Raw genomic sequence first — 144,179 nt, 5'->3', positions numbered from 1 at the left:
AAATAAAAATACGAAACCATTAAGTGACTTTTCCCCTTTTTGAGATTGAATGGAGCCGAGACACACTTCCGCCCCCACACCTTCGGTAAATTTCCATAAGGCCGGTTGCTATAGCAACTAAAAGTATTGCGCAATGTACCCTTTCTTTGCCTTGTTACGATTCTTTTAAATGCCTCGTTAGATGGCAGAATCAGACGGCACATGCTGCGCTTCCATAGGATATATCCTGCTTTGCATCAGTTTTTTTAACATTTCAATGTCAGGTTTTAGTTAATAAAGGTAGACGCTGTTACGCTTCACCTGCTGTAATTCATAATCAGCACAGATGGATTGGACAAATTGTTCCTAAAATACCGGAATCTACATTGTAATTTATACCTGTACACCTTATTATGTATCTACTTAACATGGACTTCGCTAGGGAAAATGTTATTTCCATCATCGTAAATGACATCTCGCTAGAAAGTCTGAGACCCACCCTAAAGGAAGGGGCCATGTTGCTACAACCGTTTTTCCCCGCATAGTGGCCTTCTGGGCTATCGGAACTGCAGCTGGCCACTTAAAAGGGGCCGCACTATAGATGGTGATTGGGAACTTCCCTGTGCAGAGTAAAAAATTTTGAAGGGGAACACAAATCTAAAGTAACACTGTGGCCCCCCATATGCATAGGGGTCACGAGCGACTGACCATCAGATATGTATGGGGGCCTCCCGACTCACTTCTCTCTTACATTTCATGGTAGAATGTTTCAGCGTCCAATCCATTTGTTTTTTTAGGGGAGATAAGTCGCTGCCAGATGACTGGCAGCGTTTTCTCCTCTATCCTCCCGTGGTAAAGACACGAACCCTTGGGCCAAGCACTTGTGTATGGGAAGTCGGGAGAGATGAGACATCTGCTAAACAAACATGTGGTAGGGATCCATCTGATGTGGCCAACTTTTAAAATTGGGCTTCTGACCGCAGCATCCGACTACACAGGGCTTGAATGTTGTCTGTTACCATAGAGATACAAATACCTGCACAGGAGCTGTAGACAAAATTTACACATGTTTAACCAAGGTTATTTGAAAGGTGATTGTTTTTTTCCCCATCTTGGACATGAGGGTGAACATAGACTTAGTCAAGTGTTATTTTTTTTATTTTTAAATCAGACATGCACGATCAACACTTCTCCCGACCATCAGTCAGCCGGCGACCCCATACACATAGGACCATCGGCCTAATATTGATGGGTTCAGCTGACCTTTATCTAATGTGTATGGAGCCCTTAAATCGTCAGATGTAAAACCTCACCCGACATAGATCACTCTATAGCCAAGCGATAATTACCCATCATACCAAACCAGATTAATCAGCGATACTAATGAAATTTCATGGCCCTCCTTCCAAATCATTGTCCTTTTCATGACCCATGGAGATGGTGGCAATATTATTAGGTAAGGGGTTAATGACCACTTTAGTATTGATCCAATTATTGAAAAGGGTCAATGACAAAATCTCGGACGTTCTACTATAATAGAGGTATGTTGTCATACTTTGTGGCTGGAGCTTATTCCAACTAACTAAAAACAAAAGATATTGCTGCGTAAAGCCATTTAATCTAGAATTACATCATATGCATAAGTCACCAACGCTCTGCTGACTCCATAACTGCAGAGTCCAAACCTACGCTGGTATTAACACCATCACAAACAATGTGCCCCCGCCGGGAGCTTCATGTCTTGGGGTTACATAATTGTGCACCTTGCTTGCCTTACTTCACCAAGCACAATGCCGAGCATCAAATGTAGTGACGTAAAGTCGCCGCCACTGGAGCAGGTGAAACGTGATCTGTAAAATGACGGATCACACTTCTGTATCTGCCATCTGATGGCCGAGTTTGGTGGACGCCAGGAGAACGTTACCTGCCTGTCGGCATTGTGCCAAATGTAAGAGTTTGGTGGAGGGCTAATACTATGGGGGTCCCATTTTCAGGACCACTTAGTACCACTGAAAAGAAATTAATAATTCAGCATGCAATATATTTTGGATGATTTATGGCTTCCAAGGCACTTTTTTGTTCCCCATGAGTGTGCCCTAGAACTAAAAGCAAGGTCCATAAAGACATAGTTGGGGTTGGGAGACTCATGGAAGAACAGCTTTGGGATGAAGAACAGCTTTGGGATGAACTACAACAAAAGATTGAGTTAGTAGAAGTATTGGCCCTCATTAATGCACTTCTAGAATAAAGGGCAGAAACTTCCACAGTCACCTCCAAAATCTCATATAGAAAGTCTTCCCAGAAGAGCATAAGCTGTTATTAATTCGGCCCCTTTGCAGCCATATTATTGGCTGTGGATTTAGAATCAGAGGTCATAATACAGGAGGTCATAAGGCATCCACACAATACAGGGACTTTTCCTTATGGCTTTTAGTAAAACATCCAATGGAGAGGATTCAGGACCTGCAGACCAGGGTAGATTAATAGAATTTTCCTGAGTTATCAGACCCTTCCCATTGATCAGAGGAACGGTAACATCCAGGAAGCCAATCGGTAACGATCCTTAATTGTATTGGCCTTGACTCAACTGCATACGAAGTTCCACAAAACCTTACTTGAGAGAAATCTCATCTGTCCAATGCCAAACTAACGAAAACAATGCAGAGAACCATTTTCTTTAACCCCCTTAACCCCCAAGGGTGGTTTGCACGTTCATGATGGGCCAATTTTTACAATTCTGACCACTGTCGCTTTATGAGGTAACTCTGAAACGCTTCCATGGATCCCGGTGATTCTGACATTGTTTTCTTGTGACATATTGTACTTCATGCTAGTGGTAAAATTTCATTCAAATAACTTGTGTTTATTCGTGAAAAAAAACAGAAATTTGGCGTAAATTTTGAAAGTTTCGCAATTTTCCAGCTTTGAATTTTTATGCCCTTAAATCACAGAGATACAGCACACAATAAACTTGATAACTAACATTTCCCACATGTTTACTTTACATCTGCACAATTTTGGAACCAAAACTTTTTTTTGTTAGGAAGTTATAAGGGATAAAAGTTGACCAGCGATTTCTCATTTCTGCAACACCATTTTATTTTTACGGAGCACATCACATTTGAAGTCACTTTGAGGGGTCTATATGATAGAAAATACCCAAAAGTGACACCATTCTAAAAACTGCACCCCTCAAGGTACTCAAAACCAGATTCAAGAAGTTTATTAACCCTTCAAGTGCTTCACAGGAATTTTTTTAATGTTTAAAAAAAAAAAAAAAAAATAATGAACATTTAACTTTCACAAAAAAAATTACTTCAAGTCCAATTTTTTTTTTTATTTTACCAAGGGTAACAGGAGAAATTGGACTGGAAAAGTTATTGTGCAATTTGTCCTGAGTACAATGATACCTGATATGTGGGGGGGAACCACTGTTTCGGCGCATGGCAGAGCTCAGAAGGGAAGGAGCGCCGTTTGACTTTTTCAATGCAAAATTGTCTGGAATTCAGATTGGACGCCATGTCACGTTTGGCGAGCCCCTGATGTACGCAAACAAGTAACCCCATTTTGGAAACTACACCCCCCCCAAGGAACTTCTCTTGATATGTGATGAGAACTTTGAACCCACAAGGGCTTCACCGAAGTTTATAACGTACAGTCGTACAATTAAAAAATATTTCCTCAAAAACAATCTTTTCACCCTCAATTTCTATTTTTCCCAAGGGTAACAGGACCCTAAAAGTTATTCTGCAATTTGTCCCGAGTACGCTGATACCCCACATGTGGGGGTAAACCACTATTTGGGTGCATGGCAGAGCTCGGAAGGGAAGTAGCACCATTTGGCTGGAATTGGACACCATGCGGTGTTTGGGAAGCCTCTGATGTACCAAAACAGTGGAAACCCCTCACAAATTACACCATTTTGGAAACTAGACCCCCCAAGGACCTTATCTAGATGTGTGGTGAGCACTTTAAACCCACAAGGGCCTCACAGAAGTTTATAACGCCCGGGCGTGAAAATAAAAAATCATTTTTTCCACAAACATGATCTTTTAGTCCCCAATTTTTTTTTATTTTCCCAATGGTAACAGGAGAAAATGGACCCCAAAAGTTGTTGTCCAACTTGTCCTGAGTACGCTGATACCTCATATGTGGAAGAAAACGACTGTATGGGCACACGTCAGGGCTCGGAAGGGAAGTATTGACGTTTTGGAATGCAGACTTTAATAGAATGGTCTGCGGGTGTCATGTCGTGTTTGGAGAGCCTCTGATGTGCCTAAAGTGTTGAAACTCCCCACAAGTGACCACATTTTGGAAACTAAACCCCCCCCCCCCCCCCAAAGAACTTATCTAGATGTGTGCTGAGCACTTTGAACCCCCAAGTGCTTCACAGAAGTTTATAACGCCCAGGCGTGAAAATAAAAAAATCTTTTTTCCACAAAAATGATATTTTTGCCCCCAATTTTTTATTTTCCTAAGGGTAACAGGAGATATTGGACCACAAAAGTTGTTTTACAATTTGTCCTGAGTAGGCTGATACCCTACATGTGGGGGTAAAACACTGTTTGGGCGCATGGCAGAGCTTGGAAGGGAAGGAGCACCATTTGACTTTTTCAACGCAGAATTGGCTGGAATTGAGATCAGACGCCATGTTGCATTTGGAGAGCACCTGATGTGCCCAAACAGTGGAAACCCCCCCCCCCTCAAATTATAACTCCAACCTTAACCCCAACCGGAAATAAATACTTTTTTTATTTTTCCCTAACTAAGGGGGTGATAACGGGGGGTTTGACTATTTATGGCGGTTTTTATGTTTGGCGGCTGTCGCACGCTAAAAGACATTTATTGTAAAAATAGTTTTTTCATCACCACATATTGAGAGCTATAATTTTTCCATATTTTGACCCACCGAGTCATGTGAGGTCTTATTTTTTACGGGATGAGTTGACGTTTTTATTGGTACCATTTTCGGGCACGTGACATTTTTTGATCGCTTTTTATTCCGATTTGTTGGGACGCAGAATGAACAAAAACCAGCATTTCATGAATCTCTTTTTGGGGGGGTGCGTTTACACCGTTCCGCATGCGGTAAGATTGATAAAGCGGTTTTATTCTTCGGGTCAGTACGGTTACAGCGATACCTCATTTATGCCTTTATGTTTTGGCGCTTTTATGCAATAAAAACAGTTTTATATAAAAAAAGTAATTTTTGCATCGCTTTATTCTGCGAGCTGTAACTTTATTTTTTCACTGATGAAGCTGTATGGCGGCTCATTTTTTGCGGGACAAGATGACGTTTTCAGCGGTACCATGGATATTTATATGCGTCTTTTTGATCGCGCGTTATTGCACTTTGTTCGGCGGTATGATGATGATTTTTTTTTTATTTTTTAAGGGGTTTGCTAAGGGGGTTAACTAGTGGGACAGTTTTATAGGGCGGGTCGTTACGGACGCAGAGATACCAAATATGTGTACTTGTTTATTTTATTTCCAAAAAATGAATTCGGGATTTTTTTTTTTTTAATTTTGCGATTTTTTTTAAATTTTTCACTTTTTTCTTTTTAACTTTATTACAATGTCCCGGGGGGGGGGGGGGGGGGGGACATAACTCATGTGACAGATTGCTGATCTGTCACATCACAGATCGCTGTGACAGATCGGTGATATGTCACAGGCAGTGCAGAAGGCTTCCTCGTGCCTGCGCTTTGCAGGCATGAGGAAGCCGACTCCCTGCAGGTCCCCGCCGCCAATTTTGGATCCGTGGACCTACAGGGAAGGAGACTCCCGCAGTAGCGCTGCACATTGCGCTGCTATGGGGGTCTCAGGGAAGCACGGAGGGAGCCCCCTCCCTCCCGATGCTTCACTAAACCCCCGATGCACTGCAATCGTTTGATCACAGTGTGCCAGGGGTTAACGTGTCGTGGGCGGTCCATTACCGCCCCTGACACAGTGGCGGGTGTCAGCTATGATAATCAGCTGACACCCGGCCGCGATCAGCGGCGCTCACCACATGGGCGCCACTGATTGCTATGATGTACTATCCCGTCCCTGGGAATTAAGGCCCAGGGCACATGGACGGGATAGTACTTCAAATGGCAGAAAGGGGTTAAAAAAATATATATATTCAGTCTGTTCCAATTGACTTGTTTTATTTGCATCAGTTATGGTGATACAGCGATCAGGTGATTGGCAGATCTCCAACAAAGATCATTATACTTACCAGCTTTAAGATTTTGGTTTTACTGCTGTTTTATTTATTTCTGCATTTTTTTTTTTCCAGGATTACAAACACATACAGTATATGTTCAGCTGATTACATTGCGATGCCAGGCTATATCTGTGTATCTGAGACGTCAAGAATAAGGAATATAAAAAAAAAAAAAAAAAAATTATGCAGTTTTTTTTTTTTTTTTTACAGAATATAAAGTGTCAAAATGTCAGTTTTACAAGCCATGAAGATTTCTACGCATGGTCCTTTTTCATGAAAAAGATAAACAAAAAAAAAAAACCTTTATATAAACAGTTTATTTTAATCTAAACAGCAACACAGACAGAACGCCATATAAACACAAAAGGAAGTGATGCAGAAGCAAGAGGCTGACGGGAGGAAAAAAATAAAAAAATAAAGTCGAAGGCGCTAGGTTGCAAGTGACCAACCTTAGTTTCTGAGATACCTAGAATGGAAAAATTTAGGGGAGGGGAGGGGGTAGAAGTCATGACATTGGTTTATAATACAGCCAGCTAGAGGCTAGATAAAGTTCTAAACATTGTTATTATCTTTTGTTTGTTTTTTTTAAGCATGCCTGCATCAGATAGCAAAGAAAAAATGAAAATTAAAAAAAAAAAAAAAAGAAAAAAAAAAAAAAAAAAAGCAAAGTATAGATTACTAGTGGATTTATAGAAGTATAAAAGTTTATAATTTTACAGCAGTTGAAATACTGACATCAATATTAAAATAAAAGCAAGTTTTACATCATAACAATCAAAATACAAAAAGACTGAAGGAAGAGACCCTGTATGAAAAAACGGGGGAGGATATTCAGCAAATTTAGAACTCTATACAAGTGGCGAAAAATGGAAAAATGGCACACATACGACCCCCTCCCCTAAGTGACTCATTTGTATTTAGCGTCATTCAATTTTGCAAAAAAATTTGTTTTTTTCTGTAAACAAGTTCTTGCCAAACCAATCCCTTCCTTTTTTTTGTTTTTTATTTTTTTTTGGTTTTTTTACTTATTTATTTTAAGATGCCGCATTTCTGAAGCTTATGATGGTGCAAACTTCTTGGCTTGTGCTCTGACTCTCTTTTCGTATTCCACTCTGTTTTGGCTGGAGGAGAATGAGGAGAAAAAAAAAAAAAAAAAACAAAACAAGAAACATTAAATGCACAGTATGAGAAGAACCAGTCAATAACACCATAGGATTAGACCGTGTGTGGTTTAATCCCTCTGCTTCACCTTTCAGTGGAGGTCAGGAAGAGAGCCACACCAGGACGCCATCATTTTTTTTTTTTTTTTTTTTAAATGCATCTTCAGAAAATGGACTTTTTGCCAATTATGTTTCTATGTCAAATGTATTAAACGTAGTCACCCAATATTTAATTTTAGGTCAGCAGGTTTTTGCCAATTCATCTGAGAGCAGCCTGATGCAGGCAAAGAAGCCCTGAATCCAACAATGTATAACTTAGCTTACTGGGAGCAGCTGTTCTCACAGAGCTTTTTGATTTAGCATTAAGCAGAGCTGAGGAAGCTAACTCCACCCACACCAGGCTCTGTATATACAAAGTCCACGGCTCTTAGATACCCGCTGTTTACCTTGGAAACCAGCTTGCTCGCTGGTCCTGATTGCTATGTGACAGCTCACCAGCGATCAGCTAACTATGTCCCAGCAATCCCATCCACGTCGGATCGTTGGTGGGATCGCTGGGACATTGATACGTGTAATGGGGCCTTTATTTTGCAGCATTTTCATCCTCGCACAGGAAATACTGACCAGTAAATTGTGTATGCCTCTGCTTGAGCTGGATCTTGTATATTTGGTTCATTTAGAAGTTCTTGTATGCCTAACAAGATCTGTGAAGATACAGAGACGTGTAAGTGGACACGGGCGCAGCGTCCAGCTCCTCTTACTGCAGCAGAGCATGGCGTACCTGTTTAATTGTGATTGCTGGCCTCCAATCCTTGTCTTCTTCTAAGATAGACAGACACACTGTTCCTGAAGGATAGACGTTTGGGTGGAATAACGGAGGCTCAAATTTACCTGTAGGACAAATTGGATGAAACTGAATCAGCAGCAGAATCCCAATGTCGGCAGTACCCCTGATTGACGACCGCTTCTTTGGATGCCAGCCCTGTCCCGCTCTCGACTCTCCCCATATAAATGAACGCTCGGATGACTCTGCCCATGTGCTGAATTAAGGAGAGGGTGGAAGAGAATAAGCCTCTTACGTGGGAACAAAACCTCAATGTCTGACAATCTTGGGTTGGTGATAGAGTTAGACCGTACCTAGACCAGTTAGCAGCTCAGGAAAAGAAATAACCTTCTTTAAAATGAAAGGTGACCTCACGATCACATGTGGCTTTTGACCAGAACTCCCTATTATGACATCCATATGCCCCCCCCAAGATGTAAAGCTTTGTGTGCCGTGCCTTGGACTGCCCAGCAGAACACCCATGTCACTGTACACGGCCATATGGAGACATTACGAGTGCAATAACGCAGCTTGCAATGGAACAAGCCAAGTAGGCACAGTCCTGGCTCATGTGTGATCAGAGTACTTACATTTTGGAGGCGAGGAGGGATAATCATCCTTAAATAGCATTCGTAGTTTAAATAGTCCTCCTTCCCATGGGGTCTGCAGAGAATAAACAGACAAGAAGTCAATAGTGCAGGAAGATGGTCTACATTTACCAAGCAGCTAGTGTACACATTTGCCTTCTGAGAATGCGGCAGTCTTCTACAAGCCTTCAGCCGGCCTCATGGAGCCAGTCTGTAACCATCCATTACATGTGTTCTCAGATGCGGCTGTATGGATATCCTGGTCCATAGCGTTCTGGAAATTCATTTCCTTTAACCTCATAATGACCAAGTTTAAAGGGCTTGGTCATTGGCTTCAACTCTGCACTATTGAACAATGACTGACATTAGGAGGTTGTAATTCAAGCCGGGACCCTGGGTAGAAATGGTTCATTACCCCTTGTGTCTTCTATTTCTCCACCTACCCAACACTCAATGAGCGCAACATGGAAGCATAGGTACTAGCAATACTTCTGTAGGCCCTGGCAATCACATGAACGCAGAGTGCCAGCATAGGAGAGCTGCTGAGTGCAGTCAGACCCAGATCAGCTCTGCCAGTGCAGTCATTGTCAGGGGACATTTTCCCATGCAATTGGGGGGAGCCTTTTTCTTGCACATGATATATGTGGCTATAGCGAGAGAGAGATTGATACATGTACTTTTTTTTTTTTTAATCTTTTTGCAGGGAAATAAGTTTCTATACAATATTCCACACAATGGTATCAGCTCACCAAGTACACTGATTAAGGTTGTCTGGGCTTCGGGGGTCAGGAATGGTGGGACACAGAAAAATTATAGAGTTTCTGCCTGCTAAAAGGACACCCTAACAGCAGGAAAACTCTGCAATAAGAAAGCCAACACGATATACATTAATGGAAGAGATACAAGAGATCTGTCTTATAAAATAGTCCATTTGGCAAGAGAGTGTCAAGATCCAGTGTTTTTTTTTTTTTTTGGGGGGGGGGGGGGGGGGGCGGCTAGTTTTATTCCCACACCAAATAGACAAAAAAAAAAAAAAAAAAGAAGGTGAGGAACTTTGTTATAGAACTTATGAGCGATTCACTAGCTCCTGGCCAACAGTGCACAGTAGTTAAATTCCAGGAAAGGAGTCAACTCCCAACATCCCAGCCACCCCCTTCCGGCCCATTAATTTCTCTACAGCAATTATGTGCTTACCTCCCCCTCAGCTCTTAGACAGACAAGCTGCTGTTATAAATCTTGCAGCCGGAGCTCACGCTGTCGTGAGCCACGTGCTTGTTCACATGCCCTGTTATCGCCACGTAAATATAGTGATGACATTGTAGACTTCAGAACTAACCACTGATGGCTGAATGTGTTTTAGCAGAACGTGTGCTGAGCTTTATAGTTCTACCAATACTAGAGCTCTGCTTCTTAGAAGACCTGTCACTCATGAAGGAGATCCCACCCTGTGTTAGATATGGCACCATTTAGGTAGAGAACATCTTCCAGAAGGTCTTAAACTGCTGCGGTTTATACCACATTCATCTTTTTACAATCTCCTTTTGCCCAAAATATCACAAAGAAAGTCTGTCCTGGGTGTCAGGGTTCCCAACCTGTCCTGCGCAGGTGCTGAACGTGTACAGCATGTGCAGGGATACAGACACTGCTGCATGCATGCACTTAATGCACATATTCAAAACAGACAAAAAATAAAAAAAAGCCATTGTAACACATGAGACTACTATGGACGCAGCAAGTCATAGGCTCGCATGACAGGAGTGTACCAATATTGCCAACAAGCCCAGGATATAGTTGCTGGACCTTTTGGGAAATCTGCAGCCTTGTACTGGCCACATAAGTACTCATTAATGGTGCAATAGTAGAGATTGTCAGCCTTACCCCTTTCTTCCCTGGAATAGCACATTCCCAGTTCATCAGATTCATTGTGCCATCTGGATTTTTTGTTGGTACTGCAACAAACCCCTTGAGAAATGCAAGAAAAACCAAAATTATAAAGCGTTATAATCTAAAAACTTAGCAGACACATAGCAGACACCTGTTTAAAAATGGATGTGTGAAACTTACAAAGGGATGGTCTTTTCTCCAAGCTTTCCTCTCCTGCGCGAGTCTGCTCAGGGCTATGCCAGACATAGTTTGGGCTCCTGCAACAAAAAGCGCGGGGTTAGTCTACTCTCACCAGGTGCAGCACTAACCAGGAGAATGCCACCGCCATCTAGTGGCCAAGGCACTAACTGCAGCAAAGAAATTAGGTCAGATAAGGGTCTAACTGCAGTTTCCTCAAACTAATAGGCATTTAGAAATTGCAGTCAATGGTCATTACTTATACACAGCCCTTTATGAATTAAGTTGGGATGGGTACTGTCAAGATAGAAAACCTAACCGTCTGGGGTACAGTCACTGCTCAGATCCATCTTAAAGTAAAAACAACTGATGAGCGAATGTGCTTGGATACCCACGAAGCAGCTGAACCTGGCGTATCGGCTAGGTCTTCTGATCTGAGCAAAGTTCGATTCTTTTTTTCTTAAATTATTTCACTTTTAGTCCTTTTATAGTGTACTTCTGCTGTCAAATGCAATACTTCTGCACTGTGGTATATGGTGCCAATAATGGTCTCTTGCAGCCAAGCAGAACAGAGCCACTTAAAATGCCGCTGTCCAGACACATACGGCAGCGAGTAAGTGGTTAATGGCGGAGATCAGTTAGCTCCCGATTGCTTCCGTTCACCAGGGAGCAGCTGAATGGTGCCAAGTCGTGAAGCAAGAAGGGGTTAAACATCTTTTCTACGGCAGATAAGCCGGTCATGGCAAAACTGCGAAATTCTGACTTGCCAAATGGACACACGCCATGTCAGCAAAGCTCCTCAGCTCGCAATGTGGAAGTGACGACGACTGAGCGAGAAAATCCATTTTCAAATGAAGGAAACACAAATCAATACCCCCCGCGGGTATCAAGGGCAGCGGCGGAATGTGGTCAGGCTTCTATAGGAACTCATCGTCGTCATGCCGTGCAGCCTGAGTCATGTCACCGCGGTATTTAATGCGCAGATGACAGGTACTCAGCCAAGGAGAACCAGACGTTAAATTGTTAAAGTCTACACCAAGAAGGTGCAAGATGGAAGGGGGCACTTACTTTACACCTCGAACCTATTGACTATAGTCAGTCACAAGCATCTGCAGGGGGCATCCGAGGGTGCAGCCGGCACAACGTACAGCCAGATGGTTTATATGCCCATTGATTTGCTTTTTTTTCCCCGGTTCATTGACAATTCCTTGTGTCACTAAAACGAGAGCATCACTACAAATATCAACAGCCTCCGGCCAAAGTCAACGCATAATTAGGAGACCGGTCATGAAAACTAGCAAGACTGGAAGATGGAGAACTGGAAGAGATCTAGAGGAGGACTATGCTATACATAACCCCTCATCCAGGAGATGTAAGGAGCACTGCCAAGTAGGAGAAGCCCTGAAGGCAGCAAGTCATGGCGGAAGGTTTCCTCATCAAATACATCTTTCCCGGATTCTAACCCTTGAGGTTCTTCCCTATACACTTCATAGGCTAGTCAAGTTCTTCCAGATGTCCAAGAGGTCAAAATGTTTTATCAATGGAGGATAGAAAGAATTTATTCCAGCTGACAGGAAAACTCCCGTATCCATCATCGCAGTCACCTCAGAGCCATCCGCACACTCCCAGGTCCATCAAGGAACCATCCGCACACTCCCGAGCCCATCATCGGGGTCATCGAGGAGCCATCCGCACACTCCCGAGCCCGTCATCGAGGAGCCATCCGCACACTCCCGAGCCCATCATCGGGGTCATCGAGGAGCCATCCGCACACTCCCGAGCCCGTCATCGAGGAGCCATCCGCACACTCCCGAGCCCATCATCGGGGTCATCGAGGAGCCATCCGCACACTCCCGAGCCCGTCATCGAGGAGCCATCCGCACCCTCCCGTGCCAATCATCGGAGTCACCTCGGAGCCATCCGCACCCTCCCGTGCCCATCATCAGGGGTCACCTTGGAGCCATCCGCACCATTCAGTGCCCATTAACATGGTTATATAGGAGCCATCCGCACCCTCCCGAGCCCATTATCAGGGGTCAACTATGAACCATCCGCACCCATTATCAGGTTCATCTGCACCCTTCTGTGCCCATTATCAGGGGTCAACTATGAACCATCCGCACCCATTATCAGGTTCATCTGCACCCTCCCGTGCCCATTATCAGGGGTCAACTATGAACCATCCGCACCCATTATCGAGTTCATCTGCACCCTTCCGTGCCCATTCACTTGTAGTACTCAATACTGGACCCTCCTGTGGATGAGCATCTCCTCAAGCAGTTCCTGGTCCAGTAAAGTGTCTGGGCCTTATCACCCGTGTGCCACGTACACAGCTGGTCCTGCCCTTGCCATCTTGTAACCATTACACAGCATTTTACCCTCCCGTGTGAAACGCAGACGGCCAGGCCGGTGCGGAGTTTCCATTGGAGAGATTACCCTTTAATCCTTCTGTAGAGGAATGACAGGAGCCAGTCATGCATATACACGGCTCCCTACTGCCTTCCTTTTAGAATCGGACTTACAAGAATTTATCTTCCATGACAGAAACGCTGAAGCTTCATCCATGTGCGCTCCTGGCCCTGCCAACCACGTAGCTTCATTTCAAGAGCGCAATGGAGAAAAGCGGCTGCCAGGCTTGTGTGGCAGCTGCTCATCTCCCTCAGACAGTGGGTACAGTCATCATTACGGATCTCGCCAGGCCTCAGTTCTCCAGACTTCATCTCTAACCTTTACAGTCGGCTTCGTCTTGCACTAGAACGGCCGATAACAGGGAACGCTCGACCAAAGCAGCATATTGTAGAACGAGTATCCCTTCAACTTGAGCATAACTACTGAGGTTCATGATTTCTTACCCTTCGATTAACAGCTGCCATCGGCAATGTCAGGTCATCATCTCCCAATCGAGTATTTGCATTCACTGACAGCAAGCAATATACCATGATTTATGACACTAATATCTTACATGGGTCCAATCAGTGGTAACGTGACATCTCATCACCTCACTGATCACAGCTGCTTGGAAGAGACTAGGACAGGAGGTTAATCTGTCCAGCGAGGATGATCCCCCACATTCATCATGGACAGGGTGAAGGATCTCACTCATGGCCATCCGTAGGTGCCCCCTAGGTATAGTCAGCAGTGGCTGGTTTCCTGCTAAAGGCCAAAGCAGGTTTTTTTTTTTAACTGCTCTGACAGTTGAGACCACTTCCCTACGTGTAAAAACGTAATAAACTTTCCAACATACTCACCTTTTAAATTCAGCTTTGGTGTTAGCGCATCACTGTAGCCCGCAAGCCACCTCACTCACAACATGGAGCAAGGGAGGATACGAAAGAAAAGTTGCAAAGCTAATTACATCCCTAGAAGAACAGAATTGGGGAGATACCCGATATATACCTAACTAGCCCCTACCATAGTGACTAGCCCCTACCATCACGGCTTCCTTGGTCTACGTCTCTTCCAAGCACACTGAGAATTCCCTCACGCCACAAACTGCCATCTGCAGGGCATTATTAGAATTGCACCCATTAATTAACGATGCAGAGAACGGCTTGTAAGGCAACTCCTTAATAATCTGCAGTGAGTGGCATTCTGCCTGTGTAATGCTGTCACCTGCGGATCTCTAGCTGCGACTAGTAGATCGTTCTTACCTGAATATATTCCTGACGTCTTTCCAGAAACTTAGTTCTTGCACGTGGTCAGACTTATTGCTACGAGGCACGTTAATTATTAAATCGAGAGCACAGCAGGATGTTTTGGCCCAAACTACCGCGCTGTTAGCCAATAAGGCGGCGGGTCGGTACGGATCTCCTCCTGCACTGGCTGATGCGGCGTGACACAGAAACAGGGCTCATTATTAGATCCTCCGCTCGCCTCGCTCAGAGAAGACTGCAGGGGGAATAACGCCTTTTTGTTTTATCCAGCAAACACGGTAGCCCCAGTTTGAGGTCTTCGTACCAGTCGAATGCCGAGTCCTAATTTCCCAGGAAATTAGTAATAAAGTCAACTCACTCATCGGCTTCTTATATTGGTATGACCTGTAAGGAGTCCTGGGGGTGGAGCCACCACTCTGAAGAGTCCAGTGGGTCAGGATCCTTTTACAGCGCAGAAAGACCTCTAGAACCAAGGCCAACACACTGGACCGCATCGTGAAGCTGGTGTCTATGGGCGAGCCGGACTCTTCAAGAGGAGCAGCTCCGCCCCCATGACTCATTACAGGTCATCCTACGAGTCTCTGCGGAGCTGGGCAGCGATGGACTGACATGAAGGTGACGACTGAATTACCGCTATCCAAGGAAATAGTACAGCACATGCAATGCTCCTGTACGGAGCCACGGGGGGCGGAGACGCACCTGTACAGAAAGCCACGGGGGGTGCTCCTGTACAGAGAGCCACGGGGGGGTGCTCCCCTGCACAGAGAGCCACGGGGGGGGGGGGGGGTGCTCCTGTACAGAGAGCCACGGGGGGGGTGGGGTGGTACTCCTGCACAGAGAGCCACGGGGGGGGGGGGGGGGGGGGGTGCGCTCCTGCACAGAGAGCCACGGGGGGGGGGGGGGGGGGGGGTGCGCTCCTGCACAGAGAGCCACGGGGGGGGGGTGCGCTCCTGCACAGAGAGCCACGGGGGGGGGGGTGTGCTCCTGCACAGAGAGCCACGGGGGGGGGGGGTGTGTGCTCCTGTACAGAGAGCCACAGGGGGGGGGGGGGGTGTGCTCCTGTACAGAGAGCCACAGGGGGGGGGGGGGGTGTGCTCCTGTACAGAGAGCCACAGGGGGGGGGGGGGGGTGTGCTCCTGTACAGAGAGCCACAGGGGGGGGGGGGTGTGCTCCTGTACAGAGAGCCACAGGGGGGGGGGGGGGGGTGTGCTCCTGTACAGAGAGCCACAGGGGGGGGGGGGGGGTGTGCTCCTGTACAGAGAGCCACAGGGGGGGGGGGGGGGGGGTGCTCCTGTACAGAGAGCCACAGGGGGGGGGGGGGGGGGGTGCTCCTGTACAGAGAGCCACAGGGGGGGGGGGGGGGGGGGTGCTCCTGTACAGAGAGCCACAGGGGGGGGGGGGGGGGGGGTGCTCCTGTACAGAGAGCCACAGGGGGGGGGGGGGGGTGTGCTCCTGTACAGAGAGCCACAGGGGGGGGGGGGGTGTGCTCCTGTACAGAGAGCCACAGGGGGGGGGGGGGTGTGCTCCTGTACAGAGAGCCACGGGGGGGGGGGGGGGTGTGCTCCTGTACAGAGAGCCACGGGGGGGGGGGGGGGGTGTGCTCCTGTACAGAGAGCCACAGGGGGGGGGGGGGTGTGCTCCTGTACAGAGAGCCACAGGGGGGGGGGGGGTGTGCTCCTGTACAGAGAGCCACAGGGGGGGGGGGGTGTGCTCCTGTACAGAGAGCCACAGGGGGGGGGGGGGGGTGCGCTCCTGCACAGAGAGCCACAGGGGGGGGGTGCACGCTCCTGCACAGAGAGCCACGGGGGGGGGTGCACGCTCCTGCACAGAGAGCCACAGGGGGGGGGGTGCTCCTGTACAGAGAGCCACGGGGGGGGGGGGCGGTGCGCTCCTGCTCAGAGAGTCACGGGGGGGGGGGGGGGCGGTGCGCTCCTGTTCAGAGAGCCCTGCAGGCCCAACCTCCACATACCCTGGGCATCCTCTGGGCTTGGCTCAATCCTTCACGTCTATGGAAGAAGTGGACCGCTGGACTCTTCAGGATAAGCTCCACCCACATGACTCATTACAGGTCATTAGCATACAGTTGCACCGTTTAGTGACCCCCCACTTCCAGAAGTGGTGAGTGGCCCCCAATGTGTGAGGATGGAGGACACCCCCTCCCCGGTGTGGATCCATGCGGTGAGGCGGTACTGAGCATAGGGGGATGTTATAGTCAGTAGTTGGGAGGTGTAAAAGAGTAAAAGTGAATGATGGGAGGGGGGATAAATGGCAGCAGCCGGCGGCGGCCTCAGTGTGGGCACTGCCCGTCCTGGGAGGACTAGTCCGGCAGTGACAGCTCGGAGGAGGAGGCGGCCATGCTGCCCCGGAGCCGCCACCCACCATGAGAATGAATGGGGTGAAATAGCCCCTGCCGCCCCCTCCGCCCCCTCCGCGTCCCGGTACCGGATCCCTCCGCCGTTCCCATAGCAGATGCGGAGGCGCCCGGTGACGCTGCGGCCTCCGCCCCCGCCCGTCCGTTCGCGCTCCGCCGTGAGCAGCCCTCTCCTCGCCGGCCCCCGGGAGCCGCTCACCTGCTGTGGCTTCACCCCCTGATAATCCGGGCTCCGCGGCGGTCACTGCTCTTTGTGTCGGGACAAAGCCCCTAAAGTTTCCCTCCTGAAGCAGCACTGAACCTGACCCAGACTAAATAGGACCTCATGTCAGAAGGACCCCAGCCCCGGAGCTGTCCTCACTACTGCCTGCACGGGGTGGAAAAAACCGCCAAAGCCTCCGAGCAACTCCTGCCCCGCCCAGCAGGAGGCGCTGTGCGCGCTAAATCCCGGCTATCCCCGTGTAAAGCAGCAGCGCCCACCCCTCCAGGTGCCGGCTGCGCCCCCACCCGGCCACGGACACATATTACAAACGGGCGGGTTATAAATTAATGAGAACACGCTTCTCTCGCCGGCTTATGTGGCCCTGTTATCACTGTGAGAGGGAGAACGTGCAGACAGAAAACAGGCGCGCAGGCAGCAGCGTAGACAGCTATGCACTTAAAGGAGCCGCGTTCTAAAAATAAGGGACCGTCTACAAAGTGCCGGTCGGGATGAAAGACTAGGCCTCAGGGAGTGTGTAACGAGGCGCAGCGGAGTGGGTGAATCAGATAACCGGGTAAAATCGCCCCATATACCGAGTACATGCGCTTAGTCAGCTATATACATCGACTAAAACGCCCGAGGTTCGACTATTGACACCGAACTGGGCCGTGAGGCCTAAAATGGCTCAGGGTTTTTTTCCTCCACACGGAATGGAAAGCAGGATGCAGCCGGGAGAGAGCTGTGCTCTGATTGGTGGGATTGGTAAATAATGGGCGGGGACGGGGATTTAGTGACCAATCGCAGGAATCGTTACAAAAGACGAGTCCGTGCTGCAGAGAGGAGAGCGGAGGAGTGGAGACGGTCCCTTACTGCGGCCGATCATGGAGGCGGCGCCGGCCGGGGAGAGTGAGGGGACTCGGGGGAGCAGAGAGCAGCGGAGCATGCAGAGCACGCCGGATGAAAAATAACCATAGGACGAAAATGAATACAAATAAAATATAGAGTGATAATTTACAAAAGAAAAAGTACAGCTAATATAATACTAGAAAACATAGTAATGATTGCATAAAGTAATAATAGACAGGACTAATAACTAGTAATAATTACATTAAAAAATAATATACAGGAATAATAACTAAATATAAAAACAATAAATTTACGTATGTGTGTGTGTCACCAACCAATCACGAAGCATCTTTCATTTCACCAGCGTTGGTTAAAAGAAGCTGAGCTGTGATTGGTTGCTATGAGCAAGTTTTCCCACTTGACAACACCTCAGCAGACACTGACATGGTGGGAGAAATCTAGCATCCCCGGGAACATAAGCTCCCAGCCATTGTCTGCTCATGACAAATGAATCCCCCCTCCCTGCCCATATACCCCCACACATCCTCCGTCCCATAGGCACATCTTCCCTCTTAAAGGGATCCCCGGTATGGAAGTTAGGACCGATCCACTGAGCTCTGTGGTTCTTACCCCAGGGTCTCTTAAAGGGATCATTGGTATGAAAATTAGGGCAAATCCACTCTGCGCTCTGATTCTGACCCCAGGCCGCTCTTAACCCCTTCACCCCCAAGGGTGGTTTGCACGTTCATGACCGGGCCAATTTTTACAATTCTGACCACTGTACCTTTATGAGGTCATAACTCTGAAACGCTTCCATGGATCCCGGTGATTCTGACACTGTTTTCTCGTGACATATTGTACTTCATGTTAGTGGTAATATTTGATTCAAATAACTTGCGTTTATTTGTGAGAAAAACGGAAATTTGGCGAAAATTTTGAAAATTTCGCAATTTTCCAACTTTGAATTTTTATGCCCTTAAATCACAGAGATACGGCACACAAAAAACTTGATAACTAACATTTCCCATATGTTTACTTTACATCAGCACAATTTTGGAACCAAAATTTTTTTTTTGTTAGGAAGTTATAAGGGTTAAAAGTTGACCAGCGATCTCTCATTTTTACAACGCGATTTTATTTTTAGGACCACATCACATTTGAAGCCACTTTGAGGGGTCTATATGATAGAAAATACCCAAAAGTGACACCATTCTAAAAACTGCACCCCTTAAGGTGCTCAAAACCACATTCAAGAAGTTTATTAACCCTTTAGGTGCGTCACAGGAATTTTTTTGAATATTTAAAAAAAAAATGAACATCTAACTTATTTTCACAAAAAAAATACTTCAGGTTCAATTTTTTTTATTTTACCAAGGGTAACAGGGGAAATTGGACTGCAAAAGTTATTGTGCAATTTGTCCTGAGTACGCTGATACCTGATATGTGGGGGGGAGCCACTGTTTCGGTGCATGGCAGAGCTCAGAATGGAAGGAGCGCCGTTTGACTTTTTCAATGCAAAATTGGCTGGAATTCAGATCGGACGCCATGTCACGTTTGGAGAGTCCCTAATGTACCTAAACAGTGGAAACCCCCTACAAGTGACCCCATTTTGGAAACTAGACCCCCCAAGGAACTTATCTAGGTATGTGGTGAGAACTTTGAACCCACAAGGGCTTTACAGAAGTTTATAACGTACAGCGGTACAATTAAAAACTCATATTTTTTCCATAAAAATGATCTTTTCACCCCAATTTTTATTTTCCCAAGGGTAACAGGACCCTAAAAGTTATTGTGCAATTTGTCCTGAGTACGCTGATACCCCACATTTGGGGGTAAACCACTATTTGGGGGCATGGCAGAGCTCGGAAGGGAAGCAGCGCCATTTGACGTTTTTGGCTGGAATTGAGATCGGACACCGTGTCGCGATTGGAAAACCCCTGATGTACCAAAACAGTGGAAACCCCCCACAAATGACACCATTTTGGAAACTAGACCCCCTAAGGAACTTATCTAGATGTGTGGTGAGAACTTTGAACCCCCAAGGGCTTCACAGAAGTTTATAACATAAAGCCGTACAATTAAAAAATCATATTTTTTCCACAAAAATGTTCTTTTCACCCTCAATTCTTATTTTTCCAAGGGTAACAGGACCCTAAAAGTTATTGTGCAATTTATCCTGAGTACGCTGATACCCCACATGTGGGGGTAAACCACTATTTGGGCGCATGGCAGAGCTCGGAAGGGAAGCAGCGCCATTTGACGTTTTTGGCTGGAATTGAGATCGGACACCATGTCGTGATTGGAAAACCCCTGATGTACCTAAACAGTGGAAATCCCCCACAAATGACACCATTTTGTAAACTAGACCCCCCAAGGAACTTATCTAGATGTGTGGTGAGCACTTTGAACCCCCAAAGGCTTCACAGAAGTTTATAATGCCAGGGCATGAAAATAAAAAAATCGTATTTTTTCCACAAACATGATCAATTAGTCCCCAATTTTTTTATTTTCCCAAGGGTAACAGGAGAAATTGAACCCCAAAAGTTGTTGTCCAATTTGTCCTGAGTACGCCGACACCCCATATGTGGGAGAAAACTACTCTATGGACACACGTCAGGGCTCGGAAGGGAAGTAGTGACGTTTTGGAATGCAGACTTTGATGGAATGGTCTGCGGGTGTCATGTTGCCTTTGGAGAGCCCCTAATGTACCTAAACAGTGGAAACCCCCCACAAATGACCCCATTTTGGAAACGAGACCCCCTAAGGAACTTATCTAGATGTGTGGTGAGCACTTTGAACCCCAAAGGGCTTCACAGAAGTTTATAATGCCCGGGCATGAAAATAAAAAAATCGTATTTTTTCCACAAACATGATCAATTAGTCCCCAATTTTTTCATTTTCCCAAGGGTAACAGGAGAAATTGGACCCCAAAAGTTGTTGTCCAATTTGTCATGAGTACGCTGACACCCCATATGTGGGAGAAAACTACTGTATGGACACATGTCGGGGCTCGGAAGGGAAGCAGTGACGTTTTGGAATGCAGACTTTGATGGAATGGTCTGCGGGTGTCATGTGCGTTTGGAGAGCCCCTGATGTACCTAAACTATTGAAACTCCCCACAAGTGACCCCATTTTGGACACTAGACCCCCCACGGAACTTATCTAGATGTGTGGTGAGCACTTTGAACCCCCAAGTGCTTCACAGAAGTTTATAACGCTCGGACGTGAAAATAAAAAAATCATTTTTTTCCACAAAAATGATATTTTTGCCCCCAATTTTTTATTTTCCTAAGGGTAACAGGAGAAATTGGACCCCAAAAGTTGTTTTGCAATTTGTCCTGAGTAGGCTGATACCCTACATGTTGGGGTAAAACACTGTTTGGGCGCATGGCAGAGCTTGGAAGGGAAGGAGCACCATATGACTTTTTCAACTCAGAATTGGCTGGAATTGAGATCAGACGCCATGTTGCATTTGGAGAGCCCCTGATGTGCCCAAACAGTGGAAACCCCCAATTCTAACTCCAACCCTAACCCCAACACACCCCTAAAACTAATCTCAGCCCTAACCCTAACCCTAGCCCTAACGGAAAAATGGAAATAAATACATTTTTTTTATTTTATTATTTTTCCCTAACTAAGGGGGTGATAACGGGGGGTTTGATTTACTATTTATGGCGGTTTTTATGTTTGGCGGCTGTCGCACGCTAAAAGACGCTTTTTATTGTAAAAATAGTTTTTGCATCACCACATATTGAGAGCTATAATTTTTCCGTATTTTGACCCACCGAGTCATGTGAGGTCTTATTTTTTGCGGGACAAGTTGACGTTTTTATTGGTACCATTTTCGGGCACGTGACATTTTTTGATCACTTTTTATTCCGATTTTTGGGACGCAGAATGAACAAAAACCAGCGTTTCATGAATTTCTTTTGGGGGGGTGCGTTTACACCGTTCCGCGTGCGGTAAAATTGATAAAGCGGTTTTATTCTTCGGGTCAGTACGGTTACAGCAATATCTCATTTAGGTCTTTTTTTATGTTTTGTCGGTTTTATGCGATGAAAACTATTTTATATAAAAAATAATTATTTTTGCATCGCTTTATTCTGTGAGCTATAACTTTTTTATTTTTTCGCTGATGATGCTGTATGGCGGCTCGTTTTTTGCGGGACAAGATGACGTTTTTAGCGGTACCATGGATATTTATATGCGTCTTTTTGATCGCGCGTTATTACACTTTTTGTTTGGCGGTATGATAATAAATCATTATTTTTTGCTTCGTTTTTTATTTTTATTTTTTAAGGGGTTCGCTAAAGGGGTTAACTAATGGGATAGTTTTATAGGGCGGGTCGTTACGGACGCGGCGATACCTAATATGTGTACTTTTATTGTTTTGTTTTTTTTTATTTCAAAAAAAAGGATTTATTGGGGGAATATATTTTTTTTTTTTTCTAATTTATTTGGCGATATTTTAAAATTTATTTTAACACTTTTTATATTTTTTTTTAACTTTATTAAATAGTCCCAGGTGGGACATCACTGTCCTGTGACAGATCGCTGATCTGTCACATCACAGATCACGGTGACAGATCAGCGATCTGTCACAGGCAGTGCAGAAGGCTTCCTCATGCCTACGCTTTGCAGGCACTGAGGAAGCCAGCTTCCTGCAGGCCCCCGACGCCATCTTGGATTCGGGGGCCTGCAGGAAAGGAGCCCCCCGCAGCAGCGCTGCACATTGCGCTGCCGTGGGAGGCTCAGGGAAGCACGGAGGGAGCCCCCTCCCTGCCGATGCTTCCCTTTAACCCCCGGTACACCGCGATCGTGTTTGATCGCGGTGTGCAAGGGGTTAACGTGTCTGCGGCGGTCCGTGACCGCCCCTGACACATTGTGCCGGGTGTCAGCTGTGATAATCAGCTGACACCCGGCCGCGATCAGCGGCGCTCACCACGTGGGCGCCGCTGATCGCGGTAGACGTACTATCCCGTCCATGGGCATAGGGGCCCAGGTCCCATGGACGGGATAGTACGTCGGATGTCAGTAAGGGGTTAAAGGGATCCTCAGTACGCAAGCGCGGGAAAATCCACTCTGTGCTTTGGTTCTGACCCCAGGCCTCTTTTAAAGGGATCCCCGGTATGGAAGTTAGGACCGTTCCACTCAGCGCTCTGGTTCTGACCCCAGGCTGACGGGATGATGTGGGATATTAGGGGTAGTAGTCCGGTGGCTCTGTCTGACGGGATGATGTGGGATATTAGGGGTAGTAGTCCGGTGGCTCTGGCTGACGGGATGATGTGGGATATTAGGGGTAGTAGTCCGGTGGCTCTGGCTGACGGGATGATGTGGGATATTAGGGGTAGTAGTCCGGTGGCTCTGGCTGACGGGATGATGTGGGATATTAGGGGTAGTAGTCCGGTGGCTCTGGCTGACGGGATGATGTGGGATATTAGGGGTAGTAGTCCGGTGGCTCTGGCTGACGGGATGATGTGGGATATTAGGGGTAGTAGTCCGGTGGCTCTGGCTGACGGGATGATGTGGGATATTAGCGGGAGTAGTCCGGTGGCTCTGGCTGACGGGATGATGTGGGATATTAGCGGGAGTAGTCCGGTGGCTCTGGCTGACGGGATGATGTGGGATATTAGGGGTAGTAGTCCGGTGGCTCTGGCTGACGGGATGATGTGGGATATTAGGGGTAGTAGTCCGGTGGCTCTGGCTGACGGGATGATGTGGGATATTAGGGGTAGTAGTCCGGTGGCTCTGGCTGACGGGGTGATGTGGGATATTAGGGGTAGTAGTCCGGTGGCTCTGGCTGACGGGATGATGTGGGATATTAGGGGTAGTAGTCCGGTGGCTCTGGCTGACGGGATGATGTGGGATATTAGGGGTAGTAGTCCGGTGGCTCTGGCTGACGGGGTGATGTGGGATATTAGGGGTAGTAGTCCGGTGGCTCTGGCTGACGGGATAATATGGGATATTAGTGGTAGTAGTCCGGTGGCTCTGGCTGACGGGATGATGTGGGATATTAGGGGCAGTAGTCCGGTGGCTCTGGCTGACGGGATGATGTGGGATATTAGGGGTAGTAGTCCGGTGGCTCTGGCTGACGGGGTGATGGTGGATATTAGGGGTAGTAGTCCGGTGGCTCTGGCTGACGGGATGATGTGGGATATTAGTGGTAGTAGTCCGGTGGCTCTGGCTGACGGGATGATGTGGGATATTAGGGGTAGTAGTCCGGTGGCTCTGGCTGACGGGGTGATGTGGGATATTAGTGGTAGTAGTCCGGTGGCTCTGGCTGACGGGATGATGTGGGATATTAGGGGTAGTAGTCCGGTGGCCCTGGCTGACGGGATGATGTGGGATATTAGGGGTAGTAGTCCGGTGGCCCTGGCTGATGTGGGATATTAGGGGTAGTAGTCCGGTGGCTCTGGCTGACGGGATGATGTGGGATATTAGGGGTAGTAGTCCGGTAGCTCTGGCTGATGGGATGATGTGGGATATTAGTGGTAGTAGTCCGGTGGCTCTGGCTGATGGGATATTGGGGGTAGTAGTCCGGTGGCTCTGGCTGACGGGATGATGTGGGATATTAGTGGTAGTAGTCCGGTGGCTCTGGCTGACGGGATGATGTGGGATATTAGGGGTAGTAGTACGGTGACTCTGGCTGACGGGATGATGTGGGATATTAGAGGTAGTAGTCCGGTGGCTCTGGCTGACGGGATGATGTGGGATATTAGTGGTAGTAGTCCGGTGGCTCTGGCTGACGGGATGATGTGGGATATTAGGGGCAGTAGTCCGGTGGCTCTGGCTGACGGGATGATGTGGGATATTAGGGGTAGTAGTCCGGTGGCTCTGGCTGACGGGGTGATGGTGGATATTAGGGGTAGTAGTCCGGTGGCTCTGGCTGACGGGGTGATGGTGGATATTAGGGGTAGTAGTCCGGTGGCTCTGGCTGACGGGATGATGTGGGATATTAGTGGTAGTAGTCCGGTGGCTCTGGCTGACGGGATGATGTGGGATATTAGGGGTAGTAGTCCGGTGGCTCTGGCTGACGGGGTGATGTGGGATATTAGTGGTAGTAGTCCGGTGGCTCTGGCTGACGGGATGATGTGGGATATTAGGGGTAGTAGTCCGGTGGCCCTGGCTGACGGGATGATGTGGGATATTAGGGGTAGTAGTCCGGTGGCCCTGGCTGATGTTGGATATTAGGGGTAGTAGTCCGGTGGCTCTGGCTGACGGGATGATGTGGGATATTAGGGGTAGTAGTCCGGTAGCTCTGGCTGATGGGATGATGTGGGATATTAGTGGTAGTAGTCCGGTGGCTCTGGCTGATGGGATATTGGGGGTAGTAGTCCGGTGGCTCTGGCTGACGGGATGATGTGGGATATTAGTGGTAGTAGTCCGGTGGCTCTGGCTGACGGGATGATGTGGGATATTAGGGGTAGTAGTACGGTGACTCTGGCTGACGGGATGATGTGGGATATTAGAGGTAGTAGTCCGGTGGCTCTGGCTGACGGGATGATGTGGGATAATAGGGGTAGTAGTCCGGTAGCTCTGGCTGACGGGATGATGCGGGATATTAGGGGTAGTAGTCCGGTGGCTCTAACAGGATGATGTGGGATGTTAGGGGTAGTAGTCCGGTGGCTCTGGCTGTCGGGATGATGCGGGATATTAGGGGTAGTAGTCCGGTGGCTCTGGCTGACGGGATGATGCGGGATAATAGGGGTAGTTGTCCGGTAGCTCTGGCTGACGGGATGATGTGGGATATTAGGGGTAGTAGTCTGGTGGCTCTGGCTGATGGGATGATGTGGGATATTAGGGGTAGTAGTCCTGTGGCTCTGGCTGATGGGATGATGTGGGATATTAGGGGTACTTGTCCGGTGGCTCTGGCTGACGGGATGATGTGGGATATTAGGGGTAGTAGTCTGGTGGCTCTGGCTGATGGGATGATGTGGGATATTAGGGGTAGTAGTCCTGTGGCTCTGGCTGATGGGATGATGTGGGATATTAGGGGTACTTGTCCGGTGGCTCTGGCTGACGGGATGATGTGGGATATTAGGGGTACTTGTCCGGTGGCTCTGGCTGACGGGATGATGTGGGATATTAGGGGTAGTAGTCCGGTGGCTCTGGCTGACGGGATGATGTGGGATATTAGTGGTAGTAGTCCGGTGGCTCTGGCTGACGGGATGATGTGGGATAATAGGGGTAGTAGTCCGGTAGCTCTGGCTGACGGGATGATGCGGGATATTAGGGGTAGTAGTCCGGTGGCTCTAACAGGATGATGTGGGATGTTAGGGGTAGTAGTCCGGTGGCTCTGGCTGTCGGGATGATGCGGGATATTAGGGGTAGTAGTCCGGTGGCTCTGGCTGACGGGATGATGCGGCATAATAGGGGTAGTTGTCCGGTAGCTCTGGCTGACGGGATGATGTGGGATATTAGGGGTAGTAGTCTGGTGGCTCTGGCTGATGGGATGATGTGGGATATTAGGGGTAGTAGTCCTGTGGCTCTGGCTGATGGGATGATGTGGGATATTAGGGGTACTTGTCCGGTGGCTCTGGCTGACGGGATGATGTGGGATATTAGGGGTACTTGTCCGGTGGCTCTGGCTGACGGGATGGTGTGGGATATTAGGGGTAGTAGTCCGGTGGCCCTGGCTGACGGGATGATGTGGGATATTAGGGGTAGTAGTCCGGTGGCTCTGGCTGACGGGATGATGTGGGATATTAGGGGTAGTAGTCCGGTAGCTCTGGCTGACGGGATGATGTGGGATATTAGGGGTAGTAGTCCGGTGGCTCTGGCTGATGGGATGATGTGGGATATTAGTGGTAGTAGTCCGGTGGCTCTGGCTGATGGGATGATGTGGGATATTGGGGGTAGTAGTCCGGTGGCTCTGGCTGACGGGATGATGTGGGATATTAGTGGTAGTAGTCCGGTGGCTCTGGCTGACGGGATGATGTGGGATATTAGGGGTAGTAGTACGGTGACTCTGGCTGACGGGATGATGTGGGATATTAGAGGTAGTAGTCCGGTGGCTCTGGCTGACGGGATGATGTGGGATATTAGGGGTAGTAGTCCGGTGGCTCTGGCTGACGGGATGATGTGGGATATTAGGGGTAGTAGTCCGGTGTCTCTGGCTGACGGGATGATGTGGGATATTAGGGGTACTTGTCCGGTGGCTCTGGCTGACGGGATGATGTGGGATATTAGTGGTAGTAGTCCGGTGTCTCTGGCTGACGGGATGATGTGGGATAATAGGGGTAGTAGTCCGGTAGCTCTGGCTGACGGGATGATGCGGGATATTAGGGGTAGTAGTCCGGTGGCTCTAACAGGATGATGTGGGATGTTAGGGGTAGTAGTCCGGTGGCTCTGGCTGTCGGGATGATGCGGGATAATAGGGGTAGTTGTCCGGTAGCTCTGGCTGACGGGATGATGTGGGATATTAGGGGTAGTAGTCTGGTGGCTCTGGCTGATGGGATGATGTGGGATATTAGGGGTAGTAGTCTGGTGGCTCTGGCTGATGGGATGATGTGGGATATTAGGGGTACTTGTCCGGTGGCTCTGGCTGACGGGATGATGTGGGATATTAGGGGTAGTTGTCCGGTGGCTCTGGCTGACGGGATGATGTGAGATATTAGGGGTAGTTGTCCGGTGGCTCTGGCTGATGGGATGATGTGGGATATTAGGGGTAGTTGTCCGGTGGCTCTCTCTCTCTCTCTCATCATTATAATTTGTTATAACTAACCATAGGTAGTTACTATGCCTCGGCAGCGCTGGGCTCTTCAGCTAGTAAAAAATAAAATAAAAACCATTACTATTAATAATAATGAAAATTATAACTATGGATTATGTATATCACATAAAAACGATGTATGGTTTGCATATGATATTAAACAGTGAACGATAACCATATTAATAAAATGGTGATATAATATGCAGGGATAATTAGTTCATCTAACTGTAGTATAATAATAATAATAAACATAGCAATAATAATCATCACCACACAGGAGTAATAACTGTAATAAAGTGAGTAATATACAGGAATAATAACCGTAGTAATAATAATATTACAAAAAAAAAACAAAGGAGTAATAATTTACAAAAAATTAATAAACATACAGGAATAATAATTTGCATAGAGTAAAAAAACATATTCAAGTGTAGCTAGTAATAATATAAATTAACTATGGATTATTTATGTCATATAATATTAAACCGTGAATAATAACCATGTGAATAAAATAGAGGTAAAATATACAGAGATAATTTAAAAAAGAACTGTAGTAATAATTCTATAAAATAAAAAACAATAGTGGAGTAATAACTTACGGTACATTTTATTATTTAATACATGTTGTCTTGGTTACCGGCTACCTCTGCAGTCTAGCAGCATGGCTAACGGGCTCTTTTTAATAGAGCTTGTGCATGCTGATCCAAAGTCGCTGAAAGAACCCAGCTTTAGGACCGTCAGACGGCCGTCTAAATCGGACTGAGGTCGGAACGCGGTGTGAGGTCCGGCCGGTGGCTCTCCTGACCCGAGCGTGACGGCTTCATAGGTTTCACTGCAGCTGTCATACTCTGGTCAGGAGAGCTGTCAGCCAGGCCACACACTGCGTTGCGATTTCGCCCGCAGTCTTCCTGCGATCCTCCGATGCGGCTACAAGTTTAGAAAGTGCACTGTCCCAACCAGTGGCGCCACCATGTTGGCCTAAACTGTCTTCAGAAGAACACCGCACCCAGCATACAGGAAGCCGGAACGTAGGAAAGCAGTGCGCTCCTGAACAGAAAAAACTCAAGACCTTTATTAATGATGTTCACACAAAGGGTTTTTTTTTTTACGCAGAACCCACTTTAGGCACTGCTCCTTTTAATGGACTTTTTGGATGAGTATGTACTTCGCTAAGGAGGTTTGAAAGAGTTATGGAAAAAAAAATATATATATATTTTTTTTCCTGAAGCTCTTTCTTCAAAGAAGTGACATGCACTTTTTTTTTTTTTTACCACCATGCGTTTTTCAAAACCTGTTCATGAAAAAAAAAAACTGTCAAAAATCTCTTGAGTTTTCGAAAAGAATGTTGGAGTGAATTTGTTAAAAAGAAACCCTCTTAAAGCTTTTAGCAATGGAGTTAATTTTAATGATCTTTTAGGATCTGCTCCCAAAATGTTTCCTCAAGAACACTTGGAAATTTCATAGAGTTTTTTGAGTGTTTTTTTACATAAATGTATCAAAAAAGAGCATATGACTTCTTTGACATGGTGATGAAATCGGCACCATATTAGACATGGTCCAAAAAAAAACAAACTTTTAGTAATCTTTCACTTTTCACACTGGCCACAAGGGCTATTCTAGACTCAAACTTCCTGTCTTTTTAGGAAAAGTTGTCAGCAGGCTCCTTATCATCAGAGACAGGCTTACAAAGCACTGATAACACCTCTCTACACAGCAGGTAACACAGGATCCGCCAATCACAGCAGGCGATGTCACATCTCACCTCCTCCCCCTCCCTTCACAATAACCTTTGCACAAGCTTAGTCTATTTATTGCTGCTAACATACAGTTGTGTGAAAAAGTCTTTGCCCCCTTCCTTATTTCCTATTCTTTTGCATGTTGGTCGCACTTAAATGTTTCAGATAACGGTAGGTTTGGATTTCTTTTTCCCTTAATAATAGAGACCTTCATTTATAAACGGCATTTTATGTTTATTTGAGTTATCGTTGTCTAATATTTACATTGCTTTGCTGATCTGAATCATTTGAGTGTGACAAACATGCAAAAAAATAGGAAATCAGGAAGGGGGCAAAGACTTTTTCACACCACTGTACATGTGGATTTACTGAAACAGCATGAAGTGTGAGTCTAAGAAAGCCTCTGGTAAAGTAAAAATGGCAAAATGTTTATTTTTTTGGATAAAATTTGTGATATGGGAAAAAAAAAACATTGAAAATATGTTTTTAAAAGTACATTTAACACAAATAATTGATATAAGCAATAGGTCATTTTCTAACGACATTCCCTTTTAGGCCGACAACTGTACTTTTATGCCCCCTACAGCCGCTTTAACACATCTTTACCTCCAAGCTCCATACAGGAAATGGCCTCTTTATATCGCCATGTCATTATTAGGCCCATATAATATTTATAGCAGTCGGCACTCCTCCTTTCCGGATCCAGGGCGCTTGCCATATGTAACCAAAGCTCTGCCAACAGCGATGGCTAATTGCTGGCTGTGAGCGGGCAGAACTTGTCTCACCCAAACCTATCGCACCCTATAAAGTGGTGCAACCTTAGGATAGGTCAATAACGTCAGATCATTCAGGATCTACCCCATTGATCAGGAGCGGATCTACAGCACCCGACAGCGGTGACACTAGTTGCCGGAGACGTTCCATGCAGATGACATCAGGCTGTTAGAACTGATGACTTTTCGTGCTCATGGCCACTTTATCAGTATGAATATGATCTGACAAAACATAGGATCGCACTCGGACCACTGTTATTCTATGGGGTCCTGCACATGTCAAAATTATTTCCTCAGACTGAGTCTGTCCAACTAAAAAGTCACAGCATGCCCCAGTTTGATCCGATATTCGGATACCACCCGGCCATGCAAGTCAATGAGTGAGTGGAAACCGTCGGACTGCACTTGGACGACATCTGAGCACAGTCCTATTTTCACAGACTGACAGAATGGGGAATTTTGTTTTTCCACCTTCTGATCAGAGTATGATCGACCCAATTCCCGCAAATGAGAGACTATACGGTTGTGTGACCCTAGCCCGTGGATAGGTCATTAATATCAATGTGGATATCCCCTTTAATGCAATCTGTAATCAGAAAACAATTCATTATTTTTTATGCTCATGTATTTGATTTTTTTTTAAAAACATTTTTTTTAACACCAAATTCCTGAAATTCTGCAGTATTGTTTCCCATCTAGCCATTAAACCTCACAATTAGATGCTGCCAGGTTTGTAGCTATGACTTCTCAGCTTGATGTGTCCGCTGGGTCCGTGGTCATCAGCCGGCGGGATTGCAGTCAATGGTAGCATCTTTATTATGAAGCAGATGACCCAGAATTGATGTTTGATGGTCACCGCACAGTTCTGCTCCTCTGCACAGTTCACCCCCACAGTACTTTCACCTAGAAGTCATTTCCTAGTCCCCATAATACTGTCAAAATATATATATTTTCTTCACTTTTGGGTTTCCAATAATTTGTCAAGAGGACACAAACTGCTGTTCTAAATTTTGTACAAAATGAAGGAAGAATAATTGTGGATCCCCCACGACAAGCACTTGTATGGCAATGACCCGCAGATGAGGATCTGCGCTGGCGGAGTGGTCGCCCCTGCTTGCTTGCAGTTCGCTTTGATACCGCTCACAAAAGGAAGATGCTGATCCCTGCTGGAGTTTTCCATCCCCTCTGAAAATGACAAGAGGCTGCAGCGCGGACTGTCAGATCCAATTACCGGGCTCGATTACAGAGAGTGACTCTCGCACTGTGATAATACCTCTGCACGGAATAGCTTCAAGTAATATGTCACGCAAATGTGGCGAAGCCATCTGCTCCTCCGATGCCGTACATCATCCCCAATTATAGGGCTTTATTATAAAAAAAAAAAAAAAAGTGATAAGCGCAGCAGCTGCGAGAATCTTATCCAGATTGTCCTTCCACGCGAGGGGTGTGATCTTTCAGGTTTCACCTGCACCCCTATCGATGTATCGGGTCTCCTGGGTAACGTAACTACATATAATACAAACTCATATGGACATTTAGCATTTATAAATATTTGTAACCTATTGTCAAAACTAATTTTTATAAAAGTGAGTAGGGCTATATAGACGCCACTTATCTTTTCCCCGACAGTCATATCACTTTTGTGTAAAATACTTGTTGCTCGTGCTACTGTGAGCAGCCTGTGTGGCCATAGCATCCATCCATGACCTGCAGAGTCTCCGGCCTTGTCTCCCTTTGAGCTCATTTTGGACATTGGTCGGCAATTACAAAGGGAGAAAGCTGCCAGAAGCGGATCTTGATGATTTGGCCAAGGTTTGGGCTGTACTCATTTCCCTGCAGTGTCCATCTCTCTCTCCTGAAACAGCACTTCATCAGGGAGCGGTGCTGCTTTTACTTCTTGATCACCTCTAGTGAATCAGGATGTCATCGGGGACAGTGGTGACAGTAGCTGTGGTAAGTGACAACATCAGTGCTCCAATGACGTCCTGTTCCTGGAGGCTGCAGGGAAGGGAGTACAGCCCCAGCCTCCTCTATCAACCTGTTTGAGACTCCTCTCAAAACAAATGTCACAGAAAGTAAAAAAAACAAAAAAAAACAAAACACATAGGAAATAGCAGGATGGAGAGAAGAGTATGGAAAATATAATAATAATAAAACAAAAAAACATTAGTGATTAGCGCTTAAAGATGAGCATTTATAAATGGCTTTATTTATTGGACTACTCCATTAACATGTTATAAAGTATATGGCACAGCCATGGGCACAACCAGTGTACCCACCGCTGTTACTTTATGCTTTTGTTACAGTTAGTAAAGGTATAAAGCTTTTAATGTATTTCTGATCTAAGTATGGGTTGTGAGTGTCAGTGGTTGAAGAAGGTAAAGTTAAAGCATTCCTGACTAGGGATGAGAAGACCTGTGGATGTTCTGGTTCTACTGAATTGCAATCCAAACTTTGGTTCAGGTACCCAAACTCCCTAGAAGTCAATAGGGACCCAAACACCAATGGTGTAAAATGGTCGTAGTAAGGGCTAGGGGCTGCAAAATGGGGTTAAGAGCAGGACAATTGCCCTGCAAAAAATATATGGATAGGGAAAATGACTTAAAGGGGTTTTCCCACAAACAACGCTGATTTTAATCAATATACCTTTGAATAATAATTTCCACAATTGTATGCGTCCCTGCTATGGACTGTGTAGAGGCTGTTTTACTGAGTACCCCCACAGGCTGCCTAGCAGAGACCCCCCTCATAGTCCATTTAGCGGAGTCCACCCACACAGACCGTTGAGCAGAGTCCCCCCCCCACAGGCCGATTAGTCCCCTACACACAGGCCGTTGAGCAGAGTCCCCCCCCCCCCCCCCCGCACAGGCCGATTAGTGTAGTCCCTCCCACCTACACAGGCCGTTGAGCAGAGACCCCCCCCACACACGGGCCATTGAGCAGAGTCCCCCCCACACAGGCCGATTAGTGTAGTCCCCCCACACAGGCCATTTAGCAAAGTCCCCCCACACAGGTCGTTTAGTGGAGTCCCACCACATAGGCGCTATCTCTCACACTCAGAACTCCAGGGAGAAGTCCGTGTTCGGAGTTCAGGGTGTCCGGTATGAACATCGTACTTTACAGTTCGGGTTTGCTCATCTCTATTCCTGACCTTTCATGTGATGTTTCTGAACGAGCTGTACATGAGGAATTAATGACACCATTTCTGTGTTTTCACTATTTACTATGCAGGGTCTTTATTTTCAGTTGTCTCTGAGCTAATGGATAGAGGCTAAGCACTGTGATGCTAACATGCAGCACACACAGACATGAGTGTTTCCTGTTCTGTCTCTGTAGCACATGTGCAGGAAGATATTACACAGCAGTACTGAGCATTGTAGCTGTGAATCTTTACGGAGAGAAACATTAGGCAGCGTAGGTCTGTGTGTGCTGTCGTTTTTCTCTTTCATACTTGATCTTGATGAATGATGAGCTCAGGAGGGGGTGAGGAGGGGAAGTGGCTCATAAGTGGAGAAAAGCAGATTTTTATATATATATATATATATATATATATATATAAATAAAACAAACAAAGTTTCATATATTTGCTTGTACAATTGATTGATGCAAGGTTTCTTGAAATGACCGTGACCATTTAATTAAACACAATTTAATAGGCACTCACATTTTGCTTTGATGCCAAATTCAATGCTAGAAACCTATTGTGTGTATAGAGTCATTAACTGGGGTGAATGTGAACACGTGGATTTAGGGGTGCGGAGTCCTTCAGTCAGATTTTCCAAGCACACTCTTCTTTCACTACCTGCACTTTTTTTTAATAAGAACTGTGAATCTGCTATAAGAGACCCTGGATTTGGGGGCTGTGCCTGTGAAATGAGCGCTCTATACCTGTGTGGACATCCTATTGGGATACTGATTAAGGGTTTGGTATCTACATTAAAAAAAAAAAAAAAAGGCTCAAAGTTGGTCTTAATCTAGACTGGACCAACTGAATAAAGCTAATGGGAAATATAAAAATAACGTAAGCATATCCTAAGGCTGTGAATGATGATGAAAGTATGTGTGTGTATATATATATATATATATATATATATATATATACATACATACACATACATACGCGCACACATCTCGATGTTATCGGATCTCCTCTCAGCAGTACTCCTGTTTAACACTAGAGGGCACATTGTGTCTTTCTCATAACTGATGTATGATATACTATGTTATTTGCAAGGGCCAGTTTTCATTAAAGGGAACCTGTCCCCAGAAAAACCACAATGATCCTGCACATACGGGGTTAATCTGCAGGTTAATAGCATTATTAACCTGCACTTAGCTTTTTCTGGTGACAGGTTCCCTTTAAATAAAGCTTTTTACAGCTTATGACCTATAAGTAGTGAATGCTCCCCCCCCTCTAACATATTTGTAAGCGGTCTTTTCTGGCTCCTGATTATGTATCTGCTTCCTTCTCACTATATGTTCTGTATGATTTATTGCTATGGAGCCTATAAGTTTGTGTATTTAATACGTTTCCTTGAAAAAATGTAATAATTTGGAGGTCACTATTTATCACATCCATTTATGGCAAATAAATAGATCATTCCACAAATACATGTAATGTCTGATGCCACTGGTCAGTCAGTGGGGCTGCAGCACAATTCTGAGCCTATAGCCTTTAGGCTGTGTGCACACGCTGCGGAAAAGGTGCGGATTTTGTACAATCCGCAGGTGAAACCGCAGGTCAAAAGACCTGCGGTTTTACCTGCGGATTGCTCTGCGGTTTTGCCCTGCGGTTTTTCATCTCCTCAATGGAGGAGATGGCAAACCGCAGGAGAATCCGCAGAAAGAATTGACATGTCAATTCTTTCTGCGGATTGAAAACCGCAGATAATCCGCGCGGAAAATTCCGCACCGTCTGCACTGCGGTTTTTGATTCCCATAGGGAATCATTGTACTGTACACCGCAGCAGAAACTGCTGCGGGTCCGCAGCGGCCAAAACCGCTGCGGAACCGCAGCAAAATCCGCAGCGTGTGCACACAGCCTTAGGGTTGCTGTCAGGAGACACATTCAGTTTTGTAGAGTTAGGCTAGTTTCACACTAGCGTTTATGAGCGCAGCGACGGCCTGTGCACGGCCGCCGCTAAGCCCCGCCCCCGCCGGTAGCTCTGCCCACCGGCGCATGACGCTGCATGCGCCCTGCGTCCCCTATCTTTATCACAGGGGGCGCAGGCCGTGCACAGTATGCGTTTGGCGGTGCATGCGTCCTTTTGACGGTGCGCCGACCTGCGCCAAACGCAACCTGCTGCAGTTTGGTTGCGTCGGCGCACCGTCAAAAAGGCGCATGCGCCGCCAAACGCATACTGCGCACGGCCTGCGCCCCCAGTGCTAAAGATAGGGGACGCAGGGCGCATGCAGCGTCATGCGCCGGTGGGCGGAGCTACCGGCGGGGGCGGGGCTTAGCGGCGGCCGTGCACAGGCCGTCGCTGCGCTCATAAACGCTAGTGTGAAACTAGCCTTACCTGAGGTGTTTAGGGGATCCAGGACGCATGCAATGTCACTCTTTTCACTTAGGAATGGCTCATATTTTTAGGTGTTTTTTTTTTTTTTTTTTTTAATTAAAGCCCTCCTCCTCCCATCAAAGTTTTTATCCTCTTAATATCTTGCAATCACCATATTATACAGCACTGTGTACTTACAATTGCTCATTTTGCCTTTTTACCCAGATATTTTTTCTCTGCTTTGTGTAGAAACGGGAAGCCTCTTGTCCCTGCATTTATCATCCCCCTCTTCAGCTCCTGACCCAGCTGCTCCCTCTACCCTCTTGCCCAGGGACTTTTGCAGTGACTGCTGAGACATGCAGGGAAAATTGATCTCCTATTTCTACATAGAGCTTAGAAGGAGTCAACCAGTCAGTTATTATTCCTAATGGAAAAGAGAATTATCTGGGTAGAAAGGCAAAATGAGCAATTGTAAGTACACAGTGCTATATGAAATGATTGCAATATATTAAGAGGATAAAAATTTTGATGGGTGCGCTTCTTTACCTTTGAAAGACAGTGCTGTGCCTTCACTTTTCCTTTATGCACCCAATTGGAGACTGCATCTGAGCTGTTGAGAATGCTGTAGATTATTATTATTATGGCCCCATTTCTTCCATGGCGCTTTACATGTGAGGAGGGGTGTACATAATAAAAAAAAAACAAGTACAATAATGTTAAACAATACAAGTCATGACTGGTAGAGAAGGGGAGAGTACGCTGCCCGCGAGGGCTCACAATCTACAAGGGGATGCGGTATGATGACATTTTGGGGGCGGTAGAGAGCCTCAAAGAAGCCGGTGGATTCTATGATATATGATGGTTAGATGACTGCGTAGCTCATCTCTTATTGAAGTGAATTGTGGCTGAGCTGCAGTACCTGAAAATGGCTACTACACAGTGTACGGAGCAGGGCTTTCCTTGCTTTCTACAGTCTATGGCATAACTAGGGGCAGAGCTGTCAATCACAGTGAAGTTCCGCCCCCATTCAGCTGCTCTATAAACAATGGAGTCAAAGTTTTCGCTGACTTCTATGTCCTGTACATATGTCATCAATTTCCTTACTGCTTCTTGTGATGTACCTCTCTGGCAAGGTAAAAAAAAAAAAAATGTGATCTTTGCCTTTACATCTGATAGTAGCTGTGTCATGGCGGTCCAGACTCATTGTAACATTTCCTTTAAATGGAATCTGTCATGTTGAGTGCAATGTCTATCCTGCAGCGTATTGTAGCGCAGAACTGATTGATATATAATATAGTGGGGAAATATTTGTTTAGCTTGTATTTATTGAAATCCTTACTTTTTCTGTACTTGAGTGCAGTGGGCGGCTCTATTTAAAAGGACTGCCCACTGGACTCTTAGCATGAAAGACCAGAATTACAGTGAGGGAAATAAGTATTTGATCCCTTGCTGATTTTGTAAGTTTGCCCGCTGACAAAGACAAGAAAAGTCGATAATGTTAAGGTGAGGTTAACTTTAACATTGAGAGACAGAATATCAAAAACAAAATCCAGAAAATCATTGTATAAATTATATAAATTTATTTGCATTTTGCAGTGAGAAATAAGTATTTGATCCCTCTTGTAAACAAGACTTAATACTTCGTGGCAAATCTCTTGTTGGCAAGCACAGCAGTCAGACGTTTTTTGTAGCTGATGATGAGGTTTGCGCACATGTCAGGAGGAATTTTGGTCCACTCCTCTTTGCAGATCATCTCTAAATCATTAAGATTTTGAGGCTGTCACTTGGCAACTCGGAGCTTCATCTCCCTCCATAAGTTTTCTATGGGATTAAGGTCTGGAGACTGGCTAGGCCACTCCATGACCTTAATGTGCTTCTTTTTGAGCCACTCCTTTGTTGCCTTGACTGTATGTCTTGGTTCATTGTCTTGCTGGAAGACCCAGCCACAACCCATTTTAATGTCCTGGCGGAAGGAAGGAGGTTGTCACTCAGGATTTTACGGTAGATAGCTCCATCCATTCTCCTATTGATACGGTGAAGTAGTCCTGTGCCCTTAGCAGAGAAACACCCCCAAAACATGTTTCCACCTCCATGCTTGACAGTGGGGACGGTGTATTTGGGTCATAGGCAGCATTTCTCTTTCCCGAAACACGAGTTGAGTTAATGCCAAAGAGATCAACTTTTGTCTCATTTGACCACAGAATCCTTCTCCCAATCACTCACAGAATCATCCAGGTGTTCACTGGCAAGCTTCAGAAGGGCCTGCACATGTGCCTTCTTGAGCAGGGGGACCTTGTGGGCACTACAGGATTGTAAACCTTTTCGGTGTAATGTGTTACCAATGGTTTCCTTGGTGACTGAGGTCTCAGCTGCCTTGAGATTAACAAGTTCCCCCATGTAGTTTTAGGCTGATCTCTCACCTTCCTCATGATCAAGGATAGCCCACGAGGTGAGATTTTGCATGGTGCCCCAGATCGATGTTGATTGACAGTCATTTTGTATTTCTTCCATTTTCTTACTATTGCACCAACAGATCTCTCCTTCTAAACCACCGTCTTACTTATGGTTTTGTAGCCCATTCCAGTTTTGTGCAGGTCTATGATCTTGTCCCTGACATCCTTATAAAGCTCTTTGGTCTTACCCATGATGTAGAGGTTAGAGTCTGACTGATTAATTGAGTCTGTGGACAGGAGTCTTTTATAAAGGTGACTATGTAAGACAGCTGTCTGTAATGCAGGTAACGAGTTGATTACGAGCTTCTAACTGGTATGTAGGAGACAGAGCTCTTAATGGTTGGTAGAAATGAAAATAAATTTATATAATTTATACAATGTGATTTTCTGGATTTTATTTTTGATATTCTCTCTCTCAATGTTAAAATTAAAGACTGTTCATGTCTTTGTCAGTGGGCAAACTTACAGAATCAGCAAGGGATCAAATACTTATTTCCTTCACTGTATGTATAAAGTAATAGTGATGAGCGAACATGCTTGGATAAGGTGTTATCCACATGGTCAGGTGCTAACCGAGCATTTTCGGCGTGCTCGAATATGTTTGAGTCCTTGCAATATGTTGACACCTGCAACACATGCAGGGATTACCTGTTTGTTAGACAGCCACAACACATGCAGGAATTGAGCAACAAACCGGCAATCCCTACCTTGTTGTGGCGGTTGAACAACCACGAGACATGCAGCCGTAGGGACTCTAAATAATTTTCAAGCATGCCAAAGACACTCAGTTAGCACCCGAGCATGCTCCGATATCACACAAAATTATAAATCATTCTGCTCCGCTCTTCCTGCTGCCGCCGCCTGCAGATCACACGCCACGTTTTGGTGACCATTCCCTTTAAGTTGACAGTTCTTGACTTCTAAAATTAAAATCTGACTAAACAGGATGTAGTACAAAGATACTATGTTCTCTTCATGTTTCAATTAGCTATAACCAGCAAATTCCCTGAAAACAATTCCCAATCCACTATCAAATGTCCAGGATATATTATCATTCCTGACCTTGTGCCTGCAGTCTGGTTTCCAGCCTGAAATCTGAACGTACTGGAATAGACTGTGGTACTGTACATATGTAGAAGGGATAAAAATCTGCTGTTTTTTTTTTTTAGTATTTGACTCTTTCCAACTTTTATTATATATCAGGTACTGCCAGAATTTAATATTGTTACACATTCCTTGGCGAAAAATAATGAAGGACATTTAATCCGATCTCGTGAAAGAGATGGAAAGCCTAGATGTCTTGTGTTCATCGCAAATGGTTTCTACATATAGGCGCATCAAGATGTTGCTTCTTAACCACTTCCCAACATCTTGCTGGCTTTTTGCATTCTAATGGAACTTGCAACTTTCGCATAGGATGTGAAAAGGCATCTGCGGCTTCACACTGGGATCGTGTTGCCGGTGCTCCCCGCTCTCCTTCGGTTATATACTATTCTGTAGAGCGGAGTACATTTCTATGATCTCTAAAAATGAGCAAAAGCTTTTAAAAAGGTTGTAGGCTTCCATTTCTCAGACACACAGTGTTAGGTTGTCTGTGAACATTTCTATGATCTGTAAAACTGCTAAAAAGCTTTCAAAAATTTTACACAGATAAAAAACTGACTGGCATTTCCAAAACAGAACACTGGTGTGTATAGGTGCGAACGAAGAGTAGTCACCTCTATATATAACAAAGTTACACTCTGCAGTCTTAAAGAATCTCAATAATATATGAAATATTATCTAGAGCAGTAATGCTATTCATAGTAAAAAAAAAAAATGGAGACGCTTAGCACATAATTTGGCCAATTCATGCATGCCCAACAGCCAATAACAAGGTGATTGTATGGAATCGGAGAAGGACCCCGTGACAATCAACAGAGCGAGGGAAGTGTGAACAATCCCAAGACCTTTATTATAAGCAAAACTAAAAGGTCCATAAACAATCCACCACACTGAGGATACAATAGTCCAGAACACGAATGCAGTTCAGTAAGGCTGGTTTCACATTAGCGCTTTTTAAGCGCACGCACGGCCGGGGGTAGCTCCGCCCCCGAGCCGGCTCTCTGCCCGGCGTGCCCGCCCCTTGCTTGTAGCGCCGCCTCCTAGCGCACAGCGGCGCCTGCGATCGGCGCACCCTATCTTTAGCATAGGGTGCGCAGATCGTGCGCAGGCCGTGCGCTAGTTGCGCTTTGACCTGCGCTGCGCACTTTTGACGGTGCGCCGTGCGCGCCAAAATCCGAAGTTTGATTTTGGCGCGCACGGCGCACCGTCAAGAGTGCGCAGCGCAGGTCAAAGCGCAACTAGCACACGGCCTGCGCACGATCTGCTAAAGATAGGGTGCGCCGATCGCAGGCGCCGCTGTGCGCTAGGAGGCGGCGCTACAAGCAAGGGGCGGGCACGCCGGGCAGAGAGCCGGCTCGGGGGCAGAGCTACCCCCGGCCGTGCGTGCGCTTAAAAAGCGCTAATGTGAAACCAGCCTAACAGGATAAATGTCCAAGGAGATGAGTCCAATAATCCAGCAGAGGATAAAATGGGTCCATATGCTTGCCCTCCTCTCTAACATGCTGTCTTCACACAATCATCACCACACAAGGTGTGACTTGAACAGCTCCTGTCCTCCCCAGCCCCCTCCTTATGTCCAGGGGTAGTCAGACAGGTTGGGGCGGTTTTCAGGCCTCCCAGACCTGACAAAGGAGCCTTGGGGATTAAGGCACTACAGGGGGTTCATCAAGAGGCATAGATACAGTCAGGCTGCAGATAGTAAGTGAGCTAATTCAATTATCAGTGTTGTGTCCCACAAATGGGAACAACCTGTAATGTATATTTCTCTGTGTTTAGTTCTTCCTCCAATCAGCAAAATTCCCTGTTGCTGCTAGGTAGAGTTAAGGGGGTTTTACACTAAGCGATATCGCTAGCAATATCACTAAAACGTCACTGGTTTTGTGACGTTATAGCGATATTGCTAGCGATATCGCTATGTGTGATACTTACCTCCGACCGGCTCCCCCGCTGTCCATCGCTGATCGCGCGAGAATGTCCGGCTCCATTTCTCGTCGGGCGCTTCCTGCTGAGACTTCCTGCTGTGACGACGAGCGACGCGTGGAGGCGGGCGGGAGGACGTCAGGATCGCTGTGTGTGAATGGTAAGTATCGTGCGCTGCGTCGCTGCTGCATCGCTGTGAGATCTTTCTGTATGAAAGCTCACTAGCGATCATTTAGCGATGCACCAGCGATCCTGACCGGGTCGGATCGCTGGTGCATCGCTAAATGTAAAAGGGCCTTAAGACTGTGAAAATTGTCCCTTTGTCCCTCCTGTAGTTGAGCTCTGTATTAGGTTGCGCCTCCCTTCTTCAGTTTAGCCTACAGCAGCCATTACTCAAGATGCACGTGTACTCCCCTGTAAAGATTACTCCTTTTCACCTACTGTCCATTGTAAAATAATAGGTTTTGGAAGAAAACAGCACCATTTCTCTTGATCTTTCTACAGTTAGTCTAGGGCAGCACGGTGGCTCAGTGGTTAGCACTGCAGCCTTGCAGCGCTGGAGTCCTGGGTTCGAATCCCACCAAGGACAACATCTGCAAGGAGTTTGTATGTTCTACCCGTTTTTGCGTGGGTTTCCTTTGGGCACTCCGGTTTCCTCCCACACTCCAAAGACATACTGATAAGGAATACAGATTGTGAGCCCCATCGGGGACAGTGATGAAAATGTGTGCAAACTGTAAAGTGCTGCCAAATACTTTAGTGCTATATAAAGATTTATTATTATAGTTGTATTGTCAGTGGAGTTAAAACTACTGAGGACACCTGGTGGTGGAAGTGGAAGTTATACAATTATCTAAGGAGCTGATAGAACATTTAGGATTTACAGCCAGCAGGAAGTCAGAATAATCAGACTTTTGGAAGGTAATGGAGACTCTAGACAATATGGGGAATACACAGAATGATATGGGGCAACAAGAGAACACTATGGAAACCCGTAGAATATAAATATACACAAAATGATACTCACATAACATATCACACCATCACAGTGATCTTCAGGTTGCTGGGAACCTACCGAATGTGAATACCTCTTAAGTTAAAACCTATTTCTAAAATGGAGAAAAAGCACTGAAACATTTTTCTGGATTTAATTTTAATTGTCATCCATACACTTTTGCATTCTATTACATGAAGGTGGAGTAAATTCATAAACACTTTGACTGCTGCAGGTGAACAATTTTTTTTCCTTTTATTAAAAATAAACTTGGTTTCAAGAGACCTAGCATTAACAAAACGTGTAAGGTGGGCTTTAAGGGACGGGGAAGTGCTGATGACGGCACACGCAGATGCAGAGGACGTAAGGTAGGTGCGACTATGCCTGCTGCTGGAGCCCAAGAAACACATAGGCTCCTGTCCCAATTTTGCAGGGAGACACGGTACACCACAGCTGAAGCCAGAACAGTGAGAACATGTTGTCGGTTGGAGAGCAGATGCTTCCAGGTGTGGCAGCACCACAAAGTCTCCCACATATTCCTGTCTCACCAGTCTAAAGTCTGGATCACTTACTCTTCACCCTGATCCTCCTTCCTACCACCATGTCGACTCCAGGAGACTAGTGATCCAACGCTAGCACACGCCAAGGAGCTTTTTACCACATTTCTTGATGGCGGCCTCTCACCCTGCATGCTCCAAGAGGGACAGGACAAAATGCGGTTTAGTGATGCCCAAAGCTTATAGCAGCCACAGCAACATGATTGATTGGGGGGGAATTTGGGATAAGGAGGATGCTGATGAGACACTGTTGCAGCTAAGGCTAGTTTCACACTAGCGTTTATTCCACGCAGCGCACGGCGCCACTAAGCCCCGCCCCCTGCCGACTCCCTGCCCGCCCCATCCGGTCATCTCCGCCTACTATCGCACAGGGTGCACAGCTCGCAAGCGTCCATATCTTTAGCATAGGGTGCGCAGATCGTTCGCTGGCCATGCGCTAGTAGGATTTTGGCGTGCGCAGCGCACTTTTGAAGGTGCACCCGTGTGCGCCTAACACAGCATGTTGCATTTCACCACACCTTCAAAAATGCACAGCGCACGCCAAAATCCTACTAGCGCACAATCTGCGCACCCTATGCTAAAGATAGGGTGCGCAGATCGCAAGCGTCCACGTGCGATAGTAGGCGGCGATGACCGGATGGGGCGGGCAGGGATCCGGCAGGGGCGGGGCTTAGCAGCACCAGGCGCTGCGTTGAATAAACGCTAGTGTGAAACTAGCCTGTCTTGTTAAGTCACAAAGTAAGGAGGACCAGGATGCAGAGATGAAGATGAGGTGGAGGATGACAAAGCCATCGACACAAACTGAGAATCTTGTAAGGGGGTGAAGAACAGGAAGAGTCGGAAGGGGGGGGGGGGCTGCCTCTGCTCCGTGTCCAGAACCATTGAGCTGTACAGCAGGTTCCACGGGGGGGGGGGGGGGGGAGAACTTTCAGTGCAGGACAGGAAACAGTACAGGCTAAGGGAAGGAAAGACTGGCACACAGGGCTTAAGTCAGGTCAGCGTGTGCAGGGGAGAGAGCAGGACGCAGCTGCACACCGCAGAGGAGAAGAGGAGAGAGCACTCACAGCCAGAGATCTAAGACAGGCGGACGGGACATAGATATTGCCGCCCGTGAGTACCTGGAAGCGGGGTCGCCAGTGAGTCGCGAAGTGCATCCTACAGCCCGTGCAGACAGTGACCCACCCCGGCAGCCCCAGTACCCGCGGTGCTAGTACAGAGCCCCTGATTCTTGTGGAGAGACTGTGTAGTTTTGAAGCATAGACTCACTCAGAGCAGGGGACACCAGGAATGCCTTGTGTTCCCCCTGCCTGTCTTCATTAACCCCCAAGACCCCTGTTGTGGGTCCATAGAGACTGCAGAGCCTACAGCGATGACAAGTGCCGCTGCCGACGGCGCCAACACGGGAGATGACCCTACAAGCAATTTCTCATCAGACTGATAAGTTCCAAGAACACCCGTTCCTAACAGTTATTCTTTTTGACTGTTTGATATACTGCTTTAAAACCAGTTTAACCCCCACTGCATTCTCCCTGCGAGGAGTGTCATATCCCTGTAAATAAAACCCTTTAACTTTTGATCTGTCTCTGTTCCGTGGTGACATACCAGCACATTTATTACATTTGGCATAGTCAGCGTTTATTATTTTCATGTGCACAATTGCTTGAAGTAAAAATTTAAATACTAGTAACACTTTAATTTTTACATTGTTTGCACTGGAATCTTAAACTCGCGATACGCTCCCCCTAGTGGTGACTGCGGATAGCCTAAATTTTATCATTTAAGCATGGCTATGGAGGAAACACTAGTCAGAACAAAAAAAAATTTCCAAAATAAAGTCCTACTGTCCTTAACAGTTGTGTTCTTATATTTTGATCCCCAAATACATGAAACAAAAGATACTGAAAGTATGAACTATTTATTGGTTTGTAGTTTGGGTTGCAAGCAATATACTTGTATTAGACACCCTACCTATTCAGTGCAGAATGGTTCTTTTCAAGTCTACAATTGTTAACCAAACGTTCAGCATTTGAGAGGCGCTCCTCACTAGTAATGAGCGAACGTGCTGGGATAAGGCATTATCGGACCACGCCTGGGTGATAACCAAGTGACTTCAGCGTGTTTGAAAAATATGTTCGAGTCCTCGCGGCTGTTTGACAGCAGCAACACATGCAGGGAGTGCCTGCCTGTGTTGCGGCTGTCAAAAAGCCATAAGACATGCATTCGCAGGGACTCGGACATTTTTCGAGCACGCTGAAGTCACTCGGTTAGCACCTGAGCATGCTCAGATAACACCTTATCCCAGCACGTTTGCTCATCACCACTCCTCACATGTCTACAGCAGGAATACAAGACATTTTATTTCCCCTGTTGTTTGCAGCATTCTGTAACTAATAAAATATTGAGAAACTGTACAATATACAAAAAGTTAACTACATATATAAGAAGCTGGGCTCCTCTTACACCGACAGTATGACAGATGGGTTAAGAACATGTGAAATTGCCCCATGTATGTAGACAAAAACAGATTGACGAGGAGAAACTCTTCAGAAGAGGAAACTTTACAGTGCATACAGATTCTGTACATTAGTGAACAGGTTTATTTAGTTCAAGAAACTTCACTGATGGCTTATCCATAGAATTATCGTGTACCAATGTGTGATCAGTGGGAGTCACCAAGGCTACATCAGGAAAGGAGCCAACGGAAGAGGAACAGGTGGACTCCTGGACAAAACTGATGAGGTTGGACATAGCACTCCCTGCATCTGTCAATTGGATTCCCATTGATGACCCATTCATAGTCCATCCTTTTGCTTTTTTCTCCCTCTTTCGAGTTTGGATCTTTTAAAAGTAACAGTCCCTGCAAGTATTGCAGTTGTCAACCAGCCATGGGACATGCATTTGCAGGGACTCAAACATTTTTCGAGTGCGCCGAAGACACTATCACCCGAGCATATGCTCGGATAACACCTTAAATAAGCACATCACCAACAAGCCATCAATACCAATCCCAACCTATTGGCAAGTGTGGCGCTGTTGCTCGGGAGTGGAGAAGACCCCTTTTCTTTTAATCATAGGCAATGTCTTGAGAATGGACAATAGATGATGTTGGGCAACAGCCAATTTTAAGATTATAGGTCTTCGCTGGCTCAGATGCCAAACAAATCAATAGCTTCACTTACTGGATTCCTAATGGGCAATAGCTTTATTTTTAGACCTAGTATTTTTGCAATGACTAAAAGACTTGAAGGACTGAAACAGAGGATTTTCTCTCATGTAAGCAAAACCAAAGGAGCAAAATTCTCTCCCGCAAGGCAACGATGAAAGTCTTGGTGCCGGATCCCACTTCTGTTTCACATGTTGGAGGCTTCCTTCACTAGAACACCACTTTTCAGTTATATGGGCATGGGTTATAGTACAGCTGTCTAAAAGCAGCCCTACTGTAACATTGGGGACAGCATCATGAAGAGCTACAATTAGCGGTACCCAGATGAACCAAGAGCAAGCCCTCTTCTCAACACATCTAGTGTGAAGGAGGCAGACTACTCGTTTCAGTGGCTAAGCCAGCCCCCTTTACACATCTATGGTCAAATGCTTTGCTAGTAAATGACCCATCTTTTCGGTCTATACATCAGATGAATCAGGATGGGCTGACATAGCTGTTGGTACAAAGTCAACCAGCTCCCTTCACACATGGCTCAGTCACATGCCAAGACTGGAACTGCTGTCCTTTGTCAGATAAGCAAGAAGATCTGCTGAAAACGGACCTTGAAGATGTAGATCAGGGCACACATTTCTCATGTCAAGTATATTAGCAAGTTACATAAGGTGCCAATATAAAGCAACCCTTTACCCCATCATATGATCACCCTCCATCTGTGCGCGCTCGCCGCTTCCTGCACAAAGATTGGCATGGCAGTCTTCTTGAATCCAGGATGGCAACTACAATGGGGTAGGGATAAGTGACAAGGCAGAAGAAAGCCTCAACAGGACAGGAAAGGTCTCCATGCTACTGCAGTGGAAGGAGAGTCCATGAGGACTGGACTCCAGCACTAATGAGAAGAGGATAAACCGTTTACTGTGCAATTAAAAACATGGTGACAAAAAGCAATATATTTATTTGATTTGTAAAAATCCATAAGCTTAAAAGGTTTTATAGCTAAAAAAATAAGGGTTGCTAAAGCAAAACATACAAGCTTATGGAATCTTAAATCTTTGTTTTTTCTCACCATGTTTTTAATTGCAGTTAAAGTCATGTTTTATTTTGTCACTGGTGCTAGAGTCCCATCTATCTCTGACCAGGATACCAGTTTGGTGTGTTCCTGTACCGCACCATGACCAAACAAGGTTTACCAGCGTTCCTATGTGATTACAAGTGGATTCACACTGAATTGCCCACTGTGGAAGGTAAGCGGTTTCCTTTTTTCTTCTCCTGCAGATGGCATAACAAACAAATCAATTACGGAACAAATCAACCTAGACAGGTCACTCGAAGCAAGGATCACCAAGCAACGACTTGCCTACCTTGAATAAATCATACGAAGAGAGCGATCACTGTAGAAGGACAAAATGGTCAGAATAGAAGGAACGTGGCGAAGAGGAAGACCAGCCACCCGATGGCTTGATACTATCCAGATTACAGCAGAGGAGACCCCGGTGGACCCATCTAGGCTTGCACAAGATCGATCTTCCTACAGAGCGTTCATCCATCAGATCGCCATGTGTCGGGATCGAGCTGAAAGTTGTTAAATAATAGTGGCCACTTTGGATGCAGAGAGACTGGAGACACCAAGAGGGCACAAAGTTGGTTGAGAATTAGTGATGAGCAAACATCCTGGGATAAGGTGTTATCCAAGCATGCTCAGGTGCTAACCGAGTGACTGACATGCTTGAAAAATATGCTCGAGCCCCTGCACTTACATGACAGCTGCAACACATGCAGGGATTGCCCAAAAGGTAATCCCTGCATGTGTTGCAGATGTCAAACAGCCATGATACATGCAGCTGCGGGGAACATTTTTTCCAAGTACGCCAAAGTATCTCGTTAGCACCCGAGCATGCTCCAACAGCAACTTATCCCGGCACGTTCACTCATCACTAGTGAGGATACATGACAAATGTAGAACCAAATTCCAGTGATGGGATTAATATCACTTTAAGAACCACCAAATTTTATCTCAATTACCCCCTTCCAGCCATATAAAAAAGGGAATACACTTTGTTTTTATCCCTTTGACTCCTAGAATGCCCTGTGCAGAATTGGTCTAACAATGTGCAACAAAACTTGGTCCTTGTATAACCAGTTTTTAAAAAAGGACACCATGTACATTTAATTAACATAAATGCTGGAAGTTACGCTACAAAGTCTACAGTGCAATAAGAGTAATGATGGGACCTATACATGGAGGCGTCCGGTTACAAACAGAAGGAACCAGACAGTTCAGTGGAGGCATTTCACAGCAAATAACCCCGTCGTACACCAGCAGCTTAGTTATGATATTCCTTATGAATTTCCCAAGTGATGTAAAGATTACAGCCATTTACACCCAGACAGTTTAATGTGACAACACTGAAAAGCCATTGAATTGAGGAGTAAGGAAAGAGTGGACTGGACTTTGTAACAGGGTTAGTTCACAGCAAGAGGCTTTCAGACCATGCCTGCAAATATACCCACGGAACAGAATAAGAGACGGAGCTATAGATCACTGGACAAGAGGAGTTAAAACTGCACAAAATCCATTAGTGGATGAGAACAACTGGAAGGAGAAAAAAAAAAACCCTGCACTTAGCTTGTCAGTGTGGCTCGAAAGTAGGAGAAAAGCACTCCGCCGTGTGCACAGAAGAGTCAGAGCATATAACGTGCCACGTAATGCATGCCCACGTCCTCACGGTAGCCACTGATGTAAACGGGTACACAAAGAAAAGGCAGCAATGCTGTAACAGATACCACCCTGCACCTAGTTTGGGGTATATCAGCACTAAGTCATGCGCCAGTTTCTTAAACATGACCGCCGACCGGTGCCAATGAGCATCCGACTCCTACAAGTCTAAAGGACCACAGTGACGGCAAGGTGACATCAGAGCTTGGCAAAGTAGAAAAGAAAATGATTCGCAAGCTACTCAAAAAAAGAAAGTAGTTACAGATTAGCCCTTTATGTACTGCATTAGTTTATATACAGTATAATTCGGAACATATTATATTAGCCCTTTTAGACATGAGCGACAAATTATGAACATCAACGAAAAAAAAAAAAAAGTATAGGGGGTGGGAGAAAGATAGTGAAGAACTACCGAGGCTTACATTATCTTACTCCAGCAGTGAGCAGGTCTTGGCATGCACAGTATCGGGACTGTATAGGCGTGGGAATTGGAGGTTGTAGCCATTTATCTGAACTGTATACAGATTGGCATTAACAAAACCTGATGTGTAGCAGTAGCGTAATGGCGCACAGCACCAACTAATGTCAATGTGTGAACGCGACCGGAAACAGACATGGCGGTCTGTCGAGTTACGGGCAGGTAACCTGTGGCCGATGCAGATTTCTCAGTCCGTACATGAAATCAGGCTTCGAAAGATTTAAACATTATGAGAACCAGGCATCCTAGTCCCGACACTGGCATCTAGGCTTGAGCGGTAAGTCATGTTCACACCAAGTCAGAAAAAAACATTGATTTATTAGGGTGCTTTCACATTGGGTTTCTGCACCCATTCGGTGGCCCTGTCGGGGTTTACGTACAGATCCCTCCCTGTATGTGAAGACCGGTCACTTAACTTTTCTCTACACCAAGCCTGTTTAAAATCTTCATTTTCATAATGCAGATTTACCAATACAAACTGCATCCATGACTGTATAAACCTGATGAGGCCTGTGTACTTTGAAAACTCAGGCCTGAAAGGACCATCTCCAAGATCCTCACTCAGTATAGAGTATGTGTAATATTAGCAAAGATCTCCAATAAATGTATAGTTCTTCTGATTCGCCATGTCGCTTACCCCATGTGCAGGGCATTGCAGTAGTTTGGGTATCCACAGTTATGACCGCACAGTGACAGTTAGTGGTCACCACAGATATATAAGCTATTGTAAGCTCTTGAAATTGGGGTAAGAATCATAGCAAGTCAGAAGAACTATACCATATTTCTTATTGAAGGTAATTGCTATTATTACACCTACTACATATTGGGGTAGGATCTTTGAGATGGGAATACTGCTTTAAGACTGCACTGGGTGAACGCAGACACAGTTTTGAGAAAAACTACACCTCGGTCACAACACGTGAGCACAGCCTTATAGGACCATCCTCTATCCAATAGTGAGCATGGGGTGGCAGGGACAGTCATACTTTATTATAAACCCCAATTGGTTGAAAGCCTTCATTTATCATACTGCCAGGACTATTAATGAATTTCTATTTACATACACTGCCCAGGTTCATAGCACAAAGAAAACCTACAATGAAACCAAGCTGCCATGATGAAAAGCTTTTTTTTCCACAACTGGCTTTGTTGTGCATTGCAACCAATCAGCCCTCGGCTTTCATCTCGGAAATTGCTCTGATAAAATGAAAGCAATGCGCCGATTGGTTGCAATGGGCAATAAGGGCTTCAGTTATCTAGAGCAACCAATCAGCACTCAGCTTTCGCTTTACCTCAGTGGTTTCAAAAAAATGAAACCTGAACTCTGGTTGCTACGGGCAGCAGAGAACAGATAAAGGAGGCCTACATGCCTGCACAGTGCTAATACAGATGTGCTGCCCTATAGTTAACAGGTCAAAATGCACCTGAGGTATATTTGACAGCCCTAATTTATTATGGCCACAAGGGACAAGAATGGAAGCGCCTCTTCCATGTTAACTTTATATGTACACTGGTGATTAATGAGTGTGGACGCTACTCGAGCGAGCATGGTTTGCTTGGGCACGCATAGAGTACTGCGGGTGTGCTGGAGTCCCGGCCCCGCATGTTTTGCGGCTGTTAAGACAGCCAACATGTGGCTATTGCCTGTCATGCACCAATACCGTAGCCATGTTGGCTACGTCAGGAAATCCTAGCGGACTTGGGCACCCACGATACTCGATGCGTACCTGAGCACTCCGTGCTTAATTTAGTAGTGAGCACACTTGCTCATCACTAATGGACACCCATCAAACCTATATACAGTGATGGCAGCCATTTTGTTAGTCACTTGATAAACATGGTCCAAAAAAAAAAAACAAAAAACAAAAATAAATACTGTAAATATATTTTGAGAGTAATGTATTAGACGCAGAAGTCTTGGGACTACAACCCTCTTTGTAGAAAGCATTTTACGAGTGAGAAGAAAAACTATAGGTTGCACAAGCCAAAAAAAATATATATTTTTTTATGGCTGCAATCAATATTACTGTCTCTATGGCGTACATTCGAGGAGCAATTTACATTAGTAAAAAGGAGTAGAGACGTGAAATAAGCTAGAGACTGGTCTGGAAGAGCGCTATACGAGTCCCAAGATGTGCAGTAGATCTAGAGCAGGGGTGGGGAGCCTCAGGCCCCAGGGCCATTTACGGCCCTTGGGCAGATTCTCAGGGACTGCATTCTTGGGCAGGGAGCTGTATTTTGATTGCCACAAACTCATTAATCTCTTCTTGGTCTGTTGGCGCACACACGCAGTGTTCACTAATGAACACTGAAGGGCATGCAATGAAAGATTACGTCCTGACACCAGTGCCACAGTCCGGATGTAATCTCTGGGCAGAGAGTTTGTCCGGCCCCCGAAGGATGGTATAAATATCCAAATGGCCCTTGCCAGAGGAAAAAAAAAAAAAAAAAAAAAAAAAAAAAAAAAAAGATTCCCCACCCCTGATCTAGAGGATCACAAACGATCTATTCAGTGGTTTTATAGACAGAAGACACGACTTCAATTTTTCTCAAAATTCCCTGCGCTGCCATCTTAAGTGCACAATCTCATAAAAGACTTCTATTTGCCTATAATAAGTTTTGTAATCCTTTCCTTACTGAACGTGCAATATGCCAAGACGCAATCTGCTAGAAAGATAATATAATACATTAAAATGGAAGAAGAAAACAAAATTCTATATACAAAATATATATATTTTTTAAGGTTTTTTTTTTGCTCAGGAAGAAGTAGAGTTTCTATGGAAGAAACCTTTTGCAGCAATAGACAAGTGCAGATGTGACATGCTCCACATTCTTCTTGCTGATAAACTATGGGGGGGGGGGGGGGGAGAGGGGCGACCAAAGAAGAAAGGAGGTGACAGGCTTAAAAAAAAAAAATAGTTTTAGGCAGAGACTGGAGTAGAATATGGTGGGGGGAAAAAAACCCTGCAAGACCTATTTAGTGTCAAAGTACAGTGTGTAAGGATGTTACTCAGGTCGGGTTGTTAATACCGCCAATGTAAAAAAAGTTCTAGAATACAGAAAATAAAAAAACAAAAAAAAAAAAAAAAACACCCAGGAGTAGGGAAGAGACGCATAATAGACCCTTGTCAAAGGTCTTCAAAACAGTCTCCATGAATGAAACACTGAAGCTTCCACCACAAGTTCAGTCCACATTATTCATGGCGGCCCGATAAACGCAGACTTTGTGGCGGCTCGTTACAGTGGAGATTCTCTGCCGGATCTTCGCTTGCTTGGAATATAATATATATATATATATATATATATATATATATATATATATATATATATATATATATATATATATATATATATATATATATATATATATACACACACATACATACATACATATACACTCTTCTCAAGACTCTTCACATTCGGGAGCCTCTCTCTTGCAAGATCTGAAAAAGACAATATTTGGGATAGACTAGTGAAACATGGAGAAGTGCACCAATATGAGGAAAATGAAAACACAAGGAGCTAAAACACTAAACAGACATTCAGGGATCCATCTACAGGTAATGTGCACACAATGTCTTTTTCAAGCAGGTGAACCGGCCATATTTTATATTTTTCAAGAGGAAGAGGCTTACTGGAGGTTTCCACGCGGATTTGTTTTAGTGTTTTTTTTCCTCCAAGCCAAATGCTCAATAAGACTTGTACACAGCATGCTCACTAACACTCCATTAACACTGTAGACTGACTTCTAGCAATGGTACCATTACCACTGGTCTTATGGCTATGTGACAAGTCCTTAAGGATTCTCCTGTGCCAACCACCATGGCTGGGACCAGTCATTGGACAGTAGATCTGAGCCGCATTCCTCATTACAATCTCTTGCAGTCGTGTACTACACACTAGTATGATTGCGCCCATCCATGGCTCAGGTGCATGAACTATAAATACTCCCTAGACAGTAGGAGAGATTACAGGGCAGCGATGTACTGACGCAAGCAAAGTACAAATGACAGGTTCTAGATTAGGGCCATCTGCTACATGATGGTGCACAACAGGCCTCCTGTAGGAGTGACCACCAGAGACCATTGCAACCGCCAGAAAAGTCTCCACTCCAGCAACTACCCCTATATGCACTCTGTGCACCACTCCACAGAAGACCCTACTGCATACAGTTTTATTCCTCCTTTTAAATGACTACTCAGTACGCTGTAAGCGCCCCCTAGTGACAACTGCAGGGAGCAAATATTTTTTTAACTGTATGCAGGGGCTTTGTAACTTCCTTAATACAGAAGCTCCAGTTTTCAATCAATTGCAAGGAGGAGAAAAGATAAAATAATTTAGGTTTGAGTTTGTAGGCAGCTTTATTGCTGTGTAAGAGAGTAGACATACGAATATAATGGATATTTCTGAAAACTTGCGTTCCTGCCATTATGATGCGATATTCCAGGCAAACGCTAAAAGCTATTAGGCAATTAAAAATACATATAAAATGCATTCATATTTAATAAAAGCAGCCTTGTGAAAAGAAATATGTTTATACTAGTGATGAGCGAATGTGCTGGAATAAGGCGTTATCCGAGCATGCTCGGGTGCTAACCAAGTGCCCGAAAAATGTCTGAGTCGTCACGGCTGCATGTTTCGCCGCTGTTTGACAGCCACAACACATGCAGTGATTGTCTGTATGTCTGGCAATCCCTGCATGTGTTGTGGCTGTCATGCAGCCGTGAGACATGCAGCCGCGAGGACACACACATTTTTCAGGCACGCCAAAGTCACATGACCATGGTTGGATAACCCCTCGCTCATCACTGTTTAGTTTTACTTTAACGCTCCAGGATATATTCATCCCTTCCCGATTGCAGGAGCTGTCAAGACTGACAATCTAGAAGGAACCACTCAGGTCTCAGATGATGGTGTTTTCTCATTCCTTGGCAACAGAAGTATCTGCAAAGCTGCAGACCCAGATGAGCTTTGCAAGTGTCCTACAAAAATGGCCCCAGTAACAGGAAAGTCCACCACAAGGCAGATTATAGGACCAGCCCATAGCTCACATTGTGTTGGTCTGATGCAATGCTAATTACCTGAGTCACAGGTATTAGAGATAATGGTCTCAGTGTTTGCAGGAGGAGCCCCAATAATCTCAGGTCCCCTGCATTCACCAATGTGAGCTACTGGACACTCCAAACAATCCTTTAATAAGCTTAGTCCTTAGGATCCAGGTCTATACATAACGACAGTGTCAATGGCAGGATAAAAATCTATAGCCATTTTATACATTCAAAAGTAACCAGGATCCTTGTAGCCCCCTGTAAATCCAATGCAGCAGACAGAGCCTCCCTTTACTCCAATGGCACAGCATGTGTTTATAGAGTAAAAAAAAAAAAAAAAGGGGAAAATATACTGGGAGTTTGGTGAAGGATCGGGAGTAGAGGGGAGTCAGGAAAGCTAGGGCTCACCAGTAATTTATAACTTAATCTGAGTCATTCATATCGTAATCCGTCTCTTCGTCCTCACTCTGTACCAGCATGCAGCATGCACGAGCAAAGAAAAGGAGCGAAAATAAAAGCTTGTAAGTGCAAACAAAAGAGCAGAAAGATGAAAAGCACAAATGCACCAAGCAGAGATGCCCTGTGGCTAGGTATGTGGTGCATGCTATATAGTGGACAGACTGATCTGCACCGGCCATTATGTCCCCATAACCATATGATGGTTGGTTGCTGCAGCATGCAAGCAGTTACCTGTGATCTTGTCACAGGCAGGTTAATGGGAGCAGGTGGAGTTTTTAAGTGCTGCTGTTTGTTTTTTGCAGTGTAACCATTTAAATGTCACCATCCATTTCAGAGATAGCCCCCGATCACTGCATTTGATGCCCGTTCTGCCTGTATGAAGCAGGCTCAGCTCCTGAGCCAGCTTCATACTTTCCTTAATGACCTACAAAAGAACATAAGTAGCTAAGGAGTTAAAGGAGTTTCCCCAAATAAGACAATAGGCTTCATCTGCAAGTCTGATAAGCAAAAGGCAGGGAAGGGGATTGCTGCCAAGACCATCACCCATCCCATGTAGTTTGTCCACTGAATGGGGGTACTAGACCCCTTTTCTCCCAAAAGGAAACCTACACATCATATGTTATAAATGTTTGGTGTAATACCCCTTAGGCTGGTTTCACACTTGCTTTTTTTTGCGTTGTTTTTTTAGCGCAAAAAAAAAAAAAACACATGCGGTTTTTTCCCTATACTTTAACATGGGTGCGCATATGTGCGCATACACATACATTTGTATGCACATGCGTTTTTTGTAGTGTGTGCTCGGGCGCACAAAATGCATCCTGTTGCATTTTCTGTGCGTCAGACTTGCCCCCAAAAAACGCATGCGCACGCAATGCGTTTTTTTTACAGCAAAACACCCATTAAAGTCTATGGGTGCGCATACGTGCGCATTGTAATGCGCAAAAAAAGCATGCTTTTTAAAAAAACCGCACCAAAACCTGCAAAAAAACGCACACAAACGCATGATGCGTTTTTTTCATGCATTTGTGTTCGCAAAAAACACGCAGCAATAAAACGCAAGTGTGAAAGTAGCCTTAGAGAAATAAAACCTAGTTAGATTTAGGTCTGTGTGTGAAAAGTTATATGTAAAAAAGAATTCTGGAAGTCTGATCTAATAGAAGAAACTGGTGGAAGAAAGAAAAAAATATATTTAAGGCATTTCCACCTACAATAGGTGGATGAGCAAACAAAGATGTTAATAGCAAAAGAGGATTCTTGTATAGTGTGTACAGAGCAAAGCAAACTTTTTAATGGATACATATTGATGATCTTTTTAACTATCTAGATCAATATTAAATCTGTGGTGGTCTGAAAGCTGGCACCTTATCGGATGAGCTGTTTGAAGGTCCGATAGTGTTGGATAAAAATGGTGTACAGAGCCAGCTCTGTATACAGTGTACTGGCTGTATTCTGCAGTGGCAGCTAAGCCCCTATTACAGTGAATGAGAGCTGAGCTGCCGTACCACGAATGGCCACTACTCAGTGTACAGAGCCGTGCTGCCAAGAGCCGTGCTGCCTCGCCTCCGTGCATCATTCATTTCCATCCTCCGCAGAAGCACACAGCTGATCTTCAGGGATGCTGAATGTCAACCACCAACACTCTGGTATATTATTGATCTACACCAAGCGCTGAACAGCCCCTTTTGTGAGAGATTAACTATTGGTAAGCCCCAATGTGCTATTAAGAGTACCCCACCTCCCCCCTAAAGACATAACTTACCTTGGCTTTTTCACTAGGTTCACTAGCCGTGCCGTAAGGGGTATTGTGCAACTCTTTAGAGACCACGCACAAGAACTCCGCTTGATCTTCATTTCCGTAGTTATAGGAAGAACCGATACTGACGAGCTTCAAGAGAAAATGAAGCAAAGAGAAAAATCAGCCATGAACAAAAATAAAAAAAAAAAAAAAAGTCTGCAATTAAGACATTACTGGAAGGCATTAAATGCAATAATTGTAAGGTGCAGCGACAAGCCCCCTGCGGGATGCAACATTACACATGTCACTTGATTAGATTGTTTAACGTATAAGGGATGAAGGTATCTGCGTGTAGAACAGGACTGACTTGAAGTTTATTCCCACTCAAGAAGAAAGGAAGAAAGGAGACCCCCGGGTTCAATCCACCTCTGCCTGTGTGAGAATGGCCATGTTGGCCCCCCGCTGGTCTCTACTTACTGCCTGCAGCGATGATGGGCAGTCCACATACACGACTGCTGTGGCCCAGTACTTACATGCACACACTACATGTGCCGCCATCGCTTCTGGGGCCAGGAATGGGCTGCAGCAGTCTTGTTGTGCATCGGGGGTACGGCATCCCTGCAGAGACAGACCCCCCCAGTGAAGCAGGGCCAGGCATAGTGTACCTATTCATCTTATGCCATTTGCTCATCTTTGCACATTTTCTTGTATTTTTTAGCTTGATTTTTGTCTATTGTGTAAATTAGGCGAGTTCTTCTCCAAATGGCTTTTTGCAAAACTCAGATCTAGAAATAATTTGGTCTTTATACACCCGCACAACAGAATCACTTAAAGAGGGTTATTCTCAGTGTGACAAGATTTTAGTGATCAAAGCCATCCCAAAAATCAGCATTTATAAACCGTGGGATCCTAAGGGTCAGACGTTTGTCCTGTAGCCGAGCGTCCTCTGCCTGAGACATGAAGTATTACATGGTGACCATTTGTCGGTCATATGTGGTAAACAAATGGGCAAGTCCGCCTGGTCTGCCTCTGAGGGCAAACCCAAATCCACACATCCCAATAGGGCCGTCAAAAGTTTATTTACCCACTAAACAGGTGAGCAACAATTTTAGAAATTTACTCGGACAAGTCAAGATGGATCCAAGCTAGGATACCAGGAAAAAAAAAAAAAAAAAAAAAAAAAATCATAAGGGTACATTCACATGTTACATTTTTCCACTGCATAATTTCCAGTCGCCTTACATGCAGATATTCTGCAGATTGCATAAGGCAAACATGGATATAAAGTGTGCGCTCTGCAAGTTCATTCCAGCTGCAGATGAGAAGTGCAAAGATTTTATTTTGCGGCCATTTCAATTATTCTGGATTTTACTCCTGCAAACCCAGATTAAAAAAAAAAAAAAAAAAATCCATATCATATCTGCAACAAGTGAACATAACCCATTTTCCTCCCTTCCAAAATCTTTCAATCCCTCATGAAAAAAAAAAAGGAAAAAAAGAAAAGGGGAGGCAGATACAAACTTAAAAGGAACACTGAATACTTTAAACAAGGTAACCAAGTAAGAAGGCAATGTACAAGGATTTACATATTCAAGTAAGCAAAAGATCAGCCGAGAAGACGCCATAGCCGAGCCACAAATTAAGTAATCAGTGGGTTCAGCGAGACAGACGGTGGGCGGTATTCCCGAGGTGCTGAATGCAAGGCCATGCATGTGTATATGTAGCAGAGGGGAGCAGAAAGGAAATATTGAGGTGGAAAGGTGGGGGAAAGTAGTGTGCAGAATGGGACACACCTCGCCGCTGCATTTCTGGAGGCTGGTCTCCTCTACTTTCACTTCCCTTGAAACAATGAGAAGAAACTCTGACTGGTGATCCCGCCCGCATCCATACATGGAACCTACGCTGACAAACTGCAACCAGAGTAAATGCACAGTCACGACGCTGGACAATGCGTGTTGGTAGTATATAGCGCTAGGTCACGTCTGTTGTGCCATTTATCTGTACTTATTGTGTGGCTCAGATTCATGTTACCAATGCAGATGTAGGCGTGATGCCAACTAAAGCAATTCCCCTGAAGTTTACCAAGAATGATGCATGACTATGAACACATGGTCACTACCACATCGCTACAATGGTGCACTTATGGCCTACCCAAGATCCCATCATCTAGACCAGCTTACCTGCTCGAATTTCCAGCCGTCTGACATTGTGGAAACCATTTGGGTGAGCTCTTCCTCCTGACATTGAAGTACTCTGTAAACATGTTTAATCGGCACCTTTAAAAGAAAAAGGAAAGGATAAACTAAACATGAATTGTCAAAGTGGGGCTATGTAGTCTGGCCCGCCTCCTTCCCAGTATTCTATAGCATTAAGGGGGGGAGGGCGGTCCAGACTACAGCAAGAAGAATACCAATCTCAAGAGCAGAAAGTACTTTTATAACCGTATAAAGTCAGGTTCATGACTTTATAGGGTTAATGTGGGTTCATTATAGAGGGGCTGGTATATTTTTGGTGCCTTTTTTGTTTAGTGGAGGGGTTAAATAGGATTATAACACTAGACTCAAACCATTGACTGGTAGACCATTGTTTCTTGAAGAAAGAAGCCTTCTTTCTCCAATTCTGGACGTACCCCTCAAAGTAAATCCACATCTCCTAAACCTCTGCGTCACACTGTTCCTCACTTACAGATAGCTGGGTGTAAGCAGTGCACAAAATCTAAGTATACAGATGTTTTAGTGCCATTTTGGCTTTGATAAGTGAGACCCAATGGCTGTCAATTTGAATTTCAAAAATGTCCTAAGTAAATTTGACTGGCTGCTCTACAGAACAAGGTGAAAAAAAAAATAAAAATAAAAAATAAAGTAGGCCCTCTGTCCCTAAAACCAGGCGAATGAGTGCAGACTATTTCGATACGATGTGCCATTGTAGAATTAAGGAGCTCATTGCACACCGGCATTGTGCTCTACACCAGGGCTTTTCTCTGACCCTCATTTAGCACTAATTAGCTTATGAGCTTTCCTGGCCAGGATTCTGGAGCTTACTCTACATGTAACACTTCTGAAGACTTTCCTTCCTTCTAATGATCCCATAAGGAACCTCCCCCTGTGTGAAGGCGATCCACAAACGTGAGATATACAGAGGCTGTGAAATACCGGCCGCGGCGAGATCCGAGAGTCATTATCTGGGTGACGTAAATGATCTCGGCTCAATGAGTGTTTTGTCTGTTCTCGCGGAGATAAAACATATACTGAGGGCACTTTGTTACTGTTGTCCGGTATCTGCGGCAGCGGAGGACTTCCTTTTATGGAACATTTTGTGCATTTTCCTTCCCGGGGTTTACTGAAATGCCAGCAGCCGTAGAACAAATTGTTGATGCTACAAGTCAAAGCGCCAAAACTGTGAAGGGGGCTGGAGAGGGGAAAGTCACAAGGTAGATGGGGCCTCACACCACACGGAGAAAAGAAACATTTATATTAGAAAAGTTATGATTTTATTCTCCTTCCAAAATATCAAATGTAAGTGTGTGCAACTGTGCATACACCTAAAGATGGCCCATATTGGAGGGTGAATTTTACCAATAGGAGTAAAACCCTCGCATAGAGCAGCAGCGATTTTGCCCGGCTGTACCCTCGAGTTCTCCTGTGTTCTCTGAGCGAGCCGCTGCCAGACATCTTTGGCAGCCTATTACAGGAGGGAAAAAAAAATAAAAAATAATAGAGTCCAAACTCTGACTTGCCAAATCCTTAACTCCTGCAGACAATCATTTCACTGTTGGCCAAGTTCGTTAGTAATGGAAGGTTTGGCAGATTAGTTTACTGTGCATTTTACGGCCCCAGCTTACATTAAACCAATGTCAGCCGAAAATGCATCAAGGCCCCCCAACAGATGTGAGATGAGGACCCAGCATGTCTGATTTTGGACTGCCAATTTCTAGAGCTAGACACCAGAGGAGATTGGAAGAAAGCTGATGCCAGAGAACACAGGAGCACTCAGCTGAGCGAGCGTTCCAGATACGGGAGAGTTGGGCGAGATATCTGCCGGCCGAAAGATCGGCCAAACCATCACTTTGCCAGACGTTTGAAATGCATGGGAGACTATTCAGGCCAGTATGGGCACAGATCAGCCATCTTCAAGATATTCAGTGCTTATTTACCGAGGCTGACTAACAAGGGCGGAAACAAAACGACCGCTCCCTCCCAATATACAGGACATGTCAGCGGCACATCCTTCATTTACTAAGGGCGATATATAATGTATCTGCCGACATAAAAAGCAAGTCACCCGATGCGCTGGCATTTTGTCAGGCGATTTCTGGTATGTTTACATGGGCTGACAAATTGGAAATGTGCATTCTTAAAACTCATCTTTGAGAGTCTTATAGTGGATCTCACTGGATTTTATTTTTTATATTACTTTAAACCGAATACCTCCTCCAATTGATGCTGCTCCACCAATTTAGGAACAGCTTTTTTTTCTTCTGCGTCCCTCCATTCCAAAAGTTATGTCACCCGAGTAATAAAGATCCAAATTTTCCCATTCAACCAATTGGGCGTATAGCACAGAACTTGTTGTGGCTGTGTTTTGATTGGCCAGAGAGTCAGGAGTTAAAGTAAATGCCCACACAGAAGATCAGTGGTATACACCCAGTTCCTTGAAAGGAAATTTTGCATCTTCATTATCTGGAGGACACAACTAAAACGGATGGATGCAGAAGAAAAAAAGAAACCCAGTTCCGGAATCAGTGGAGAAGTAACAAATGGAGGAGGCGGCACTCAGTTTATTTTTTTTTTTCCCTCCAGAGCACAATTCTGGTTAAAGTCCATCAGCAGCAATCACACGGACACCCATCTGCAGCCTGGCTGGCTTGTAGGTGTCGCTAGCAGTATCTCGGCTCTCTCGCATGGGACTGATCCATATCCTCATCTGACCTTACACTTAATACAAAAGTCACCGCAGGAGCTAAAAATATCCCCCCGATGCAATGTGCTTACTGTCGGCTGATCCCAAGTCCGGGAGTAACGATTAGTCAAGGGGAAAGTTTCCTTTACTGTCACTTTGAAAGTTAAATACGGAGTCCACGACTGATTTGCAATCGCCACAAAACAGATTCAACCATTCTTGTAAAATACTCAATCTGTGAGCTCCACAAAGGACAGTCACTAAAGGAAAATGTAGCCAGACAAGCAACACTCACAGATCCTCATGTGTAGTGAAGTCTAACAATCTCCATGCTAGGGCTGCAGATCTGCACAACAGGGAAGTAGTAGTCATTAAAGGAGGTATTCCCATCTCCAAGATCCTATGCCAATGTGTAGTAGATGCAATATTAGAAAATATCTCCAATTAGACATGTATAGTATAGTTCTTCTGATTCGCTATATCGCTTTCCCCATGTGCAGGGCATTGCAGTAGCTTAGGTATCCATGGTTACGACCACTAAGAACTGTCTGTAACTATCAGTGGTCAGAACCATGGATACCCAAGCTACTGTAAGTGACAGATAATCAGAAGAACTACTATATTTCTAATTGGATGTATTTGCTATTACTACATATTTACATATTGGGATAGGATCTTTTTCTGCCAAATGTATCCTTATTGCACCACTTGCATGAGGCCAAATGTGTCTTTTTGGCCCCAATTGGACTTGTATACCATTATACATATATATCTTTATTCATGATATAAATGCATTACCAAAGACTGTGCTGTGCTGTACAGGCAGTTTCTCAGGTTAGGCTTTAGGCTGTGTGCACACGCTGCGGATTAGGTGCGGATTTTGTATAATCCGCAGGTCAAAATACCTGCAGATTGCTCTGCGGTTTTTCATCTCAATGGAGGAGATGGCAAACCGCAGCAGAATCCACAGAAAGAATTGACATGTCAATTCTGTCTGCGGATTGAAAACCGCAGATAATCTGCGCGGAAAATTCCGCACAGTCTGCATTGTGGTTTTTGATTCCCATAGGGAATCATGGTAGTGTACACCGCAGCAAAAACTGGTGCGGGTCCGCAGCGGCCGGAACCGCAGCAAAATCCGCAGCGTGTGCACACAGCCTTAACAGAGGTAGTCTCATCAAGACCACCCCTGTCCACAGGCAAAATTATGGTAAAAGGACATCATAAAAGCAGCCCTTCATTCAGGACACAGTAGAAGCCTGAGATGTGAGCCACTGGGATTGGGAACCAAGGGAATTATATGACCCCCGGAGAAGGGAGCCAGATTCAGAGAAGGGTAGCCTCTGGTGAGACTGTCACTAATGATGGACATTCTCGTATGGGTAACCAAGACAGACTAAAAGCATTGCCTTACCTGTGAGGTTTTACTGTCCCTTTCCCTTATTCTATCTTTTACCAATTTAATTAATGATGTGATATTGTAGAACTCTGCTTCTTCAAGGACACCTGCAAATGGGGGGGGGAAATAAAAAAAAATGTAAACAGTGCTAAAAGTATGTGAACTTTGCAGAAGTTATGTTTAAAGTGCCATCAGGTGTGAAATCCTGCCAGGTTTCATGAGATTATAGCAAGATGTGAGTGATCAGCCCTGCTGTCATGTCAGAGTCACTCACAAAACAGTCACACCTTAAAAAACCACAGGAACAAACAGGTTCTCCAACTTTACCCTCTCTGCAGATACGGGCAATGATTGCTCATCTAGTGCCGCATCATCCAAATAAGTCGCTAAAATAGTGACCCCACTTTAGGAAAACCTTACAGACGGGCCATAAACATCGGCCACTGACGTCATGAGACCTCCGAAGGCGTCCTGCCAAGAAGTTGGCAGAACATTCAGGGTGGGATCGTGCATTTCGTTCTTCACACTGCACCAATTGTGATTTTTGCTCATTTCTCCCCTTCTCCCATGAGCCATAACCATTTTCCCAAATACACGTCCATATGAGGGGTTTGCCTTTTTTTGCAGGACAAGTTTCAGGTGTCAAGAAATGGTGATTGAAAAAAAATAAAAACCTTAAATTCCACCATTGTTTTTTGGGTTTTGTTTTTATGGAACAACATAGCAACTTGATGCTTCAGGGAAGCCCAATGGTGGCAATATTAAACTTGTACAGTTTTTATATTTTGATGATGAAACCAGACCGGTGTGGCTCCAGATAATTTTTACGCCAAAATCAACTACACAGTCAGCCGATGAACACGTGTTTTACTCATCATCTTGTTTGGGAAGTTTTTAAGCCCAGAAAACCCATTCAAGATATCACTGACCCATTCTAAAGGGCATGTCACACTAAGAGATATCGCTAGCAATATCGCTATAACTAGTGACGTTATAGCGATATTGCTAGCGATATCTCTGTGTCTGATACTTACCAGCGACCGGCTCCCCCGCTGCTTATCGCTGATCGCGCGAGAACGTCCAGGACTGTTTCTCGTCGTCAGCTTCCTGTGGCGCTTCCTGCTGTGAGGACGAGCGACGCGTGGAGCCGGGCGGGAGGACGCAGGATCGCCTAGTGTGACAGGTAAGTAGCGATCCCCGTCCCCAGCGATGTCGCTAGTGAGATCTGCCTATGTGGCAGCTCACTAGCGACCACTTAGCGATGTACCAGCGATCCTGACCGCGTCATATCGCTGGTCGGGATCGCTGGTACATCGCTAAGTGTGACAGTACCTTAAGGCTCGGGTCACAACAGTTACTCTCATCCAAGCTCATGGGTCAGATTATGCTGATCACACATTAATCAGATTTCTCAGAGGTGGCGTGTAAAATAAATAAATCTCCATGTCCAAAAATCACACGTCACTTTATGTCATCTGAATGCGATCCAATGTTTTCCACAGACCCACAGACTTGAATAACCGAACATCAGACCCAACCTGTACACTGCCTCATTGAATACGATGGTGACGAACGCCATCCATCAAAGTAGCAGATAACGATCTGATTGTTATGGGCGTGTGCACGAGCTCTCTGAAAAGGTCACCAACATCAGTTCGATGGAGGAGCCGTTCCCAGGTACCGAAGCACAACCCCTAATCACCGCAATAGGAGCCGAGCTGCAGCACATGAGAACGGCCTCTACACAAAGTATAGTGCTGCGGTGTTCAGCCCCATTCTGCTAAATCAATAGGGGTGCCAAGCTTGGTCCGTCACCCATCTGGTATGGCCAGGCCATTTGCGTGCCAAGAACATAGCACCCTTTTACACAGTAATACCAATCTGGTCGCCCGATAAGCCCCATTCATTGCACACTCACCTTCTTCTGCTAGGTCTTTATTAATGACTAGTTTCCCATGCCTCAAATAATTCAATACTGGACCAAAGTACGTGGGGTCTCTGTCTATTAAATAGGCACCGGTTTCATCCTGAAAAGCAGAACACACAAGAAGTCAGCCCGTTATCGCATAAATGGGGGGGAGCAACAAGACATCACAGGAAGCATTAGGGGAGGTCCACATCTATAGCACCCCCAGATGCTGAGTGCACAGGACCCGGCTACTCACGGCTCCCGTCAGCACTAGGGTTACCAAGCCACCCCGAGTCTGAAAGTGATAATTTACATAATCGAAAAGTCTATTCGGAGGACAATGCAAATCTGAATGTTTCCAGCCTCTTTGAATAATGAACAACAGGAAGGTCGGTATCATTGAATGGAAACATTATTTGCAAGACAGGAAAGTGGCTTATGTCATTGTGGTAGTTCTATATACTATGCAGGCTCATCCTACATGGTCACTTATCAGGCCGTAGTCAGTGCAAATAAAGAGGTGAAGAGGAGATTAGAGGCGCCATCACCACAGTACATGGCTCTAGTCCTATATAGACGGGCACATGGCACTCACTGCTGGAACCAATGGGCTGCCAGGTACTGAGGGGCTCTAAATGGCTGATGAAGCATAGAAGAGAAGTGATGTCAATAGTTCATAAACTGAACCTTCCCAAAAAACCTATACGCATCTGCTCAGCTCCTGGTCTATATATTGCGTCCCTGTATAACTACTAATTCCCCAAATGCTTGGAGCAGCTCACTACAGCTTTCCGCTTGCACGCCTATGGCCGTTTGCTAAAAAGAGACATATTGATTAAAGCTCCAGCATTATTTCATTAAAAGTCCAGCCTCCATTCTCCTTGACAGAACGATTCGTAATGCCCGGTAATCAATCTATTCACACATTTCCAGGAATTACAGGAGGGAGTCAGATTATATACCGTAGCTTGGGTATACTAATTTTTCCCCAAAAAAATAATTTTAGGAAAAAAAAAAAAAAAGCAGAACGGTCATTCCAGAACCTCTATTAGAGGCTACACTGGCCATCACCCAATTTTCCCAGAAGCCGAAAACTTGCTAAAAAGGAACTGGACACAAAACCACTAATTCCTTTTTTTAAACCCTTAAAAAAGTACAAATACAAACTTAAGACCAAAAAAAAAAAAATGACATCCAGAATAAACCCCTAATCAGAGACCGGCATCTAGCAGCGTGATACATTATCAATGTTACGCTCAGTGATCGCAGAACACATCTAACGAACCCCTGGATATCTACTTTTATCTTGTGCACCCATCTGCACTCGCACAATATACATTTACCGTACATACTTACTAGTGACGATAAAACGTGCTTGGATAGGTGTTACCCAAGTATCTTGGGCGTGCTCGAATATTATGTTTGAGTTCCCGCGGCTGCGTGTTTTGTGGCTGTCTAACATGCACTCCAAGCATACGTTGGGGCTGTCTAACAGCCGTGGATCATGCAGCTGCGGGGACTTGAACACGCTGAAGAGTGACGACACGGGAGCATGCTCAGATACACGCCATCAGAGCACATTCGCTCATCACCAATACTTACCCTCTACACATACATCTATCCTGCCAGGAAATCAGTGCGGAGAACAGATGCCATCATGTAATTATTTTAATTTAGCGGCTGCTAACATCTTGCTAAGGGCATCGAAATCAATCAAGTATTCCCCAGAGACGGCGTTTCCCCAGTGTACCTTGTAGACACTTAAAAGAGAATAATGATTATGTGAGTAGAAACCTGACACACCGATCTAGTGCAGCATTCACCAGCTGAGCCGTGTTTTACTACGATCGGTTAATTTCTAAAATATCTGGTTAAAAAGTTCTGCATCTGGAAAACCCTATAGATCCAATTCTATAACACTAGAAGGGAAAGGCCCACTAAAGCTATACAAGAAGCACATGCTGCATTCAGAGCTGCAGATTAGGCACCTGGCTAACCCCCTAGGTGGCAACATTAAATATTTAGCATAGGTGAACACACTACACTGGAGGCAGAATTCTCAAGCAAGTATTTTAATCATATTTTCATGCAGATTTTCCCACTCTGCGCTGTAAGACTTAAATACTTATTGGATGAAGCAGATCGGTGATGTGTATTTGTGTGATGAGGAGGGTGAGGTCTAAGGATTCAACGTGATGGATTATTTAGGCGGCTTGTTTTCCTCAGGTAAAGTGGGATAAAAAAAAAAAAAAAAAAAAAAATGTAACAGACTATGAAAAGAGAAATTGTTACAAGTCTTACAGAGGGAGGCAGCAATGTGGAAATTGCTAAAATATTGAGGCGTGATCACAGAACTATCAAGTTTTGCTGCAAATGGTTAAAAAAAAAAAAAAAAAAAAAAAAAAAAAAAGTGTAGAGAAAAAAAAAGCTGCACATTAACTGCCAAATATAGGAGAAGCAAAATGTGGAGGACCAGGAAGCCACTATCCTCCAGGGCTGTCATATTCCAAAACTGCAACCTCCTTGGAACTCAGAAGTGCAAGGTGTTCAGAGACACGGCCAAGGTAAGGAAAGAAGAAACCCGACCACCACTGATCAAGACACAGAAGTACAAGATGTTCAGTGCTCAGAGACACGGCCGAGGTAAGGAAGGTAGAAACCCGACCACCACTGAGCAAGACACAAGTACAAGGTGTTCAGAGACACGGCCAAGGTAAGGAAAGAAGAAACCCGACCACCACTGAGCAAGACACAAAGTACAAGGTGTTCAGAGACATGGCCGAGGTAAGGAAGGAAGAAACCCGACCACCACTGAGCAAGGCACAGAAGTACAAGGTGTTCAGAGACACGGCCAATGTTAGGAAGGAAGAAACCGCACCACCACTGACCAAGGCACAGAAGTACAAGATGTTCAGTGCTCAGACACGGCTGAGGTAAGGAAGGAAGAAAGAAACCAGACCACCACTGAGCAAGGCACAGAGGTACAAGGTGCTCAGAGACATGGCCAAGGTAAAGGCGGCAGAAAACGGACCACCACTGAACAGGACAGAAGGTGAAACGTCAAGAATTGGCCAAGAAATATCTGAAGACAGATTTTTCAAAAGTTTTACGGACTGATGAGATGTGAGCAACTCTTGACGAACCAGACACATGGGCCTGAGGATGGATCAGTAATGGCACAGACCTCCACTTTCACTCAAACTCCTGCAACATGGAGGTGGCTACTGCTATGGACTGGTATTACTAAAGATGAGCGAGTTGTACCTTTTTGGGATGAAAAGAGACTCCAGACCTAATCCCAAGCCTACTGCCAGTTTTGGGAAGACATTTACTTCAAGCAGTGGTACAGGGAATCTATTAAGAAAACCATGATCTTTCTGCAGAACATTGCGCCATCCTAGCATTGAAGACTCCACTGCTCAGCTGCCAGTAAAGGCCTTAAAGATGAAAAGAATAATGCCATGGCCCCTTCCTCACCGGACCTAAACCCTACTGAGAACTTGTGGGTCCTTCTTACACAGGAAGTTTATAGTCACCTCTCCCATCAGTGTCTGGGAGGCCGTGGTTGGTGCGGCCCAAAGAGTAGATTGAATTGTAAAAAAAACAAACAGTGGAGATGGACAATTTGATTTTTCATTTAGTTGCCCAATAATTCTGCAGATTCTCTTAAGACAAAACCTCACTTTTACTTTCTAAAATATTCAGTTTACCCTCCATTTAGTGGCATGAAAACCCCTTTTTAAGGACATGAGGCAGCCCACTAGATTGCTGTCATTAGTGCACCTACTTCATGGCCAAATACTAAAAGGGATGGATCGGCCATTTACCACTTGGCCCAGACTGCTATGGCGTAAAGTGTGCCGTGTGTTGCTGAGCAGGGTTCCTGCACATTTTGCAAAGGTATAACCCCTTTACAAAGCCATCAACTCCTTCCATAACTTTAATATGGCCCAATAAAGCTAGGACTTCGGGACTATTGTCATCGATGGCCATAGTTACAGAGATCTGATGGACTCTCTGCAATGTGTATTTTAGTGGTTGCATTCAGTTGTGAGCATTGTATACATTCTCGCACAAATTAATATGGAAACAGCACTGGATATAAATAAGATCCTTGTTCGGCTTTGCGCCAGAACCCACTGAAAAGGCAAATCAACTGAGCCAATTTGCCTTTACACAAAAGGAGACGATCCAAAGATACTGAATGTGCAATCAAAGCAGCACATCAAATATATCTGCACGTTGGAAATATGCAAAAAGGAGACTCTCGTCTTTGCATATCTAAACTAATATTTCCCAATGCAGACAAACATTTCCATCCTACATGTAAAAGACTTGATGGCTTCATTATGAAGACTCAGGCATCACCAGACTCACCGATGGCAGACAATGACAAATTCTCGTGCAGACCTACATGCTAGGTAAGGCCCACTAAAGCTGCACAATGAAGCACTCTGCATTCAAAGCAGCATCTCTCGCAGCTGATTGGTTGAGAAGCATCACTTAATGGGCCCCACAACCAGTGGATACCTGGGGTGACTTCTCGAAGACCTAGACCAATGGTAATCAAATATGTGCCAGCTCTTTAGAGAGTTACCACCATAAACTACCCAAAAAAGCAGCCAATGTCAAGCACTACACAAAAAACGCAGCATTTCTACCCATGCACTCATGTACATTATGCACAGCAGGAATATTGATTGATCAGGATAAATTATTCACGTGCACTTTGTGTTAAGAGGCTAATGGCTTGTAAGACAGTTGTGTATTGTCCAAGTATCGTATTCCCAGACTAGCCCATCATATGTCCGCCTCATCCCTCTTAGTGGATCCCCCCCCCCCAACCCATCCCCTGATTATACTTTATTCTTAATAATTACAACCTTTAAACGCACTCAGCTCTTCACTTTCTGCTTAAACAAATGGCAAACGCTCAGTATGTCAGAAGAGGATCCACATGTGGACTACCATCCAGGTCATAATGTTCTACATACAGAATAGAAAAACTAAATTCTAGTCCCTGCAGCTGCATGTCTCACGGCTGTCAGACCAGGGCTGTGGAGTCGGAGTCCAATTTGGTGGAGTCAGCCACGGAAAGAGGCGTCGGGAGGTTTGGCTTACCGACTCCACAGCCCTATGTTAGGCAGCCAAACTACATGCAAGGATAACCTGTTAGACAGCCACAACACATGCAGGGATTGGCCAACAGCTGTGCGACATGCAGCCATGGGTACTCGAACATAGTAGTCAGGCACACCGAAGACACCATTAACACCCAAGCATGCTCGGATAACCCCTTATCCCAGCACGTTCACTCTTTACCAAATACTATGTACCAATCACAGCCAAAAAAAATGCCATGTGTACGGGAGTGTGCATGATGGCAGATGTCAGGGAAGACTGAGGCTTGGGCTGGTGGATTTCAGTCACAGAAGTGAAACGAGCAGAAGTTGAGCATGCACACATCAGCTCCATTCAAGACAAAGTATAGGGAACAGCTTAACATTTTGCAAGCATGCTCACCTGGCTGAGCATGTATGTCAGTAGGGAAGGGGTGGAGTTGTCAGAAGAAATCGCCATCAGGCAAACAGCTAGCAAAGATATAGGGCCACATCTGCGTTTTGAGGTCCTGGTACAATCCTCATACATATCTGAGGATGTGGCGATCAGGTCAGGAGACCCAGGGCCGGTCCATGCATCAGGGGTCGTAGTCAGCAAATCACTTGTGTGACTTGAGCCTTAAAACTGGTCTGTTAATATATGGGGTTTCCTGGCTTATGTAGGCAGAGCAGAAAGTGGCCATTATTTCCCAACTGGGGTATATGGAATAGAGGGGACTTCTAGGGGGGTTGTTCAATACTTTATCCGCACACTGTTTAGCACCTGCCGCCAGGTAGAGCACATCAGCTACTATTCAAACACATGGGACCTGACATCTGGGTTTACCTGTAAATAGCCATTAAAAAGGGTATAAGTCCACTTCCTAACATCTGTCAGGGGATGACGGAGTTTACTCTAAGGCCCAGTCACACAGCGATCTCGATAGCGAGATCGCTGCTGAGTCACTGTGTGTGACAGCAATCTGCCCCCCTGCCGGAATCGCTGATCGCTGCAGGAAAGACCAGGACTTTTTTTGGTCGCTGGTCTCCTGCTGGCCACCACGCATTGCTGCGTGTGACAGGCGGGAGACCAGCGATCTGCTGGTAACTAATGTACAAGTCGGGTATCCAAGGGACGCACGTCCCTTGGATACCCGATGTGTATGTTCGTTACCAGCTCCCTGCATCAGTGCGCTGGTTACTAACGTGCACAGTGACACTGGGCGTCGCTGGTGCTGATCACTGGTGAAGCTGTCTGTTTGACAGCTCATGAGCGATCACATAGCGACTTACCAGCGATCCTGACACATTGATATCATTGTCAGGATCGCTGGCGAGTCGCTATGTGTGACTCCAGCCTAAGGTAGAAAGCAGTCTGGTTACTGCGCTAGATAACCTAGGAAGGGCTCCAGTTTTAGGGTACCGTTACACCTAGCGATGCACCAGCGATCCCGACTAGCGATATGACGCGGTCAGGATCGCTGGTGCATCGCTAGGTGGTCGCTAGTGAGCTGCCACACAGGCAGATCTCACCAGCGACATCGCTGGGGACGGGGATCGCTACTTACCTGTCAGATGAGGCGATCCTGCGTCCTCCCGCCCGGCTCCACGCGTCGCTCGTCGTCACAGCAGGAAGCGCCGCAGGAAGTGACCGACGAGGAATGATCCAGCAGCTTCTCGTGCGATCAGCGATAACCAGCGGGGGAGCCGGTCGGAGGTAAGTATCACATGCAGCGATATCGCTAGCAATATCGCTGCAACGTCACAAAATCCGTGACTTTGCAGCGATATCGCAGTGTGTAACGGGGGCTTTAGTTATCAAGAACCCCCCCTGCACTTCCATTCTACAGGCATTATATAGGATTATCACATTTCTACTGCAAGCAGAGTCCTAATGACAAAGTGCGATACACCACGGGGTATGGGGGGAGATTAGGAATGTAATCACAGGGGTCTCTGCATTCCACATCAAGGCCGCTGCCGCCTTTGTTATAAATGTGAGAAACAAGGTTTTTTTAAATAACCTTGGATGACAAAACTACAACAAAACCGCATTTTTCTCATCAATTTACTCCAGAGACCTGGAGGACACTTTGTGCAAAATTAAAGCTGGTGTAGCGCTGCGTCCCCCAGAAGTGATCACGTTCCACCCTGTCACCTCACTAGATGCAGTGGAGAACACAGAAGCTGTGGTCCTGAAACAAAGCGGGGCTGAAGCAATAAGCAACACTTCTGTAATTTATACCAATCCCAAGTCAAGGAAAATACTTAAAAGTAGGCACGAAGATGAAGACTCCTACCACCCTGTGTGTATAATGGGCCGCCACAAATGCCCCGACCCAGTCACACTTCCACTCATACACAGATGCGGTCATAGCTAATAGTGGGGACCCTCCAAAAAGGGACACCTGCAGTAGTATGAAGAACCTGACAACTAATTTGGTTACTGCAGGTAATTGGGGCTAAAAGTAAAAAAAAAAAAAAACAAACAAACATTTTTTGCAATTAGGTTCTTCCAAAAACTTTGCACAGTTCAGCATTCACAGGCTTTGTTTCCCTGCACAACTCTGATGCGGTCTGTGGTCATAAGGCAGCTGAGCTCAGAAAAGACAGAAAATTATACACTCTCCAGTCAGATCAAGCTCACTGACAGATTCTCATTTATCTCATTCTGCTGCCAGAAATAGACTGCACAACAGTTTTAATGAAATCCAATTGCAAAAAATTTGACACTCAAATACATATATCTGAGTGTATGAACCTGCTTAAGGACAACCCCTGAAAGGCTGAGCAGAGGGTACTACATTTTGATGCCCAAGACAACAAGTGTAAGTCAAAACCCTGACACCCCATGCACTTATTGAAAGCAGCACAAGTATAGGCCACCCCTGCACCTCCCAGCACACAGGGAAAGACCCCCTTCCCCCAGCTCTCACCAACACCTCCTGCCACGCGGGACAACCACACACACACACACACACCTTCAGGAACGAGGTGAACCGACCCCACACACACACCTCCCGACACACGGGACAAACACACCCACACACCTCCCAGCACACGGGGCAGCCCCCCCACACACACACCTCCCAGCACACGGGGCAGCCCCCACACACACACACACACACACACACCTCCCGGCACACGGGGCAGCCCACACACACACACACACACACACACACCTCCCGGCACATGGGGCAGCCCACACACACACACACACACACACACACACACACCTCCCGGCACATGGGGCAGCCTCCCCAACCCCCCCCACACACACACCTCCCGACACAGGGCAACCCCCCCTCCCACACACACACCTCCAGGCACGAGACAAACCAACCCCACACACACACACCTCCCGACACACGGGGCAAACATCCCCCCCCCCCATACATAGACCTCCTGGCACAGAGTGCAACACCCTCCCCCCCACACATCCCCCTTCCCAGCAAAGCGTGTAACCCCCTCCTCCCACAAATCCCCCCTCCCCAGCAACACCACCTCCCGGCACACAGGGCAGACACACACACACACGGCAAACCACACACACACACGGCAAACCACACACACGGCAAACCACACACACGGCAAACCACACACACGGCAAACCACACACACCAGGCAAACCACACACACACACACCAGGCAAACCACACACACACACACCAGGCAAACCACACACACACACACCAGGCAAACCACACACACACACCAGGCAAACCACACACACACACACACACACCAGGCAAACCACACACACACACACACACACACGGCAAACCACACACACACACACGGCAAACCACACACACACACACGGCAAACCACACACACACACACACACACGGCAAACCACACACACACACGGCAAACCACACACACACACGGCAAACCACACACACACACACACACACACACACCAGGCAAACCACACACACACACACACACACACACACACACGGCAAACCACACACACACACCAGGCAAACCACACACACACACACCAGGCAAACCACACACACACACACACCAGGCAAACCACACACACACACACCAGGCAAACCACACACACACACACACCAGGCAAACCACACACACACACACACCAGGCAAACCACACACACACACACACCAGGCAAACCACACACACACACACACCAGGCAAACCACACACACACACACCAGGCAAACCACACACACACACACACCAGGCAAACCACACACACACACACACCAGGCAAACCACACACACACACCAGGCAAACCACACACACACACCAGGCAAACCACACACACACACCAGGCAAACCACACACACACACACACCAGGCAAACCACACACACACACACACCAGGCAAACCACACACACACACACACCAGGCAAACCACACACACACACACACCAGGCAAACCACACACACACACACACCAGGCAAACCACACACACACACACACCAGGCAAACCACACACACACACACACCAGGCAAACCACACACACACACACACCAGGCAAACCACACACACACACACACACCAGGCAAACCACACACACACACCAGGCAAACCACACACACACACCAGGCAAACCACACACACACACCAGGCAAACCACACACACACACACACACCAGGCAAACCACACACACACACACACACCAGGCAAACCACACACACACACACACCAGGCAAACCACACACACACACACACCAGGCAAACCACACACACACACACACACCAGGCAAACCACACACACACACACACACCAGGCAAACCACACACACACACACACACCAGGCAAACCACACACACACACACACCAGGCAAACCACACACACACACACACACCAGGCAAACCACACACACACACACACACCAGGCAAACCACACACGGCAAACCACACACACACACACGGCAAACCACACACACACACACGGCAAACCACACACACACACACACACACGGCAAACCAGGCAAACCACACACACACAGGGCAACCCCCCCCACACCTCCCGACACGGGGCAAACACACACACACCTCTCCAGGCATGAGGCGAACCAAGCCCACACACACCTCCCGACACACGGGGCAAACATCCCCCCCCCCCCCCATACATAGACCTCCTGGCACAGAGTGCATCCCCCCTCCCCAGCAACAACACCTCCTGGCACACGGGGCAGAGACACACACGGCAAACCCCCCACATACACCTCCCGGCACACGGGGCAGAGACACACACACGGCAAACCCCCCACATACACCTCCCGACACACGGGCAAACACCCCCCCCCCCACATACACCTCCCGACACACGGGCAAACACCCCCCCCCCCACACACACATACACCTCCCGACACACGGGCAAACACCCCCCCCCCACACACATACACCTCCCGACACACGGGCAAACACCCCCCCCCCACACACATACACCTCCCGACACACGGGCAAACACCCCCCCCCCCCCACACACACACCTCCCGACACACGGGCAAACACCCCCCCCCCCACACACACACACCTCCCGACACACGGGCAAACACCCCCCCCCCCACACACACCTCCCGACACACGGGCAAACACCCCCCCCCCCCACATACACCTCCCGACACACGGGCAAACCCCCCCCCCCACACACCTCCCGACACACGGGCAAACACCCCCCCCCCCCACATACACCTCCCGACACACGGGCAAACACCCCCCCCCCCCACATACACCTCCCGACACATGGGCAAACACCCCCCCCCCCCCACATACACCTCCCGACACATGGGCAAACACCCCCCCACCCCACATACACCTCCCGACACACGGGCAAACACCCCCCCCCACACACACCTCCCGACACACGGGCAAACACCCCCCCCCCCCCCACATACACCTCCCGACACACGGGCAAACACCCCCCCCCCACACACCTCCCGACACACGAGCAAACACCCCCCCCCCCCCACATACACCTCCCGACACACGGGCAAACACCCCCCCCCCCCCACATACACCTCCCGACACACGGGCAAACACCCCCCCCCCCACATACACCTCCCGACACGTGGGCAAACACCCCCCCACCCCACATACACAGGCCTCCTGGCACAGAGTGCAACCCCCTCCCCAGCAAAGAGTGCACCCCCCCATGCACACCATGATATTTACATTAGAAGCACCAGACACGTTACAAGCCGGTACAGCCCAGTCCGCCCTCGATGCCACACGGCTGGATACTATTAGATGGTTGGGGGTCATGTTTGGTGGGTGTAAGGGGGTATACATCCCTGGGACCCTCAGAACCTCCTGCCCGGTAGCACTTGGCTGTGTCACCCATGCCCCCTGGCAGACAGCCCCTCTAGCTGCCCGCACCCATGTTTAGCCCCTGACGCCCCCTTAGGATCTTTATTACTACTCCCAACAGCAACCAATAACGGGAGTGGCATTTGTAGACATGCTGGTACTTACAGTCCCCCAGCATCCCCCATAGTGCCCCTGGCAGAGCACAAACCTTATCAGAGTCCAGGTCCGGATCCGCCTGACATAATCGGTACAGGAAGGATTTGGGGTCCCTGCAGAGGGTCTGCCGTGTGGTCAGGAAACACGTCCCCCCGACATTTAGCCGGACCCACTTGGACACTCCGCCCGGCGTGCTGCCCCTCTCCCCGGGCGTGGTGGCCGCCGTGCACCGCCGACACAGCGCCGCTCCGGAGCCGTTCAACTCGCAACTATTCTCCGCCATATCCGTCACCAGCCTGCCACTGACAGCCCCGGAAGTGTCCGGCCTTTAATAGCTTCCCCCCTCCTTCGGGCTGGGCGCGTTGTTGACGATATACCGGAAGTGGAAGTGACGTCAGCGCAGGCAGGGGACAGAATACAGCGTTACACTGACCGGAAGTAAGCGCTGGAACCTGTTCTAACGAAGCCGGGAGACAGTGTTTCTCCCTCCTGCCTCTTAGGTTACCGGCGGAGTCAGTATTAGAGCCAGCTGAGCCCCGGACACAGTTTTCTTTTTTTCGTACATGTGCTTTCAGTGGCTTTAATTAAAACGTCTTGAGCCGTCTCCAAACTGGTGCCACAGTGGAAGCTACAACTATGCAAAATGGGCCGCCATGGACTAAGTGGCGCTATAACAATGCATTACTATTTCCCTCAGCTGACGCTGTGTTGGATGAGGGGTCGCAGCGCTCTCGGGGGATGCATTACCCCATGCAGGCGCGCCCCGCGTCACATGCTTGGAAGCCGCCTCCATCACTGGGGTCCTCCACACAGAACACCTGTTCAGCCCCAGAGTTTCCCAATCCGGCTCTACAGGATGCCACAGATCCGCAACGTTTCGCTCATGCGGCTCCACGCTCATCGTCCACTGGGTGGTGCTCTCCATCGCCCCCGACTCGGCTCCGGACGTTGCAGGAATGGCCGCTATGCTTCAGCCCACTGCACCTTGAACTCACCCTAGCAACTGTCACCAATGAACTCTCCTCCTAAGCCAGGAAGTCATTGCCTTTAACTGGCCATAACCCCTCCCACTTTGAGCTGGACCGATCACCAGCTGGCTCCTTTCTCTGTCTGCCTCAGCAGATGGTTGCTGCGCAGGCCTCGCCTTTCACCTATGTAACTTCAGTCACTACCCTCTAACAGTATGCACTAAACTTATTATACCTAATGTGCCCCCCAAAATATCTTCCCCCCTTTCTAAGGCTTCTTTTACACTTACCGTGTTTTTGCAGACCATTTTTGCGGCCCCCAATAGATTTCTATGGGGCTGCAAAATCAACCCGCAAAAATTCATCGGAACGCCATGAGGGCATTATATACGGCCGTAAAAAAAATATCGAGCTTGCTCTATATTTTTCACGGCTTACGGACACAACCGCAATAGAATTCAATGGTGCGCACTGCCGCAAAAACTACGGTAGCTTGTTTTTGCGGTACACCGTATTCTTCCCCACAAATTTGTCAAAACGGGAAAAATGGCGATCCGAGATGGTTTTTTGTGGCCCGCTTTTGCAGGAGACCGTGAAAATCACGGCAATACAGCCCGCAAAAACGGGCAGCAAAAAACACAGTAAGTGTAAAAGAAGCCTGAGTCCCCAAGTCCTATGCTATGCTTTATATACATTAAACTTAATCTTAGACATTCCCTATACATGAAGAACATTATACACTAACCACTTACATTAGTGCCTTTGGAACTCTATGCAGATTCTCATATTAATTCACAAAAATACAATAAAACCATTCACTTGGTACAAACACTGTTTAGAAACGGGGACGCATAGGCCAGCCCCGGTCACACGGTCACATAGTTTTGTGCTTATGTTCCTGCCTCAGAAAGTTTGGAGAGCAGGACATTGTGAGTTTTATGTACCATGGATCATCATTGCTCTTACAGGCCTCAGGATGGGGGCAGACGCCGGTCTGTAACTCTCTAAATGCTACTGTACCATTCTCTAGCTGTTCCTCATGTGTAGTGCAAGGTCTGCACTCTCTACCTGTACTCCATGTTTAGTGTCACATCTGCCACTCTACCTGTTCCTTGTGTGTGGTCTGCCTGTACTCCATGTTTAGTGCCACGCCTGTCAATCTCTCCCTGCCCCCCATGTGTGGTGGTGGTGGGGTCTGTCACTCTTACCAGCCCTTTGTGAACTAGACGCTTGGGCTGATAAATGGCAAATGAGCTTTATTTAATGGGGATAAATGTAAGGTCATGCACTTGGGTAGAACAAACAAGATGTATTATTATGTGCTTAATTGTAAAGCACTGGGCAAAACTATCACTGAAAGACCTGGGTGGACAACAAACTCACATCTGGTGGCCAGTGTCAGGCGGCTGCTGCAAAGGCAAATAAAATAATGGGATGCATTAAAAGAGGCATAGATGCTCATGAGGAGAACATAATTTTACCTATATACAAGTCACTAGTGCGACCACACTTAGAATACGGTGTGCAGTTCTGGTCTCCGGTGTATAAGACATAGCTGAACTGGAGCGGGTGCAGAGAAGTGCGACCAAGGTTATTAGGGAACTAGGGGGTCTGCAATACCAAGACAGGTTATTACACTTGGGGTTATTTAGTTTGGAAAATTGAAGGCTTAGGGGTGATCTTATTACAATGTATAAATATATATACGGGGACAGTACAAAGTCCTTTCTAATGATCTTTTTACTCTTAGACCTGTGACGGGGACAAGGGGGCATCCTCTACGTCTGGAGGAAAGAAGGTTTAAGCATACTTACAGATGCAGATTCTTTACTGTAAGAGCAGTGAGACTATGGAACTCTCTGCCATGATGTTGTAATGAGTGATTCCCTACTAAAATTTAAGAAGGGACTGGATGCCTTTCTTGAAAAGTATATTACAGGGTATATACACTAGTTTCCTTAATATTGCATTGATCCAGGGAGCTAGTCTGATTGCCGTATGTGGTCAGGAAGGAATTTTTTTTTCCCCAGTGTGAAGCTTACTGTTTGCCACATGGGTTTTTTTTGCCTTCCTCTGGATCAATGTTAGGGCAAGTTAGGATAGGATATGGGTTGAACTAGATGGACTTCAACCTTAATAACTATGTAACTATGTGTATTGTGAGGTCTGTCACTCTCTTCCTGTCCTCCATGTGTAGTCTGACACTCGCTACCTGTCCTCAGTGTCGTGCTGGGTCTGTCACTCTCTACCTGCCCTCCATGTGTAGAGTGTAGTCTGTCATTCTCTACTTGCCCTCCATGTGCATTGCGGTTTCTGTTACTCTCTACCTACCATCCCGGCCAGGACTGTGACAATGAAGACTCCTCACCGTGATTGCTCAGCACGGCCCTTTCATTTTTTATGATTTGAACTGTAGGACTTAAGACCCCGAAAAAAGGTGATCTGCATATCTCACAGGGTAATCGGGTGAAGAGTGAAATCAGGGTGACTTCCTGTAGGACCGGGTGGTGGACATGCTGTTTCTAGAACTTACTGTGCTCTTGCCACGCTTTTTGCTCAAAGAATTTGTTTTTGTCTTCAGAGATAGAGATTTGAGATAAGACAGTGATCATGGGGTGGGCAGTCTTATCAGTCATAGATTTTAAGGTATAAAAAATTAGATATCACAAATCCAACTGCACAGTAAATACATGTAGTGCTGGATAAAGACTTTCCCCATTTAATACAATGTTCTGACCTGGCTGCAGTATAATAAAAAATAACAAACCGAACTGCACTCACCTTCCCCAGGTCCACAGACGAGCCTCTGCTGTTGCTCCGTGTCTGGCATTGACTGCGACTGTCACCGCTGTAGACCGCAAATCAGGGAGCTTGGTGGCTCTGCCTACTTAAACAGAACACCCCCTCAGAGCCACGGAGCTTACCGATTGGCTGCGGCGCTGTTGACCCGAGATCGGTGCCAGGCACCGGGAGCAGCGTAAGAGGAGCGAGCATGAGGGGGAAAACAGAGCTCATTTAGCTCCTCCATTTCATAATGGCACTCCCAGAAGTTGGCTCCATGCACTTGGAGTCACGCTGCTTGTATATGCCATTACCTAAAGAGATGAGAATACCCCTTTAATGATGTGTACACCTCTGCTACAGATTAAGGTAGCGGTGACGTGTTGCAGAGCCCTAAAATCAAAGTGACACTTTGTATGTAATGATCTCCCATGGCGTCACGTTGTGACCTGTGTCTGCAACAAGAGTCCTTTATTAGTGATGAGCGAGCGTGCTGGGATAAGGTGTTATCTGAGCATGCTCGGGGGCTAACCGAGTAACTTCAGCATGCTCAAAAATATGTTCAAGTCCCCACGGCTGCTTGACAATCCCTGCATGTGTTGTGTGTTTGGAACAGAATTTTCGTTAATGAAAATTCAGATCTTCCACATTCATTTTTGGTCCTTGTGTCTATAGTTACCATCAGGCTAAGTGCACACGATGCGGATTGGTTTGCGGATTTGTATCTGCGGAACCGCAGGTAAAATGACCTGCGGTTTATCATCTCTACAATGGAGGAGATGGTAAACCGCAGCAGAATCCACAGAAAAGAAGTGACATGTCATTTCTTTCTGCGGATTCAAAACCGCAGCTTTTCTGCAGTTAAAAATCCGCAGCATTTGCACAGCAGATCATGCTACTGTACACTGCAGAACTGCTGCGGCCAAAACCGCAGCGTGTGCACGTAGCCTCAGGGTGGCATCCATTTTTCTCATAGATATGTACATTACATATAAAAGAAAAATACATTTCAAACTTTCAGCCATTAGGCTATGTGCACATGGAGTTTTGTTTTGCTTTTTAAAGGAAGTTTTGGAGCATAAACCTGAGCGAAAACTCTGCAAATCCGCCTCATAAATTCTAAACTCCTTTAAAGAACTGAGTTTCTGCTCATTTTCTGCTCCAAATACTCAGCAAAAAAGGACTGTGTGCACATATCCTGAAACAGTAAACAACATATGCTACACACAAAACCCTGGCAGCGTGCATGTGCTGTCCGCTTGCTCTCACGGACCGACTGACTTGTCTTGGCGAGTTTGATCAGTGACTGAAATTTAAAAAAAAACAAAAAAAAAAAACAGCACATGAATGTCATACATGTGCTGTCCATTTTTTATGGAACAGTTCCAGACAGAAGAGAGACGTCTTATATGACATTCATAAGCAAAATACAGAATGTTTGGACAGGCCGCCGGCCTCCTGACCAGAACTCAACAGCCTCATAGGCAGGGGTGCACAACATTTTTTTTTTTTTTTTCAAGGGCCACAATTACCATGCTGAACCAATCCCAAAGGGCGCAAATTTTTTTTTTAAAGTAGTTACATGAACACATGACCAGAACAACCATCAATGCCTTAATACATCAACAAAACCAAATTGAGTTTTTGAGAAGGATCCGGAGAATTTCTGCTTAAAAAAAAAAAAATAAAAATCATCAATATGAACACAGGCCAACTAAGGCCCGGGTCACACTTGTGAGTGCAATGCGAGTCTCTCGCCTCAATACCGGGTACTGCCACCGGCACTCGGGACCAGAGCATTCAGCAGCGTAGAAATACATGCAGCCGCCCACTCTGGTCGCAAAGGCCAGGTATTGAGGCGTGAGTTTCTCACATTGAACTAGCAAGTGTGACCCCGGCCTTACACTATTTTGGATCAGGGGACTTGCCAAATCCTCCTCATAACCTCAAATCTCTCACTTTAAGTTTTAACATAGTCATGAAACACATTAATAAGGATCGCTACATGTGTACAAGATCAGAACCACCCTTAGGCACCATAAGCTCATGAACGCAGCACCAGAACCATGTCCAATTTGGATCCGAGTGTCAGATCAAAATAGACAATGCAAGTCTAAGGGTTCGTGGAAAAAAATAAAAAATTAGCACTCGCATGCCTTCTGAGTGTGGTCCGATTTTCACGGAGCTTATTTTTCCCCCCCTTGGAAAAAAAAAAAAAGAAAAGAAAAAAAAAAAATGATGACACTCAGACCAAACTCTGATGAAACTTGGTCTGTTTTTCTCATATGTGAAAGGACAAAAAAAAAAAACCCAGACGTGTGAATGAGGCCCAACTGTGCGTATGATGCATCGTTACCATGGGGCACATACACCAGTGCCTCATGCACGGCCTGCTACACGACGTGGCATACATTTCTGGGGTGGAAACGCTCCGTATAGCTGGGTTTCCACATTCAGGTTTTTTTTTTTTTTTTTTTGTACACTTAAAAGCAAAAGCCAGGAGGGGATCATAAATGTAAGACCACCTTTCACCCATAAATAAAGAAACAGACGACATGTACACCTATAACCCTACATGCTTTTTATTACAAGACTAAATCGAGCATATGTGAAAAATTTCTCATTCAGTTACTACATCTAGGGGCACAAATATTTGGAAAGAACAAAAAAAAAAAAAAATTAAATTATGAGAAATATGATTAAATCATTGACCAAATAGAAAATTTATATAATAAAGCCAGAAAACAAAAAAAAGTTGTAAAATATAGTTTACAATAATTATTCACATTCATGGCTGTACATCAATACATACAACATCGTGGCCCAGAACATGAATTCAATCCAAATAATTCATATATTAGAATTTAAATAACACAGACTGAACTAGAGGCCAACATTTAGCCAGCAAATAACCTTATACGAGAATAAAAATACAAAAAAAAGTGAATATCCTATCATTGCATTATTTGTTTTCATCATTTTTTTTATTTTGTAATTTCTTTAAGCTTAGCCTGTACATCACAGTTACAGTCAGCGACAAACCAGAAAAAAAAAAAAAAAAAAACTGCCACCAACCAGAAAGGAAAGCCAACTTACTATCAAGAAAATTTTTTACATTTTTTTTCCTAAATTCCGTAGCTAAAATTTCAGCAGTACTATAAATTCTGCCACCGATCGAGGCATATTAGCAGACACTGTGTTAAACCTAAACTGTGGTCTTTTAAGCGATTTATCCCCCCCTCCCCTACACCACCATCGGGCTTGTAGACTTGGCTGCGTCACAGAATATAATTAGTAAAAAAATTCTAACAATTATCTATCTTGCTTTAAAGGTCACTGTGCAAGTTGCATGTGCGTTCCTTTTGAGCAGCATAGGCGTCAATGTTACCAGCCGTAGTATGGGGGGGGGGGGGGGGTCGCTCTGGGTAGATCCTAAAGTAGTCTGATAGCTACGCATCCAGCTGTGGGTAATGTCAACATTAACCAGCGTTAGGATTCGGGGTCCCGCTACCGTGCCAAAAAAAAAAAAAAAAAAAAAAAAGTATCTAAGTACTATAGAGACCCCCCATTGCGTCAGTGTCAGAAATCCCATTGTCGACTTACCTGAAGGCTAGTAATGGGGGCGACCATGTTGGATGATGAATTACCTCTATAAAAGGCCCTTCCAAAAATAAGAAAAAGAGGGATATAAAAGGAGCCCAAGGACAATTCTTTTTTTTATTGATTTATATTATGGAACGCCAGCACAGCCGGCTGTGCTATTCATCCATGATACTCCTCTAAGACTGGTTTGTAGCATACTACAGCATGTCCATGGCCTTAAATAGGGTGTATGAGATTAAACCAGAGCCACTACTGTCCATTGTCTGGTACGGCAGCTCAGCCTTGTTCACTTAAAATGGGGCTTAGCTGCAATACCAGAAGCAGCCAATACACAAGAGTGGCGCTGTTTTCGTGGAAAAAAAAAAAAAAAAATTTAACAGCTATATTTTTTTTCTTCTAATTTCATCCTACCCCCTATTGGCCACTTTTGGTACTGCAGCTCAGCCTTGTTCACTTGTATGGGGCCAAGCTTCAGTACCACAAACTACCAATACACAGAAGGGGCACAGTTTATGGAAAAACAACACAGATTTAAAAAAAAAAAAAAAAATCCTCGCTTCATACATCCTCCAAGATGTCCAAGACCGAAGAACACAGCCTCCGATGCACCGATCACACTAGCTGCACTCATAGTAAGGCCGGGGTCACACTTGTGAGTGCAATGTGAGAAACTTGCACGAGTCTCACCTCAATACCGCTGGCTGTTCGGACCGGAGCGTTCAGCTGCATAGAAAGACATGCAGCCGCACATTCTGGTGCCGTGTGTCGGGTATTGAGGTGCGAGTCTCTCGCAAGTGTAACCCCGGTCTAAATCACACATCTGCCTAAACTCTATGCCAGTCAGTGGTCTTCCACCTCCATCACAACCTATTATCTTTTACTTTTTTGCCTATTTGCAGAAATGTTTTGACCCCCTAAAGGAAAGTGATTCATGAACTGATATTTTGGGGTTTGACAAGTACCGTAAATCCTTTTTGAGAAGTAAGTGACTGATTTGTTTGTGTGTGTAATATATTTTTACACCCACAATCTCTGGTGTATAAAATGTGTGACATAATTACATATTTCTCCATTACTAATTATAAATATACATATATATTTCAAATTATATATATTTTTTAATATGTATATATATATATATATATATATATATATATATATATATATATATAATGCAATAAATACATGTAACAATATATACATTTATTTTATTACACATTTATTACATTGTATATATACATATATTACTCACATTTTATACACAACAGATTAAGGGTGTATAAAATATATTTTATATTTATTTATACACCCATTGTCTGTTGTGTATAATAAATATGTAATGAAAAATATATATGTATTACACACATTTTATACACAACAGATTATGGGTGTGTAAATATATTTTATTTATTTATTTTTTTATCTCAAACTGAAAGAAAATAAGAAAGCAATAATATATATGGGTTTAAATAGCAGCAGGCAGATTTAAGCCCATGAACGGACATAGCTCTATGGTAAAACATCTGTGGGTATATGTTACTGTAGTCAGTAGAACAGTCTTTAGCATTCCTATATTTCTCTTCTTATAAACCACCCAAAAAAAAAAAAAAAAAGGCCTAAAATCCAATATGGTGCCAAGAGATCTCCTTTTCGATTGGTCTTTGAGCAGCCGGGAGCTCTACGGCTACATCAGGACGCACTTTCGGACCGAAGATAAAATCTAGGATATAGGATTTTCTTCTTTACAATTTTATATTTATCTCTATATATATGTATAAATAAAATGTACGATAATATATTCAGTGCTACGGTCGACACTTGTTTTTCTTCCCCTGCTTCTCATTATTTCTAAGTCTGTGTGGTGCACAGTTCATTACTAAAGTAGAAGTACCACCTAAGACGAGAAGATCTGGAAGCGACGTGTTTGACCTTATCGAATGCACTATGAACGGAAGTAAGACAGTAGATCCCTTGGATGGAGCCGAGGCCACGCGTTATCTATCCCGTACTGTTCAGCTCCCCTGATCAGACTAGCTCACTGCCAAATACCAAGAAACAAAAAAAATAGGCAAGCTGAAGGTCCCATGGACTACCGTATATGAGATTCTCACATGTGCACGAGTACAATGATCTGTGTGGTTTTTTTTTCTACCGACTGTACGATAAGCTGGCGTAGCGAGGCCTACCCACTAGGTTGCAGAAGCTATAGAGCTGGTGTGCACAAAAGCAAAAAGAAAAGAAAAAAAATAATCACCACAGCAACGATATGCATGTCGTAACTCAACAGAAGCACAGAGAAGAAGCGAGGTGAACCCTGGATTCCATATCTGTCCACGTGGAGGTGTTCGGCTTTGTGGTGGAGATGGCGGCTCGGTGAGTGGAGAAGGCTTTCTCTTCTTTTCTGCTATGTAAAGCTCATCTGTTGAATCCGGGACTCTAGCAGCACGAGGGAAGCTTGCGAGACGTGGAAGAGACATCGCTATTTGCTGCTGTTTTGGTGATTCTGGTATCTGTGCCGCCAAACTTCCTGGATCTTTTTGCACCACTTGTGTGCGTTTCCACTAGGGTCCATCAGGTAATATGTTCGGTTAGGCTGCGGAGGGAAGATGGAAATGTTAGGAGAGGAAAACCACGCTTGTGGGTAAACTCATACAGATCCTAATGGTAATAGTCACATACAGGACATTTTTCATTTTTAGGACAGGTCTTTAAAGGGAATGTGTATATATAAATTTTTTGGATTATTTTAGTTTCATATGTATATAAGAAAATTTAATCATTTTTCCTGTTCTTCACATGGACTCACTTAGACTCCAATTGTTCACATAGGCGTTATCTGTGCATGCTCTATTCTGGAAAAAAGATCAAAGTACAGGAGGAGGTGAGATGTACTATCGCCTACTGTGAATGGTGGATCCTGTGCTACACAGCAACCTAAAGGACAGAAATTCACAAGACAAACCAGAAAAAACAGCCTTAACACCAAATCGGATCACAAATGCACAAGCAACTTGCAGCAAACCCCCACTATAAAGTTGGGGGGGCAGCACAGTGACTGGCTTTCTATTCAAGCCTCAGTTGTGTGAATTGTTTACTAGGCAGCCCACCCCCTCCATGAATTGGTAGGTTTGCGAGTGGCTGCTTCCATCAGTATTTAGCACCTGTGCTGCCCCCGCATATCTTGCTTGTGCATTGATCTGACTTGGTTTTGGCAAGGCTGTTTTTCTGGTTTGTTTTTTGGATCCTGTGCCATCAGTCATTGTACAGGAGGAGGTGGTGAACTGTGACATCACCTATTGTGAATGATGGATCCTATGTTATACACTGTACAGTCATTATACAGGAGAGGGAGAAGGTGAGCTGTGACATTTATTGTGAATGCTGGATCTTGTTATTTTACTGTATATAGGAGGTGTTGTCATTGTACAGGAGGAGGTGGTGAGCTGTGACACCAACTATTGCGAATGGTCGATCTGGTTTTTACATACTATATATAGAGGGGGTATCAGTTGTTCTAATACTGTCTATGATTACAATGAGACAGCTGAAAAGCCATCTATACAGAACATGAAGTGTCCGTCTAGTATAAGACCTAGTTGCCAGTTTGAAAATTGCAAAATTTCTCTTTTACTTAAAGATAGTGATACGGAGAATATTAATAAGTTAACATCTAAATCCAATTTTAACGCTAATTACTTTTCTGATAACACATTCCCTTTAAGGCAAGCCCATACAGGTGAAGGTGGCGCACTGTGGCTTCAGCTACTTGGTTGGAGGGGTGGTGGTGCTAGGAAATCTGCCCATGAGGTCCAGGTCTATGACCACATTTATTTCTTTATCACCTTATTGGGGGACACAGAATACCATGGGTGTATGCTGCTGCTGCTAGGAGGCTGACACTATGCAAAAACAAGAAAATTAGCTCCTCCCCGGCAGTATACACCCACCGACAGGCACCAAGCACCTCAGTTTGTGCTTAGTGTCTGTAGGAGGCGGACCGGGATCTCCCCAGATCCGCAGTTTTAATCCAATTTTCCTTTCAGGTTTAGTTTGAACTTTTTAATTTTTCCCTCTTTTCTCTTTTAGGTTCTTTTCCATCGGGAAACAGGGTATAGTTATCACCCTGATTTCCCATATCATGCGGCTGAGCGAGCAGTGTGGTGTCACCCACATCGCAACTCTCAGTACCGCAGGCAGGACTTTCCCCTATCACCTTCTGGTGATTAGGGTTGAGGACAGGTGGCTGGTCCTTGCCGAATCCCCCTCCTCACCCCTTTCTCGGGACAGGGCTGAGAGGAAGACGGCGATCGCAGGTGTTTCAAGCCGTCTTCTGCAGGATGCGGGTACAGAGGACTCCTTCCCCTCCCAGCGGCCTGCCGTTTCCCCGTGGGTCCCTGTGGTCATCCTCTTCTGGGACGTCAGGTAAGTGCCTGTACGTTCCCTCCGGCCCCGCATAAGCTCCAGTGACATGGGAGAAGAAGGGACCTTGTTTTGCAGTTCCACAAGTTTGAATCTCCCGCCCTTTTCTGCCTGTCGTGCGCTCAGCCACTTGCCTTCCTCACTTTCCCTGCTCTAGCCAGGGAGTCTACGGGGATCCCCTCACTCACCGCAGAGTCAGGACCTGGTCAGATCATCCTTAGCGCGGTATGTCGGGCATGGGGCTGCGGCGCCGTCAGGGTGGGAGGCACATTCACTTTCACTTTCCCCTTAGCGCGGGGAATTCCTCTGCTCTCCCTCCCCCCTTCCTGAGCGCGCTCTTTTCAGCGCGCCCTTTCTAGCCCATCACAGGGCTTCTTTCTCTCTTGGATGCCAGCCCCCTCTTCTGCCATGCCCTCCCCAGTCGCTATTAACCAATCACGGCGCGGCCGCTAAGCTCCGCCCCCATCTCCCAGCACAGAGGGGAACAGCGTTTCCTGATGCCTGAACCACTCCTTCCTGCGCTGCTTGGGGGACACTTCGGCGTTTTCTTCTGCTGCTCGCACAGAATCTCGGTAGGCTCGGCTCTGGGGCAGGGATTAGCTCTCCTCGGCAGTTATTCCCTAATATCTGCAGCCAATCAGTGCAGTTTACTTATGCCCAACCCTTCAGGGGATCTCTGCTGCAGGCCCACCGCTACCTATTACGCCTGTGCGCGCTGTAAAAAGAAGTGGGCATCGGGTCAGTCGTCCCCATTCTGCCCCCCCTGCAGTCCTTCAAATATGTCAGCATCTCAGGAACGCACAGAGTCCCGGGCGGAGGGCGCTCTTCCCTCCTCTCTCCCCCGGAGTGGGCCGTTACAATGTCACAGTCTGTTTCTGACTTGACAAAAGTATCACAGTCGCTGGTCCAGGTCTTAGAACGATTACCTCAGCTATCCTCAGCCACCTCTGCCCCGACCACCTCTCGGGGTGAGTCGTCCGCACCTGACCGCGACCTTCAGAGAGACAGACAGGGAAGGACTTCTAGGAAGCGGGCTCTGTCCACTTCGTCTTCAAGCTCGCAGGGCCCTTCCGCTCCCAGGCCTCCTTCTCCTTCCTCGGATGACAACCTTCAGTCAGGCGAGGATTCTCATTCGGAAGCTAGCTCAGAGGGGAACAGCGTTTCTAAAACGCGGGACATGGTCGATAGCTGCAATAAGACTATCTTCCAAACACTAAAACTTAAACAGGATGAGGCTCCACCTCAGGAATGCTCGGTTCTCCTTAGACAAGCCAGACCTCCGTCTCGAACCTTTCCCAATCACAACGATTTCGACACTACCTTATCCAAACACTGGGAGCGCCCTGAGCAACGTTTCTCAGGCCGCAAGTACTTGGACGTTCTGTACCCCTTTGACACAGAACTGCTCTCAAAGTGGTCCAAGGCTCCCGAGGTAGATCCTCCAGTTTCCCGGATAGCCTCAAAAACGGGCTCTCTCTGCCAGACGGGGCATCGCTCAAAGATCCTACTGACAGGCAGATTGAATCTCTGGCTAAGTCTATCTTTGAGGCATCTGGCGCCTCTCTCTGCCCTATTTTCGCATCCGCCTGGGTGGCGAAGGTCATTTCCGCTTGGGCAAAAATTCTTCGCAGAGGCATCTTAGCGTCAGCTCCTCAAGACGAGTTGGCAGATCTTGCAGATCAGATTAACCAGGCGGGAAAATACCTTTTGGCCGCCTCCTTGGACGCGGCCAGCTGCGTGGCAAGGGCCAACAGCAACATAGTAGCTGTACGCCGAGTCCTTTGGCTAAAGTCATGGAATGCGGACACTACTTCGAAAAAGTCGCTTACCAATCTGCCACTCCATGGCTCTAGGCTCTTTGGAGCAAAGCTGGATCAGATAATTTCCGATGCCACTGGAGGTAAAAGTACTTCGCTTCCCCAGTCTCGACCAAAACGTCCTTTCAACAGAAGGGGGTTTCGACCGTTCAGGCCCTTTCATCCCTTCTCTGCCACGGAGAGAGCCACTCAACAGGATCGGCCGCCTGCCACCAGGGAGCGGGATCAGAGGAAACCTTCCTACAAACCCGCTCCTCGCTGGAGATCTAGAGGTCAATATTCCATGATCTGCAGGAGCCAATTCCGGCAGATTTTCGTCTAAGTGACGGGTCACCCCCACCTGGAATTTCTTCCAGGGTGGGAGGCAGACTTTCCTTTTTCGCGGATGCTTGGCTGTCCGTTGTCGACGACGCTTGGGTCAGAGAACTCGTCGCATCCGGTTACAAAATCGAATTTGCTTCACTCCCGAACAGACGGTTTTTCCGGTCTCGGCCTCCGCGACAGCGGGCCCAGATTCCGGGTTTTCTGCAGGCCATTTCCTCCCTTCTTTCCGCCGGAGTCATTGTTCCCGTTCCCTCAGACGAACGGTTTTCCGGGTTCTACTCCAATCTCTTTGTAGTCCCGAAGAAAGACGGCTCTCTTCGTCCTATTCTGGACCTCAAATTGCTCAATCGCCACGTGAAGATTCTTAATTTCAGGATGGAGTCTCTTCGGTCGGTGATTGCTTCCATGGAGCCCGGGGAATTTCTCTGCTCGGTGGACATTCGGGATGCCTATCTGCACATTCCAATTTGTGTGCAACATCAGAAGTATCTTCGATTTGCGTTTCAGGGAGACCACTTTCAGTTCACAGCTCTTCCTTTCGGCCTGGCTTCAGCGCCCCGGGTTTTCACGAAGGTGATGGCGACCGTCATGGCCATCCTTCGCTCCAGAGGGATCCTCATCATCCCTTATCTGGACGATCTTTTGATCAAGGGTTCGTCTCGCCAGGACTGTCTCCGGAGCCTTCAGATAACCCTGGACACTCTCAGCCGCCTAGGTTGGCTGGTCAACAAGGAGAAGTCCATTCTGATCCCCACCCAGCGTCTGACCTTTCTGGGTATGGAATTCGACACGGAGCTAGCCCGTGTTTTTCTTCCAAAGGAAAAATTTACAACTCTGTCCAAGGGCATCAGAACTCTCAAGAGGCCTGCTCCCATTCCCATTCGGTTCTGCATGAAGGTCCTGGGGAAGATGGTGGCCTCCATGGAAGCAGTGCCCTTTGCGCAGTTTCATCTTCGCCCCCTCCAGCTGTCTCTGCTTTCAGCCTGGGACAAGACCACGATGTCCTTGGACCGTCCTATTCGGCTTCCTCTCAGAGTGAGGCAGTCTCTCACTTGGTGGCTACGGCCAGCGTCAGTTCTCCAAGGGAGGTCCTTCCTTCCACCTCAGTGGCAAATCATCACCACAGATGCGAGCCTTCTAGGATGGGGAGCCGTGTTCCATCAGAAAGCGGCCCAAGGCCGCTGGAAGCCACAGGAGTCTCTCCTCCCAATCAATCTTTTGGAGATCAGGGCTATTTTCCTGGCCCTTCTTCATTGGCAGCCCCTCCTCTCCGGCAAGCCGGTCCGTATTCAGTCGGACAACGCCACGGCCGTGGCGTACATAAACCATCAGGGGGGCACGCGCAGCAAACAAGTAATGTCAGAAGTGGCCAAGATATTACGCTGGGCAGAACGTTACGTTCCGACAATCTCTGCCGTCCATATTCCAGGGGTGGAAAATTGGGCAGCCGACTTTCTGAGTCGCCAGGGCCTAGCGTCCGGCGACTGGTCCCTGCACCCTGCGGTTTTCTCTCAGATATGCGACCGTTGGGGCACCCCGGATGTCGATCTCATGGCATCTCGGATGAACCACAAGGTGCCGCAGTTCGTAGCCAGGTCCAGGGACCCTCTAGCCGTCGCATGCGATGCACTGGTGACTCAGTGGTCCCAGTTTCAACTTCCGTATCTGTTCCCACCTCTGGCATTGATCCCTCGGGTGATCAAAAAGATAAAAATCGGAAGGCGTACCAGTGATTCTAGTCGCTCCAGATTGGCCAAGACGGCCTTGGTACGCGGAACTGGTCAACATGCTCGCGGACGTTCCCTGGAGGCTTCCGGACCGTCCAGATCTTCTCTCGCAAGGCCCCCTTTACCACGAGAATTCTCAGTCTCTGAGTTTGACGGCATGGCCGTTGAGACCGCAATTCTGAAGGAATCAGGTCTGTCCAGTCAGGTTATTCAAACTATGATCAGAGCCAGGAAACCAGCCTCTTCCCGCATTTACTATAGGTACTGGAAGGCATTTTTCCGTTGGTGCGATGATAACAGAGTCTTCCCAATGTCTTTTTCTATCCCGTCTATCCTGGGGTTTCTTCAGGCTGGGTTAGACGCGGGTCTGTTCCTCAGTACGCTCAAGGGCCAGGTTTCTGCTCTCTCTATCCTCTTCCAAAGAGAGCTAGCTTCTCTACCACAGGTCAAGACCTTTCTACAAGGGGTTTCCCACGTGGCTCCTCCTCATCATTCGCCAATAGACCCGTGGGATCTCAACCTCGTCCTTAGCGCGCTCTAGAAGGCGCCGTTCGAGCCTCTCCAGGACATTCCTTTGTCCCTTCTCTCTTGGAAGGTCACCTTTTTGATCGCCATTTCATCCATCAGAAGAGTTTCTGAATTGGCGGCCTTGTCATGTCGTTCCCCTTACCTCATTCTCCATCAGGACAAAGCCGTTCTCAGGCCCGTTCCTTCTTTTCTTCCAAAGGTGGTTTCCGCTTTCCATATCAATGAGGATATCGTCCTTCCTTCCTTTTGTCCGGCTCAATCTCATCCTCTTGAGAAGTCTCTCCACAAACTGGACGTAGTTAGAGCCCTGCGTGTCTATCTTGCCAGGACCGCTTCCTTTCGTCTGTCCGATTCCTTGCTGGTCATCTCTGAAGGTCGCCAGAAGGGCCTTCCGGCTTCCAAATCCACGATCGCTCGCTGGATTCGTTCTACCATTCTGGAAGCGTATCGTCTTCAGGAAAAGCGGCCCCCTCCGGGAGTAAGAGCTCATTCCACCCGGGCTGTGGCGGCTTCGTGGGCTGCTCGCCACCAGGCCTCGGCCATGCAAATTTGCAAGGCTGCAACCTGGTCATCTTTGCACACCTTCACTAGGTTCTACAGGGTTCATACCCAGGCTTCGTCTAATGCTGTGGTTGGTAGGAAGGTTCTGCAGGCGGCGGTGGCTCACCGGCCGACCTGAGCCTTTCCGTTACTTTCGTCCCTTTTTGCTGTTCCCACCCTTGGGACTGCTTTGGGACGTCCCATGGTATTCTGTGTCCCCCAATAAGGCGATAAAGAAAGATGGATTTTTGGTTCTTACCGTAAAATTCTTCTTGGAGCCTTCATTGGGGGACACAGCACCCTCCCTGTTTAAGTTGTACCGTGTTGGGTCTTAGAGTCCCTTGTTGGGTTGGTACATATGGTTCGAGTTTTTCTCGTTGCTTCTCCTACTGCTTTTTCACCAACTGAGGTGCTTGGTGCCTGTCGGTGGGTGTATACTGCCGGGGAGGAGCTAATTTTCTTGTTTTTGCATAGTGTCAGCCTCCTAGCAGCAGCAGCATACACCCATGGTATTCTGTGTCCCCCAATGAAGGCTCCAAGAAAGAGATTTTACGGTAAGAACCAAAAATCCATCTTTTCAGGACTGACAAGGTGTCAACAGTAGGACTGTAGCCAAGAGACCCTTTTGTGGAGGGAGAAAAATATGCACAACTATTACCACTGGAATCTACCGAGATGAAGACCGGCTGCCATTTACAGAAGCCACGCACACTATATAGGACTTAAGAAATCTTCTTCTTTCTCCTCAAGGACTGATCCTTCACACCAAATTCACAGGTAAAATCTGTATTCAGCAAAGACAAATCTTCCTGTTACTCAGGTAGGAGATGACAGTTGGTGCTTTTAAAATTCTATGATGAAGGGAGGAGCTAAAGGCCGGCACAGACATTCCGCTGAAACGACAGTTACAGTCCTCCATAAAACTTTATAAGCACCAACTGCAGAATTATCTAATATCATATGCCATTAAGTTTCTTATTTTCACATGTTCTATTAATTCACAGTTAATTAAAAAAAAGATAGATTCCCAGGACTAAACATTGTAATAGGACTGATTGATCATTGATGGCAAAACACTGACAACGCTGGATACTTACAGTATGAACAAAAAAGGTTTTGAAATTCTTGGCTTCTGGGCGCAGCTCCTGTGACCACGGGATTTCTCCTTTTAGGACTTTATTTACTGGATCCACATAATAAAGGTGCGGGCCTTCTGTAAGGAGAAGCTGACGCCGACGAGCAAACAAGCCCTGCGAGAGAAAACACAAAAACGTCATAGTGGGATCAAGATACAGGCATATACATTTAAAAAAAATAAAAAAGTTATATATTAAAGCTATGACAATTTTTATAAATACCGTATATACTCGTGCATAAGACGAGATTTTCAGCCCATTTTTATGGGCTGAAAGTGTCGTGCCGTCCCCCCCCCCCCCTCTCTCGGCTTATACACGAGTCATATACCTGGGGGTCGGTGGGGGAGGTGTCCGAGATCACACTCACCCCCCTGGCACGGTCTTTGCAGCCCCCCCCCCCCCCCTTCTCCACAGTTTCGTGGCACTGCTCATTAAGCTCATGAATATGCGCATATTCATGAGTGTAATGAGCAGTATCACGTGACCGCTGAAGGCATGAAGGGAGACAGTGGAGAAGCGAGGTTGCAGAGACTGCGCCAAAGGGGGGGGGGGGGAAGAGTATAGCGATATTCACCTGTCCGTGGGTTCATCGCTGCTCATGCTGTCTGCTGCTTCCTGTGTCCGTGACGTTTAGCCAGCAGGGGGCGCGGTGACGTGGTTAGTGCGTGCCCTCTGCTGCCTGAACGTCACTGACAGAAGACGTGGCAGACAGCGGTGAGCAGCGATGGACCAGGGGACAGGTGAATATCTCAGGTTCTGGGTACAGAGCAGGAGAGGAGAGTATGGCTTTTTTGCAGCAGCAGCAGCATACGGGGGCATTGTCTGATGGGGCATAATCTATGGAGCATCTTATGGGGCCATAACCTATATGGAGCATATTATTCTATGGAGCATCTTATGGGGGCATTAGCAACCTTTGTGCAGCATTATATGGGGTGTATTTTGTATGGAGCATCTTATGGGGCCACCATGAACTGTATGGAGCATTATATGGGGCTCCTGATTCAATATGGATATTCAAAAACTTTTAACCTACTGATGTCTCAATTAATTTTACTTTTATTGGTATCCATTTTTATTTTTGAAACTTACCAGTAGCTGCTGCATTTTCCACTCTAGGCTTATACGCGAGTCAACAAGTTTTCACAGTTTTTTTGTGGCAAAACTTTGGGGGGGGGGGGGAATCAGTTCGGCTTATACACGAGTATATATAAAACAGACATATATATATATATATATATATACACATACACATATATATATACACTCACTGGCCACTTTATTAGGTACACCTGTCCAACTGTGTGTTAAGACTTAATTTCTAATCAGCCAATCACATGGCAGCAACTCAGTGCATTTAGGCATGTAGACATGGTCAAGACAATCTCCTGCAGTTCAAACCGAGCATCAGTATGGGGAAGAAAGGTGATTTGAGTGCCTTTGAACGTGGCATGATTGTTGGTGCCAGAAGGGCTGGTCTGAGTATTTCAGAAACTGCTGATCTACTGGGATTTTCACGCACAACCATCTCTAGGGTTTACAGAGAATGGTCCGAAAAAGAAAAAAAATCCAGTGAGCGGCAGTTCTGTGGCCGGAAATGCCTTGTTGATGCCAGAGGTCAGAGGAGAATGGGCAGACTGGTTCGAGCTGATAGAAAGGCAACAGTGACTCAAATTGCCACCCGTTACAACCAAGGTAGGCAGAAGAGCATCTCTGAACGCACAGTGCGTCGAACTTTGAGGCAGATGGGCTACAGCAGCAGAAGACCACACTGGGTACCACTCCTCTCAGCTAAGAACAGGAAACTGAGGCTACAATTTGCACAAGCTCATCGAAATTGGCCAGTAGAAGATTGGAAAAACGTTGCCTGGTCTGATGAGTCTCGATTTCTGCTGCGACATTCGGATGGTAGGGTCAGAATTTGGCGTAAACAACATGAAAGCATGGATCCATCCTGCCTTGTATCAACGGTTCAGGCTGGTGGTGGTGGTGTCATGGTGTGGGGAATTTTTTCTTGGCACTCTTTGGGCCCCTTGGTACCAATTGAGCATCGTTGCAACGCCACAGCCTACCTGAGTATTGTTGCTGACCATGTCCATCCCTTTATGACCACAATGTACCCAACATCTGATGGCTACTTTCAGCAGGATAATGCGCCATGTCATAAAGCTCGAATCATCTCAGATTGGTTTCTTGAACATGACAATGAGTTCACTGTACTCAAATGGCCTCCTCAGTCACCAGATCTCAATCCAATAGAGCATCTTTGGGATGTGGTGGAACGGGAGATTCGCATCAGGGATGTGCAGCCGACAAATCTGCGCCAACTGTGTGATGCCATCATGTCAATATGGTCCAAAATCTCTGAGGAATGCTTCCAGCACCTTGTTGAATCTCTGCCACGAAGAATTGAGGCAGTTCTGAAGGCAAAAGGGGGTCCAACCCGTTACTAGCATGGTGTACCTAATAAAGTGGCCAGTGAGTGTATATATATATATATATATATATATATATATATATATATATATATATATATATATATATATATATATATATACATATACATACACACACACACACACACACATAGCGATCACATTAACGTCTACTCACCTTTCTTTTATCAACTGGACCCATTTTCAGTATTAAATTGTTTTCCACAAACTGGTGCCTGTAATAAAGAAGAATACATTCATGACTGCCCCTATCCAAAAAAGTCATAAAAAGAATGTGGAAGGGGCTACACCACATTGATGGAAAAGCCTTACACTTCAGTAATGCACTAATGAACATATTCCAAGTGCAGCACTTCATCCAAAATTGCAAGGACGGGTTGCTGAACACTGTACTGGAAAACCTAGGGTGAGATATGCAGATACTTTTGCCAGCACCATGTCACAGTCCCATGCATATTGTTATTTTTAATCAATAAAGCGCACAACCCCTGTAAGTACACACTGTTACACTACTGAGCAAAATCCAGGAGTGGATCCAAAACAGAAGGAAATGTATAAAGAAAAATATAGATACCTCTCTTTTGCATCCGTGTCTGCGAAAGCCACAAAAACTGAAAAACCGAAGAGCACGTCTTGTTGACACCAGGGTACCCGCATAGATTTGGAAGCAAAATATGCTTCAGGAAAACTCAGGCAGGTGTGTGCTTTCCAGAAGGGACTTCTCTGTCATTTTTGTGGAGCCATTTTTGCCAGCGTTTACCGAGAGCTTTTACAGACGGCTTCAAGTTGGAATAAGCCAGAAAATGACGCCGCATGCAAATACCCAATAATGTGTCACATCTAGTTGGTTTTTTTTCTCTTTATGCGGAGTTTGTTTTTTTTTTTTGAGCAGAAACTCCCCAAAAACCACCAGTTCTGATTGGAAAGTTGAAGTGTTTTTGAAGAGCGCCAAAAAAAAACAAAACAACACTCTTTCTGAACAAACGCCAAGGATGTGCACGAGGTTCTTTTAACAGAGTTTTTGGAGCAGAAAATTATCATACCCTATGATTTTCTGCTCCAGAAATATGAAGTGTGCACATACCCTAGGGGTCTTTGCACATGGAGTGGTTGCAGGTGAAAATGACAAGTTTTTGAAAAGTGTTGCTATTTATTTTTTTTTTTTTTTTAAAGAATCAAGAGTGTTTTCACTCATTTTTTGCCCTAAAAACATGTTAAGAATAATAAAAAAAAAAAGTTTGTGTATCACAGACTTAATGATGTTGTCTACTTTAGAAAACCTATTAGCAAATTCCCAACTGGTGAATTCAGACTTAATGGATCTATAATCCCGAGTGTAAATGGCTCTGGAGCACTCACCACATCAATGAATTAAGGCTCATTCACACGTCAGTATTTTCCATCAGTGATTGTATGCCAAAGCCAGGAATGGAACTTACCAAGAAAAAAATATAATTGAAAAACTGATGTCTGTTCTTTGTTTTGGAGACACTCCTGGTTTTGGCATACAAATACTGATGAAATACTGATCAAAAATACTGATGTGTGAAAGAGGCCTTACATGGAGAGCCCATTAACCTGAAATGACTGCTCTGTAATACTTATTTTCCCCTGTAGAGGCGCTGCAGGGAAATTGAGTAGATACTTCACTGATCTCACTTCCGATTACATGCTTGGCACATCGCTAGTATGTCACTTTATGATCAGGTGTAGGAGGGGGCTCGGTGCTGGTGTTTTGCTCAGTATAGTGGTGTGTGTACCCCACCTTGCATCCACCTGAATGTCCACCGTCACATACTTCCACACTCACCATTGGTTTCCACCAATTTGTTTCTCTAGCAGAAGCCGCTTCTCTTCCTCTGAGAACTGGAGATCAAGCTCGAAAGAGTTATTATCCAGATCATGAATGTACTGTTCAATGTTACTACCGGATCTTTGCGGCAGAACCGGTTCTGGGATGGACAGAGATTGGGAGGACAAGGACGAGGCAACCTGCATCCCCCCAAACTGACTCAAGAGGTCGTCATACTGCAAAAAGAAGAGAAGATGGACACCAGAGTTTATAGGTCATTTAGATGCAAATTGACTTTTACACCATCAATAATCAAATGTGAAATGATATGGAAAACATATGATAGGAAAATGGGCATGTACAATGTATGTATGGCCGATAAGGTCATGGTTTGTTATTTTAGGTTTAGAACAGGGTTTGGTATCTAGCAGAAAACGCCATTAACTTAGTGGGGACCAGATCCATTTCCTGCTTTGAGTAATTTTCCCTTTTTAGTAGCTGCATGATGCTGCTTTTCATAGGATGACAATATCTAAAAGGATTAAAATAAAGATCAGCGTTTCTGCCAATTACAGTCATTGAAGCAAACCAGCACCTGCGTATTACAGCCGATGCCCCGCTCCTGCAATCTCATCCCGTGCCACTGGCCAGTTACAGTGACCCGGACCCACCTCGCTCTTTAGATTGCTCACAACCACAACATAAAGGTTGTAAGGTATCGGAAGAGATCACGTCACTAGAAACATAACCTACGATTTCATTTAGGTTTCAAAAAAAGGAATAGTGACATGATAAATAAGGTACTAAAAATACAAATAAATTGGTGCAATTTTCAGCTGCCCACTAGGCGGAAATTAGACTCCTGCTCCCTATATGTTTGTATAGAAGCAGAACCTGAGCATGCTCAAATCTGGGCACAGGTCGAGTGAGGAGGTGAGCTGTGACATCACCTATTGTGAATGGTGGATCCTGTGTTATCTACTAAATAAAGAGTTATCAGTCATTTCACAGAGGGAAGAGGCGGTGAGCTGTGATAACATAGGATGCATAATTCACAATAGGCGATATCTACTATATATAGAGGTGTCATCAGTAATTGCACAGGAGGAGATGAGCTGTGCCATCACCTATTGTGACTGATGGATCCTGTATAATCAGTCATTGTACAGGAGGAGGAGGTGAGCTGTGCCATCACCTATTGTGACTAGTGGATCCTGTATAATCAGTCATTGTACAGGAGGAGGCGAGTTGTGACATCACCTATTGTGAATGGTGGATCTTGTGTCATCTACTGCGTATAGAGATGTCATCAGTCATTGCACAGGAGGGATGGAGACGAGCTGTGATATCACCTATTGCGAATGATGGATGCTGTCTTATCTACTGTGTATAGAGGTGATATCAGTTATTATACAGGAGGAGGTGAGCTGTGACATCTATTGTGAATGGTGGATCCTGTGTTATCTACTGTATATAGAGGTGTTATCAGTCATTGTACAAGAGGAGGAGGTGAGCTGTGATATCACCTATTGTGAATGATAAATCCTGTGTTATAGCTTATGGAGAAATTGATAAAGAAGTTTTCCAAATTGCAATCTTTTTCATGTTTAAGGCCAGTGAGGTCATGGTAGCGTCGTAAGTAACGGGTCATATGCAAAGGGCGGACATACCATTGGTGCAACCTGTGCTGCCACAGTGGCCAAGGAGAAAAGGAGACCAAATGTAACTTCAAAATCAGGTGGAATTGTAGATTTTGGCCTGAAAAGCACCCATATATTGTTCTTACACAGCCTCTTCTGTCTGTGTCCACCACTGGTTAAACGTCTGGGAACCCTAATCTTACCAAGAGAATGAGCTTGCAAGGTCCCAATGTTGGTGACAGCGGAAGATACTGTATCCATGCAAAGCCCCCCTCCGCAGAAATATATGGAACATGATCTACTTTGAATCAATGATATGTTCCCTCATGTTCTGCTCAGGGACTAAATCTGGGGAACTGCTACCTTGGATCTAATCCTTATAAACAGGGAGGAAATGGTTGAGGAGGTAAAAGTGGCTGGGACCCTAAGGAGGTAGCGACCATGCTATTTTAGAATTTTGGATAACTAGAGGAGAAAGACCTGTGAAGACTCAGACGTCAAGGTTAGATTTCAGAAAGGCAGATTTCAAGGGATTCAGAAAGAGAATTGGAGGGATCCAATGGCTGGATATCCTTAAAGACAAAAATGTCCAGGAAGGATGGGAAATCTTGAAAAATGAAATTCTCAAAGCACAAATTGTTAACAATTCCGAAAAGAGGGAAGAATAGGAAGCATTTAAGGAAGCCAGGATGGATGAACACAGAACTTAAGCACATGCTAAAAAGGAAGAAAAAAATGTTTATAAAAAATGGAATTGAGGCTTGCAAGAGATGTCAAAGGATTTTGGGGATATGTCAAAAGTAAAAGAAAAGTCAAAGATGCTATAGGATTTTTACAGGATGAAAATGATGAAATGGTAAGACAGGATGTTGAGAAGGCCGAACTTTTAAATTCCTATTTTGCATCTGTTTTCTCTCAGAAAGGAAATGTAACATCAACTGTTCTTCACTGTCCTATTAAGGGAATAGAAGAATCCAGGATATCTATAAACAGAAAGATAGTGAGGAAACACTTAGCTAACCTATATGAATTCAAGTCTCCAGGTCCAGATGAATTACACCCCAGAGTACTGAAGGAGATAGTAGAAGAAATTTTTGAACCCCTCTCCATAATCTTTGAAAATTCTTGGAGAACAGGAGAAGTCCCAGAAGACTGGAGAAGAGCAAATGTTGTTCCTATCTTCAAAAAGGGGAAGAAGGTGGACCCAGGCAACTATAGGCCGGTGAGTCTGACTTCTATACCAGGAAAGATCTTTGAACAAATTATTAAACAACATGTACGTCAGTACCTGGATAAGAATGAAGTGATTAAACAGAGTCAGCATGGGTTTGTAACTAATAAGTCATGTCAGACTAACTTAATTGGGCCCTGTATTGTTCAACATCTTTATCAACGATTTAGATGAAGGAATTGAGGGTAAACTGATTAAATTTGCTGATGACACAAAGCTAGGAGGGATAGCTAATACTAGAGAAGAGAGAGAGAGGATTCAAAAAGATATAAATAAACTGGAGAAGTGGGAAGCAACTAACAGAATGGTTTTTAACAGGGAAAAATGCAAAGTACTACATCTGGGCAATAAAAAGGAAAAAAGCATATACAGAATGGGAGGAATAGGGCTAAGCAACAGCACATGTGAAAAAGACTTGGGTATACTAATAGATCACAGACTGAATATGAGTCAGTGTGATGCAGCAGCAAAAAAGACAAATGCAATTCTAGGATGCATTAACAGAAGCATACAGTCTAGATCACGTGAAGTCATTATTTCCCTCTACTCTTTGGTCAGACCTCATCTGGAATATTGTGTCCAGTTTTGGGCACCACATTTTTAAAAAGACATCAACAAACTGGAGCAAGTTTAGAAAAGAGCGACCAGAATGGTGACCAGTCTGCAAACCCTGTCTTATGAGGAAAGGTTGCAGGATTTGGGATTGTTTAGTTTGCAAAAGAGAAGACTGAGAGGAGACTTAATAGCTGTCTACAAATATCTAAAGGGCTGTCACATTGTAGAAGGATCAACTTTATTCTCATTTGCACAAGGAAAGACTAGAAGCAATGGGATGAAACTGAATGGGAGGAGACACAGATTAGATATTAGAAAACTTTTTGACAGTTAGAGTGATCAATGAGTGGAACAAGCTGCCACGAGAAGTGGTGAGTTCTCCTTCAATGGAAGTCTTCAAACAGAGGCTGGACAGACATCTGACTGGGATGATTTAGCAAATCCTGCTTTGAGCAGGGGGTTGGACTCGATGGCCCAGGAGGTCCCTTCCAACTCTACGATTCTATGATCTCTGAAATAACTTACATTTCCATAAAACTCTTCATCATCTTCGGCCATGGCGGGCAGGTACGCTGTGAGTTTAGGAGGAGTCTGAAGGTGTAGGTCTTGCCACGTGATGCCATCGAAGAACGAATGAGCCTTTAGGGGACCATATCCTCCCATCTCCTCACAGCCTAATCGTTTGGTGGGGTCCAGGACCTATTAAAAAATAAATAACCCCATATAATTCTGCCATGTCAGGATATGCTTGCTGCCGTCACAGATATTGCAGGGCTGAATTTGTCACTTAAGCTCTCCTCCGTAATTCTCTGACTTATTCACTTGCTCAAGTACAAAATTGTCAGATGCAATTTTAAGTTGTTTTTCCACCAGTAATTGTTTGTTTTAGGTATTTTTTTTACCTTATTACATATATCGGGTCAATTTTCATAATCTGTTTGAATTCCCTTCTCTAATAATCGCAACCAATTTTAAAAAAAAAAACAAGAAAAACAAAACTAAATTTCTTCATCTTGTGATCAAGTTTGACAACTTTTTCTCGTCTTCAATGACTTCTACTGGCTGCTTTCACTGCATTTTCTTAAATAAAACTGCAACTCTGCACGTGTCAGATGTAAAATGTTTGTATTAAATAGAATCTGTCTGCAGGTTAACTATGAAATGTGAGAGCAGAATGACGCAGGGGCGAGACGCCGATTCCAGTGATGTGTCACTTATTAGGCTGCGTGCTGATGTAATATAATCAGTGTTTTATCTGCAGGAGATTATCACTAGAGGACTAGGTGTCTGGTGCCTGCTGGTCCAACCACACCCTCACCACTGATTGGCAGCTTTCTGCCAATCAGTGGTGAGGGCGGGGTTATACACAGCTCAGTATTCTGAGCTCTACTAGATCTGCAGCATAGAAAACCTCGATTGTATCTCAACTGCTGCACCCAGGAAACTAAGTGATACATTACTGGAATCAGGGTTTCTATCCCTACATGATGCTGCTGTAAGATTACATATAAAAAAAACTGCTGACAGATTTAACTATATTAAAAGTCAGTAGGATATCGGATTTGTGGACATTTGCTTAAAGGGGCTGTCCAGTCTCAAGATACTGATGACCTATCCTTGAAACAGGTCATCAGTATCAAATCGGTGGCTGTCCAACGCCTGGCACCCCCCATTAATCAGCTGTTATAAGCTCCGACACAGAGCCGTTCAGTGTGTAGAAGTCGCTGATGTGTGCTGCAGATCAGCTCCTATTCTATTGTATGGATGCAGTGCTGCTGTACCTGGAGGCAGTTACTACACATTGCATGGTGTTTTGAAGTGCATCTTTGAAGTGCATCGAGTTTACATCCGACAGGCGATCAGGAGGTGTGTGAAGTCCAGGAGGCACCCACCGCCCGGGTAGAGTGAGCTCTGATTCCAGGAGGGGCCACTCGATGCTTGACCCGGTAGGCCTCCAAAATTGCCAATCTGATCCAGCGAGCAATAGTAGCCTTGGAGGCCGGCTGACCTGTCCGCGCACCATCTGGAATGATGAAGAGAGAGTCTGTCTTCCGCAAGGGAGACGTCCTAGCCAGGTAGACCTTCATCTCCCTGACCAGGTCTAGCTTGTTCAAGGAGCGCTCAAGAGGGCGAGTTGGACCCGGACAAAAGGACGGGAGAACAATGTCCTCATTCAGATGGAAAGTGGACACTACCTTAGGAAGGAAGGCAGGGGCCGGCAGGACCACCTTATCCTGGTGGAGCACCAGGAAAGGGGGGGGGGGCAACAAGAAAGGGCCGCCAATTACGACATGCGCCGGATGGAGGTGATGGCCACAAGGAAGGCTACTTTCCAGGAGAGAAGGGATAGGGGAACTTCTCCGAGAGGTTCAAAGGGTGGACCCTGTAAAACTTCGAGAACCAGATTAAGATCCCATGGATCCACAGGCGCGCGGTACGGAGATGCCGCATGAGCCACTCCCTGAAGAAAGGTCCTGACCTGTGGACGGGAGGCCAACGTCTTCTGGAACAGAAAGGAAAGCGCCGAGACTTGACCCTTCAAAGAGTTGAGGGCAAGGTCCGCATCAAGGCCTGTCTGGAGGAACGCCAGGACAGAAGGGAGAGAAAAGGACATAGGCGGAATGTCATTGGCCTCACACCAAGAGAAATAGGCCTTCCATGTACGATAATAAATCTTGGAAGACGATTGCTTCCTAGCCCGGATCATGGTGTGAATAACCAGATTCGAAAAACCTGATCGTTTCAGAACCGCGGTCTCAACAGCCACGCCGTTAAATTGAGCGGCCGAGAATTGGGGTGGCCAATCGGACCCTGAGACAACAGATCTGCCCTCTCTGGGAGCTTCCAGGGGGCGTCCGCGAGAAGGTTGACAATGTCCGCGAACCAAGACCTTCTGGGCCAATCTGGAGCGATGAGGATGACTGGAACCCTTTCCGCTTTGATTTTCTTCAACAGCTTGGGAAGAAGAGGAAGGGGAGAGAAGAGGAAGGGGAGGGAACAGGTAGGGGAGCTTGAACTGAGACCAGGGAATGGTCAGAGCGTCGGCGCCCACTGCGAGAGGATCTCGGGCCCTGGATACGAACTGTGGGACCTTCCTGTTCAGGCGAGACGCCAGCAGATCTACGTCCGGAGTCCCCCAACGATGGCAAAGCTGATGAAAGACGTCCGGATGTAAGGACCACTCTCCTGCCGCGAGACCCTCGCGGCTGAGAAAATCAGCGGCCCAGTTGTCCACGCCGGGAATGTGCACCGCGGATATTGCTGGGACTGAAACCTCTGCCCAGTGAAGAATTTTGGACACTTCCGCTAGAGCTGAGGAACTCCGTGTCCCCCCTTGGTGGTTGACATATGCCACCGCTGTGGCATTGTCTGTCTGAATCCGGATCGGCAGATCCTTGAGAAGCGTTTCCCAGCGAATGAGAGACAGATAGATCGCCCGAATCTCGAGGACGTTGATAGGCAGAGCTGTCTCTTGAGTTGACCACCGACCCTGAACAGTCTGATTGCAAAACACTGCCCCCTAGCCAAGGAGGCTGGCGTCCGTTGTCACAATCTGCCAGTGAATTGGAAGAAATGACCGGCCCAGAGAGATGAGAGGTGACGTCAGCATCCAATTGCGAGACTGCTTGACCCTGTATGAAAGGCGAATTGGATGCTCCAGGGAAAGAACAGACCTGTTGAAGCGGTCTGGAGTGAAATTGGGCAAAGGGAACCGCTTCGGTCATTGCCACCATCTTTCCCAGGACTTTCATGGCTGCCCGGAGAGATGGAAGCCGTGTGCTCTGCAGCGATTGTACATCTCGCTGCAGAGAGAGAGATCATTTTTCTTCTGGGAGAAAAGCCCTCGATCGACGGGTGTCAAACAATAGGCCTAGAAACACAAGACGTTGTGTCGGAACCAGGCAGGACTTCCTTTTGCTGACGAGCCACCCGAAACTGGACAAGGTGTCGAGGACGATGGTAAGACTTTGGCGAGTCTGGTGAAAAGACGGAGCTTTGATGTCGTCGAGGTAGGGAAGGAGGACAAGACGTCTGATTCTCAACAAGGTCAACAACGTCGCCAAGATCTTTGTAAATACTCTGGGCGAGACCGAACGGCAGGGCAACAAACTGGTAGTGGTCCTGGTGAATCACGAAACGCAGGAATTTCTGATGCCTGGGGAAGATGGGAACATGCAGATAGGCATCCTGAATGTCTATTGATCACATGAATTTCCACGCCTCCATGGAAGCGATTACTGAACGAAGAGACTCCATCCCGAAATGTCGTAGGCAGACTCTCCTGTTCAGTAACTTGAGGTCCAGGATGGGCCAAACTGCACCATATTTTTTCGCACTACAAACAGGTTTGAATAAAACCCTGTGAATCGTTCTGATTCGGAAACGGGCACAATCACCCCGGAACTGAGGAGAGAGTTGATGGATGCAAAGAAAACCGGAACTAAGGCAGGGTCTTTTGGAGGTCGAGACTCAAAGAAACGATCCCGGGGCCGAGAAACGAACTCTATCTTGTATCCTGAAGATACAACCTCCCTGACCCAAGCGTCTGCTACTGAGGCAAGCCAGATGTCTCTGAAGAAAAGGAGTCGACCGCCCAGTTGGGGAGGCGCCTCTGGGCTTTGATGATAGTCATGCTGAAGTGGACCGTCCAGTTCTGGACCTGGAGGATCTGCCCTGGGAGGAGTGAGATCGCCAGGAGGGGTGGGCCTAAAAGAAACCTTCTTCCTATCCTGACGGGCTTGCGGCCTTTGTTGGTTGGAAAAGGTCTCCGCCGTCACGAAGAGGCGGAAGGGCCGAAAGGGCTGAAACTGACGCCTTTTAAGGAGGTATACGAGGCTTGGACTGGGGGAGAAGAGAGCTAGCGCCTCCATTTGCGTCTTTAATAATCTGGTCCAGCTGGGATCCGAAAAGACGCGCTCCCTGAAAAGGCAGATTGGTAAGGGACTTTTTGGAGGACAAATCAGCCTGCCAAGCCTTGAACCAAATTGTACGCCGGATTGCAACCACGTTGCTGGACGCTTGAGCTGCGCAAGACGCGACATCCAAGGAGGCAGAGACCAGATAATCCCCTGCATGGGAGATCTGGTTGGCTAGCTCGGCCAATCGCTCTGGTTGGGCTTTAACCAGAATGCCCTGGCGGAGATCCTCCGCCCAAGTAGCTATGGCCTTCGCTACCCAAGTGGAAGCGAAGGCTGGACTAAGCACCGTCGCAGCCGCTTCGAATGCTGACTTTGCTAGAGATTCTATGATCCTGTCATTAGAATCTTTAAGAGACGCCACACCTGAAATCGGGAGGACCTTGTGGTTAGAAAGTCTGGACACGGGAGCGTCAGAGGGGGAAGCCAACCAGTTGTCGGTGAGCTCCTGAGAAAATGGATATAGCACGCCGAGGCGCTTCCCTCTTTCAAAGCGCCTGGTCGGATTTTCTCTTTCCCTGGTTAGTAGCTTGCCAAACTCAGAGAGCGAAGCGAAGACTCTGGAAGGTGTTTCTGCCCGTCTGAACGAAACCTCCTGATCTGAGGGTTTCGCAGGGGAGTCTGTGATTTCGAAGGTGTGGTTAATCACTGCAATGAGGTTCTGTACTGTAACCTTCATGTCCGCATCATGGTCCGAATCCAGTTCAAAAATCTTTTCGGATGGCGCATCCGAGAACGCTTCGCCTGACTCGGGTGAAGAGGCCCGGGAAGGAGACTGCTGGGAAGGACTATGTGGTGGGATGGAGCGAGTGGAGGAATCCGGCCGGAGATCCTGCCTGGGTCTTTTGCAGCTCATGCTGGCTGGCTCAGATGGAGCGTCTTGTACCCTGTTGGATACTGTAGATGTGTCCAAGGGCAACTTATCAAGAACGGCCACTAGGGACTGAGACACCTTAGTAAGATCCGCCACTGACTGAGATAGAGAAGAAGCACAGCCAGGAATAGGGAATTCACTCTCACGCGTAGCCATAGGGGGCTCCTGGGCGGCAGACTGAATGGATCGCTGACACGTACCCGTGTTGGCGGCCGCCTGAGAAGGCTGTTGGTCCTGCATCGGAGAGCTATGAGGATACAGGGTGGCAGTACACGCCGTACTCAGTCTCTTTGTGGGACTACAGATGTGACTATTCACTCTGTAACCCTCCTGGAAAACCTGAAAAGGAAACTACGCACACTGAGGTAGATATGGGTCTAATGAAAGACCCGTGTCCACCTCCTACTGACACTAAGCTAAACTGAAGAAATTAGTGCCGGTCGGTGGGGTGTATGCTGCGGAGGAGGAGCTAACTTTTTTTGTGCATAGTGTAAGCCTCCTAGTGGCAGCAGCATACACCCATGGTCTCTGTGTCCCCCAATGAAGCGATAGAGAAATTCAGTATTTGTGAATTAGGCCGGGGTCACACTAACCGACGCAAAATACGGTCAGTATTTTACATGCGTAATACGGATGAATGGCCCCTAAACAGTGCTCCGTATGTCATCCGTAATCAAGGTGTGGTCGCGTATTTTGCGCATGCAAGCATCCGTATGGTGAGATTTTCTCGCAGGCTTGCAAAATGGACATATAATGGAGCCCTATGACAGGGTTTCTAAACAGAAACCAAAGAATAGATATAGACACATAGAATGTGTATATATATATATATATATATATATATATATATATATATATATATATATATATATATATATATATATATATATATATATATATATATATTTTCTCTATGTGTATATATGTATTCTTTTGTTTCTTTATTAAAACTGTCAGTGTGAGTTTACTGTATAGCGCACTGAATTGCCGGCTTTGCTAAAAGACACCGGGTGCGTATTTCTCGCAAGTCACATGTGTGGTCCGTGTGTAATGCGTATTTTTTGCGCACCCATAGACTTGCATTGGCGTACTACGGCCGTAGTACGCTGACAATCGCAGCATGCTGCGATTGGCACGGAGCGTAGAATACGGATGAGAAATATACGCCTGGTGCGAGGGACCCCATAGAGAATCTTTTGTCCGTGTCTAATGCGTGCTTTTAGCGCATCTCACTCGGCCGTATTCCTCGCCAGTGTGACCCCGGCCTTAGAGTGATGCTACCGTCACAGTCCTTCATGTAAAGTTTGGGTCAGAGGACCCGCGGCCAGTCTGTGCATAATTTTCGATGGATGTGTGAATCAAGCCGTCCATTTGCCTACAGAAAAAAAAAAAAAAAAAAAAGGGACATACCAGAAGTTTTTCTACAAGGTCTTTAGCTCTGGGGAAGAACTTTTCGGGGAAATCATACTCCAGCTTTATTATCTTCTGAAATATAAGGTATTCATTGCTGCAATAGAGAACACAATGCCGATGAGAAACTTGTCATTTTGCACAATTTCATAACTCCAAAATGTGAGCGGCGTTCCTCTCCACCTTAGATAAGTGCCTTGCTTACCCAGCTCTGTACGGCGGCAATCCGGCTACTAACTGATAGATAATGCAACCCAACGCCCACAGGTCAGAACTGGAGGAAGAAGAAAGGATCAAACAAAATGAAAACTTACATTAGAATGTTTTTTTTTTTCCCTAGAAGTCAAACATGTTACACCGGTAAAACTGCAGAAATCATGCCCCTATAGTCCGTGTCACATGGAAAACAATGTGTAACGTCAAAGCTCCGCCACGCTAGGTATCCAGAGGTCAGGGAGCTTTACTAAGAAAATATCATTTTTCACATTCCAGGAGGACAAGCGTGGTTGGAATATGTGCTCAGTAAAAGGATGAGCATTAGGTCCAGCAGCTCAGACACCCCTTTGATGGCTTTTGCTGGGGATACCCTCTGGCGTTTGCTCATATCCTTGGAAGCATTAGACCATGGGTCCAGACATGGGTAACTCCCCGGTGGATTATTGGCCACACCATCCCCAATCAATCAGTATCCTCCTTATGCGTTTTCTCCGGTTTGTCAGGGCAAATACTGCAATTTGGACGCAATTGCATGGCATATAGGGAGTCTGTCAGCACAAAATGACTGCTGAAACCAAACACTGACCTTTGCAGGGGACATAGCCCTAGTAAAAAAAAAAAAAAAAAATCATATGTGCCCAAATTCATTGCTGTGCTTGCCAGAAATTGGGCAATTTTGGAATATGCTAATGCGGCGCTCAGCCTTGGTGTGGCCGAGCAGTTCAGTGCAACATCCCACCTATAACCGCCGTCCTTCGATTCTTGGAAAGTCAGAGCTGTCAATCAAGGGTGAGGAGGGCGGAGATGGATGGAATGCATGCACCAAACTTGATGCCCCTCCAAGGGTGCACAGTGCGCACCAATAGCATAGCTGAATACAAAAGTTTTTCTGGCAAGCACATTTGGAAACTAGAAGTACCATTTTTATTAGGGTTAGGTCCCCTACAAAGTGCTGTGCTTGGTGTGAAAGTCATTTTGTGAGGACAGACTTCTTTGCCTGATATAACTACCGTAAATGGATTACAACTGACAGAAGAAAAAAAAAAAAATGGATTAAAAATGTACGATATCGACATCCTTTTTTTCACCATTTTCTCCCAGGCGCTGATCCAGGTCCAACGTTGCATCAAACTTAATATTCGGTCGTTGGAGCAAATTCTGAACTGATCCAAAAGTAGCACATTGGAGGAACGGATCCTATTCTTTGCAGTGAGATCTGTACTATACTCTGATGTCATTAAATGTTGTATGGAAACTAAAAAGCAATATGGGAATTATGTGCAAAGGGCCCAAGATTGGGTCTGGGTTTTCATAAATTCTCAAATAATGGCCAATTACCATAGTGTAAAGTTGGCCTGGAAGCTGCATATGCCATTCATTTAGTCATCTTCCAATAAAAATAGGTTTTTGGGGAATATTTCACTTATACCTTGCACTTTGGCTATGTGCACACTGCATTTCTATCCACCTTCACACATATATACCCAGTGACCACCCATCTGGATGGATGATTAGGAAGCCCCTCCCCATAGGGGCACACCGAGTTTTCCTGTACCCCTAGGGCATCAGCATTTTTTTTTGACCGTCATAAATGGTAAGCAGAAGTGTGCTGGCCAGACGGAAGCCAAAACTACACAGCCATAGCCTCCGCCTGGTGAATGGGAGTCAACGGGAAGGTGCAAGTAATGGATGGGATTTTTCCCAAAATGTACATTTGCTAAGTGATTTCTCCATTAATTTTAAGCAGTCGTTAGTTATTCACACTGAAGATCATGAACATTTCACAAGAGCGGAACAGGAAATAAGCTGTGAAAAACCATTAGACTTGCCTTTTACATGCTGATTTTTCTGTGAGAAGCTCCGGAGACACGTATTGTGCTGTTCCCACAAATGAATTTGCCCGTGCTGCAGGAAAAAAAATAAAAACTAATAATATGTATACATTTTGTGAATGCAAGTTAACACTGATTTTTAATTCCGCATTTTTTTTTTTCCTCTCTTGTTCTTTATTTTAAAAGTCATTTATTCACCTTTGAAAGCCCATTTCACATCAGTATGCCCCCTAGATGTATAGCACAAATGTATCACCCCTCTTTTCCCCATGTTAAAAATAAAGATATTAAAAAACACACGTGGTATTGCCATGCTCATAAAAGTCTGAGCTATCAAAATATAAAAACTAAAATGATTAACAAAAAAAACTGCCAAAATTACATGTTTTTTTTGCCGCTGCAATTCTACAAAAAAAATGCTGTAACAAGCGATCAAAATGACATATCTATCCCATAACGACATCAATGAAAAGCCAGACTCTCAAAAAAAAAAAAAAAAGCCATCACACAGCTCCTAAATGAAAAAGTTATGGGGGTCTCAGAAAATCAGAATTTTTCTTTCACAATTGTTCCCTACTTGGAATCCCCCCCCCCCCCCCCATTTTCCAGTACACCATGAAGTAAAAAGAACAGTGTCATTCAAAAGTACAACTTATCCTGCAAAAAAAAAAAAAAAAAAAAAAAACACAACAAGCCTTCATATGTCTATGTGGACAGAAAAATAAAATAATTTATGGTTCTGGGAAGAAGTCGGGGAACCAAGACGTAAAAATGGAACGGTTCTACTGGTTATTATTGGAAACCGTCAACAAGCATGGCACCAGAGACACCCCCTAACAAAAAGTCAGTAAGAGCGAGAGGGAAGAGGCGGAAGCAGTTATCACAGGAATGCATCTCTGGACTACAATACAAGCTGATTAAGCAAGTAGATTTAAGCCAATTTGCTATAGAAACGGCCGCCCCTACCTGGACATATTACGTACCTTGCCGGCTATCGGAGGACAACACCTTTGCTGTCCCGAAGTCTGTGATCTGAATGTGCATGTCTTCACTAAGCAGAATGTTTTCCGGCTTCAGGTCTCTGAAATAAAGAATATCGTTTTGGAATTATTTTCAAGTGAAGTTTATCAGCACCTATTTATGGCCCCCAAAGCTGTATGGCACAGACTGATGGTCATTAGGATTATTTTGTCCCCAAATGATGAATGAATTGCCTGTTCCATCGGATGATCTGTGGCAATGAGCATTGTTATTAGCCGATTATCAGTCCAAGTAAATACATCTCAACTGTGGTCCGCTCCGATCTCCTGATGCCTCTATTCCCCTCCCTCCTTTACAGACTTCATCTTCACTGTCCCCATTGGGGCTCACAATCTACATTCCCTATCAGTAGGTCTTTGGAGTATGGGAAGAAACCGGAGAACGAGGGGGAAACCCACCCAAAGACAGGGAGAACATACAAACTCCTTTCAGATATTTTCCTGGGTGGGATTTGAACCCAGGACCCCAGTGCTGCAAGGCTGCAGTGCTAACCACTGAGCCACTGTGCTGCCCCATAACAGTGGGCTGGCTGGCCTTTAGGTGGTGTAAGGCAGCGCTCACCGAGTATATTGGGGGACACTCACTTGGCTGCGCATTCACGTCACACAGGAACACTTTCCGTTAAACAGTCTATGTGGTTTATTGAACGGCATAAACCATATAAGGCAACACAAAGAAAACAGTCTATCAGATAGATCAGTGTTCACATTAGAGCTCCGCTCTCTCAGTTCTGAGGCCACACAGGCTGTGCCATGTCCAGTAACAGGCTCTATAGCCTCACAGTTAGTTCCCCCCTTTGGGGGTTACCTCTGAGGAGCTCCTGCTCCAGACGCCGACTCTTGGTTAGTCCTTTCTCCCGGGGAAGCGGCCGCACTGGGCTCACCGATCCAGACAGTGCCTTATTCACTAGGCCGCCTCACGGTTCCAAAACCACAGCCGGGCAGTGGCTTCCCCAAACGCAGGCCATCACAGACTCTGCTCACACACTTGGCTTGTCCGGGTGCTATTCAGGGATCCGACCCTACTCCCTGGGTCTCCCAACACACCGGCCTCACCAGGTCCAGGGCCTCAGCGGGTGCTATTCAGGACGTCCGTCCCCTCCCAAGACCGTCCAACACTCACACTTCACCAGGTGCTATTCAGGTATTCGTACCTACTCCCAACACACTGGCCTCACCAGGTCCAAGGTCGCAGCAGGTGCTATTCAGGAAGGCAGCACACCTTCCAACACCTAGACCCTCCAGGACCTTCCACCCTGAACCATTCAGGTACACACTCTCTCCCCATGTGACCTACCTCAAGCACATTATATGGTCCGTAGCCACACCCACAGGTGATCACATGGCTATGACCTCATTGAAGGTCCTTTTCAGACACCCAACCACACACACACACACACACACACACACTTTGGGCATTCAGACACATGCCCCTGGGTGGGTTTGTATGTGACTGGTTCATCTCACCAAGCCACCTGAAAGCCTTCCCTGATACATAGTAACAAACAGTCGGCATTACCTCTACTGATTACCACATATTTCAGCTTTCATCCCAGGGCCACCCACCCTGGGATACAAAACAGTCATTTACCATCCTTTCTCCATCACAATAATGGAGATGCCTGTGTGCATGACCCAGACAGCGCCCCCTAGCTGTCGCAGCGGTCACTGCATCACAGTGGCCATACAACTTTCAATAGCTTGTCCATCAATCAGGTGCCCCCATAAACACCCAGCTGAGGAGACATGCGTTTTTCATTGAGAGGCGACTAAGCTGCCATCAGAGATGTCGGAAAAAGTCTTCCCCAAGAACAAAAGGCATTGGTATTGAAATTCAACACGTCCCATTGTTCATTCCCGTGACGTCAACTGTTAGGTGGTCCCCATACACATAAGATTGTCAGAGGGTTTGACTGCATTTTCTCTTAGATGCCTCGACCTTGTGTTCTCTCTGGGGATTAGCAAGACATGTCTGACAGCAGCTTTCTCCCTGATAAAAACACATGTATGCTCAGCCGAGAGAAGTGTTCATGTGTAAGGGGAAACAGAACTGTGTGGACACCTAAAGATCAAGTGTGCGAAAATCCAAAGCCCAAGCCAGCCACTCCAGACAACCACAGGGGAGTGATGAGGACCTGCAAAAATATCAGATGTCTGCGGAGCAAGTTGGTCTAAAGGTACTGTCACACTTAGCGATGTACCAGCGATATGACGCGGTCAGGATCGCTGGTGCATCGCTAAGTGGTCGCTAGTGAGCTGCCACACAGGCAGATCTCACCAGCGACATCGCTGGGGACGGGGGTCGCTACTTACCTGTCACACCAGGCGATCCTGCGTCCTCCCGCCCGGCTCCACGCGTCGCTCGTCTTCACAGCAGGAAGCGCCACAGGAAGCTGACGACGAGAAACAGTCCTGAACGTTCTCGCGCGATCAGCGATAACCAGCGGGGGAGCCGGTCGTAGGTAAGTATCACACACAGCGATATCGCTAGCAACATCGCTATAACGTCACAAGTTATAGCGATATTGCTAGCGATATCTCTTAGTGTGACATGCCCTTAACTTATCAGATTAACTCTTAAGTTTGATGGTTCAGGACACAGTGATCAAGAGAGGATTTACAAACTAAGCACGATGTCCTCATACGACAAATCCTCTTACTGATGCCGAAATGGTAACATTCAATCCCCTGATAGAAGTTCCCCCGCAAGAAGAGGGTAGTCAGATCCTATACACTGCTGGGGGGAAAGACGTTGGAAATCACATGCGGCTTTTTGACACCATGGATATAAAACAAAAAGGATCAGTCTTTCCTTTATTATTCTTTGTCTCATTAGATCTACTCAGTTTTGGCTTAAAAAAAAAAAGTGCATGTGTGAGTCCAGAGTTTCATGAGTCCAACATTGATGGGCTGAGCACGCACCACGATGTCCACTCCCGCTAGTAGTGAGCCAAAATAGCCAGACTCATATATGCCCAAGTTCGGGTCAGGAGACTCACAGCTGGTCCGGACATCGCGGCCACTACTCCGACAATGGATTTTGGTATCTTGCACTCGTGGATTCAGGTTATATGAGCACATGCACGTGTGTGTGTGTGTGTGTGTGTGTGTGTGTGTGTGTGTGTGTGTGTGTGTGTGTGTGTGTGTGTGTGTGTGTGATCCTCAAAACCAAAGAATATATTCACCCCTTACCTGTGAATAATTCCCTTCTCGTGTAGGTATTCTAAGGCGCACACAATTTCTGCAGAGTAAAACCTGGTGCACGTTTCGTCGAAGGAGCCGATCTTCCTTATGTACTTCAGTAGTTCGCCATTTTTGGCGTAACTGAGGCCAAAATCTGCAGCCGTTGTTAAGAAATAATGTTATGAAGATACCTGGGATTTATTTTCTTCCTGATCCGACGCAATTGTGAACAGGCCAAAGACTGAAATAAAGTTTTTTTTAGAGAGGAAAACCTAGAGGAGCATGACTGAAGCCGTGCCGATGCAGAGCACAATTATGTTTCGCCTTGGAAGGCTTCATCAAGTGTTAATCCAAAGCCGATCGCCACTAGTCCCAATTATCTTATTTTCTAGGGACAATTTGTTAGTACATTTATAAGAGTTCACCAACAAGATGCAAAAATAAGTGATGTGAATAGTGTCTTTTTTTTCCTTAAGGGCCTTCGGAACCATTATTTTTAAAGAATACATGCATCTTTTCAACATACAATTTCTTTACACAGCTCCTGCACAAACCTGTGTTTACATAGTGACAGACAGCAACAAAACCTGTATAGTCCGATAGTTATATCGTGTGCCCTGTACGATGGCTTTCATAAAAGCCATTTTGGGGTATATTATCTGACTTAATTTTCAGAATAAAGGTTGTAACCCTGCAATCTGGCCACTTTGTTTTGCAGCCAGATGTTACAGCCGCCATTACATCCTATTGTGAATCACTGGAAGATCATTTCACACATTTGTCTTAAAGGATACATAGTTTTTCAACATCTTGAAATGTGAAGTATAGCTTGACAAAGAACGGGTGATCCAGCCGTGACATTACATCTCTTTCCCGCGTCACATATGGTACCTTGTTTTCCTTTACAATGTGACGCTTCTGTAGAATTTTAACTATTAAAGGTAAACAATATTTGTGTAATTAATGCATTTATATTAATACTGTTGAGGAAAGGTGTGTCTAGGCTTAAGGCTGCAGACACTATGTGGCTACAGACTTGAATCCTCACAGCGCGCATAGTGTGCACTGTCAGGATTCCCCAGTGCTGGTGCTGGGAGGTCATGTGACTAAGTATACGATTTGTATATTCTCGGCCACATCTCGACTAGACATGTCCAACCTCGTTCAATTCACTTGCATTGAGTGAACCTGTACACGTCTAGTCATCATATGACCTTGTGTTTGCAAATTGCATACTTGCGGTCACGCGCCTGCTGCTGGCATCATAGAATCTTGACTGTGCACACTGAGGATTCACAAGTCTGCAGTCAAATAGAGTGACTGCAGACTTGTGCCCTAAGGCCGGACAACCTCTTTAAGATTATGCCCACATTCACAACCATTTTATTTAATTGCTCCAATACATATAAATGAAAAGTGAGGCAACTTTGTAATTGGCACCTCTATGTTATCAGACTACCAAGACGCCAAAAGGCCAATAGATTTGGTGACAAAGATGGGCATAGTATTTTTTTAAATACACCAATCAATTAAACTTGCTATTTTGGGCAAAAGCCACTTAAAGTATTCATTAAAGATTGAACCTTATTCAAGGAAAATATCGTATATACTCGAATATAAGCCGAGATTTTCAGGCCAATTTTTGGGGATGAAAGTCCCCCTCTCGGCTTATATTTGAGTCATATACACCGGGGGGGTCGGAGGGGGAGGGGAGGTGGGGGTGTCAGGTCATACTTACCAGTCCTGACGCTGTCTCTTGAGCCCCCAGCTTCTCCGCGCTCTCTTCCTGCCTTCAGCGGTCACATGGTACCGCTCATTAAAACTCATGAATATGCGCATATTCATGAGTTTTAATGAGCGGTATCACATGACCGCTGAACGCAGGAAGAGAGAGCGGGGAGAAGCTGGGGGATCAAGAGACAGCGTCAGGACGGGTAAGTATAGCGATACTCACCTGTCCTGCGTCCATGGCTGCTTGCTGCTGTCTGTCATCGGTCAGTGACTTCAGACAGCAGAGGGCGCGGTGACGTGATTAGTGCGCGCCGCACCCCCTGCAGTCTGAACGTCACTGACTGATGACGTGGCAGATAGCGGTGAGCAGCCATGGACGCAGGACAGGTGAGTATCTGACACCCAGCGACGGAGAGGTGAGTATGTCATTTTTTTTTATTTTTACATGCAGCAGCAGCACATGGGGGAATAATCTAAGGAGCTTCTTATGGGGTCAGCATAAGGGGGAATAATCTAAGGAGCTTCTTATGGGGTCAGCATAAGGGGGGAATAATCTAAGGAGCTTCTTATGGGGTCAGTATAAGGGGGAATAATCTATGGAGCTTCTTCTGGGGACACCATATGGGGAAATAATCTATGGAGCTTCTTCTGGGGACACCATATGGGGGAATAATCTATGGAGCATTTCCCACCCTAGGCTTATACTCGAGTCAATAACTTTTCCCAGTTTTTTGTGGCAAAATTAGGGGGGGGGGGGCTTGGTCGGCTTATACTCGAGTATATACGGTAAATAAAGTTTTGCTTTTTAGCCTATATAGGGGTTTTTCTGGGTTTCAGGAAAAAACCCTCCCCAGCTACAGTTTGTTTATTAAAAAAAAAAAACAAACACAAAACCCTATGATTTGCACCCCCTCTCTGGGTCTAGTGCCAAGTCTCCACCACTGCTCCCAATATCTGTTATTTTCTGCAGCACTGATGTCTCGTCAACAGCAAATCAGCGAGCAAGAGCAGCAGCGTAGACTTAATGCTGGACCAAGGCAAGGTGAGGGAGGACAATCAATGAGCAAGAGCAGCAGTGTAGACTTAATGCTGGACCAAGGGAAGGTGAGTCGAGTCAGCAAGCAAGAACAGCAGCGTAGACTCCGTGCTGGACCAAAGCGAGTAATGTACCGTATATACTCGTGTATAAGCCGAGATATTAATCCCATTTTTTTGGGGTTGAATGTCCCCCTCTCGGGGGGTGGGCGGGGGTGTCAGACCATACTCAACCCTCCTGGCACGTTTCTGCAGCCCCTGCTTCTCCCTCGGTCTGCTTCCTGCATTCAGCGGTCACGTGGTACTGCTCATTAAACTCAGGAATATGCGCATATTTATGAGTTTAATGAGCAGTACCACGTGACCGCTGAACGCAGGAAGCAGACGACCGACGGGAGAAGCATGGGCTGCAGAGAAGAACGTGCACGAGGAAGGGGTGAGTATGACGGGGTCAGAGCAATATTCACCTGTCCCCGTTTCATCGCCGTGCACCGCTGTGTCTCCTGGTCCTCCTACTGTGGCATTCAGGTCAGAGGGCACGATGATGTAGTCAGTGTGCGCCCTCTGCTGTCACTGCAGAGTCCCGGGAGATAAGAGAGGTGGACGGTGATGGAACGGGGACCAGTAAATATCGCCGGTTCCGGAGGCTAAGGACACCGGTACCTGGCACCCCAGCGACAGAGGCGAGTATGTCATTTTTTTTTTCTTTTAATTGCAGCGGCAGCAGCAGCAAATAAGGGGTATTTATGGAGCATCTTATGGGGCAGCATTAACCCATTGTGCAGTAGCATATGGGGGGTATTTATGGAGCATCATATGGAGCATCATTAACCCTTGTGCAGCAGTATATGGGGGGTATTTATGGAGCATCTTACGGGGATGCATTAACCCTTGTGCAGCAGCATATTATGGGAGGTATTTATGGAGCATCTTATGGAGCAGCATTAAGCCTTGTGCAGCAGCATATTATGGGGGGGTATTTATGGAGCATCTTAAGGGGCAGCATTAACTCTTGTGCAGCAGCATATGAGGGGGGGGGTATCTATGGAGCATCTTCTTGGACCACCATTAACCCTAGGCTTATACGCGAGTCAATAAGTTTTCCCAGTTTTTGTGGCAAAATTGGTGGTGGTGGTCGGCTTATACACGAGTATATACTGTATATTTTTTGTTTTAAATAAACAAACTGCAGCGGAAAGACGAGGTTGTAAGAAAGTGGAAAACCCCCTTACACAAGTGTGACATTTCTCTGTATATACTTACTGGCATACTCTCTTCCCGTTGATATCTCTTTGGCCAAAACGACCTATAAAATAGTAAAACACTGCACTTACCACACTGAAATAGAACATATTAACAGATATATAGATTATACAGAATGGAGAAAAAAAAAAATTTGTGCAGAAGGTGTACAGAGAATATGACCCACATGTGGTAATTTATTAAAGGGTTTGCCTTTCATTCAAAGGGGGTCCTGATGATGGGACCCTCAATTTCATTGTAAACTGAGGGAATATTTGGAAGCACGTCTTCCAATTCCTTGCAGCGCCACCACAGGGAAAAATGATGAATGACAAAACCTATCATATGTGATACGGTATGCGGTTGCTGTCAGGCCAACTAGCAGAATATGTAAGCATTTGAATTGGACATAGCCAGTATAACAGGATTTTGGACAGACTGGAGAAACCGCAACCGACTGTGGAACAACGCAATCTTTGGCTGTGCTCGCATGTCGTGTTTTTAGGTGTCCTTAAGACAGCAAGATTATATAGCAGGACAATACTCCAATAAGAGATACAAAAAAAAAAAACAACTCACTGTCGAGAAGGATCCTTCACCGAGGATTTTGCCAAGCTTGAAGTCCTGGGGGCGTTTCTTTCGAGGCTGCTGCGATGCTTGTTGTACTGAATGCTGCTCGGACTCCGCTGTGTGAGCCTCGCTGGTGGAGGCCGTGCGCGGGCTGCAGTTTGCCAGGGTGGGCGAAGACCCGGAATCTGAACCGATCACGAGAGAAGGAGATGGGCAGGGGCACATAACCACGTTGGACTGGATAGGCATAGTATCATACTGAATAGAAAATAGGAGGAAAAAAAAAAAATAAGATTAATATCAGTGAAGCATTGTGGACCAAATGGAACAGAGGAAACTGTTAGAGGAAAATCGATCACACACCAGACTATATATATCCATATCAGACCCGGAGAAATATAGCTTCATACTGGAAAAATTCTAATTCCCTGGTCGTTGGAGAGGTAATAACAGCCTGGTTGAATAACACTATACGTCTTGAGAAATGTGTTAACTAGTGATGAGCGAACGTGCTTTGATCAGGTGTTATCTGAGCATGCTCGGGTGCTACCGAGTGTCTTTGGCATGCTCGAATACCATGTCCGCATGGCTACGTCTCGCGGCTGGGAAAAAAAAAAATCAAACAAAAAAACTATTTACGAATATTCACAGGTACCTCTTTCAAAGACAAGTCCAGCAATACCTTTACACGGCCAGTCTGCCCATCCGTTACTTAGAAAGTAGCATTTCAACTGATATGCAAATGTGTCTGAAGAGCTATGGTAAATCTGAAGCTTCGGGCACTCCAGATCTATTCTTCGTCCAGCTCCTCCTCTATAGGGTGCAACTTCAAGCAAAGTAGGTATCAGTCAAGCAGGAGGATGCATAGCTGGACAGGGAATAGAGCTGGAGTGACAGAGGTTTCAGATCTACCGTAGCTCTTCGGCCTCATTTGCACATCAATTCAAATGCTGATTTCTAAGTAGCGGACTGGACACGTAAGGGTATTGCTGAACTGGTCTTTAAAAGGGCTACTTGCTCATATATAAATAGTTTGAAGGTGTGAAATCCGGTTGACAGACCCCCTTTTAAGCAAACGGAACAGGAATCAAGAACCCAAACAGACAACGACCACCGTGTATGGCTGGATCAATGCATTTACTTCACAGCCTGTAGAGAAGACGATTCTAGCGACAGCCTTCTGGAGGACAGACTCTTCTCACAGCTGCCTTTTAGCTTTGGCTTTGTGGCATTTCTATGTAAAATCAATGTCTATTTTCTACAGAAACACCAATTAACGCACACATACCAAAACAATGGCGGAAAAAAAGGCTTACAGCCTCCCAAAATAAGGGCCCAATGCTAAGAAAATATGTAATGGCAGAGAATTTATTTCTAAGTCTGACACAAGTGAATAGTGAGAGCCCCGAACCTCCATGGCCGCCTGAAGGTAAAATATGCAGAGTGTGAATTCACCCTCCGTGTTCTGAAAAACGGCCTGCTGTAATTAGTGGTCTGCAAAAAGTTGGGCGCCCCTGATCTAATCTATTTAATACAAGGTTTTAGATGCAACATAGTATACCGGGGTCCACTATTGTGCATCATAGGAAAGCTTAAGAAAAAATAAAAAATACCACTCTTTTTGCATTATAATAAAAACCAAACAACCACCTGGCTTTTCATTTCACGGAATTCATGAAATCATTAAATCAATGGGCAAAACTACAGGAAACTCCTACACAGAGCAGCAGATGGGAGGCCGCGCCAGCAGATAGCGGTCCGTGGTACTTTCCATGCACCTGGCTGATCGTGCCATTTCTGTAGTTTTTCTATCGAGTGAAAACCACAGGGGTTTCTCCAGAACGCGCCGTGCCTTGAAAATATTTACATCGCTTGAACAAGGGCTGCACGATAAAGATGGCAAGAAGAAAAAAAAAAAAAAAATAATAAGCCTCCCGATACGTGCCCAGAAGTGCCGCCTTATAGATGACCTGAAGAAGGTCGCCCGCCGCCCAATGGAGCACAAACCGCGGACAAAACCTACACCGCCCATTACACATCTCCATACGCCTGTAATGCACAAGAGAGGGATTCTGAAGATGGATCTTGATGAAAAAAAAGAATTGTCCAACTTTGGCCATGACGATCGGAATAATTTATGTTTCTTTTCTCTGGCAATCATAACTTGAAACGTGTCAGCCTTTCCGATAAGCTTTGTTCGATATGTCAGGGACTGTGCGCCTCTGCCAACATGGTGCAAGCTCAGTTAGCATGAGGACCATGTTCCTCAAGGTTTTACAGGGGCTGTCCGCCCATCTCAAAAGCCAACAGACACTGCAAAGGCCGCCATCCCTCCCTAACGTACTCCTCGTGACTTTCTAGCCCACCGCCAGTGATCAGCTGATTTATAGCCAACTTCAGTAAAGGACCCTTCAACCAAACTGAAGTCATCACCCAAATTTTTGGCCGAATTTCCCGAGACATCCGGACCAGGTAATGACTTAGTACCTGTAATAGAAGCTGCACGCTCCCGATGACCGGGCGTACATATGTGTAAACAAGGTGACTGGCGTTATTACAGGCGCGATAGTCCAGATCGTGTTCTGCTGAAGCAATAAACCTTGTCAGGAGAGGGCTCATTATGAATGATTTATTAATAACTTCCTTCTACACAAACACATTAATTCTGTGCTGAATCACTCAGCGGTTATCACCGGGGGAAGCTGTGGGCGGTCAGATGTGGTGTTACATGTCAGCCATGTAATCCATAGCTTTAATAATCCCAGGGTGACTGTCTGCCGGTCACACTGGTAGCCAACCAACTACCGCAGATCAATCACAATGCAATCATTTCTACATAGTAGCATCCAGTGCTACGATACTGAAGACCAATCAGATTGGCAGGGGTGCCACGGGTGCAGCTCTGCTCCTACTGAAGTGAACAGGGCTGCAGTACCGAGAACGGCCACTACACGGTGTATGGAGCTGTGCTGTTTCGGTTCTGTAACCCGCCAGCCACGGCCCCCTGTATCAGCTGTTAGGTGTGTGTGTGTGTGGGGGGGGGGGGGGACACAGCTGCTCTAAAAACTAGATCGGTAAGTTACCAAACTTTTAATTACAGCACGTCTGGATCAGTTGCTTGTGATCAGTGGCTCCTCAGAAGAAAACTAAGTTACAAAATAAGTGTCAGCTGTCTTAGGCAGTGTTCACACGTTGCATTTTTGCAGATTTTTTTAATGAAAATTAAAAAAGATTTTTTTTTTTTTTTACTGTACCAGTAAAAGCTGTGAGATTTCAGAAATCTCATGCACAAAAAAGCTGCAGCGCGTCAAATCTTTCACAAATAGAATAAGGAAGTGCAAAAACACAAAACAGCAACCGTGCATTTTTTGCTGAATAAAACTAACTTTATTAAGCATTTAATGTACACAAATTAAACAATCTGCACCCTAAAAATACTCACCAAAAACTGATTTTTGTAAGCAGCTTCTTTACTGCCAAGAATGCAACACGTGAACAAAGCCTTAAGCGGGAGTCACACATAGCAATCTCGCTAGCGAGATCGCTGCTGAGTCACAACTTTTGTGACGTTAACAGCGATCTCACCAGCGAGATCGCTGTGTGTGACAGCGATCAGCCCCCCTGCCGGTATCGCTGATCGCTGCAAGAAACCACTGGACTTTTTTTTTCCGTCGCTGGTCTCCCGCTGGCCAGCACGCATCGCTACGTGTGACAGGCGGGAGACCAGCGATCAGCTGTAAAAAATATTGTTATTCTCACCTTCTGACATCCCGCGCAGCCATCCCGCCTCTCTCCACGCTCCCAGTGATCCTTTGCACGAATGACCGCGAGACGTCGCGCTCCCGCGAGACCGTGACATTCTCGCGGTCATTATCGCAAAGGATCACTGGGACCGGGAGCGTGGAGAGAGGCGGGATGGCTGCGCAGGACGTCGGAAGGTGAGAATAACAATATTTTTTATTTTAATTCTATTTTTTTTTTTTTTTCCAGGGATGGCATCAGCGCTAACGAGCGCGGCGTCGCTGTGCTAATCGCTGGTGAAGCTGTCTGTGTGACAGCTCACCAGCGATCACATAGCGACTTACCAGCGATCCTGACACGTTGATATCGTTGTCGGGATCGCTGCTAAGTCGCTGTGTGTGACTCCAGCTTTATAGGATGTGCCGAGCATAACAAAGCAATTTTAGAATTGCAGCTCCGGGCCTCCGGATGATATCACAGACCTACAGAATGATGCAAGGAGGGAGCAATATCTGATAGGGGGTAAACAATGCCGCACTTACAAGACAGAACTGTGCCAGAAAAAGCGGCATCTGTGTAAGGTACTGCGTGATCTTCCCCTCCAAACCGAGCGCAAGTCTGAGCAAATCCTCACATAAACACGGGCTGAATATAGCCGGCTAATGGAGGCTGCAAATCCCCCGCGGCCGGAGAGAATACAAATGAGTCACACGGATCCTCCTAATTGGAGCGCATGTACTGTGCGCTCGTCATGTGTCGAAACAAGAGCTGAAGCCGGCGGCAGGACTGTTCACACCAATGTGTCTGCCCCCAATCACCACGTATTTTGGTGTCCAAAATGGCTATGGCTGCAGAATGATTAAGCTGAGAATCCGTCAGTGAGCTCATTTTGAGGTTCGTCACAATTCAGACATGAGCGAACCGCGCTACGATTATGGGCCACATTGTCCGGACCGGCTGTGCGTCTCCTGATCTGTACTCGATGGCCTCATAAGCAAATATTAGGCTGTGGGATGAATCACAAGACGAATATAAAAAACTGTCGTGCAGGACTTTAAATCACATTGAACCTTTTTGTAGCAATTTTTAGGAGAATTTTTCAAAAACTGCACATTAAGCATTGAATGGAATTGAATGGAATCCTACGAGCCGAGAGATACGTTTCTCACCATGTTAGATCAGCAATCTCCAACCCCCAACATGTTGGAAGTAGTAGCGTCGTAACAGCTAGAGAAGGGCACTGCAACAGGCAAGGATTCACAGACAGTGCATGCCAATGATTTGGATAGGGTAGAAGATTTCTGCGTTATCGCCGCGCAAGGTGTGCATGGAACACAGAGTGGTGCACGGGACTCATCAGCTGCAAGTACCGCTGCACCTTGGGTCAGACCCAAAACCAAGTCCCTAAAGCAGCAAGTGGTGACACCCAGCACCATATGGTGTCCACCTCAGCTTCATTTTCCAGGTATAGGGAGGATTCAGACACAAAAAGGATTGCTGTGATCTTTAAGGCTGCCGCCAGATGTGAGCTTTGGGCCATTTCTTTGTCTAGCCAAAGTCACAAATTATGGCACATGTCATTCAGGACACCTTTTCTTTCAGTTTTCAGCCTCTCTTGAAAACTTTTTAAAAAGCCTAAAGAACTTCGCAGGGCGACTCAAAGCGGAAGTACGAAAATAAAAAAAAAAAATAAAAGTCTTTATTTAAACAATAAATAAATCATCAATGGAGCGATCCATACAAAGTAGCGTCCACATGCTACAGGCAGCCGATACCGGCAGCAAACAGGTGATATCTGGACGCGTGACCCGTAACACACGCGGCTGCGGGGTCTGAACCTCCACGCAATGAATGCGATCAGCAAAATACCTGGACATGTTCAAATTGGTCGAAAAATTGGGTGAATTATTTTTGGCATTTCTTGTACTGTGGAAAGGAGCGTCCATTGGCTCGGCAAATTCCTGAGGGGAAAGAGGAGCAAGAATTCTAGGTCGCATACCAGACGCCAGTTATGCACCTATCGAATTTCAGATACAAAGGCCAACAGAAACTTTATTATGTCATTCAAGGGTGAGGGTTTTACTGCAGGACGACATTCAGAGGAGAAAGCTGTTCACATTGTTTATTTCGACCCTTACAAGAAGCGCAATTCACTAACCCGGGAAAGCAGAACTCATGGGTATCTAAAGGGATTGTCTTATGTTCATTAATGAGTACAACTGCAACAAGCAGTTTTACAACTTACTCTTTTTTTTGTTTGTTTTAAATCCTCATTTCTCGAGAGCCAAAGGATTTTTAATTATAGAGGTGGTCGGTAGCCTAGGCAACAAGCAGCAGCGTGGCCACTCTCTTATGCAAGCAATGTGAGCTTCCACGCTATTTGGATGCTTCAGTGTACCTGTGCTACTTTCAACGTGGCTTCTGCTTGAAGCATGGCAGAGGACGCTGCTTCCCTCTTCCTGCAGCAAGCAGAAGCCATGTAAACTGTGCACTCCTGAAGACCGAAGATGAACACAACCTTTACAAGTTGCAACTCCTTCGGATATTACATATTGAAGTTAGCAAATACACATGGCACCTACAATGAAAACCCACTAAAACCATAAATGAGAACCCCTCTAAAACAGGAATGCACGACCCCTTCTCGCAATCACATTGTCAAGACTGAACCAAGCCCAAGGGCCGTAATAAAACATAGAGGAGCGTTCCCATATCAGAAATTTATGGCATATGGAAAGAATTTGACATAAATATCTTAGTGGTGTCAGTTCCATTTCTTGGACTCCTGCCTGTCATTAAGTGGGTCCCTTTCTTTACATTTTATAATCTGCAAAGGAAAAGCGCAAGCATGCAGCACTCCCTATTGTAGTTGCTCCACTATGCTCATCAGGTCTGTCGCGGACTTCATGTGAATTTTTTTTTTTTTTTTTTTTGTGGGGGGGGGGGGAATTTAAAACAGAAACCCCGATGCAGTGATCATCATAGTTTATATTTATCCTGTATCTATGCCTTATACTTTGCATCCATGGAAAAGCTGCGAGTAGTACTGGGACTACATAAACACACAACCACAGGAATTATGCCCTATGCTCAATAATTCTATTCAATAAACAGTCCATCTCCATAGACTTAACGTAAAAAGTGACTTCTAGTCCACACTTACGTGAAACTGTAAACAGGTTTTTGCAATCCCATTTGAAAAGAGCATGAAATAGGGGTAGAGACCTGGATTCCAATGATGTATCACTTACTGGGCTGCTTGCTGCAGGTTTCATAACATCACAGTTTTTAACCACTGCAGTCCTGGCAGTTTCTGTGTACACTGTGCATAGGCAGAAAGTGGCCAATCAGGGATGGGGTTATACAAAGGTCATGAATATGGAGGACTACCTGGCAGCAGGTTTACTAGTCCTCTAGTGATAATCTCCTGCTGATAAAACCCTAATTTTAACAAAGTTACAGAAAGCAGCCCAGTAAGTGACACATCGCTAGAATCAGGGTCTCTGCCCCTACATTACGCTGCATAAATAATAATAATAATACATTTTATTTTTATAGCGCCGACATATTCCGCAGCACTTTACATTTCAGAGGGGATTTGTACAGACAATAGACATTACAGCATAACAATAATCACATACAGTAGATTATAACAAATACCAAGAGGAAAGAGGGCCCTGCTCGCAAGCTTACAGTCTATGAGGAAAGAGTTAGATACGAAAGGTGGGTGGTAACAGTTGCCCTGATTGTATGGACCAGTCATAATGTTAAGTGTGTAACAGTACAGACACAGAGGGCTAATGGATGCAAAAAGCATGTGGGAACATGATGCGGGAAATCTGGTTATGGTAAAACTTTTGGCTGTGCCACACGGGGATAGATTAGGTTAATGTGTTGAGGCGATAGGCCAATCTGAATAAATGCGTTTTCAGGGCACGCTTAAAATTGTGGGGATTGGGGACTAATCGTATTGACCTGGGAAGTGCATTCCAAAGAATTGGCGCGGCACGTGTAAAGTCTTGGAGACGGGAGTGGGAGGTTCTGACTATTGAGGATGCTAACCTCAGGTCATCAGCAGAACGGAGGGTGCGGGTAGGGTGGTATACTGAAACAAGGGAGGAGATGTAGGGTGGTGCGGAGCCATGGAGGGCTTTGTGGGTGAGGGTAATAAGTTTATACTGAATTCTGGAGTGGATGGGTAGCCAGTGTAATGACTGGCACAAGGTAGAGGCATCAGTGTAACGATTGGTGAGGAATTATCAGGTGAAATTATTTTTAAGCTTGGTTGTCAGAAACACATCAACTTGTTAAACCAAAACCTGCCCTGCTGAAAACAGCTCTAGGCTATTGGCACAGAACGATCATGTTAGGCTTATTCTCATCATGAGTAAAGTTACGAAGTGCTTGCAAAAAAAATAATAATTCTGCAATCCACTTGTTTTTAAAAATCCTCTATCTTTAAAGGGGTTTCCCGCTATTTGGATAACCCTTTCTTAGTTGCTATATTCCCCCATGTAAAATTAAATGAAAAACAGCCTGTACTTCCCTCCGGCGCCATCTCAGTGATATCGGCGCTGGGGTTCCCAGGACATCATTAAGTGGCAGTTAATTGGCTGCTTCATGTTCACTTACTGACGAAACCAACATCCGGAGGAAGTCAGAACCGCTGCTGCTGCTCTCTCATTTCCCAAGGATGTCAGTTTCGGCAGTGAGAGTGAGGTGGCCACTGGTCGGCTGCAGGACCTGTAAGACAACGTTATGCGAATCCTGGGAAACGCAGCGGCACCAGCAGTGAGCACAGGTTGTAGAAGTAGTGGACAACCCCTTTAAGACCAGGGGATTTTAGAATGTTTATTGTTTAACCGTCACTTCTGCAGTCTATCAATGGCGCCCAAAACTGAGCAGTGCTCACAAACCCTTTCCAACAGAGCTTGTAAGCACTAGACTGAGGTGGGCACAAGCGAGCACTGCAGCGATCCTAGCTAGCTTCAGAGCAGCGCTCGCAAGCTGCTCTTTGCAGAGGCAAAACTGACAACTCTTGCAGCATCGGACAGCTTAGCGTCCAGGCCAGTAAAGACACAATGCTGCTGGTCAAAATTGCAAATCAAGCCCGAGGTCATCACCCACCAGCAAGCCAGAGGATGGTGTGCTCCTGCCTCAGAAGATGAGACAACCCCTTTAAGTGTTGACACCACTACATAAAGCATCCCTCCACAGTATGGCCCAAACAAGACGTGAACAAAGCCAAAGAATAATACAATTAAAAAAAAAGTTAAATAATTAAATAAATTTTCTTATTTATTTTGATTTAAAATTTATCATCTGGCAAAGTCAAACAAATGTCACCTCCACAATGCAGGCCCCTGTATACATCCACAAGTAGTTACATGTTGCCATAATTATCCAATACAACGCCTTCCATAAATGTGGGAGAGAAACTAGGAGGGAACTTGGCAGATGCCAGTAACTGAGCGCAGATTAGCAGATTGCCTCCAATTAATGCCTGCGCTGTGAATGACAATGCAGTTGTGAATGACTTGTAGAAACCACAGCAGAGCGCGGCACGCACCATTCACTAAACGGCTTGTTTACCCTTCTGACTCGCTTCCCATTTTTACTCCCCAGAAGGGGAACTTGGCCGTTGTTTACGAACTGGAGAGTAAAAACATGTAAGAGTCGACGCAGTCACTGCCGGCCGGTCACCTTTACCAGCGTTCCTGGCACTTTTCTAAATAAAGTTATTTGAAAAGAACATGACATGTGCCTGGGAGGTGTGAGATCATGCACATGTTCTGGGGGAGGACAGCTGTCAGAACAGGACAAGTCATAGTTCCCACGGCCCCCCTAGGACCTGCTTACAGGGATAGATTTTTTTTTTTCCCAAACTTCCGTCAGGGGTAGCCGGTGACACCCCTATATACAGTACCAGCTAACATCAGAACGTTTAGTCACTGTGTACAGCAGCTTATAGGGCTTTTCCCAAAATCACAAGTTATCGCCCATCTACAGGACTGAGGATACCTCGATGATCACAGGGACGCCCCGGCCATAGTCCCACACCAGCGCCGCTCCTCTGCTCTCAGCCCCATTCTCCCAGCCAGGCTTGTGACAAACAAAGGTTGTGTGACCACTGCAGCCAATGATCGCCTGCAGCATTCACATATCTGTCCAAGTAGACAAACCATATTCTTCCACTCAGTGATGGCCGTAGTGGCCACATGACATTATGTCAGGAGGCCGGTGGAGCATACAAGGCTGGGAGCAGAGGAGCGCCACTGGTTCAGGAGTTAAGAATTGATTTAACAACCTGCAGCCACTGATGAGGGGACATGCAATAGTAGACCACCCCTTTAAGGATCATATTCTGACCTCCGGCGCCCCCATGGATCTAGAGAATAACAGAGCCACAGTGTTAAAGCCCCTTCACAGCGCCCCTCCTGGCTGTGCAGGGAACAGCAGCCGGCCAGATTTGTGGCTGGGACCCCGTCCGATATTAGGCAACATCACCTCCTGCCGACATTCCATCACTTATTACCTATGGGAATACCCTCCTTTACTTACAGGCTGCAAAATAATCCCAATTCACACCCTTTACATTTACAAGGGGGTCAGCACGTGACCTCGTCAGCCAATTGGCGCTCTTCCTGGTCACGTGACGCACTCCTGACATCGAAGCTCTGCCGCGGGGCCATTCCGCCAGCAGTTGGTCACATGACCGCTGACAAAATATTTGGGGGCGGTTTACGGCGTTTTCCGCAGGGGCGAGGCCGGTGTATAACACAGCCCATGGGGTACAGGGGGTCACCTATAGACAGGAGGTGTGACTACAGGAGCAGCACCTGCCAGGCACAGGGCGCCATGCCCATCCTCATCTCTATGGAGGGGAGAGGCCTGCAGCCGCCACTACACACAGCGCTGTACCCCTCTGCCCCTCAGCCAGCCTCCTCCACCCTCCCCAGCCCCTGCTCAGCACGGCGGCCAGCTCACCACTTGGCTCGTGGTCCTGGCCATGGCCTTCTCCCCCTCTCCTCAGACGGCTCCAGGAATCACACAGCGGCCAGCAGTAATGGCCGCCCGCATCGTCTGGAGCTGACGTCACTCCACAACAATGTTCGTGGTGGTGAAGGGAGGGGCTTATCGGAAAGACGCCGCTGCGGATTGGCTGAGGCTGATGTGCGCTCGCCGCTGATTGGCTGGCGCGGCTGCTTCTTACTCCCCGGTGGGCACGCCCTTCTCCGCCTCCCCCTCCTCCTCATTCACAGAAAAAAGCGTCTTCGTTTCCTTGTTTGTTTCCTCCATTTTGCAGTGAGGTGTGCGGGGCCGGGGCGGTGTACACGCCTCACACTCCCACCAGCCCCGGGGCTGAGGGCACGAGGTGTCATGGCTGCTGCCGACGCTGACGGCGCCCTGACATAAAGCTAGGCGAGCCCCGGAGTCCTTCAGGTGCCCTTTATCTGCCTGGTTTTTAGGATAAGGGTCTTCATGGCGACTGCGGTTACATTGCAGCTTTCTCGCTGTGTCACATGACGGAGTCGCAGACATTGTTTTTGGCATTGAGACGGGCGTATTTCATGATCCGTATACTGACCGTGTGCTCCCCCGACCCAAACGTACAGCCTCGCCTGAGAGCCGCGGTCTGTATACGGACCGGGAAATACCGCCGTCCAGACCCGGTATAACGAAGCGTTATCACATATCCACCTCTAGATCAGAGGGGTCCGACTGCAGAGACCCCAGAACAGGGACCATTACACCATCCGTTCAGTATACGGACCGTGAAATACCGCCTAACGAGGCGTTATCACATATCCACCTCTAGATTGGAGGTGTCCGACTGCAGAGACCCCCAGAACAGGGACCATTACACCATCCGTTCTGTATACGGACCGTGAAATACCGCCTAACGAGGCGTTATCACATATCCACCTCTAGATTGGAGGTGTCCGACTGCAGAGACCCCCAGAACAGGGACCATTACACCATCCATTCTGTATACGGACCAGGAAATACCACCTAACGAGGCGTTATCACATATCCACCTCTAGATCGGAGGGGGTCCGACTGCAGAGACCCCCAGAACAGGGACCATTACACCATCCATTCTGTATGGGACAGCCGATCCGCGGTCTGTATACGGACCGGGAAATACCGCCGTCCAGACCCGGTATAACGAAGCGTTATCACATATCCACCTCTAGATCAGAGGGGTCCGACTGCAGAGACCCCAGAACAGGGACCATTACACCATCCATTCTGTATGGGACAGCCGAGCCGCGGTCTGTATACGGACCGGGAAATACCGCCGTCCGGACCCGGTATAACGAGGCGTTATCACATATCCACCTCTAGATCAGAGGGGTCCGACTGCAGAGACCCCAGAACAGGGACCATTACACCATCCGTTCAGTATACGGACCGTGAAATACCGCCTAATGAGGCGTTATCACATATCCACCTCTAGATTGGAGGTGTCCGACTGCAGAGACCCCAGAACAGGGACCATTACACCATCCGTTCTGTATACGGACCAGGAAATACCGCCTAACGAGGCGTTATCACATATCCACCTCTAGATTGGAGGTGTCCGACTGCAGAGACCCCAGAACAGGGACCATTACACCATCCATTCTGTATACGGACCAGGAAATACCGCCTAACGAGGCGTTATCACATATCCACCTCTAGATCAGAGGGGGTCCGACTGCAGAGACCCCCAGAACAGGGACCATTACACCATCCATTCTGTATACGGACCAGGAAATACCACCTAACGAGGCGTTATCACATATCCACCTCTAGATCGGAGGGGGTCCGACTGCAGAGACCCCCAGAACAGGGACCATTACACCATCCATTCTGTATGGGACAGCCGATCCGCGGTCTGTATACGGACCGGGAAATACCGCCGTCCAGACCCGGTATAACGAAGCGTTATCACATATCCACCTCTAGATCAGAGGGGTCCGACTGCAGAGACCCCAGAACAGGGACCATTACACCATCCATTCTGTATGGGACAGCCGAGCCGCGGTCTGTATACGGACCGGGAAATACCGCCGTCCGGACCCGGTATAACGAGGCGTTATCACATATCCACCTCTAGATCAGAGGGGTCCGACTGCAGAGACCCCAGAACAGGGACCATTACACCATCCGTTCAGTATACGGACCGTGAAATACCGCCTAATGAGGCGTTATCACATATCCACCTCTAGATTGGAGGTGTCCGACTGCAGAGACCCCAGAACAGGGACCATTACACCATCCGTTCTGTATACGGACCAGGAAATACCGCCTAACGAGGCGTTATCACATATCCACCTCTAGATTGGAGGTGTCCGACTGCAGAGACCCCCAGAACAGGGACCATTACACCATCCATTCTGTATGGGACAGCCGAGCCGAGGTCTGTATATGGACCAGGAAATACCGCCGTCCGGACCCGGTATAACGAGGCGTTATCACATATCCACCTCTAGATCAGAGGGGTCTGACTGCAGAGACCCCCAGAACAGGGACCATTACACCATCCATTCTGTATACGGACCGTGAAATACCGCCTAACGAGGCGTTATCACATATCCACCTCTAGATTGGAGGTGTCCGACTGCAGAGACCCCAGAACAGGGACCATTACACCATCCATTCTGTAAACGGACCAGGAAATACCACCTAACGAGGCGTTATCACATATCCACCTCTAGATCGGAGGGGGTCCGACTGCAGAGACCCCCAGAACAGGGACCATTACACCATCCATTCTGTATGGGACAGCCGAGCCGCGGTCTGTATACGGACCGGGAAATACCGCCGTCCAGACCCGGTATAACGAAGCGTTATCACATATCCACCTCTAGATCAGAGGGGTCCGACTGCAGAGACCCCAGAACAGGGACCATTACACCATCCATTCTGTATGGGACAGCCGAGCCGCGGTCTGTATACGGACCGGGAAATACCGCCGTCCGGACCCGGTATAACGAGGCGTTATCACATATCCACCTCTAGATCAGAGGGGTCCGACTGCAGAGACCCCAGAACAGGGACCATTACACCATCCGTTCTGTATACGGACCGTGAAATACCGCCTAATGAGGCGTTATCACATATCCACCTCTAGATTGGAGGTGTCCGACTGCAGAGACCCCAGAACAGGGACCATTACACCATCCGTTCTGTATACGGACCAGGAAATACCGCCTAACGAGGCGTTATCACATATCCACCTCTAGATTGGAGGTGTCCGACTGCAGAGACCCCCAGAACAGGGACCATTACACCATCCATTCTGTATGGGACAGCCGAGCCGCGGTCTGTATACGGACCAGGAAATACCGCCGTCCGGACCCGGTATAACGAGGCGTTATCACATATCCACCTCTAGATCAGAGGGGTCTGACTGCAGAGACCCCCAGAACAGGGACCATTACACCATCCATTCTGTATACGGACCAGGAAATACCACCTAACGAGGCGTTATCACATATCCACCTCTAGATCGGAGGGGGTCCGACTGCAGAGACCCCCAGAACAGGGACCATTACACCATCCATTCTGTATGGGACAGCCGAGCCCCGGTCTGTATACGGACCGGGAAATACCGCCGTCCGGACCCGGTATAACGAGGCGTTATCACATATCCACCTCTAGATCAGAGGGGTCCGACTGCAGAGACCCCAGAACAGGGACCATTACACCATCCGTTCTGTATACGGACCGTGAAATACCGCCTAATGAGGCGTTATCACATATCCACCTCTAGATTGGAGGTGTCCGACTGCAGAGACCCCAGAACAGGGACCATTACACCATCCGTTCTGTATACGGACCAGGAAATACCGCCTAACGAGGCGTTATCACATATCCACCTCTAGATTGGAGGTGTCCGACTGCAGAGACCCCCAGAACAGGGACCATTACACCATCCATTCTGTATGGGACAGCCGAGCCGCGGTCTGTATACGGACCGGGAAATACCGCCGTCCGGACCCGGTATAACGAGGCGTTATCACATATCCACCTCTAGATCAGAGGGGTCTGACTGCAGAGACCCCCAGAACAGGGACCATTACACCATCCATTCTGTATACGGACCAGGAAATACCACCTAACGAGGCGTTATCACATATCCACCTCTAGATCGGAGGGGGTCCGACTGCAGAGACCCCCAGAACAGGGACCATTACACCATCCATTCTGTATGGGACAGCCGAGCCGCGGTCTGTATACGGACCGGGAAATACCGCCGTCCGGACCCGGTATAAAGAGGCGTTATCACATATCCACCTCTAGATCAGAGGGGTCTGACTGCAGAGACCCCCAGAACAGGGACCATTACACCATCCATTCTGTATACGGACCGGGAAATACCACCTAACGAGGCGTTATCACATATCCACCTCTAGATCGGAGGGGGTCCGACTGCAGAGACCCCCAGAACAGGGACCATTACACCATCCATTCTGTATGGGACAGCCGAGCCGCGGTCTGTATACGGACCGGGAAATACCGCCGTCCGGACCCGGTATAACGAGGCGTTATCACATATCCACCTCTAGATCAGAGGGGGTCCGACTGCAGAGACCCCCAGAACAGGGACCATTACACCATCCATTCTGTATACGGACCAGGAAATACCACCTAACGAGGCGTTATCACATATCCACCTCTAGATCAGAGGGGGTCCGACTGCAGAGACCCCCAGAACAGGGACCATTACACCATCCGTTCTGTATACGGATCGGGAAATACCGCCTAACGAGGCGTTATCACATATCCACCTCTAGATCGGAGGGGGTCCGACTGCAGAGACCCCCAGAACAGGGACCATTACACCATCCGTTCTGTATACGGACCAGGAAATACCGCCTAATGAGGCATTATCACATATCCACCTCTAGATCGGAGGGGGTCCGACTGCAGAGACCCCCAGAACAGGGACCATTACACCATCCATTCTGTATACAGACCAGGAAATACCGCCTAACGAGGCGTTATCACATATCCACCTTTAGATCACAGGGGGTCCGACTGCAGAGACCCCCAGAACAGGGACCATTACACCATCCATTCTGTATACGGACCAGGAAATACCGCCTAACGAGGCGTTATCACATATCCACCTCTAGATCGGAGAGGGTCCGACTGCAGAGACCCCCAGAATAGATGACCATTACACCATCCATTCTGTATACGGACCGGGAAATACCGCCTAACGAGGCGTTATCACATATCCACCTCTAGATCAGAGGGGGTCCGACTGCAGAGACCCCCAGAACAGGGACCATTACACCATCCATTCTGTATACGGATCGGGAAATACCGCCTAACGAGGCGTTATCACATATCCACCTCTAGATCGGAGGGGGTCCGACTGCAGAGACCCCCAGAACAGGGACCATTACACCATCCGTTCTGTATACGGACCAGGAAATACTGCCTAACGAGGCGTTATCACATATCCACCTCTAGATCAGAGGGGGTCCGACTGCAGAGACCCCCAGAACAGGGACCATTACACCATCCGTTCTGTATACGGACCAGGAAATACCGCCTAATGAGGCATTATCACATATCCACCTCTAGATCAGAGGGGGTCCGACTGCAGAGACCCCCAGAACAGGGACCATTACACCATCCATTCTGTATACGGACCAGGAAATACCGCCTAACGAGGCGTTATCACATATCCACCTCTAGATCAGAGGGGGTCCGACTGCAGAGACCCCCAGAACAGGGACTATTACACCATCCGTTCTGTATACGGACCGTGAAATACCGCCTAACGAGGCGTTATCACATATCCACCTTTAGATCACAGAGGGTCCGACTGCAGAGACCTCCAGAACAGGGACCATTACACCATCCATTCTGTATACGGACCAGGAAATACCGCCTAATGAGGCGTTATCACATATCCACCTCTAGATCAGAGGGGGTCCGACTGCAGAGACCCCCAGAACAGGGACCATTACACCATCCATTCTGTATACGGACCGGGAAATACCGCCTAACGAGGCGTTATCACATATCCACCTCTAGATCGGAGGGGGTCCGACTAAAGAGACCCCCAGAACAGGGACCATTGCACCATCCGTTCTGTATACGGACCAGGAAATACCGCCTAACGAGGCGTTATCACATATCCACCTCTAGATCAGAGGGGGTCCGACTGCAGAGACCCCCAGAACAGGGACCATTACACCATCCATTCTGTATACGGACCAGGAAATACCGTCTAACGAGGCGTTATCACATATCCACCTCTAGATCGGAGGGGGTCCGACTGCAGAGACCCCCAGAACAGGGACTATTACACCATCCGTTCTGTATACGGACCAGGAAATACCGCCTAACGAGGCGTTATCACATATCCACCTTTAGATCACAGGGGGTCCGACTGCAGAGACCCCCAGAACAGGGACCATTACACCATCCATTCTGTATACGGATCGGGAAATACCGCCTAACGAGGCGTTATCACATATCCACCTCTAGATCGGAGGGGGTCCGACTGCAGAGACCCCCAGAACAGGGACCATTACACCATCCGTTCTGTATACGGACCAGGAAATACCGCCTAACGAGGCATTATCACATATCCACCTCTAGATCGGAGGGGGTCCGACTGCAGAGACCCCCAGAACAGGGACCATTACACCATCCATTCTGTATACGGACCGGGAAATACCGCCTAACGAGGCGTTATCACATATCCACCTCTAGATCAGAGGGGGTCCGACTGCAGAGACCCCCAGAACAGGGACCATTACACCATCCATTCTGTATACGGATCGGGAAATACCGCCTAACGAGGCATTATCACATATCCACCTCTAGATCGGAGGTGTCCGACTACAGAGACCCCCAGAACAGGGACCATTACACCATCCATTCTGTATACGGACCGGGAAATACCACCTAACTAGGCGTTATCACATATCCACCTCTAGATCAAAGGGGGTCCGACTGCAGAGACCCCCAGAACAGGGACCATTACACCATCCATTCTGTATGGGACAGCCGAGCCGTGATCTGTGTACGGCCTGGGAAATAACGCCATCCGGACCCACCCTAATGAGGCGTTATCACATATTCACCTCTAGATCTGAGGGGGTCCAACTGGTGAGACCCCCCAGAACAGGGACAAGTACACCATCCATTCTGTATGGGACAGCCGAGCCGCCGTCTGCATACGGACCGGGAAATACCGCCATCCAAACCTGGGCTAACAAAGCATTATCACGTATACTCCTCTAGATCGGAGGAGGTCCAACTGCTGAGACCCCCCCAGAACAGGGGTCATTGCATCATTCATTCTGTATGGCACAGTCGAGCCGCGGTCTGTATACTAACCAGGAAATGCCCCCGTCCAGACCTGGCATAATGAGTAGAGTTGAGCGACTTTGGTCGGATCGGGTTTCGTGAAACCCGACTGAAACAAAATTTGTTTCAGATGAAACTGGTCCGACTAGGGCAAAAAAAGTCGGAGTTTCGTCCGAAACCCGACCACAATGCAAGTCAATGGGGAATAAAAGTCGGCATTGAGTGGATGAATGTCATCCGCTCAATGACGACTTTTATTTCCCATTGACTTGCATTGGGGTCGGGTTTCGGACGAAACTTCGACTTTTTTTGCCCTAGTCGGACCAGTTTCATCTGAAACAAATTTTGTTTCATGAAACCCGATCCGACCAAAGTCGCTCAACTCTACTTGCAGCAGATCAGTTTTTTTACATTATTTTTGTTTCTAAAGGTAGAGCAAAAAATGTCAATATGCAAACGTATATTTGGCCTTAAGCGGAGTCACATCTTCTTATAATATAAACCCTTCAATCCAGGATGTCCCACTAATGCACCATGCAACAAAAAAATGTCCTTTGCCACTTTATTAGATACCTAACTGCAGTTACCAAACTAGAGTTTCCAGTGACATAATGCCCTCCAGTCACAGCAATGACAGATTTTTTTATTGGGTTTCTGGGGATGAATATAAAAGGGAGATGATGGCAGATAATAAGACAAGGGACCATAGGTCTCCCTTCCCCCTTCTTCCCAAGAGCTGGTTGGGATTCATTCAAGCAAAAAAGGGTCTACAAGATTCTTACAGAGAATGGTTGGCCACGTAAGCGTGCGGATCATTCAGAGGTTGTGATCTTATGCAGTAGGGGGCTGAAGGGTGGGAAAAAAAGTGGTGTGTAATTGGAGGAGAGATAGGAGAGGGCAGGAGATGGGGGGTTTATAACATACGAGAGAAGGGGGACTATTGGCACTTATGCACCTTCAATAGCTGAGTGTTGGTCCAACAGTTAGACTGCATTCACATGTCTATTCACAGTCCACATTCCGACCTCAGGTCTCACACAAAACTTTAGGGTTGGGAGAACTGCGATCAATCCGGGGATTGCTGTGTATATGCTGATCGTGAAACATGGACGTGTGTATACAAACTTATTTTTTTTACCCTACCTCCCTAGCACTTGAACTCAGATCATCAGAGTATCCACATGTTTTCATTGTGGAGAAAGGAAAAAAATACTGTCAGATACCTCAAAAAGATGGGATGTTAGCATTGAATATGCATATTCCTTGTTTCATCTGACATAAGGGGTCGTCAAGATGTGCTACCAAAATCGTCAGGTTACTCCATCTTCACTCTAATGTGTATGGGGACCTTATGGGTATGTTCATATGGGGTGGATCAGCTAGAGGTTTATGTCAAGAGATTTTGTAAAAAATTATGAGAGCTACAGGTGAGCCCATTCCATTAAGGTTCACGGTAGAGGAAGTTTGATGAAACCCACCAGCTTTGGTTGTATTGGCCAGTAGAGGTGGGCGAACAGTGAATTTGAATAATTTGCTATTATTAAAAAAAATACCTGTCAGAATTGTACGTAGTGTAGGGTTGAATAGTTTGAAAAGACTGTCAAAAGTTAATAATAATGTATGGTAGAAGAAAAAGTGTCAATGGACGAGTTAGTGTAAAAGGAAAAAAAAGCCTTACTAAAAGAATGTGTGAGCTGTTTGTAGCAGCAGAAGCACCGTCCCCATCACTGGCATCAATTAACCAGGCAGTACTACTGCCAAACACAGGTGACAAATGGCTTTCATTGTCTATGGCAAGAATAATAATGGGAAGAAAGTGTAAAACATTATAGAATTTATGGGACTTCAATAATCTCAAGCAAAGCAGGATGATGTTACCTCTGACAGCAACACCATCAGCTTGAATTTGTGTTACGCAAAAAACGGTTTGCAGACTTAGAGTTAATTTTTTGGCCTGTTTTTTCATTATTTTAAAAGTTTGTCAGTATGCTGTAATATTAAATGGGCTGATGGTTACCACTGGGTTACTATCAGATTCTGTGGTGGGATCACTTTAACATTACTAAGGCTGTGTTTGTTTTAAAGAGGCTAGGATCTCTCATAGTGCTATTCACATATTTTCAAGGCAACTGGAGGCTTTGTAGCATTGTAAATTGTGGCGAAATTCGTTGCAAATTGTATTTTTCAGAAAAAATCATGGAACCTAGCGAAATTGAATTTCAAAAAATTATCTCTGGTGGCAACCGGCTGTTGGGTCAAGAAGCCATCACATAAGTTAAGCCATTGGGAACGTCCAGAGGATTGCACTCATACACATGTCTGGCAGGAATAAGACTGGCAGCAAGGAAATCCGAAGAGCCCCTCAATTTGATCAGAAAGGATTTCCGACTAATGGCTTTCATATCTGCTGACAACTCATTCCCAATTATTAGACTTTTTTATAACTTGAAAAACCTTGGCATAGTTTCATTTGGGGAGTTTATTTTTTTTTAATGCTGCTTTTAGTTTATTTTTTTTGCCTCCTTTTCTTTGGAAGACTATCTTGCTTAGTGCAGTGGTGAGATACTGTATCTTATCCGTACGTTTGGCTTCATTGTTGATTGTGGTTTTCTATTTTTTTTTTTCTTGTTTTGTGACAAAGTTTTTTTCTCAGGAACTGAAAAGAGGAAATGAGAGGGCAGGAGAGAGCAGAGGGCAAACAGACACAGAAATCCACTGGCAACTCTTTTGTATAAACTGACGATCTGATATTGATAACCTATTCTAAGGATAAGTCATCAGTGTGTAAGTAGTGGACAATCCCTTATGAAGTCTATAGTGTCTTCTGGGCATATATGGTTCATCTAAGAGTCCTGATCAATTTTCTTAATCCTAAGAAATACTGCCACACAACCGCACACTTATTGGTAGGGATCCCAATAGCCAGATAAATGATAAACCCTAAATATGGGAATAACCTTTTAAGAATGTATGTGTCACATGGACCCGTCCTGTGTGACACGGCCCGCAGGCCGGTAACTAAAACAACAGGACGCAGGACGTGATACTGTCCTGTGTGACACGGCTCGCAGGCCGGTAACTAAAACAACAAGACAAGGGGTAGGGAAACAGTTACAATGGTGGGCCCTGCGATAAGGAAAGGGGATGTGGAGACCTCCTGCACTCCCCTGAGTCAGTGTCCCTACCGCTCCTAACGTTCTCTATGCTGGTTCCGCACCGCGCGCCGATCACGAACCTGTCGCCCTAGCACACCCTACACCTATCCCTTGCTAGGGAGCTGGGTGGCGCAGGCACTGGCCCCACCGCTGTACTAATACACACTAAGGAGCAAACACTAACGGGGAAACACAACTTAGCTTTACTCTGTTGCACTTGCTCCTGGCAACAGAGTCCACCAGCAGCATGCAGCTCACTTCCTGAATCGCTGCCACCAAGCTCTGTCAGAGCTAAGGAAATCCCCTATGACTCCTTTCACACCAGGCTCTGTCAGAGCTGCTCTCCAGCTCCTTCCTCCACCAAGGATGGTTGAAATGAACACTATCACCAACACTGATTGCAACACCTGTGACTCTTTTAAAGCAGAGCCAGAGCAATCACACCTGCATTATAATCATGTGCACTTAACTAACGAAACTAGAGTGCAATGACGCTCACCACCACCGGGGGGAAACTTAGAACAAACGACACCAGAGTGCAATAATCCTAATGACCATCGGGGGCAAAAACACCTTAAGCACAGCTTAAGAAAAAAAAAGGTTACCTGTGCTTTATATCAGTCATGATCCAGCATGGATCATAACAGTATGTAGCTCCTTTGATGAACTAAGAGGTATTATTACAAAACAGTCCTATGGGTTGTCCAGCTAAAGGGTTGGATTGTGCTTATTTAATCTGAGGGCCACCCATCCATCAATAAAGACCAAGTGCACCTTCAATCATGATGCATCACAATCTTCACAACCGCATTACCATGCTCTGCATATCTTCAATAGGATCTAATAGGGAATGTATGAACTGTCCCATAAATGCAAAGTGATTGGCTCAAAAGTCGCATCCAAATGAGTTTGTCTGTTGTTAAAATCTTTGAGTCCAGATATTGTGTCAGAGGCTGGACGCACCAACCTACCAACCCTGTCCAGATGGTTTTGATGATTTATTAACGTGCTGAGAGTGAGAGGGGACAACCCTTTTAAGCTTTGTGCTGTATTCATGTAAAAATGATGATTCTGATGATGCATTCCTGTGCCTATGATGGTTCTGGTTATACATTCTTGTACTGCTGATGATTCTGGTGCTGTATTCATGTACTGATGGTGGTTCTGGTCCTGTATTCATGTACTAATGTTGGTTCTGATGCTGTATTCATGTACTGGTGATGGTTTTGATGATTTATGAATGTGCTGATAGTGATTCTGGTTATGTATCCGTGTACTGATGGTGGTTTTTTGAGATGTATTCATGTACTGATAGTTGCATCACAAACCAAACATTTAAAAAAAAATAACCCTTCCTTTGGATTGGTGGGGGTCCTAGTAGCTAGACCTATGGATTAGATTTGTTGTGTTTTAGTGAGGCTATATTCACATGTCCAGTAATCATCAGCTAGAACAGATCCAGTAGCAAACCGTTGACAAAAAAGTTGCACAGACACAACTTTTTTTGTCCAGGAAAAAAACTGATTTCAACCAGATCCCTTTTGTAAACAGGTATTTTGGAAAGACTGTTAATACCTAAAGTGCAGACTGTGCATGCACATGTCACATTCCTGCATTGACTGGCAGCTATGATGATAAGGTATGGCACTGGCATGTGAACTGCTTGCTGTTTACAGAGCCATGCTGCAAGAGGTGACAAAACACAGGAAGCGAGGGAAACACTTGTGGTTGGTACAACCTGCAAGAACTTTTGCCTTTTTTGGCAGGAGTATGATTTGATGGCATATGAGATCTATTCATTGCCCGCCAAAATGAATGTAAAGCAGAGTCCCATGGACGTTGTGTCTTGTAGCATTTAACGATGCCCACAAGATGTTATTTTGCCAAATATCCAGTATTGTGTTGTGAGGGCAAGAGCTGTGTGTTACTATATTAGCACTTATGTCACATATGAACCACAAATCCCTCTGTGTGGCAAACACCACTAGCGGTTATGTTTTCGCATCGTTCTCCTCTGCCTCATGTCTTCTTCTGCCCATTATCATCATGTCAGTCAAAGACGAAAAAAAGACACCACAACCCTATTTACATTGTCATCTAATGAAATCTTTCAGGATGATTTTACTGATCAATCTTGGGGTATGACCAGGGGCGAGAAGAGCAACTCGCTTTAAGTCAGCGGTCTGAGCTGTCTCCCTGGGGGCGGCATTCTGCCACCTCCCAGGAGTTGAACGCGACCCAGTTGTCCCAGTAGGCTGTTATACTGACAACCGTCATGGAGAACCGGGAGAACTTTGGGTCCTGCGGTCTGTATTCAATTCCACTGGTGTCCTGCAGACACAAATTCAATTGAAAACAAGAACGGCGCTAGCATAGCAGAGAAAGAACAAATATCAGCCCCCCTGACAGACATTCGGTGGCGTTAGGAGGTCATCTCATCACACTGTTGATGTCACAGCTGCGGCGTAGAGGCGGAGAAGATCGGGAAATGGTAACCACACCATAGAAGCCGAAAACAGAAGACTGTTATTGTAGATGAGGGTGGGGATTGGAGGGTGGTGTTAGTGTGAGGGGGCAGTATGAGGGGATAGAATGCAAGAAATGTGAGAGCGCAACATGGTGGATACAATTTGGGGGCCAAAATAGAAAAAGGGCAGCATGTTGGGGACAGTATGTAAAGAGACTGCTTGTGAGGACACAGTATGGAGAGGGGACAGTATGTGGAAAGGCAGCATGTGGTGGACAGTATGGAGAGGGGGCAGCTTGTAGGGGACAATATGGAGAGGAGGCAGCATGTGGGAGACAGTATGGAGATGTGGCATCTTGTGGGCGACAGTTTCGAGACTGAGCAACTTGTGGATGACAGTATTGAATGGGACAGCTTGTGGGAACCAGTATTCCCCCCAGCATGTTTGGCACCTGTTACACAGCCAATAAACATGTGGGAATTGCCTGCCAGTCACTGTGATGCCGTAGCCATCCTGGTAGTGGCAGTATTGGGATTGGCTAGCCATATTACTTCATCAGAGGTTATAAAAGGAGAGGTTCGGCCACGCTCGGCACACTGATGCCATTGCACAGCTCAGGGATAGTTGTGATTGGAGGAAGAGAGCAGTTATCCAGCCCTGTGTAGGCACAGTTTAACTAATCAGAGTCCTCTAGTGTTGATACTGGTGCTGATGCCGAACCATCATACTAAAAGTCCTTCTAAGGGTACCGTTACACCTAGCGATGCACCAGCGATCCCGACCAGCGATATGACGCGGTCAGGATCGCTGGTGCATCGCTAGGTGGTCGCTAGTGAGCTGCCACTCAGGCAGATCTCACCAGCGACATCTCTGGGGACGGGGATCGCTACTTACCTGTCAGACGCGGCGATCCTGCGTCCTCCCGCCCGG

The 144,179-nt window shown here is 46.4% G+C and overlaps 3 protein-coding genes across 7 annotated transcripts; all 3 read right to left on the bottom strand.

Annotated features, from left to right (window-relative positions):
- Positions 1 to 6,485: 6,485 nt before the first annotated feature.
- Positions 6,486 to 17,252, bottom strand: UBE2I (ubiquitin conjugating enzyme E2 I). 2 transcript variants are annotated; one of them, XM_073555193.1, is made up of 7 exons: positions 17,042 to 17,252; positions 10,822 to 10,898; positions 10,636 to 10,719; positions 8,761 to 8,833; positions 8,129 to 8,238; positions 7,972 to 8,051; positions 6,486 to 7,308 (listed from the first exon to the last, which is right to left on the bottom strand). In XM_073555193.1, exons 2-7 carry the CDS (start codon positions 10,885 to 10,887, stop codon positions 7,245 to 7,247), a joined length of 477 nt encoding a protein of 158 aa, XP_073411294.1. In that variant the 5' UTR covers positions 10,888 to 10,898; positions 17,042 to 17,252; the 3' UTR covers positions 6,486 to 7,244. The 2 variants fall into 2 exon arrangements, with proteins under 2 accessions (XP_073411294.1, XP_073411295.1); XM_073555194.1 differs by lacking the exon at positions 17,042 to 17,252 and adding an exon at positions 14,469 to 14,892.
- Positions 17,253 to 44,536: 27,284 nt separating this feature from the next.
- Positions 44,537 to 76,423, bottom strand: LOC141058972 (BTB/POZ domain-containing protein KCTD5). 4 transcript variants are annotated; one of them, XM_073555190.1, is made up of 7 exons: positions 76,047 to 76,410; positions 64,450 to 64,558; positions 62,547 to 62,638; positions 58,414 to 58,509; positions 58,027 to 58,143; positions 56,258 to 56,383; positions 44,537 to 52,434 (listed from the first exon to the last, which is right to left on the bottom strand). In XM_073555190.1, the coding sequence occupies exons 1-7, from the start codon at positions 76,275 to 76,277 to the stop codon at positions 52,405 to 52,407; spliced, it is 801 nt and encodes a 266-aa protein (XP_073411291.1). In that variant the 5' UTR covers positions 76,278 to 76,410; the 3' UTR covers positions 44,537 to 52,404. The 4 variants fall into 4 exon arrangements, with proteins under 4 accessions (XP_073411291.1, XP_073411293.1, XP_073411290.1 ...); XM_073555189.1 differs by lacking the exon at positions 44,537 to 52,434 and adding an exon at positions 54,447 to 54,506 and having other exon boundaries at positions 76,047 to 76,423; XM_073555192.1 differs by lacking the exon at positions 58,027 to 58,143 and having other exon boundaries at positions 76,047 to 76,374.
- Positions 76,424 to 82,301: 5,878 nt separating this feature from the next.
- PDPK1 (3-phosphoinositide dependent protein kinase 1) lies at positions 82,302 to 130,447 on the bottom strand. The gene is made up of 14 exons (XM_073555188.1): positions 130,289 to 130,447; positions 119,570 to 119,818; positions 119,012 to 119,054; positions 115,777 to 115,914; positions 114,992 to 115,136; positions 111,743 to 111,840; positions 110,757 to 110,832; positions 108,917 to 108,985; positions 108,712 to 108,808; positions 102,037 to 102,210; positions 98,104 to 98,321; positions 96,451 to 96,508; positions 93,799 to 93,951; positions 82,302 to 85,939 (listed from the first exon to the last, which is right to left on the bottom strand). Exons 1-14 carry the CDS (start codon positions 130,310 to 130,312, stop codon positions 85,826 to 85,828), a joined length of 1,656 nt encoding a protein of 551 aa, XP_073411289.1. The 5' UTR covers positions 130,313 to 130,447; the 3' UTR covers positions 82,302 to 85,825.
- Between the last annotated feature and the right edge of the window lie 13,732 nt (positions 130,448 to 144,179).

Source organism: Dendrobates tinctorius, unplaced genomic scaffold (assembly GCF_039654945.1).
Source record: "Dendrobates tinctorius isolate UK_male_01 unplaced genomic scaffold, ASM3965494v1 ptg000222l, whole genome shotgun sequence".
NCBI lineage: Eukaryota > Metazoa > Chordata > Amphibia > Anura > Dendrobatidae > Dendrobates > Dendrobates tinctorius.
This window is presented reverse-complemented; position numbering and strand designations above follow the sequence as displayed.

What these genes read in the sequence shown, in the direction of transcription:
- UBE2I (XM_073555193.1), bottom strand. Translation starts at nt 10,887, where the DNA reads ATGTCTGGCATAGCCCTGAGCAGACTCGCGCAGGAGAGGAAAGCTTGG. An exon ending in CTATTCCAGGGAAGAAAGGG is followed by an intron (nt 8,834 to 10,635) that starts GTAAGGCTGACA and finishes TATTCTCTGCAG; the next exon opens with ACCCCATGGGAAGGAGGACT. An exon ending in TCCCTCCTCGCCTCCAAAAT is followed by an intron (nt 8,239 to 8,760) that starts GTAAGTACTCTG and finishes TTTGTCCTACAG; the next exon opens with GTAAATTTGAGCCTCCGTTA.
- LOC141058972 (XM_073555189.1), bottom strand. Translation starts at nt 76,277, where the DNA reads ATGGCGGAGAATAGTTGCGAGTTGAACGGCTCCGGAGCGGCGCTGTGT. An exon ending in TAAAGACCTAGCAGAAGAAG is followed by an intron (nt 62,639 to 64,449) that starts GTGAGTGTGCAA and finishes CCCCATTTGCAG; the next exon opens with GTGTCCTTGAAGAAGCAGAG. An exon ending in TCCAGAAATGCAGCGGCGAG is followed by an intron (nt 56,384 to 58,026) that starts GTGTGTCCCATT and finishes TTTCTCTTGAAG; the next exon opens with CTCGTCAGTATCGGTTCTTC.
- PDPK1 (XM_073555188.1), bottom strand. Translation starts at nt 130,312, where the DNA reads ATGGCCAGGACCACGAGCCAAGTG. An exon ending in AACGGGAAGAGAGTATGCCA is followed by an intron (nt 115,915 to 119,011) that starts GTAAGTATATAC and finishes TACCTTTAATAG; the next exon opens with TTAAAATTCTACAGAAGCGT. An exon ending in ACCTTGTAGAAAAACTTCTG is followed by an intron (nt 102,211 to 108,711) that starts GTATGTCCCTTT and finishes ATTTTTTAATAG; the next exon opens with GTCCTGGACCCCACCAAACG.